The sequence below is a fragment of the Melanotaenia boesemani genome, chromosome 1, assembly GCF_017639745.1.
Source record: "Melanotaenia boesemani isolate fMelBoe1 chromosome 1, fMelBoe1.pri, whole genome shotgun sequence".
Lineage (NCBI taxonomy): Eukaryota > Metazoa > Chordata > Actinopteri > Atheriniformes > Melanotaeniidae > Melanotaenia > Melanotaenia boesemani.
Genome location: NC_055682.1, coordinates 10,361,238 through 10,463,091, shown reverse-complemented (window position 1 = coordinate 10,463,091; position 101,854 = coordinate 10,361,238). Strand labels below are relative to the sequence as shown.

The 101,854-nt window shown below is 37.6% G+C and overlaps 4 protein-coding genes across 6 annotated transcripts; 2 read left to right on the top strand and 2 right to left on the bottom strand.

Annotated features, from left to right (window-relative positions):
• Positions 1–6,481: 6,481 nt before the first annotated feature.
• On the bottom strand, positions 6,482–53,299 carry ddb1 (damage-specific DNA binding protein 1). The gene is made up of 27 exons (XM_041981792.1): positions 53,127–53,299; positions 51,744–51,892; positions 51,294–51,410; positions 50,921–51,142; positions 50,614–50,728; positions 48,805–48,902; positions 42,896–43,054; positions 41,643–41,726; positions 41,213–41,329; positions 37,824–37,926; positions 37,049–37,124; positions 36,852–36,960; positions 33,262–33,440; positions 30,011–30,174; positions 28,120–28,227; positions 24,730–24,937; positions 24,347–24,442; positions 23,903–24,014; positions 22,240–22,363; positions 20,548–20,712; positions 19,964–20,058; positions 17,831–18,001; positions 16,258–16,367; positions 15,418–15,587; positions 10,001–10,103; positions 9,370–9,493; positions 6,482–7,142 (listed from the first exon to the last, which is right to left on the bottom strand). The coding sequence occupies exons 1-27, from the start codon at positions 53,185–53,187 to the stop codon at positions 7,059–7,061; spliced, it is 3,423 nt and encodes a 1,140-aa protein (XP_041837726.1). The 5' UTR covers positions 53,188–53,299; the 3' UTR covers positions 6,482–7,058.
• Positions 53,300–53,793: 494 nt separating this feature from the next.
• On the top strand, positions 53,794–67,477 carry cfap70 (cilia and flagella associated protein 70). 2 transcript variants are annotated; one of them, XM_041986871.1, is made up of 24 exons: positions 53,794–53,930; positions 54,884–55,075; positions 55,239–55,421; positions 55,647–55,741; positions 56,631–56,703; positions 56,970–57,107; positions 57,479–57,634; positions 57,874–57,945; positions 58,076–58,167; positions 59,036–59,076; positions 59,182–59,205; positions 59,306–59,364; positions 59,470–59,601; positions 59,702–59,830; positions 59,992–60,125; positions 60,324–60,439; positions 60,834–61,037; positions 61,288–61,430; positions 61,699–61,851; positions 63,577–63,738; positions 64,014–64,103; positions 64,785–64,886; positions 65,403–65,450; positions 67,134–67,477. In XM_041986871.1, the coding sequence occupies exons 1-24, from the start codon at positions 53,853–53,855 to the stop codon at positions 67,242–67,244; spliced, it is 2,727 nt and encodes a 908-aa protein (XP_041842805.1). In that variant the 5' UTR covers positions 53,794–53,852; the 3' UTR covers positions 67,245–67,477. The 2 variants fall into 2 exon arrangements, with proteins under 2 accessions (XP_041842805.1, XP_041842798.1); XM_041986864.1 differs by having other exon boundaries at positions 59,036–59,096; positions 59,182–59,364.
• A 276-nt stretch (positions 67,478–67,753) lies between these two features.
• On the bottom strand, positions 67,754–71,747 carry LOC121641856 (transmembrane protein 138-like). Its single transcript, XM_041988203.1, has 5 exons — positions 71,647–71,747; positions 70,577–70,765; positions 70,212–70,383; positions 69,835–69,910; positions 67,754–68,354 (listed from the first exon to the last, which is right to left on the bottom strand). The coding sequence occupies exons 1-5, from the start codon at positions 71,745–71,747 to the stop codon at positions 68,242–68,244; spliced, it is 651 nt and encodes a 216-aa protein (XP_041844137.1). The 3' UTR covers positions 67,754–68,241.
• A 3,340-nt stretch (positions 71,748–75,087) lies between these two features.
• Positions 75,088–98,088, top strand: LOC121643206 (CD151 antigen-like). 2 transcript variants are annotated; one of them, XM_041990506.1, is made up of 9 exons: positions 75,088–75,290; positions 80,938–81,022; positions 83,644–83,835; positions 90,520–90,594; positions 94,098–94,202; positions 96,333–96,491; positions 96,658–96,744; positions 96,831–96,926; positions 97,238–98,088. In XM_041990506.1, the coding sequence occupies exons 2-8, from the start codon at positions 80,939–80,941 to the stop codon at positions 96,888–96,890; spliced, it is 762 nt and encodes a 253-aa protein (XP_041846440.1). In that variant the 5' UTR covers positions 75,088–75,290; position 80,938; the 3' UTR covers positions 96,891–96,926; positions 97,238–98,088. The 2 variants fall into 2 exon arrangements, with proteins under 2 accessions (XP_041846440.1, XP_041846434.1); XM_041990500.1 differs by having other exon boundaries at positions 75,089–75,290; positions 96,831–98,088.
• Positions 98,089–101,854: the final 3,766 nt, after the last annotated feature.

The window sequence follows — 101,854 nt, the reverse complement described above, 5'->3', positions numbered from 1 at the left end:
ACTTATTTAACTAATATCTCTATTTTCAATACGTATTTCAGAGCCCTAAAAATGATTCTCATTTACTGTGTCACTTGAGCTCTACATAACTTTCTAAATGAAAGCTTTATAACTTTTGCTGTCTCTGTTGAGTAGTTGCGATAAGTAAATTAAGTAACTGTTTATTTATATAGCACCTTTCAAGATAAAAATCAAAGTGCTTTACAATAAAATACAAAAAACACAAGAGACAGACTAAATGTTTCCTCCCTCTTGAACTTCCAGACTGCTTTATTTAATCATAAATATTCAATGTTATAAAGAAATATTACCAAAACATGTGAGACCATGTTTGACTGGACATAAAATATTGAAGAGTAGCTAACATCCTTGTGGAATATAGAGCCATAACTCTTACTTTCCTTTTTGAAATTTCATCTCACCGACTCAACGTCACTGCACCGCAACAGAAAACAATCTGGGTTTTTGTCCTGGGCTGAACAGTGCTCATTACACCAGAAAGTCAAAAATCCTGTGACCACTCAAAAAAAACCAGCTGCTGCAGGATCATTAAAAGACCTCTGACTAAAATATTCCTCACGCCATGGCTTACTGAACCACAGAAGAACAGAGTCACTTGTCTATATGAGGCTGGCAAAATTAGAATAAATGTAGCCTAGAGAATGAATTTCAATCATTCCACAATTGTACACCTGGGACTGCTTCATATCGACCACAGCCAAGTCTACTACATGTCTCATTGGGATGGATGCAATCAGCCTGTCTACAAACACATTTCAGTCAGTATCATAAACGGCTGCCAACAATCTGAAGACATATGGAGGTACATTACTATCTGTAATCAAAAGCATATTTTGTCAATCAAGAGGGTATTTTTTTTTTATTTGAATGCAGGATATTTTTTTCCTCACTGCTCTATACTCACAAAGTCCCTGATGACCCTCAAACTCTATCTGGTTCACCTTGATACTGTGTTTACGCTCTCAGATATGCCACTGCTTATATAAGTGTTCTGCTTCCTTCCGCATCACTAAGGCTTTTCCCTCCCATCAGCGAACCTCTCTCTGATTTTCTCTGCTCATGCTCAGACAGCTGTTGAATAAAATCCCCAGTCAATAGGATCCACTGTGGGATGCTGATGTTAATGGCTGTCCAGGGCGGCTCTTGATTTACAAAGTGTTCAGTTTCAGACATTTACTGGTTAACTGGATTAACAAGATCATTAGCCGAAACATGTAAATAATGTAATGTAATGTAAAAACTACTTAGTCTGGATCTGTTAATTTGTGTTTTGTAATTTATGTTTAAAATGTTAATTTCTCCATCAGACATAGTGGGCATGCATCTTACATCACCAGAGGTGTTTGTTTTTTTATTTTTTTTATCGTTTTTAGTATTTAATTTATTTATTTATAGTTCAGGGGATGTCAGCATCTTAGCTAGGATCCAGTTAGCTGCGATTTTTGTGACCCAGCAATCAGAGAACGAGTAGAGAAAACCAAACAGGAGAGGTTTTGTGAGAAAGAGAGCATCTGAAACTGTGGAGGAGTTTATACAAGCAGCAGTGTATCTGACAATCAAGAGTTCTTGGGGAAGCTTATTTGCATGCAAGGAGGGAAATTTTGTGAGTGAATGCAGATTTTGAGGGAAGGAGTATAATACGAGAGGGAATACAACAAATCCTTCTGTCAAACTATGAATGTAGGCTCTTTTTCATTAAACAGAGTAATTTCCCCCCATAAAAACACAACAGACCTGTGACGAGCAGGACAATGATGAAACAACAAGGATACTTAAGGGATCTGACAGCACTGTTGGTTGACTGACTGATTTATTTCTGGAACCAAAGTATAACAAGGCATTCCAAAGGATAACATGCTAAAAATGTGTTTCCAGCGTGGTCCTTGGTGTTAAAAACAAAAACAACAAAGACATGAGCAAGAGAGCTTTACGTAGACATACAGAGTATAAAATCACACATATACATTCTATAAACAAGTCACATAACAGAAATAAAAAAACAGCAGGAAAAGCCCATCGCCGTTTCATTTCCTCTTCTCACTGCTTGTAAAATGTTAGGACTGACTGCAGTGGAGCAACAATCCCTGACAGTATATCTTTCCCCAGGGTTTTGAGATAAGAAAAAACTCCTCTGGTCAGCCATGTGTGTTCTGGAAAGAGTTTTGATGGGGTGATCCAGTCTTGTGTTATGATGATGTATCATTGCTGATATGCACATTGGGCTCAAATTTAAAGAAGTAAATATTAATGTACAGAAAGTGGAGCAAATTGCTCTACTGTGACAATGTCCAACCACAACAGAATGCCTTCCAACCAGCAATATGGAGCTTCTTTATTGGATTGCCAAAAGTCCAGAGCTAAACCTCATTGAGAATCTCAGTGATTAGCTGAGCTGGCAAGTATAACAGAGTACAAAGTCTCAGAGAAAGCAATGCAAGCAGACAACCGAGCTGCTGTCACACTGAAACCGATTGGGCTATATTGCTGCTCCATTAGGGGTGTATAATGGCCGTTTAATGGTTAGTGCACAACATTAAGCATAGCTTTTTTTCTCCTGTGACTTTTGATATCTGAATCTCTTCAGTTTTGTTTGTTTTTTTACACTAAACATGTCTAAGAAATACCAAACATTAATAGCAGCAAAGAGGATATTTCTGGTTAACCAGTAAAAACAGTAGTTAACTATTTTAAACATTTAAGATGAGGCTAGAGCTTCCCACCAGAGTAAAATATTAGGTAAAGTGTACAGGTAAATGAATGAATTTGGTTCACAAAATACATAAAAACACATAGCAGCATTTTTCTTTCAACTGCCAATATAAAATATCTTAAATTTAATTTTACATTTGGTAAATGTTGAAGAAAATTGATCCATTTCATGTTAGTTTATTCTGCTCTTCAATGCCAGCTTTACTTTTTAGTTAAGTCTCTGTGCAGTCCAGATTTGCTGAATTGATATTTCATTTATAGATGTTTTCTCTAAACTCAGGGTATAGGATTAAATATTAAAGGTAAAGGCAAACAACAGAGTGCAGATGGGAAACAAGAACAAAGCAGGAGCCCCTGTGCCTCAGGTTGGAGACAGGAGGACAAAAATAGCCGAGGAAAACTGGCTAGAAGACCCGGACTGCCAGTTGCTGACTGGATTCCTTCACACTCTCAGTGTAGGGAATTATTCAGATTTTACTGTCATTCTGCCAATTCTCCGGTCTGTAAGACCTTTGAATTCTCAGACAGAAAAGCCGGTATGGCCTTATTTGATATGGTGCTTGAGAAAACAATAACACTAACATTATGAACCTAATTATAGGAGGCCGGACAAAGGAACTGGAAGGAGACACTTTGCATGCACAAAAAACAAATAAATAAATGAATCAGGTTATCAAGAGGAGCCTTATACCAATAAAGCTCCCCTTGGCAAAGCATATTTGTTCAGCAAGACAACACAGCAGCCAGACCATCATTCTGCCTGCTTCCATGCTGGACAGGAGTAGTTAAGAAGGAGAAAAACACAAATAAAAGCAATTAGTCAGATGCAAAATGACTTTACCCTCTGAATGCTTGGGTAGAATAGCAGCCTTTAAAAAGTTGATGCAAATTAATTATTTGTCCATAGTGGATGAATCACTTCTGCACTGGCAGCATGCAGTACAAAGCAAATGATTTAAGAACACATTAAAAACTGTATTTATTTCATGTGGGACACTGTAAAAAATGACAATGAATCGATGTATTAGTTTAATTTTAAATGATTACATTAGTTAATTCATTCTGAAATCCAAAGCAATTAATTTATACTGTACTATAACTGGTAATTTGGGGGTTTATTAAGTATTTTTCTCCTAAATTAGTCAATCAAGTAAAAACACTGAATTATATTCCTTTATTAATTTATTCCAATTAAGGGCTGTATTGTCACTTCACAGATTGGCTGGTTGTTTTATGCTTATTCATTAATATATGTTAAATAAAAAGTGGCTGTTTCTCACCTCAAAAGTTGGATTATTCCAGTGTTGCAATTCCTTAAAGGTTTGTCGGCATTTTCATTCCTTTTGTCGAACAGCCCAAAACCTACAAACAAGGTAAAACTCTCCAAAGAGTATAGCTGAATTACATATTTTGATTACCACTGATATCACAATGACCATGAGTAACAACATGAATTTATAGAACTTTAAAGAAAGATTGGTTTGTGGTTCCCTGAACTCATTAAAACCCAAATAGTCTTGATGATAAATTTTTTCAGTGAGGGAATTTGGGCTTTTTGGGAACAATGAAAACTCATCACGTTAGTTTTACAATAGAATACAAAATGATCCATCAAGTAATTTCACAGCTCCAATAAATCCTAATTTATCTTCTACAGGCCCAGCGCGCAGCTTTCTCTCACTGCCTTAAACAAGATGATGTCTGTTTCAAGACATCCTTCAATGACTTTAAGGAAAATTTGTCTTAAGAAAGCAAATAAAGACAATAAGTCCTTGTTGTAGCAAAAATAGCAATTTCCCAAATTAAACATGAAATGTCGAAGCCCTACCAGAAAATAAGGGATTACACACACAAACAGTCACAGCAGGACACGTTAGCAGCTGAATGTGACGTGATGCTGGATTTACTTTCAATCACAGTATTTATAAAAATGTCTTATGCATGCCCCTGTAACAATTTATTGAAGATTATCCTGTATTATGTAAAAGCAAATTACCATAAAAAGACACAATGAGCTGATGTCAGCTCATTTTATACATACATGAGCACTATGTTACTTTGAGCTGCTTCGATATCTAGCCCTTAAACACCTAATCTGTCACTGGCAATGCAAATGCATGTCCTCCCATTCTTGGTAGTTAAAGGGCTAGTCTGTAGATATCTACTGTTTGCCACGTTTATATCAATAATCTTATGAGCGCCTTCGATCTCTGTCCATTTGTTGCACAACCCCCTTCTCCCGTCCATGTTGGTCATCAGGATTGTCTCAAGAGATGCTGGTCAATCATTGTCTTGTTTTTTGTTGGTGCTCTAGGAGTTAATGACCATTAAATGTCACATTTCTAGATTTAAAGACCTCACTGAACATTTGTGCCATCTTGGTCTTCTTGTTCGGGAACATCAACCACTTCCTTATTTATAAATACCAAAGTTTATTCTTAGGATGTATTAAAATTGGGCAGAATGCTTGCGTTTACATGGGAGAGGTAGGTGTGTGTCTCTGTGTGTAGTGGGGCAAATAAAGCAATATTTATTCCACAGAGCAACCTATAGCTTAATAATGCATGCAACAGCCAGTATTCTCTTGGGGGTCAAGTTTGAACACTACAAATGTCACTGTTTTCTTTAAAGACTGTTAGAATTCACCAAAATTGTGAAAATTACTCCGTTTGTGTTAAAATAGCCATTTCTGATAATATGAAATGTCAGAAAACAAAAAAGGTACTTTTTACAAACCAAAATTGAAACCCGACACAATATAAGGGATATGTTTAATTTTTTAAGATCTTTCGTTTCTTAATTATAAGCAGGATTCATGGAAACACAATGCAATCATAGCCATCCTACACAAAATAAAACAAAAATTGATGTCTGATTTTAAAAATCAAGCATGTGAAACTGGCTCACTGACAAAAAAAAAAAAAAAAAAAAAGATTGTAGTCTGACACAAACGACCACACGCATCTCTTGATTTGGGGCCTGTTCTCCCAATACGTTTAATCAACTGATTCAGTTCTTTATTAAACTTTATGTAATTATCTTGTAAAGCTTTGATCCCATTTTTGATGAAAACTGAAGCTAAACTCAGGTGATTATTTGTACACAGAGCCCAGGATCATTTCAACATGTGGACAGGCTGTGGACTGGCCTGCAAACCTTGTGAATAAAAGCAATTCTACCATCTGAAATGCCCACCCATGGCACCCATACAGCTGCACAGATGTGCATGTGTTGTGGGTTCATTGTCACTATCTAAATGTCTGGAAAAAAACAAACAAGGTGGCGATGATGGAAACACTAAACATACATAAAAATGGTAAACTGACATACCAATCTTTAGTGGATACACATTTAGTCTTTGTCACAAATACTCTGTGTGCCTGATTCACTTTCAGAAATCCAGAGCTTAACGTCTTTCAGTAAAAACAGGACCATGTTAGAAATGCCAACATTTTACCCATGTCCTTTTCTTTTTTTTTATACTTACACGGGCCTGGACAAAATCTTGAGAAACCAAAAAATGACCATGCTTGAACTGTGAAGAGACCCTGTTAAGCAAATATGCATGTAAATATATAAATATGTTCTTAAAATGTCACAGTCTGACTTAAAGAGGTGAACCAGCAGACCAACTGAGATTGCTTCCCCAGAGTGGAGCAGCTGAAAAGATGTGACTCAACCAATGATCAGATCAGAGCAGAGAAGCCTCATCATGAGCAAACTAAAGGTCAAGATCTGAGGAACAGACATGAACAGTACTAAAGCAAGGTTTATTAGAATAAACAAAGAAAACATCACAAAGACAAAATAGCTATAAATCTATCATTTTCATCATTGTGTTTCTCTTACAGCATTGTTTACTCCAGATTTGAATAACAAACTTAAAAGTGTAAATCAGATTTAACCTGTGATGTGAAGACCAGCTAACCTTCAGCCTACTTGTAACTGTCACAAATATCCCAGAGAACAGTTTTGGTGAGAATTTATTATTTTTTTTGTTCCTTTGTAATCACACCTGCGCACACACACACTCAAACACACTCAGACCAAGATCTTCACTTTGGTCTTTCCGTTGTCCAAACAGGTTGCTACACACTTCGTCTAGACTCTTGTCTAAATAAAGAGTGCTTCACTCATCGTGTAGCACCCTCAGGGTCTCAACAGCTGACAACTAGTTGAGGTCTGAAGGACAAACATGCACACGCTGTTTATTTATAATTATTTACACATCTGCAAAGCCCAAACTGCTCCCCTCCTTGGGGGATTTGCCCATCGTTCCTCCTCCAGGCCATCCTCCCAGTCAGCGGGGGCCTGAATGGCGAGCTAAACTAATGGATCCTCGTCAGCTCCTCTACGATCTTAATCACCTCGTCCACTGTGGCTTCACGCTTCATGCCGCTGCCGTCATCGATCTGAAACCAAACCACATCAAGCTGTAAGCCTCCACTGCTGAGACAAACCATCACATAAATCAAATGAACAGATGAAGTTGCACTTACAAGGTGAGCTTGATTTTAACGTTATTTAATTGTTTTATATTTATTTAAATCATTTTAATGTGTAATATTATTTGCTCCCAGAAGAATTTTCCTTTTTCTATTTTTATAAAATGAACAAATAAAAGATTTCAGTGAGACTATGAAATCGATGATTTAACCAGTAATTATTTATCATAAAATGGTAAATGGACCACTTATATAGCACTTTTCTAGTCATATTTGACCACAAAGGGCTTTTACACTACATGTCACATTCACCCAATCACACACACATTCATACAGCACTTATATACATATATATATAGTAAGTGCTCTTTTAACACTTTAAAACCCCAGTACCCCCAATATTGTGGGGTTCGGTGTCTTTCCCAAGGACACTTGAGTATATAGTCTAGGGAAGCCAGGAATTGACCCACCGACCTTCTTGAGGTAGACCACTGCTCCTCCACCTGAACGCCAGCGTCCCCAAAAACTTCTAAAACTCCATTTAAAATCAGATCCATGTTGTAAAACGTGATTTTGTCCTACATGATTTTCTTGTCCTACTATTGCTGTAAACTAACTTGACTTATTTGGATGAAAATACACATTTTATTGCGTCTAAAAAGTTGTGATGAACACTTCACTTTATCAAGACTGCTAACGCAATCCTCCAGATAATAGCTCCAGCCCTAATTTTCAGACAATTACAGATAAACTATACATTAATATTTCAATACATGCATATTTTCAGTTGCTTGGGGCGTGCAAACGAACAACTGCTGCTGCAGCATTTTTATTTATTTTTTTTACAGCAATGTTCCAATTTTATCTGAAGCTTGTCGTAAACAGGAGTCTCCTGGAAAAGAAAGCATTCAGATGTGTTAAACTGTCCTCATCAGTTGAGCCTGAGAGATGAGCTGGGATTGGTTTATGAGCTAGAAGTAGGATGTCTGCCTCTTTTTGTTTTTAATTCAGACCAGACTAAAAGGGCTCAAAGCAGAATATTGTTATTCATCTGCTGCTACATATAACGTCATCAAACTGGAAGGAAAGAGCAGAGTGTCTCTAAGAAGGGGGAAATATTAGCTTAATGTTAAGACCTACAAAACAAGTGAAGATGTTAAATAACTGGTGTTTGTTTCTTAAACCTGTTGCAGCTTTTAAAAATAAATGACCTGATAATGACCAAGGTAGCAGCCGCCAGGGTCCACACTGGTTACGACTGAGGTAGTTCCTAAAGTAGGTGGGTAGGTAATTAAATCAATAGAAAATTCATTCGTTAAAAATAATGGGGAGAAAAAGCAAATTTAAGTCACCTGCCAAACAAAAATGAAATTAGATTTAAATAAAATAAACAATAATATAAAAAAATTGGTTATCTAAATAAAATGGTCTTTTGTCTTCTGCTAATTCAGACTGCAGAAAAACTATCTGTGTGATGGATCGGCTATAGGATAGCCATTTATTGTCTTACTAGGTGTGTTCTGAGACAAAAACAGAGAAAATCCTATAAAACAGCTGCCGACATGAAGAAGGAACATATGAAGCCAAGAACACGCAAACATTAAACAAGCAAAGAACTCAGGAAATCTCTCCACAATCCTGTCTTTGCCTAAAAGCAAACGAAAGGTCAACTTGACCATGAAAGAAAGCCGCTCCTGTGCTTCTGGGAGTCTGTATAATGTGACAAACTGGAGTTGTGTGAACTTGAGGATTAGTGGTTAATTCAAAGTAACGCAGTCACAGTGAATATAGGGTTCATCCTGTTTCCAGCTGAAGGAACTTCATTTTTTTTGTCATTTTGATGAAGAATTAATGATCAGTGTGTAAAAAAATTAAATAAATAATAAAAAAAAATCTTGGTAATGATTGGACTTTTGAACAAGATAATGATCTCTAACATGTGTTCTTCCTTCCTGGAATATTTTTAATTGGATATCTCTGCAAGTAAATTTAAAATCTCACAGAAAACTTTTCAAGGGAGTTAGAAGTTCATTTCCCTTCAGGATGAATAAAGTATTTTTTTATTTCATTTAAAAATAAAGAGGCAGAAAGGAAAGTGCATTTGCATGAGGAAAGATTAAGTTTAAGAGAGATGTGTAATACCCACAGATGACTTTAAATGGAAGTGTAGACGTGGATGTATGTGAGAACTTACCTGGAGAGTGCTGACAACCTCTTGCATTTTTGCCCGGCCGAGATCCAGAAAGCTTTCAATCAGGTCTCCGTCGATGAATCCTGCCGCCTGCTCTGTCTTCCGCTCTGTGTGGAAGGACCTCCAGGTGTCGTGCAGTCAAGGAAAATCAATACAAAGCTGCTGCTTTGCCTGCGGATGGCACCTCAACAGCACATGCTTTACCTCAGGCAGTCAACAAAGATCCAGCATTACATGGAGAAAACGTTCAAATCTACATCTACATGCTAGAGAGTCATTTAGCAGACACTTTTTCAAAGCGGCTTACATCAGAGTAACGGGGTGGTTAGGAAGTACTGTTAAGGGTCTTGCCCAAGGACCCAACTGGAAGGTTTTAATATTTTCTATTGACTAAACCATTTCTAAACTGTCTGATTTCAGCTCGATAAATTAATCATTAATTAGACTGAATGCCTGGATTGTTACATACAATATATTCAAAAGGAAAATATATTCATCAACCATCTCCAAAGCCAATTAAAGACATTACTGCATCAGTTGATTTCTGCCAACGCTTCAACCACAACAGTCAGAGCAGGTCACCTGTGTTGCCGGCTCAGATGGCGAGCGTACGTGTGAATTAACTAAAGGATATAAGCTGTGCTCGATCTTGCCAACGCTCTTGATGACCTTGTTGAGACGGTTCTGTAGGTCCAGCAGGAGGCTGTACCAGCCCTCAGACAGAGACGTCAACAGACCTAAAACAGACAAACACAATCTGTAGACCATCATGTGTAAAATCTAAGCCTCAGAACATGGTAAATATTGTTAATATTTTTCTCTCTTCATCCCTTTTTTCTTTCCTTTACTAGAAAAGCCCAATCAGGGGCAAAAGATGCAAAATAGCTTAATGCTATATACACTGTACACAAGACATCAGTAGTTCTATATGTCCCCTCTGTCTCTTTGAATTGTCCCTGGTGAATAAACTAATAAATAAATATTTCATCAAATGAGAAGAAGCAGTTTCAAGTCTGGCTCATTATCACAGGACTTGTAACAGCTTTCTAATTAATAAATAAAGGCTCACTGTTGTGATTCCAATCCTCCTAAAGGAAGTCTCGTGCTTGTGCGCTAGAAGGCTGAAGGAAGTCAAATAGCATGATTTCTATGGTTAATAATTAAAGAGATTTTCCACATTTTGCACTTTGCAGTAAATCTTAAGAGTCTGAGTTTTTTGCTGCGTGTGTGCAGAAAAAAAAAAAATTCTGTGACATTTGGAGCATAAATCTGATGCTTTGGGGACGTAATCTGTGCTAAAACTGACAGCCCACACAAACACACAAGCTTGAGAATACTGGCAGTAATTTGTAATGCAGTGCCTGTTCCTCTGCATGAGATGCAATGAAAATGTTTTAATAAAAACAAAAGCTGTGAATGATTGCACAGCTTCATCAACATCAATCCCCGCCTGATCTCATCTTTGATTCAGTCATTAGTGTGTGTATGGTTGTGATGCAAGATGACCTGGAAATTGACCAAAAAAAGAATAAAATAAATGCATGAAGAAAATGCAACACTGTTCTCTAAATGCAAACAACTGCAAGCTAGTCCCATCATAGAGAACATAGCAATGCATTCTTGACATATTAATTTTAATATTTATGAGAAAATAAACACATTTACAGAAAACCAACACAATCAGGTAAAAACAAAAGCTCTGATAATTGCACACGGAGGAAAAGGTGCATTAATTAAACCAGTATGCACAAACATGGAAACTAAATCTTTAGACGTGTGGAATGAAGAGGAGAACTGCATCGCTGTTTCATCCGCTAATGACACACAGGTGAGGAATTAACCCAAACAGCTGTTTACCTTGATGCATCCCAGCAGCTGTTGGAAACATACATAAATCTTTTGTCTGGAAGTTTAGTTAAAGTTGAATGAAAACTTGACTTATGTCTCACTTCTATGCAGAGTGTCTCCTTGTTCCTCTGCCCAAAGTAAAAAATACTGAAGATCAGCTTAGGATAAAGCTTCATAGTAGGATAAAACCAAATTGGTTTGTTTATTTATTTATAGATTATATAAAATCAGCATTTATTTATAGATAAATAACAACAATAAATTTCCATGTAACATTCAGCTTCTTGAACAGATGAACTAATTTGATATTAGAAATTTTCTCATAACTCTTGAGCCTCTTATTTATATCAATAATTAAGAAGGATTGTGATCAACCTGATTTTATTATCAGTGTTTTCCCAACAACAACAAGCTTAACGATCAGTGAGAAATTTGCCTCCTTGTTTATTCTTTAGGTAGAATAATCCTGTGGCCTTGCAGCTTCTTCCTAGAAACATCGTATCTCCCACACCATCTTGCAGAGCGTTAACGCCAGCAGCGTTATTTCAATAACATCACCACTTTGGTTATTAGCCACTGTGGAAAGTTTTCACTGGAAAGAGCGATTGTGGTTTTCGTTTCTTGTAAAAAAAAAAAAAGAACTTTCCAGTGAGAATTTTATAGGACTCAGAAGGCTCTGGGGTGAAATAATGTGTTGTGTGTTGCAGCTGTGGGAGCGAAAGAGGTAAATTACATCTGAATCCAAATGATGTGCACTTCCCTCTTTTTCATTTCAGCCATCATTACTGCCAGACTGAAAGTTACTAGTTTCAATTTGAGTAATGAGGGGTGAAAATGTGATTGCTTTCGCTCATGTCATTTTCTGAAATGTAAACATTAGTTTTGAGGAGCTTGTTTTGAAGGATGGTTGTGAAGTCTGTAATTGTTCTGAGGTTTTGCTGTAGTCAGCTGTTTATTTAAAGTGTTATTGATTCCTGTCTATTACTGATTCCTTGCCAGCTTTTTTTGGAGATTTTTCAAATGTTTTTACTATTAAAACTAAGAAAAGGTGTTTGCTATGAAAGACTTCTATTCACAGCTAAATAGAAATGTATGGTTGGGATTCAAATTGAACAACAGACAGCAAAGTGTTAGAAAAGACACAAAGCTGTGGACTTTACAGCTCTGCAAACATAATCTGCTCGTCACTGATGAATCAAGGCAGAAAAAAGCAAAGTTGCAACAAAGATACCCCCCAAAAACAAACAAAAAAATCCATAAATAAGTGCAACAAAACATAAATTAAAGTGTAAATAAATAGGGTTGGGGTATCTTTACTTTTTGCCAAGAATAAAAGAAGCTGATGTTGCTCTGCAAAAGAAGCCTGGGTTTGACAAAATGTGACTACCAGCATCTTCCAAAAGCCATTAATGCCGGTTGCCCAGCACATGGTTCAGCTCCATTCTTTTCCTAAGTTCATACATGTTTTTTCCCTTCTAGTTGGTATTAGACAGTTTTTGTTTAGTAATTATCATTTCAAAGTTTCATGCAAGGAGAGCAGATTATATAAGCGGATTGGTCATCAGTGGGAAGTCATCCTATGCTTGTGTTTCAGTCTTATCTCTGCCGCAGTCCACAACTCCTACAAAGAAGTCCTTTTCAAATCCACAATGACAAATGCAAGAGCATAGTTTATAAACCAAGAGCACACATTAACATATGGCTCTTTGTCTTCCACTCAGCTACACACCAAAATGTTTGTGTCTCGTCTGTGCAAATAAAATATTTTTTTCAAAGGCAGCTGGACTCTTTAACATTTGTAAGATCAAAATTTTGAGGTGTTTTGATTCTCTAAAGAGGCATTTTGACATCCACTCAGCTTTGAGGTCTGTGTGATGTAACTTTTCTGACTCACCAGTCAGCAAGGGTCCACCGGGCCCCCTCTGAGTGTAGCCAAAATATTTAGCTTACTGTATAACAAGAAGACTGAACGCAGACTATGCAATGGCTTGCAAACTATTCACACCTTGGTATATTTTCTATCGTGTTGGCTCACAGCTGAAAATTATATTTGGTTCACAAAATATGGCACCAACATTGAAGATGTGGAAATCAAATCTTAGAAGCAAGACTACATTTAGGGGCTTCATTGCAAATGGGGTGAATACATATGTACACACAACTTTTTTTTTTCTTTTTAAAAGAATTTTTTATATATATTTTTCCCCCATTTCTTTTCACCTAAAAGTACTGGTTCATCTGTAGACTCCCTTCTGTTAGTGTGCAGACAAGGAGAGTATGAAAACTCTACGAGTGGCTCAAATAACAGCACTGCCTTGATCTGATTGCTTAAAGTTCACTCCTGACAGTGACACACTGATGCTCCATTTAATCACCTGCTAGGTATTTTTGTAAGTGCCTGCCCTTTTAAAAATTATTTTCTCATAAGAGCACCCAGATGGTTGTGTGTCACAAACCATGACATTTAATGACAAATAGAAATCAACTAATCAAGCGGAAGTTGATGGCTATTACTGACTGTAGAGCCAAACATCTCTTTGAGACAAATGTCATGGTGAATTCGCAGTTTTTCAGTTTCACTAGTTTGTACATGTTGCATTATTTCCTGAATCTGTGCTTCTGTTAGCCAACGATTAAGAGACTGAGGAGAGTCCCCTTCCTCAGAAACACTTAATGTTTTTTTTCACTGCCCATCCAAAACGAAAAGTGACACACTAAAATTTTGTTGGACCATCTTTAGCTTTAATAATGGCATGCACTTCCTGTGGTACAGCATTCATTTTTCTTTTTTTTTTAAAATGTTTCAGTGATGATGGGAGAGATGGGCCACTGCACAAAGTCTTCTGCAGCAAATCCCAAAGATTCTAAATGTGGTTAAAGTCTGGAGTCTGTGGTGACCAATCCATGTGTGAAAATGACGTCTCATGCTCCCTGAACCACTCTTTCAGTCTGATCCAGATGAATCCTGAAACTGGCATCTTGGAATGTGGCCATGCCACCAGTGAGGGAAAAACTCCATTGATGGAATAACCTGCTCATTCAGTATATTCATGTATCAGCTGATCTCATTCTTTGGACACATAATGTTGCCGAACCTAGACCTAAGCAACTGCAGCAACCCCAGATCATAGACTTCCCCTACAGGCTTGTACAGTAGGCACTAGTCATAATGGCTGCATCACTTTATTCAAAGCTCTTCTTACCCTGAACACATCACCCATGACCCTCGAAGAGGGTAAATCTGGCCTCATCAGAGCATTTGTCCTTTTCCCATTGCTTCAGCGTCCAATCTTTATGCTTCCTAGCAAATTCAAGCCATTTTCTCCGGTCAGTCTCAATGATTAGTGGTTCTCTTAATGCTGCACAGCTGTTCAGTTCCAATCCTTTCAGTTCCCTTCACATTCTGTCTGGGAAATGCTTTTACCCTCACTATTCAACATAACTATATGTTCTACTGCTGTGTTTATTTTTCCCTACAATATAATTTAACCAAACATTTAATTTCTTTCTGGAAGATGATGGTTCTCCACTATACTTCCAGTTTTTAATAATCCATTAGACAGTTCTTAACCCAGTTTTAGTGGTTTCAGCATCTCCTAGATGCTTTCTTTGCCTGATGCAAGCTGATATTTTGACCCTTCTGAAACAGAGTCCTTACATGACAACAGGATGTGTCGAAAAGACTCCAACGAAGACCAGTGGGCTGAAATGCGTTGGTGTTTTTAAAGGTCACTATGACTCTGCCATAGAAATAAAGACATTTAAGCTTGTCTTAAAGAAAATTGCCTCAGAGTTTTTGTACTATTAAGGTTAAATAACTTGTTTGCAGGTGAAACATCATCATGCATGCCATAATTAGCCAATGGGAGGCTCGCACTCATTTGCTTAGTTAAATCCATGTTGTCATTTTTTTGTTTTTTGGATGAGTAGATTAAAGATGTAGGAACATCAAAGAAAAAAAGAAAACTTCCACCTCTTGTCTATGTTTGTACTAAACTAAGACAGCAGGGTGCTAATTGTAGCCTCATAGTAATTTGCAGCTCAAATGTGAAGATTATATTATTCTTACCAACAGTGACTAATGGAAAGAAATAAATACAAATTTTTCCAAAATGCTGACAACATGATTTAAAAGTCAAGAATTTTAGCATCAACAGTGTTGATGCAAAAATTGCTGTGTGCAAAATTGCCCGTGCACCTTACCTATCATGCCGTTGACGGTGCCAAACAGCACAGAGCCCTGGGTGGGTGTGGAGCTTTCTCCGAGGTTCTGCAGCACCAGAGAGCCATGGCAAAAGACATTTACAAACTCGCCGAGGTGAAAGACCCCCACCTCCTGCAGGTGCTGCCGCTCCTCGTCGGTGGTGGCCGCACTGGCCACAGCGAGAACGGAGAGATAAACATGAAAGATATGAGAGAGTAGGAAAATAAATTACAGTGGAAAAATGGGAAATTGTTGGGGGCACGACTTTGTCGATTAATCAAAAGAAAAACTAGAAGGGCAGAGACATAAGAAGCAATGCATTAGGTCAGAGAATGATAGAGAGACAATGGATAAAAGGTTGAGCAACAGAGAAGAGAGCAAGAGGATAAAAGATGTGATACAAAAGTAAAGGTCAAGAGTATTGAGAGGTCTAACCTGATGTATTAGCTGGATAATGAGTAGCGGCATAAATGTTACACACGCAATTTCAGAACGCATCTTCTTTTCCCTTAAAGTCAACACTTGTCTAATAGAAATTACCACAAAGAAAATGATGCAGAGTGGCTAAAAGCTCAGTAGAGACGAATGATAATTTCCCAAACAAAATGCAAGAACAACGCTGCTCCCGTTATAGCAATGATGCTCTAAAAGCTATCATGGGACTCTGCGCAGAAGAGGCCGCATGCTAATGATATGGAGGTTTGAGTGGATAAATGGAGGGGATTAAGAAACTTTTTGGCAGTTTAGTGTTGGAGCCAGCAGCTCGGGGGATTGTAACGTTTACAATAAAGAAATTCATAAGAGGCGAAGTTCACTGCAGGATGTTATGCTTTTCTCACCTGTCCTTCTGACAGACAAACAGGTTGAAGGCATTCTCGGCCCCCAGGAAGTTGTCATCATCCAGAATTTCTACAGCGCTCATCCAGTTTGGATTGAAGTCACGAGCAATCTGAGAAAAAACAGTAAACAACACAAAGGTGCCGGTCAAAACCAGGACGACACCACCCCAGATGTACATACAGTGTTTGCTATGAGAAGAAGCATCGGGTCCAAACAAGAGCTAAAAGGTTGAAAAATAATCATTGTTATAATATCCTTGTCCTTGGTAAACAGTCATGTGTTAAACTGTGCCAGGTTTGTTTCATTTCTACTATGGATCGATCGATTTATCGGCTGCCCGATTAAATCGGCCAATATTAGCCCTTTTCAAAATGGCCAATATCGGCCGCTGTTTTGCTGTTTAAACGCTGATTTATTCTTAATTTCTTATAAACAGTAAATGCTGCTAAGTGTCGGAGTTGTGCAGAATGATGTCCTTGCGCCGTTTGTCAGCTGGATGGAGCTCTGACTCCATTCAATCCCACAACCATCCCCCTGTGTTTTCAACAGGGGTAGCTAGCTACAGCCAGGTTACATTAAAGCAGTGGGCTGAGTGGAGCTTGCCGACAGGTAAGTATATAATAATGTTGTGAAATTAATGACTCAGCATGTCTCCAGTTTAACTCTATTTGCCATGTGTAATGACGAGTGACGCATGCTTCGTCGTGTCAGTCAGCTTTTTATTTACGCTGCATTGCTAAAGAAGTGCTAAATTAGCTTAAGGCTCTTTGGCTGTGGTTATCCCAACCTAGCATAGCATTAGCTAAGTAGCCAGTTACTGCAGAAATAACGTAAGTGTACAAAATATCTGAAAGTACAGAACACCCGTCCATCACTCTGTCAGCTGCAGGTTGAGGCATATTCTAGAAGGAGAGATGTGAATGCAGAGGGGAGGAGGTTTATTCACTGCAGCACCGAAAACTTATTATAGTCGGTCTTCAGCCACTGTCATGATGTCATGTCTCCCTTAGTTTTACTTTGTCGGAAAATAATAACGTGACTGTCTGTTAACAGCGACTCACTATGTGTTACAATTAGTGCCAGACCATTTGTGACCATTATATATAAAATACAACTCTATCAAAGATGACATCATTTTGACATTTGAGAAAAACATATCTGGTTTTTATTTTGGTTCATATATGGTATATGCAATGATATATTTCATGGCAAAGAAAATATTGGAATAAAGAAAATGTAATTTAACATTAAAGGGCATCAGAAGGCTGCATAAATAATGTTTTGCCAACTGCATGTTTTTGAAAATTTTGTTGTAAAGTTAAACATATACTCAAGGACAAAATATTGTGAAACAGTAAAATGTTTTGCCTGTAATTCATATTTTTGTTGGTGTAAGCATTAAGGAACCAAAAATGAAGTTAATTTATTATATATATATATATATATATATATATATATATATATATATATATATATATAGTCACTTAAGTATGAAATATTAAGTTGAAGATTATAATATTTGTCAAACTCTGAAACTTGAGTTATTTCTCAGAAATCTATCTCACATCCCACCTCTTCAAAGTTGCCCTCCATGGGTTTGTACGCCAGCAGCAGGATGGACCTCATCAGGTCTCCCACCAGGATGAAATCTCCTTTGGTCTTCAGGTAAAGGGCCATGATGTTGTTATAGTGGTTACACTCAGTTCTCAGCTCCTTCTCAGCCGTCCACTCATACAGACGCACCTGAAACAAACAGACGTGCTGAGTGGTGGCTTGTTGCCATGGCAGCTGCCAAAAAGTAGGTGGATCAGAAAGTAGCTGTTCCTGTATTTGATAAACTATACTGACATTTTAGTTTCACGCTGCCATCACTCTGGAGATGATGTGCCTCAGTGACTGTGAGGCTGAGGTGCTGATTAACAATATGAGTTACCAGCTGCCTCATTAATGAACAGTTAATGGCTAATTAACTAATTAATTAATTAATTTCCCTCTGCATGCACCGTCTAACGATTGTTAAAAATGATGCAGAAGTAAAATGGTGATGGAGAGGTCAAGTTAAGTCCCTGTGTCCTGACTGTTACTCACGTGATGGCAGGTTGATGTAAAGAGAACCTCAAGATGATGCCAGAGTTATGAGACAGGCTGAAATATTTGCAAGGATGAATGCAAAAGAATGTAAAATTTTTTATTTGTTTCAAGTTAATGAAAACATAGTAGAGTACTGAATTAGTAACTGCTACAGCTTATTATTAAGAAGCAGTTAGGGTAATTGTGTGAAAAATATGATACTGGCTCAAAAAGGATAATTTAATCTTCTTTCTTAAATATAGACTATTTCGTCTGCACTCTGCCTCAGAAGCATCATCTGACCGCTGTAACGTGTCATTTATCAGCTGTTATTCATAGACACGGCCAACCTGACGGACCTGACATTCGCCAGGTTCCCCCTTGCTGCCCGATGGTAATGCTTCCTCATCACTGCTGACGGTGTTTTGGGCCGACTTTCTGATTTTTATTGCCTCCTTAATTCATCTTTTGCATTTGTCTCTTCTCTGATGACTTTAGTATTACGGTTTGCCTCACCTGGCAAATCTGACATGAATAACAGCTGCTGTGGTAGAGTGCAGTCAAAATAGTCTATATTTAAGAAAGAAGATTAAATTATCCCATCTGAGCCAGAAGAGCCAAAAGAGAAGCCAGCAACTAACAATGTCTTAATAATTAACAATGAGCAGTTAAATAGCCAGTCAAGAAAAAATGAATGACAGTGCTGTTTCAGGAGTCCCTGTAGTCTGATGAGTTTCAAAAATCTGAGATACATGACTATTTGATACATGATATCTCAAAGATAAGGCTGCCTTTCAAGCTTTTAATTCCTTTAATATATCCATAGCTAAGCATGGTATAACAGGGCAGCAGGGGACAGGCTGCTCTTTCACAATGTATGTCAGCTAATTTCACACTGATCCACATTGGATAAATCTGCTTAGCTATGGTACTAAACCACAAGTACAAAAAGGTGGCACTTCTCTTCCTGGACAGACCACATGTTTCCTAAATAATTGAAGAAAAGTCATGTAGAGGTTGACCTGCATGAACAGGAGTGAGGTACAGTTAGCAGAGTGGATTCTTCTGGACTACACTTTTTTTCTGATGTAGTTAATACAAAAAATAGAAGAAACTCTGACGCTGAACTTCAATTTATTTTCAATTTATTCTTTTAGAAATATGCTGTTTATTTTCTTGTTATGGCTGCAACAATGTTTAAAAGAAACAAAGAGAGACAGAGCTTTATTCTTTAGCTCTTAGCTAATTCTGGCATATTTACATAATGTCATGTACAAAGTGTTCATTAATGTGCATTGTCCTCATTAAATTAAACGAATAAATAAATTAAATAATTAAATAAAAATACTACATTTGAAGCTAGTTTGTGAAAACAAACAATGAAGCTCATTTTACTGACAGAGGAAAAGAAGTTGAATTTTAAAACATTGGATTTAATCCAAAGATTTGTTGGTCAATGTTTTAAATTAATTCAGATCAATATGGCTAAAGTATTTGAATGAGGACTTGACATTAAAACATAACCATATAAATCAGTGCATTTTAAACAATTCAAGCTCCTATATATAAATAAAAAATTGTCAAAAGCTTTTTTTTTTTTTTTTTTTTTTGATGAAAACATCCGCTGTCACTTACTGTGCTATTTATGCTGGCCAGCAGTTTTCCATTGAACTCCACCAAAGAACAGACACCACCTTTCACCTCTTTCTCAGCCACGGTTTGCAGCTTACCTGCAGGACGTAACCATCAATCAAATTTTAGTTAATATTCATGCTAAACATGTAATATTTAGTTACATCAGCAACTTCAGTGAGAGATCTGTGAAAAATGCAAAATGAGACGATGCTGTGCTCACAATAAAGGTGAGGGCAAAACGGAGAGCCGGGGAAGGATAAATTAAATACAAGCAATGCATCTTGAGAAGGACGGCGTGCAAAAGGAAATGAGGAGAATCGTAATGTTGAGTATGCCTGATAAGAAGCGATAAGAAAATGATTAAGTGAGAGGAGAAACAAGAGCGAGGTAGGACGAAGTGTCCGTACGTACGATACAGGACAGGGTGGGGGAGGAGAAAATTAAACTGGGTGAAGGGTAAAGACAGCAAAGCAAAAGTGATGTGGGTGAGAAGACAAGTGTGATAACGCTGAGCAACAAGACAAGGAAGAACAGTTGAGGTCATTTGCTGAAAATGGAGAAAAGTAAAAGTTTTGATGACTGACCGTCGGTGTAGTGGAAGACAATGATGCGTCCCTGCTTGGGCTCCGACTCCTCTGGGTAAACCATGGCGGTTCCGACAATGAAGTACACAGATGGGTCTTTCCCCAGACGACACGAGACCAGGCTGAGGGCATACTCGCTGGGGAGGAACTGATGAGCATGGAGGACTAACACAAAATACAGAGTCAGACGTGTGTATTGACAGGATTTTACCCTGATCCATTTTCATGACCATTTTTGTTTAGCACAATTATATAATTTCCTAAGAATAAAAAATCTGCCTGGGCAAACATTAACCAAGAGAATCACATTTAGGCAGAAATGCTAGAAAAAAAAACATTTAAAGTTCATTACACAAAAGAAAAAAGGCAAAATAACTTCATGAAATGGCTATACTATATCACTGAAATAATCAAAGGAGATAATATACAACCTTAGGAAACCACTGTGATGCACTGGAACAGCAGCAACTCAGACAAAAATAAACAGTCTTTATTGTGAGCGACAGGACGTGGAGTCTGTCGAAATACCACCAGAAAAACATCTCTCAATCCCAGAAAAACAGAGCAATTTGGACGCTGACCTAAATCGTTTTCTACGTGGGAGTTTCTAACTGAATAATGTTTGTTCGGTGGAGGAAAACCTCGAACTATGCTTACTCCTACAGACATGTATGACCACATATCCTATTTCCTAATGTGAGATGAGAACTAAATGCTAGAAAAGAAAGAAGCTAGAAAAGAAACAATCAAGTTAAAGATAAGATTAAAGACATAGTGAATTTTGACACTCTGCCGTTGTTTTTCTTATCTGGATAACCTATTGGAGCATGGATGTCTGTTTTGATTTTAAATTTTTCTTGTTACTTTAGATTTGTTTTACTTCATGAGATGGCTGTCAGATTCCCTGACAAAGCCAGTAAAAATAAATAAATAAAACAAGTTAAATAACAGTAACCCCCCCCCCCCCCCCAGAGTCAATGCACTATAAGCAGTGACGTCATTTACAAATCTCTCTGATAAATCTCTTAATTTATGGCTCCTGTCAATGAAAGATGCATTTGTTTTGTTCATTAACCTGGGTGGTAATATGCTGTAGTAACTTTAGGACACAAGTCAGCATGCATCCAGTGCATTAGAAAGTGTCTCACATCTAAAGAAGACGTTATCTGCTGGCTCATTAATTAAGTGCAGTCAGCTGTGGACACTGTGCTGCGTCCTAGTGCTTTATTTACATATTATTAACATATAGCGTGGCCTAATTCATGTGGGTGTGGTAACAGCAGGGTTTTAAAAAGAAAAGCTTGGTGCAGAAAAAAAATCTGCATTGCAAAACAGAACAGAGCAACAGCCTGCCAGATACACTAGGTTTCATCATGGAGACGGTTTGCATGATGCTGAACATCATTAATCATTAATAAATCTGATGTGTATGCTTTAGATTCTAGGAAACGTATTTTAGGTAGCATGTTTATTGTCACCAAGGACAGAATAAAAAAATTAAAAAAGTAAATAATTAAAAGAGGATATGAGATAAAACAAAACATGGCAACAGCACTAGGGCAACGATGGTGGATTAAAATCAGAGCACATTCGTTTTTTAGATCAGATATTCTCCCAAGATGACTACTTCAGTATCGGAAGCTTCATCTGAAAGCTGCACCTCTTTGAGCTCAGTATGTTCAGCTGTCTCACCTTCAAAGGTGTGCTGATCCACGACTAGCAGACTGTGAACCTCCACCTCTTCACCAAAGGAGGTCTCATGTGGAGAGGTGCTGCTGGGGAAGAGCTTGCTGGAGCTCACGCTGCTGGAGAGCGCCTGTAGTTTTATGAGATGGGACAGGAAGAGAAGTAGGGACAAAGACAGATGTAGTGCGAGATATGGCACCATTTAAATTTCTATTACGATGTGAACAGCACCAGCACCATCTGCAGTAGCAGATGTGCAGCATTTAAAATCAGGTAAACGTCACTCTGATCATCACATGTGAAAATCATGTGAATAAAACACACAAACAAAAGTACACACCTATTTCCCCTGGAGAGGTACCAGAGACAGCCTGAACAGGCAACACTGTTTTCTGATTAGCCCTCAAGGTGACCTGCTCACTTTATCTGATGTTTCTGCAAATCTACGTTGGCTTTTTAGACCTTATTGTCAACAAATCAAACAAAAGATGATTTTTTTTATAGCATGAACTTTCATGATCATGTACATTTATCTTAATGTGAATTTAGAAAACACTTGAAAAACTAAACAGTTTTCATTCATTGCAGCATCAGTATTCTTACTACTTTTACCTGCTGAATGTGTACATTTGTAAATCATATGGTTTTTAGCTCTGGCTAGAAACTCTGTTTGCATGGCATCAGCTACTAACTTTTGAGACAATGTATAAACACAATGTCCCTGTCAAATAATTCAAATAAATAAAAAAAAATAAGATATCTAATGCAAGTAAATTATCAAAATGATTAAAGGCAGAGTAGACTTGGTTTTCTCTGTAATTGCATGGAAAAATATGTGCATATATCCGTGTGGATATCTGCATTCTTCCAAATAGAGCTGAGGGGAAAAAAAGCATTTCTGACATCAGCCGAAAACCAAAAGGCAATTATAGTTTTAAATGTGACTGTGTTACCACGGTTTCTTGTGTAGTTTTTAATATCTGAGGGGCCTGTTTAAGTATGCATGTGTGAACAGCATGTGTAACAGTCTCAGATGCTGTAATAAGAATACTGCAGTTCTCATAATTGACTGTGCATGTCAGTAACATCCGTCATGTAAACTACTTAGATGAAATGCATGTCAGTTTTAAATTCATTTAACATTTCTAACCAAAAATGTGAACTTTCTTCTAATTTAACAGATTTGGAACGTTACTAAAAGTCCCAATTAGAATAAATCTGATTTGACTATCTGCTTATAAAATGTAATCAGTAAAAATTGAATTAGCTGTAATCATTGCAGCTGCGTGATCCCCACTTATAATTCATAATGGATGCGACCTCAATAGAAAGTGTCAGCCAAATAATATTTTTGTGGTTCGGTGGGTGGGCCAGTTATTATTCTAAAAATACTGGTTTCAGCTTTAGCTAAATGGAAATTTTGAAAACTTCTCAGTCTTAAAGTGATAAACCTGAGAACACAGTGATAATGCTGAAATCTTGGTGTAAACATTTTTAGCTCCAGCAGGCCTGCTAAGACACTGGCAGGACAAGACATTTATCTTCCTGACAAGCTCCAAGCTTAATGGTATAAATAATGTTCTTAGTCAGCCAGTTTGGTTAGATAAGAGTGCAAACCAAACAAGCCCTGGGGTGTTTATTATCCAAGCACAGGGATGAGATATGGTACCTGGGTGCTTGCACTAGGCCGTACAGCAGATGTGGTGCCGCTTACGTCTTGAATCTCCACTCTGCTGGACAGAACCCCAAAACACTGGGAAACCTCCTGGTAACAGATCCGCCTGAGATAGTGTCAAGCAGAGAGGGAGAAAAAAGAGGGGATAAATGCTATCAAATGTAAAAATAGAAAACCACGCTATGCTGAACAAAACAAGGGCCTCAGCAAGTTGTCTTAGAATGCTGAGTCTTGTCATTTACAGGCTAAAATAGAAAAGAGGATAAAAAAAAGTATTCAGTAGTTGTATAACAAAATCTGAAGGGAGGAAGTTGTTAGAGGAATAAGACTAAATTGCTGTCTAATATGAAGAACATACAGAATATTTGCACAGTTAACAGATGTGAAAGATTCATTTCATGTTCAGTATTGAGTTGGTATTTAAACAACTGGACTGACCTGGGAGACTCATAGAGGGGAACTGTGCGAATGTGGAGTTTCTGAATCTCATCAATGGTACCGATGGTCAGCGTGCTGTTGTTGGCCAGAGCCAGACTAAAGGAAAAGGGGAAACAAGAACAAAATAGACAAAATGCAGCATTAAAAACATCAAAACATTAAAAGAAGCATTAAAGAGGAAACACCCCCATCTCCTGCAGATCAGAACAGTAGGACTGAGTAAATATCTTTAGCCACCAGAGAGAAGATCTGAGCCAGCTGTGGCTGTGTCAGCTCAAAGATAAAATTAAATAAAAAATAAAAAAAACACCTTTAAAGTGCTGAAATAGTTTGCCTCAAAACACAGAGCAAGTTGCAGACTGATAAACTGTTCTGCTGCTGACCTGTCGGGGTAACCCTCAGAGTTGAGCGGGCACATGTAATTGACCTCCTTGAGGTTGACATTGGAAAACACCAGCTTGTGGTTGGAGGAGTAGATGACCGTGGGTCGGTCCGAGCAGGCAAAGACGTTGGAAGTGGAGAGTGATCTGAAGGTCCTCAGCACCGTGGGCTGCGTGCCAAGGGTGACCTTCTTGCGCTCGCTGAGGGCACCTGGAAAAAGTGACAAGGTGAAAGTTTAACTCCGGTTTTAAAGGTGCATGTACCAATTACTGTTGGAGCCAACAGAGCAATTTGCAACGCACCTTTAACTAATAATGTTTGTCCTTGAGAGCTCAGTAAGCCCTTGAGCAACGCCTTTTCTTCAATTGTGTTTGTTTTTTTTTTTTTCATTTAACTTGTGTGCAGCCAGTAGTAATAAAAGAGGAAAGCATGCATACTCAGCAGGGACTTCGCCTTTTGTTGTCCTTTTGTTCTGTACCCTCTGACTAACAAATACACTCCAAAACTGTGATCCTCTGATCTGAACAAACCAAAGCAAAGTTAATGAGTATATTTATATGCGAACTTGTATCACAGTTCTGAGTCCAGGACCCTGTTTTTTATATTTTTTTTTAGTCAATTCAGTCCAAGCTGTGTACAGGGGAAAAGTAATCTGATTATATTCAAATCTCTGTGCACGTTCTTGTGACATTGTCCAAGTCCCTGGTCAGTGTCTGCTGTTTACATAGTTTTTTTTTCCTTCTTTTTTTTCTCCTCACCTGTATGCACATTAGAGCTAAAACATTTAATTAACTATTTAAATAATTGATTGTTTACAAACATTCTCAAGTTCCAGCTTCTCAAATGTGAGCATTTGCTGCTAATCTTACATAATATGACTCTAAATGAATTATATTCAGTTTCATTGGCTGTATAGTATATTTGTCTGACAAAACAAGCAAGTGGATGGTTGCTGGTCATTAATCAGTAATGATGACAATAATTGCAAGCTGCATCTCTAATGGACTCCATTTTCACACTTGACTGCATTTGAAATCTCATCACTTGTTAATGTTCTGATGGGTAAAGGAAGTGAGTTTAACTCTTGCCCTGTTTACAATTATAGAAACAAAAATGAAAGAATTATTGGGGGTTGCTGGACCATACAGCCTAAGCATTTATTATTTAAAAACAATTACATATATATGCATCTGTTTCAAATATGAAAAAGTCAGATTTAGTTGAAGCTGGTAGCCAATCAGGAGTGTTCAAAATAAATACAAAGCCAGTGAAAAGGCTGTATAATGCCTTCTGTGACTCCTCAAGGAAAATGGGGATGTTGAATGGATAATTGTATTTCATTGACACCTTATAGAGCAGTCTTTTAATGTGCCAGGATGAAATGTACGGGATTGGGTGAGAATGATGCACTTTGAGTTAAAACTGAGGTTATGACTGGACAGTCCAGCTAGACTTCTGTAGGCAGTGTTACAACTGTTAAATCTTTTTTAAAAAAAAAAGAAAAAAAAAAAAGTCTGTTTGACTTTGAAATTGCTGGTTGAGGAATGGGATCCCATCCCACAGCAAAATGTGACCAGGCTGGTGACCAGCATGAGGAAGAAGTGCTAAGCTGTTGTGTAAAAATAGCCAATGTCTGTTGTCTTTACCTTATTAATGTGGGAAAGTGAAATTTTCTAATCCACCAAGCAACTCCAAACTAAAGTGAATACCTAGTAGAGAATCCTTCAGGGGTTTAGCACTTTTTTTTTTTTTTTTTGGGTGGCACTACCCACACATTTAGTTGTGTTGCTCATTCCACAGAAGCATGATCCTTACAAGTTATACCTTGTTGTAAAGGTAGCTAATCAGACTTTCCAATTATGTATGATACATTATGAAATAGTATTATTAAAGGGGAGAAATAATCCCTTTTTGTGCTAGGCTTAGATAAGATGTAAAAACTAAAATCTGAGTTCTAAAAAACTGTTCCATGGAAACCTGCTGTATGAGCATGTGAATTCATATATACTGTTGAGCTGTCATTTTAAAGCCCGGCCCACCATCTGTTTAGTACCAAACAACACACAGATGGTTAAAAACTGGCTGCTGAACACAGTGGAGCAATTAAACAACTTAATTTCCTTCAGGAAACGATGAAGATCAAACGCACAGCTGGACTTGCATTATAGTTTCTACACTCCAGAAGTAATTAATAATGTTCCTCCTCTGTGACTGGATTTGTAAATATGCAAAAGTCTTCTAACAAGATCACTAGAAATGTGATGCCCTCAGTGGTTTTAAATATATATATTTTAAGTTTTAATGGCTCTTATATCTGTCTCCTTAAGGAAGCAATTCCAGCACTAACCCCTCGGTTCCACCAAAGGTGGAAGAGTTGGGAAAGCAATGCGAAGCAGCTACGCCGAGCTTTCCGTCTGGCACCCTGTCCCACCAGAAGCATTTCAGAGCAGAGCATCTCTGCCATCCTGCTCTGCTCTACAGTTCACTCAATCTTGCAAGGATTGCAACATTGTGCGATAGTTAGTGCATTTAAGGGCCTATAGACCAACAAAAGGTTATTTGGCCAGTCTGTCCAGTGTCTCACATGCTTGCTCTTTATTTCTTTATAATAGTGATGTGTGTTTTCATACAACATGGTGTGACTTTCCACCTCCAAGATAAAAGCCTCATTTTCCATGCTGTCAAGTATTAAGTGAGACCCTCTCTCCCCTGACGGCTTGGTGCCTGTGCCGCCGGTTATGACGTAATGTTGATGTTTCAGAGTAAAATGCGATCCAAAGTCTGTAGACAGTGTTTTATTTTTAAAATCGACCAGATCCACTTCCTGCCTGAACGATCCGCTCTGCTCTAGATTGACAAGGTTTCCAAGCATCAAGCATCAAAAAACACAACAGCTGTGTATTTCTGGGGAAGCAGGGCATCACGACGCTTCACAAACACAGAAATGCTGATGGGAACGACTGACTCGAGTTGCCACAGTCAGCCATGAAGCTGCAGAACAGCCAATCCGCTTCACTTCCCGTCAGTGGAACCAAGGGGTGACACTGTAAATATTCTCAGTGGTATTTTGACCACATTGGAAAGTTAACTGGATGGAAGTCTTGAGGGTTATGTTCATTAAACCACAGTTTTTATTTTCCATCACTGAAAATCGTTCAGCAAAGCTCAATGACACTTGCTCAATAAAACTCAGATTTCTTCAGGCTGCTGCAGAGGTTTTCCACTATTATATTTAAATATCTTACAGGCTGCCATGCAATTCTACATGAAATAATATTCTAGATATGTCAACATGCCCCACATGACCATGACCCCCCTCCACCCCGATCGATCTAGGAGGTTTGAAAAGCTCACATCTAATGAGTGAATTGGCAGTGGTAAGAAGAACCTACCGGTCTGCAGGTCGAGGCCAAAGTAGAAGAGTGCTCCGTCTCCCAGGGCACACAGCAGGTAGTAGCTGCCTTCAAAGGTGGTCATTAGGATTGAGCGAGGGATGATCTCTGAGGACACACACAAACAGCTCATTTATTGCTCCTGTATGGAGTCACTGGTTCTACACCCACAGTGATAAATGTCTGCAGAAAGGTGTTTGTCAGAAAAATCAATCAAGTTTTTTTTTTGGGGGGGGGGGGACAGACTGGGTGGAAAGGTTTTGAAAAACAACATTTATATGCTGATGGATAAAGGATGTTTTCTGCTTTTTTCACTTCCCAAACATTCGTTTCTGTGACTGCAGGCCAGCTGTTCGGGACAACTGTCTCCACATTAACGCTGTAAAGGAATAAGGTTGAACTTCACTGTAGAAATTTGAGGGTGAGAAGGTAAACACCCAGTAGCATAAGCAGAAACCATTAAAAAATAGCTTTAAATGAAAAGCAGAATATGTCACGTTGCAGTGTAATATAATATATATATATATATATATATATATATATATATGCCAATAAAAGAACTAAAATGTCAACAATAAGAGTAGCACATGTTTTCCAGCTAAGGCTCAGCAGTCAGGCTGTCTATTTGAAAGAAAGAAGGCAATTTGTAAAGTCTAAGCATCAAGCAGCTGCAAAAATGACTCAGAGGGAGATATTTTTAAAAGATGAAGCATTTTACGTGGAATGTAGAGTGCCTGCCTGTGCCAGTTCAAAATGTTAGAAAAACATTTGAGGTCATGCAGTTTATTTTATTCAGTTAAATCCAAAGTTATTTTCAACTTTCTAAAATGGTGCAAAGTGTGCTAATTAAATAAAATTAAATAGAAAAAAAAAAATATATATATATATAAAAATGGTTAAAAAAAATATCATTTTCATTCATATCACAGAGCCAAGATTTTGACTTGTTTATTGAGCTTTTTTTTTTAAATAAGTAGTTTCACAATATCTCCACTCCACTTTAACATACGTGCCTCCAGAGTTAACCAATCAATAAACAGCCTCTAGTATGTTTTTGAACAGCACTTAAAGAAGCCGTCTGAAGCAAGGATCCACAACTCTGGCCCACTGTCCTGCTGCAACACACCTGACCCAAATTAATGACTCAATAACAGACATGTGCAGAGCTTTTCAGAGATTCATTTAATTTAAATCAGGTGCGTTGCAGCAGGTAAACATTTAATTCCCGAGTTGGGGATCACTGGGGTAAAGCATAACTGGCTCAACAAATCATCAGCATCAGAGGGGGGTAAAATGAGCAAGCACTCATCACAACATATGACATTTTATTTGAAAAGCTTTACAAGTCCCAGTGAGCATATCTAAAATCTTGAAAGTCCTTGTGTCTCCTGTTCATTGCCTGATGGGTGTCGCTTCATGTTTGTGCTGCATGTCGTCTCCACCTCTTTCTAATCCACTTCCTGTTAACTTTCAAATGAAGGTCGCTGGTGCCCAAAAATCTCTTAAAATTGTATTTATCTTCTCTTAATCTAAACAAGAGAAAGCATTTTTGAATAATTATTAATAAACTAATCACAATTGATATACCCAAATTTAAGAGTTTATGTATTTTCCCCACCCTCAGCTCGACTGTTTCTTTCAACATTTCATTGTTAGAAGGTGAAACGAATACAAAAGGAATGACAACCTTTCATACATCTGATTTTTTTGTTGTTGATTTGAATTTTCTACTTTTTTTCTAATTCAGGGTTCTTCTTGTTTTGCATTTCTTCAGGTGCTGCACGCTCTACAGGGCAGCAAAGATAATGCACTTAACTCGACGTTATCTCCATCCACCCATCTTTCTCTACACATAAGTAACAGTGTGATTTCTGCCTGTCTTTTCTCTCACCTCCGCCCAGCATTTCCTTGTGCAGTGCTGTGAAACAAGGTAGTTTGAGCACACGGGCTGATATGTCTGTCCACAGTCCCACAGCGCAGAGCGGTGACTCGTTGCCACCCTCCCCCAGAGGTGTGATGTCCAAGCAGGCCACCTCGTGCTCCATCTCTGTGGTACTGAGGAAGAGGCAGAAGAGTTGAAATAAAAACAGGCACATTGCCCTGCATGCTGTGTGACTCAGAGGTGTGAATGACAAAGAGTGAGATGCACAACGTAGCCTAAAATAGCTTAGCGACAGACCAGACGCTCTAATAGATTTCTGATTTCATGTGAGACACAAATAGATAAACGTTGCCCAAGAAATCTGCTGACTTGAACAGCGTTGTCAATCTATAGGGGATGATTCTTATATAAAATTGTGGTGGGATCTAAACTGAGTTTTTTTTCTATCTTTTTTTTTTAAAAACTGTACTGCAAATGTACCTCCTCAAAAAAAAAAAAGAAAAAAAAACAGTTAAAGTGCATGCCCTTCTTTATATTTCCTACAGCATTTCTGCAACATTCATCCCTTACTTCAGAGCTTGTGGAGGTGGGTATGAATGCTAATTAGTGTTCAACAGCCTATTAGCATTAAGAAAAGGTTAATTACCTGGTTTAAAATCCTTAAAGCGACAACAGATTTGATTGTTTTTGTGTTTAGTTCTACTCTAAGCTACGTGTGTTAAAATCAGTTAAAAAAAAGATCCAGTGTTAGAATTACAAGACGGCTTTTGGAAGTTAAAGATGATTTTGTATGATGAGAGTTAAATATCTACAAGTTTGAATAAGAGCTTAATTAGCCTGGCCTGCTTGGGTGTAATGTACCAGTAGTTTTACATGACACTATATGGAAGAGGGAAAAAGAGAGAAAAAACTAACTATTATGATTGACTGGGCAAAAGCAGACTTTTAAAATGCCTATAAACATGTTTGACTGTACATAACCTAACTTCTCAAAGCCAGACTAATGCACCTGGATAATGCGGTCGGGAGGCAAACTGTTGCGTGTATACAACTCAACTACTCTCTGTGCATATTCCATGTTTCCTGTACAGTGCACAGAAGAAAAAGAAAAATAAGTTGAAGGAACTGTGAAAAAACTATGAACTAGCATCCAAAGAGTAGCAAAGGAAAAAAAAATCCCTAAGTCATAAAGAATATCTTAATTTTGCCATTTTGTGGTCAAAACTTTTATTCCACCAAAAAGAAAAAAAGCCCACTGCTAATGTATTCTCCACTTAACCTGCATTTAATCTTCTGAAAAGCATCTGTAGAACTTCTCGGGTTCACTTTTTTAGCTTCTATTGTTGCAGTTTCTCATCAGACATTTCTTTAATTCCTAGATGAACTGGGCTGCGATCCTCTGCTTTTCACTGAAAGTAATGTGGTTTTCTTGTAGAAAGACAGAACCATTTACATTTTCTAATGTGTCCCTCTGACATATTACCACATATCTTGAGTCTGGTATTTCTGTAGTAATCTCACATGTTTCACTTTCTTTTGACACCAAGATTATGCATTTAGCTCTTGTAGTTGTGGAGATATACTTAATTTCTTTTTAGGTAAGTAATTTCAGACAGGATTTCACAACTGTTGCTCATCTGACAAACTCAGCAGTTAATGTAAATACAAGGCAAGTCTGAGCAGTTTTTTTTTTTTATACTTTCACACACTATTTCCTGGAGAAAGTTAGATTTTTAATGTTTTCTCAAAAGTTTACAACATCTGACATATCCTGATCAGGTAAATTGATTCCCCTCTAATGCATCTACGTATACTGGGACAGAGGAGTGGTCATATAACTGGCCAAGCTGAGTTACAACCATAGATCAATTATCAATTAATCACATAATCCTGATCATTTAAAAAAAAACTGTGATTGTGCCAGCACAGTTATCAGAATCAGTTTTATTTATCTGTATATAGATTAAAAAAAAAACAACTGCGTGAAACAATGTCTTTTTTTTTTAACAATTTTTTACTATTTGAAAGTTGACTGATAAGAGTTTACACTCTGCCTTCTGTCGTGGCTGGGAAGCTACGTCCCTGCTGTTTGTGTGCTGCAGCTGAGACTCAGGGTTGGCAAAAATAATTTGCCTTATCGGGAAAAAAGCGGAAAAAAAAAAAATCCAGTCTGAAGCAATTATTTAGTTTCCATTGTAAAGGCCCTGGAGCTAAAGCGCCAGCAATGTTTGGCTGGAATTAGGCTAAAGCAAATAGTTGTCGGCTACTTTTTTAAGGATAAAAATATTGCAATTTTGACCTTTAAGCTTCAATATAATTGGACAACAAAATGTTTACTTAGTCAATTAAAAAAAGAAAAAAATCATGGCAATTCACCAAGGTAATCTTCATGTAAGAACCTAGACTGAAAGAATTGAGAGCATTTCAGCCTCCTGCATACTATTAACAAAACAGACCGATCTGTCATTTATAGAAATTCGTGACTCACAGCAAACCAGCTGCTTATTGATGTAATCTACACAGTCTTCCACAGCTCTGATGAGACACTTAGCTCCATCTCTTTCATTATTTACAAACACTTAAAGATGAAGACAAATATTGTGTGCACCAAGCACCACCAAGCAACCCTGGTGGCCATTTTTCTTCGGGAAGGAAAAAAGAACATAGGCACATGCCGTTTTATTACATTAAGTCCCAAAGAGAGTGTAAACTGTAAACCACAGCAGCAAAAAAAAAATTTAAATAAAATAAAGTAATTTTATCTGACGAAACCACTTTTTTTTGTACTTTAAAATCTAAAACCAAAAATCAAATAAGGAGAAATAAAGCAGTGTAACACTATACTAATTGAAATGAGTCAAATTCAACTAGAGCAAGTAAATTAATTATTTAACTTTGGCACAGCTGTGGAGTATATTGTCTGCAGCCCTTGTTACATATGAAATATGCAATTAATACACAAGTGGTATAATATTTAGACTAATTTCTGTTTTATGCGGAGGATAAGGTCAGAGCTCTTGTAAATATGCAAGCTGACCCAGTTTGTAAAGGTCTCGCCAATCGAATGCAAAGACTTAATTATATTTGTTCACAAGGGATTTTTATTAGAAATCTGCAGCTGGCTGGGTTAAGTTCAACTGTAGCCAAACTTATGACCACATACTATTTTATTTCATCTTCATAGAGCCAGATTATCAGCTGTACTGTGCCAAGTGAATGCTATGTGAATGTATCTGTGTGCGAGTCCAAATATGTCCTACCTGATCTGCTTGAGTTCTCCAGCCAGGATCTGCAGGTAGAACAGGGCTCGGCCCACAGCCAGCACCACCTGTGTGTGGTTGCAGGCAGCCACACTGATGTTCCTGCCCTGTGGCTCCTTCCATTCGCTCACTAATGCCTTGCTGTCCTGAAGCACCAGGCGCACAGAGCCTGATGTGATCTAGATGGAATAAGACATGGTTTCCCTTTTATTAAACAATGCCGTTTCTGGAAGGCAACATAAACTGATTAGACGGCGCTAGTTGATGTTTAATTGTTGATATGGGACAATATGTTTTCTTCCATTACCGTATCAGTTGTTTTTTTTATTTATTTTGTTTCGTTTAAGTAACATTTGATGAAGAGAAATAAACGACTTTCCTTTTAATCAGTTCCAGTCAGTTTTATATGGCAGTTGCTAACACGTTTACGAAGAATAAGGTTATTTCCAGCTAAGCTGATGCAGCTGATACACATTGTATGCTCAAAACAAGATACAGGGTTTGCGTTTGTACATCACTACACAATTTCATTGGATTATATTTGAATTACTCATTCAAAATAAGCTGGGAAATACAGCGCCTCAGGCTGAGGCAAAATACAAAGTTAACATTTAAAATCTAATAATGTAAAGAGGGGTGCTACACATCGCAGAAAAATGAAGAACAAAGAGTAAAAACCTCATTTACAAACGGCAGCAGATACAAAAAAAAAACAGTCGAACTATAAATACAGGTGCTGCATTGCTGGAAAGAACCGGTAATATGGCTGCGCAATGAGATGTTAAACTAGCAAATATTCTATGTCACATCCATCAGAAAGCAACTAACAGCAGATGCAAAAGGCAGAAGATTAAACCGTCTAATTCTGAAGGCTTGTTTGGGTTTGAAGCAAGCTGCTTGTTGCAGCACACATAGACAGAAATAGCTGCAATTTCTGTGAATGGTAAGAGAGACATATTTCTCTTCATGTGTAATGCTTTATGTCAGAACACACTACAGGAAAACATGCAGTGTGCAAACTGTCCAAAACAAAAAACAGTAGTGTTTAATGCTAGTCAAGGCACCACTGCTACGTTGTAATTTGCAAAATTAGCATGTACGGCTTTCCTAATTAATAAATTTATAGCTGATTTCATTGATATGTGATAACCAAAAAACTTCAAATAAGAAATTCTGTCAAACAGGTTGTGCTGAAGAACAAATTAGGGAATTATAAAAGTTGTTTCTGTTCATTCAGTGCAGTTCATTCATGCACGGCTGATGATTACTCTAAATCACTTTAACAGCTGTGTGAGCGGAAACGCTGGTCAAAGTCTTTGTGGAGCCATCAGTGAGCCTCATCACCCATAAAAGTAACATAAAATCTAACTAATGTTAATGTATACTTCTAAGTACTACAATACAGCCTGCTAGTAATAAAAAGATATAACTGATAATGAGATATAATAAGTTATCTCTGAAAGGAAAATGGATGAATATGAGCATTCCGAGAAATGAATGTTAAAGAAAAGTCTGCATAACAAAGAGTATTTATGACATTTAGCTTTTAAAAGGTTTTGTTTTAAGAAGATCACATAGTGTGATCACACAAAGGTAACAAAAATAAATAGATAAAGGACTGAAAAAAAACCCAATCTGTATTAGTGGCAGACAGGTTTCTAATAATAAATTAAACAGAATTAAAGAGTTGCTCATATTTCTGTTCTTAAGCAAAACAGATCCACAAAAGAAATTAACTTAGATGTTCTGTTTTTATATTATTGTCTCCTTTGTATGGCAGTGCATTAGAGATTAATGAGATCAAGATTACTAAAAGCAGTACACAGAATGAAATGAGCAATTAAATAATATATACATGATAATTAAAATAGTTGAGAAGGTAATGAATGCTAAATAATAAAAAATCTGTAATCGTGTCCTTTTACTGCTAACTATCATACAGAATGTGGACAATAAACGTTTTACACACAGCACAGTTTAAATAAAAATAATAAATAGGAGTCAATATTAAATGTGGGACTGTTACAAAGGGGGAAAAAAAGACAATAAAAGGACTAGATAATAATTCACCTCTTTTCCTCTGCTGATGACTTTTTATATATGATGGGTTGGACTTCTTTCATTTGTTTGCTCATGAAATTATTTGAAAATCTGAGTTCTACGTGAACACTTTTTAAAATTACATTTTAATTGTTGCAAGGCACCAAGATCCCACCCTGAGCCATTGGACAGGAAAAAAAAACCTGCACAGGTCAGGGGACCACCGGAGTCAGCATAATTTAAAACCAGTGGCAACCTGACTGATCACAAGTCAGAGGACATACAAGAAAAAAACAATTAAAAAGAAAAAAAATTATATTGCTGACTAATAACTTGACAGGAGAATATTTTGGTACGTGGGCACCAGTAACCATCAGTCTCATATTCACTGGTCTTCAAACTGAGGTTTGATCTCCAATTCCCCCAGAGAGGAATATGTGGGCAATAGTGGATGCTCAGCATTGTTTACCAGCTGCTTCTTTGGATTTTAGACATCACATGCTGGGGAGGTATGCACAGTAGGCTTGCTTAAACTTGTTTACTGGAATGAGCTGCACACAGTTTTTATTGCAAGGTTAATTAGAGCAGCAAAGCTAAAGCACACAGTGTATGTGGAGGATGATGGACCGAAATAACGAGCTACAACAAGGCTAAAGGCTGCAAAGGGCTGCCTTGGTGGGTTTAGCACTATGAGCAATACTTTCATGTTGTGTGGAGTCATTTAATTCCTTATTTGCACAAAAACTATTGCTTTGTCTATTGTTTCTTATGTGATTATACCATAATTCAAAAAAGGATTTTAAAAACTATGGAAATTGGATGATACCACTTAAAATTTCTGCAGCCTCTGTTGTTTAAGTCCATTAATTATTGTGTCCCCAAGACACTTTTTGCTACAGTGTTGTGTTTTATTTTTGTTGAGTTGGTGTAAGTACTGAAGGCCACATTAAAAATTTCATGCATGTTTATGGGAAAACTATAAATTTCTGTTAAACCAAGTTTATATATATATATATATATATATATATAGATATAGTGTGTGTGTGTGTGTGTGTAAACCCATTGTGAGTGACAAGAACAACAGTAGAATGGTGCAGAGTTGTCATAACAACCTGAAGATTTCTGGTTGAGGGTCTAACATTAGGCAGGATTTTACAACAGATCTCATCCTCATTTCATGTAGCAGGCTGAAACTTATATTTTAATGAAGTGCAATATTCACCCCAAGCAAGTATAAAATACATGAAGTCCTTTTGCGCCCTTCATACTCAGGCCTGCCCCTTTTAATCATGTATGATTCAGCTGAAGCAGAAGAAATCTTATTAAATGGAAAAATCCACAGCTAAATGATTCATTTCTGTAATTAAATTTAAATAAGTGAAATTAGAGAACATCCCCTCGTTGAACTAGGATGTTCAAATACTGCAAGTCGGCTCATTTTTTTTACATCAGCTATGAAAGTACAAAAGCTAAACTGAGCAAAGCTTGTTCTGGTGATGCACCGCATGTACTTTCAACTTGCATAAAAAAAAATGTGTGTGTATACAAACTTGAATGAGTTGTTGATGTGCCACGTTGCCACAGTAAAATGTTTGCTGGTTGTCCACAAAGCCTGGCAATTCAGTCTCTTCAACCTCCTCTCCGCTCAGCATCAGCACTCTGTAGAGAAAACATACTCTTCAGATAAGATATGTGGAATCATAAGTGACTCTATACTTTTCTGGCATGCTGAACAGCAACCGCTCACCGTGTCTGACCCACGAAAGACAGAACCAGCATATCATCCGTCTCTCTGCCTGCCTCAGAGCGGAGCGGCCACAGACCTTGAATGGATTTCAAGTATGAGTGTTAGAAGGAAAAGTCATTTATCCACCATTCTGCAGGGTAATGCAAGTAGAATATCGAGCCAATATTTACTCTGTCTTATATGCTTACATGTTGGAAGATTAACAGGTTGCAGATTCCTTTCGAGGAGCAATTGATTGGTTAAGAGAATAATTGGCCCCTCATCGAGAGGCCTGGGGCAGCTGCTTGCATTTGATGCTTTTAGGGCAGAGATGGTCAATAAACAGCTGAAGCCTAACAAGTACGAGAAGACCTTAACTGGCCTGTGTGTCTTGTTTAAGCATCAAATAAATCCTCTGAGAGGAACCTAATTTTGTAGGATTAAGAGGTCGTTAAAACCTGATGGCATTCCTCAACTTGACTGTTCACTACAGCAGACACTAAGAGCTCTTTGGTTTAGCAAATGAAAACAAATGTCTCCAGACCTAACCTTGGCAACTTTCCTGTTCTTTCTGAAAGCAACAAGCCAAGACCTATGACATGTGCACCATCTGCTCGCACTCATGTGCCGAGCTTGGAGGAGCAACAGCTGGCATCTTGGCCGGCGAGGCAAGCAGATGTGCAGGATTAAGTGACTGTGCTGTCAAACCAGTTGAGGATTAAGGGCCAGATAGAGTCAGGGCCTGTGAGGTAGGTGTTGGATGAGACACAGACGTGCACACACAGGACACACGAACCTTTGATTCCCGGCAGGTCAATGCTGGCATGCTCATGAATCCCAATGCCGTTGCGGATGATCCGGAGAGAGCCCTCTTTAAATGCACCTGAGCATGTCACCAGCTGAAAGCGGCAAAGACAGACAAGGACAGGATGACTTTTTGACTTTTCATGACAGTTGGTTGTTACGTCTTTGTCATTTTATTTATCTAAATTGTAACCAATCTGATATATCTTTTTAATCTGCTTCCTAATAGATAACTGATCTAATATCTACTGATCTAATACTTACATATATCACTTGCATTTCTAAGAAATCTTCACAGTTTAGTTTAAGATCATTTTCAACTGAGCACCTCTAGCAGAGATTTGAACTCACGGAAATTATCAAAAAGAAAAAGTAATGCGATAAATCCTGAGCAGTCAAGATGTTCACTCTGCAGCTCAGTCAGAGTGAATTTAATATTCAGTCTAAACGTTCTAATTATGCTCCCATGTTTTGAAGTCTTCAATAATTTAATTGGCCATTGACATATAATCAATGTCATAATAAAATTTTAATCATCTAATTAGTTTTGACAAAACATTTTAGCTAAAAGCACAAAGGATGTAAAGTTTTCCGATTCTTAAAGTCACAACTCAATTTAAAATTAAACCCTAATTTGGAAATATTCACAGCAATAGTTCAGAGCTCATAACAAAAGCAGAGTCAAGTGTATGTATACTTTATAGAATCAGGCCATCCATCCATCCATCCATCCATCCATCCATCCATCCATCCATCTACAGGCACCGCTCTAGAGTCACCCAAGCGACCATAAATCTGTTGTGCCAAAAATTCCACAGATCCAAGTATGGGACTTTTATCTCCTTGAATTTATCTCCTTAGTTCTCTAATTGGCTCTGATCCACATTTGTACACCATATTGTATGTTTGAAATTGCAACCAGCACATATGATGCATCCAGCAAAGAACAGCACAAAAGTCGCTGAATTTGACAGTGAAACTGGAATCAAATGTAAAACATGGAATATCACGGCATCGGCTCATATGTGGGTGTGACCCTTTATCCCCACCAACTTAGGAGCTTTTTTACAGTGCCTGAGCCAGAAGAACAAGAAAAGCTGGTTGAGTGGTGAACGTATAAATCTGAGCTGAATCAGGACCATTACAGCCTCATGTGCCTTTTCAAAGTTTGAATGTTTAGTTTCTTTCAGTTCAATGAAGCCAACACTTTTAAGTTTGTACTAAAAAAAAAAATTGGGTGCACCTGCATTATTTTCCTGGTGCACCTAAATGAAAAAGTCAGGCACACCAGTACAACCAGTGCAAAAAGTTCGTCTGGAGCCCTGCCAAGTTCTTCTTTAGTAACTGAAGTCATCATTTTAAACCGTTTGGCTTTCTCTGTAACAGGATGTGATGGCATGACATATTTTGGTTAATTTCACTGAGTTCTGTAAGATGGTGCTGCACAGTTCAGCCACTGGATGTTTAACTTGTTCAGCTTCTTTTGACTCTGGATGATGTGATCTAAGAGATCTGTAGTGCTCCTGTACAACTTCACTTTCACCTTCCAAACCTTAGGTGTTAAGCGTCATGTCAGGCTTCTTGTCCTGGCAGGAACTTTGTAGAACTGAAAGTGTTTAAAAGACTTTACTTCACCACTGACCGAACTGGTAGTATTTCCCTCTGATTTTTTTTTTTTTTTTTTTTTTGCTGTTTTCTATTGATTTCTTACCCTGAAACATAAAACACAAGCAGCCTCCAAAGCCAGTAGTTTCTAAACAGACTCTGGCCAGCTTTGGTAACAACTAACTCACATCATATGCTAGCTATTAGCTTAAACAATGGAACATTTGGTATTTTGAAGTACAAGTACAAGTGTTAAACATTGTCACAGCACTAGCAGAAGTGGTTCTGTCAGACTGGTCATAAACTGGTCTTAACAGTCGAGCTCCTCTGACACCGTCATTAACATGACAGTGTTAAGATGCAACACCCTGACTGTTAATAACTGTGGTGCCTGCGCAGCCTGACTGGAGTGCACCAGAATGTTATTTATTCATCCAGTCATGGCACACTAACAAGATTAATGCCAGAGCCCAGATAATCTCACCCCCTGCCACCTGCCACCCAACAATTTCATCCTAATGGAAATGGCTATGATGAACTTGGCACTCGATTCCCTTGAGCATGCTCTCAAATTGTCCCCATCCTGATAATCTTCACACGTTTGTGTATTTGTTTAAGCAGGTTTTAGTCCCTGCGTGATACTCAGCAGCACATCTGTGAACACAATCGTTTTTCAGCTCTGACTACATACTGTGCCGTAACGAGTTCTCTGGAAAAGGTCAGGTTGCACTTTGTCCTGTAGCTCGTGCATCAATCCTCTTTTGTCTCCACATTCCTGGAATGTGTCTGCATCAACCAGGCCAACTGCTCAGTAGATTTGCAGCAAATTGTAAATCAAACCATTTGGGATTGCATTTAACTCGGGATCTCCACAGCATGAAACAATTCGGACTGTATGGGTGAAGAACAGAAGTGGCTGATTGTATGCAGGTCTTTGCCCAGCAGAGTGGCTCAGAGCTCTTGTGGACTGCTGCCTTTCCAGAGCCCTGAAGCCTGCAGTCAAACCCTGCCAAAAAAACCCTTCTGTGCAGTATTGCTCTCTGTATTCCACTGTTTCATCTTTGTTTTCTTCACAGATTCAAGACAAAGACAGAGAAATGTTCAAATGATCCAAGTTATATTATCTGTCTGGTAATAAACTAAAAAACAAGCTAATAGCAGACAGATTTGATACGACTCTGGTTGTACTTTACAGAAAATACATAAAATTGTTTCAAATGGCACATTTGACTTCAAGAAAAAAAATATTACTTGGTAGAAGCATAAAGATGTGTCTGCTTTTTAAATGTACACCAAGACCTTTTTACAGTTCATACCATCTTACATTCATAAAACACGTCGTTTGAAATTTACAGAAGGTAAACAAACTTGAGTGCACAGAAGTGCTGAAGAAAATGAATGTTTCAAACATCCAACATAAGGCCTTTAGTTTAAGTTTCACAACCAATATGTCTTTTAAAAGTAAAGGAAAAAGAAAAGCCAGCTGATATTTGTGTTGAGAGGTGCATTTTAACTAAAAAGAGCCAAATGCAACCTGGACACTACAGTATGGAAGTGTTAATATCTATATAAATATTCCACTGGCTAGATAAAGAAAGAATAGAATAGACAGACTGAGGAGAGTCTAACTTTTTAATAGATCTGGATTTAACTACACTGGTTACGACACTAAAAGAAGAACCTTTGGTAGTTGACACATATCCTCGACCATTTTCTGTGGCAAAAGACATGAAATCTTTCTTCAGTTTTAAACAGAGAACAGATTCTGGTATGTACCTGGCCTTGGCCTTGCCTTTCCAGGTCCACCACGCACATGTCCACTATGGGCCCCAGATTGGTGAATGTCTCCATTACAGTCACATATGAGCCCTGCTCATTGCTGTCCACGTTAAGCTGCAGAGAAACACGCCCACAAATGAATGACACAACAAAATACCTCATTTGGCCTTTCTCATACAGTTTACAGAAAATGCAAGTCAAAGTAAAGTTCATAATATTATGTTTGTATCTATATTGTTTCTATTTTTTTACTTCCTTTAACCTGAATTATTCTTTTACTTTTTGTGCTTAAAGTACAATGACAGCAAAAACTCACTGGAGTCAAATTCCTTGTTTGTGTGTACAGACTTGGTGAAATAAAATGATTCTGATATATATTCATGTTAAACATCATGCGTTAGTGAAACTTTGCTGTCTTGCTGCTTACCTTCACAAGCTGGGAGTCGCCCAGTCTGGAGCCCACAAATACCACACCGTTATCCAAGTAGGTCAAACACTCAGCAATAGATGTCTGTCAATGAAGAGTCACACACACACATCTCAGTCTCTCAGGGTATCTCTATGGTACATTATTCATAAATTTCATCATCTCACAGTTCCCAGAGTGTTAGCTTGTTCAGCCCAAACATAAGGTTGAATCAGACACGTTGCAAACATGAAAGAAATCATTTAGTAAAAAATCTCACAAACTGCTCAATCAACCAAAAGTTGAACAAAATTAGACATTCCTTTAAGGATCTGTCTTTTTGGGTGGGAACACCATTACTAATTTGGAGTGCTTATATACCAAATTATTAAAAGAAAAATAATAATAAATAACAGAGTAAATAAGATAAGAAAAATAAACATTATTTGCAGTCATTTAGTTCAATAGTGTTCAGCTAGACTGAAACTACACAATTACTGTGATAAATATCCAGCTGTGAAGACATTTTTAGTTTTCTAAACTGTTTACCAAAATACCCAGACAAGCTCATCCTAATCAGCATATGGTGTTAGACTGATGGGAATGGGTTTTAAAAAGCACTTATTGTGTAAAAATAATGCATGTTATTTTTGATAAACAATTCATAAACCATTTTCTTTGTGACATTTCAATCTAACACTGCTCATGCTTGCAGAGACTGGTTCAGATTGCAAAGAATTATTTAAAAAGAAATCCGTCTTTAGCTCAGCAAGCAGTCTGTCTGATCGCTTCATGCTTCAGCATCGCCCTGGAGAACCAGAAAGAAAGCATTCTTCCTCTCCAAGCTCTATAAAAAGTCATCACAAGGAAGGTGCTACAAACTAAACACTGTCAGCCTTGAACATGAGATTGATTTTCAAACATAGTATTGAAATAGAGTCATTGTCTAAATCAACTTTTAAGGGATAAGTGACACTGTGGCAAGCAAGAGCTGAAATAATTTTTTCTCATCTTGGGTACAAGAGTAGACAGGCCCATTAGCTCCTCTCAGGGCCAGAACCATTAAAAAGTCAATCGTAATAAAAAAGTGGGGAGTTGCTGAGGCAGTGAGGGGGAAAGGCAGGAGTGGAAAATCAACAAGCAAAGAGAATGGGTGGTCAAGCCAGGTAGAAAGAAGCAGATGGGAAAAATGCCAGAGGACAGGCAGGTGGATAAACAGAGCAAGGACAGTCAGACGGAGATAAAACAGCAGACAGAAGAAGACAAATGAGCACCTCTCCAAGCAGCTCGACGTGCAGGTCTTTGAGCACCACTGTGCCGTCTATTAGTTCCTCCTTCTCCAGCAGCAGCATGAACAGGCGCCCCTCCATGTCCCCCAGCAGGTAGCGTGACCCATTGGGGTCCACCCGGTTGTGGCAGACAATGGTACTTTGCTGTAATTTAGAGCAGAATGTGAGCAAATCTTTAAGATAGCACTCACAGAAGATCAACACACCACAAAAGCTCATGGTATCAAAGAAAAACAAAATAACTCCTAGCCTTTATTTCATGCATTAACAGAGTAGATACATGGAAAAATTCAGAGTACAGCAATGGAGGAGGCTGTTGCTCTACAAAAAAACAGAAAGAATTCAAAGCTTATCACAAAGAGCATCTATTCAGAAAAATGTATGATCTTATCCTTTAGAGCATATGAGACACTAAATCGTATGGATGACTCAAAGTCGAACATTCACTCTCGTCCACACCTATTAGTGACCAATTACCCTAACAAGGATGGAGCCAAAGTACCTGCAGAAAGTTTCTACAAGAACAGCGAGGAAGGACCCCAAAGGCTTCTTGTCTGCACTACTAACCACTGCCCTACCAAGCAGCTCTACCACCCACACACTGCAATTAGTGCTAAAGAACACTGTGACACACTTACACAGTCAGACCAATACTGAACAGTTTGAGGACAAAACTTTTATTTATTGTTTTTCTTACTGCTGTCATTTTAAAACAAATCTGACAACATGTTTGCCATAGATTTTTTTTTTTTTTTTTTTTTAACATGGTAAATGAAACAGCAAAAATATAAAAATAGTGACACAATAGCTTAAAGAAGTTATTTAAATAAATAGATACTGAATACAGTGTTACTCATTCTTAATTTTTGATCTAATATTACTCCAACTTGTGATGTGGTCTCCCAATATTTTATTTCTTTTATAGAAGAGCTGTTCTTACGACTACTGGTCCCAGTTCTGTCTCAATTTCTTAAACTTCCTGTACTTTTTCCAACCCATATGTCTGTCCACCAGTATAGAAGTTTACATCTGTTCTACCATGTTTACACTCCCAAAAACATTCATTACAGACAACTAAAGTCTAGTCATTTGTGATCGAGCTATCACAGTTCACAAGCCACCTCATCTGTGCCCTCTAGAGGACAAACGTTGCAACAGCAGCTTGGCATCTAAAATAAACATGTTTATTTCTGTTCTTCAGTCGTATGTGATTTATTACTAAGACATGAAAATGACACAGACATATATGTGATTTGCTAACGATGGCAACAGTTACAACCAAACTAATCTATGGGCTTCAGCTGTGTTTATATAAAATCACACATTTATAGCATGATGATCACCTCATGTAGCCCCAGTGTGTGATAAAGATATGCTGTCAAGGGGAAAACTGCAAAGCTGCTTAGACTGCGAGAAGCACAAGGAAGAGCTTCTGATGCAAGCTACTGTGTATACGGAGTAGGTTTTGCAAAATATAACTTATAACCATTTCACTTTGGACAAGCTCTCTTTAAAAGCAGCTGCTGGTTGGTTAAACTTGGACTGAAGACGCAAGCGAGACCCAAAACATCTGATAACTGCAGCCAAAATTTCTCTTCTTCACAACAACCACCAGATAAGCTCTGCAGCTGGTGAGCTGTCATGACTGGAAGTGGTATTAAGTTCACACAGTGTGACTCAGCTCACTCTACTTTGCCTTTGAATTAGGATATTGTTATTGTCGTGGTGCTGTACAAGCTGAGTCAATTTCTCACTTGATCGAGCCTTTACTGAACTAATTTCTGCAATCCCTGTGCTTGTGCCATTGTATTGTCTCTTTTGTTAAAACATGGATCCAATTTTATTTTATTTTCGTGGCTCCACAAAGCTCTGAGTGGCAGTTAATCATGTTATTAGACTCTGCAGTCCAGAGCAGTCAATACATCCACCACAGACAAGACAAAGTTTTCACTTCTGTCTGATAATTTATTAGGTACCCACCAAAATGGTTGTTTCAGCAGAGAATATTAGATATGACTAAATAAAAGAACAAAGGAGCACAAACATGAGTAAGGTGTAAAATGCATTTTCAATAGTTACATATGCCCATCAACCTGCTCCAACTCATCTACAGAGGAATGTTAAGCAACTCTGCTGCAGAGACATACCAGTTGGGTAACTGAAAGCTGAATGAGGCTTTTAGAGATATAATAGATCAGCAGGGCACAAAAAGGAGTGAAACAACAGATGGATTGGTAGTGTTTGAAGCCATCGCAGTGCTGCTCTTTTATCTGTGATGAAAACATCTTGGTGAGGACAACTTTGAGGTGCGGCTCATCATGGGTAAACAAAAGGAAATTGGACGACTGCTGAGAGGTAAAATTTCTGTGGTCATCAGCGATGGGGGTAACGCGCTACAAAGTAATGGAATAAAGTAACTTTATTACTTTTTTGGGTAACAAAGTAAACTAACGCATTACACTTGAAATATCTGTAACAAAACTACTTTACTAAACTATAGGAACCCACTTTCCTGGGTTACTGAAGCCGTGTTTGACTGTGTGGGAAGTGCTAAATATGTTTAAGTGGTGCATACACGTTGCCATAGAGATCGATTTGAGTGACATAGCTGCTCGTGAAAAAGAAGGGGAGAGGGAAATGGAAACAGAGACGGAGACGGGGGGCTTCAGCCAGTGGTGGTATTCTCATTACTTCCACTTTATTGCTCAACAGGGCAAAAATATTTATGTGAAATGCACTCTGTGCAGGCGACTGGTGTTTTTCAACTAGTGCCAAGTCAATGAGCAACCTGTCTAACTATTTGTCAGCATAGCATAGCAATACCGAACTTGTGGCGAAAGATCCTGCTCACAAGTCTGCTCATTTGAAGGAGTCACTCAGCAGCTGACCCAGCCTAAACACGCTAAGATTTTGTCAATGTGTCTTGGAGCGCAGCAGGTAACAGAAAGAAATGAACAAGCTAGTTGCAGGGTTAATTGTAGAAGACATGCTGCCTCTGTCAACTATTGAATCGCCCAGGTTTAGAAAAATATTAGATAACATACCCATGACTCGTAAGCTAACATCCGATAGGAAAACATTTTCCCAGTACTTGGACAAGTGTTTTTCCGACATGGACTCGAATCTCAAAAGAACTTTCGATTCCCTGGCTCACGTTCCCTTCCCCACAAACATTTGGACCGCTAACAACAAAAGTTACTTGGGAATGACGGTGAACTGGATAGACATTAGTTTTAAAAGTAAGAAGGCTGCTACTGCTTTCAAGAAGGTGATACGGACACACGACACGGCTATGGAGTTTGTCCATTTATCTACACTGTAAATTAATAAACAGGAAAGTAATAAGTAGTGAAGTTATTATTCAAATGCAATATCTGGTAAAGTAATCTCTTTACACTTTATAGAAGTAACAAGTAACTAGTAACTAAATACTTTTTTTGAGTAACTACCCCTAAACTGTGGCCCTTTCTGAAATGATGCAGATGAATGCTTTTGTTCATTTTAATCCCAGTTTCAAGTTTGGTCAAGTGGAGGGTACCTGTTATGTGTTTAGCTACAAAAACTACTTCTATGAGACAATATTACATAAAACTGCAACAAGTGGGTCACCATAATTTCCTGTAAGCTGCTGAAGGAAAAACATTTTTCTAAATGTCAGATGAGTAAAACTATAAAGTTTATTATTGCACAAATAATTCTTTTTTGCAAAGTAACTGATTGGAAAATAGTAACTTTGCAGCAAAGCAAAGGCTCTAATAATATGTTCACATCACCAGTTCAGTTTCAATTCTGACTCAATATAGATTGAATTTAGCAGCTCGCAATCATAACAGCAAGTGTCTTGCATCCAGCTTTAGTGTGAAAGCAATTTCCCCTCCAACATATGCGCCAGCTATTGTTCTATTGTTCAGAAAATGTCGTATTTGCGAGGATACTTGTTACGACCCATATCAGGGGTATGAGTGGGCGCAACACAAAGGTATGTCGTGGACAGGTGTAAAAGTAAAACTCAGCACTTTTTATTGAGGTGAGCATAAATAAAGAATAAAACCTGAAATCAAACGTAAACAAGTGTTGGGGTTAGTGAAACTGCTGAAAGAAAAACAAAAGGTTAAAAACCATACACAAAACCCTCCGAGTAAACCACACAAAAGTTATACAAACAAAGGAATGCCCATAACTCAGCGTGATAACTAAAGAACAAAAGGTGCAGCAGTTCCAATAAACTAAAGGAACACGATCACCAACAAATAGCCTAACCTAGCCCAACACAACACAAACAAAAGTTAAACACCAAGGTTAACGAAATGGCAGAACACATAGTACCCTGAAGCGCAACTCAAACCGAAACTGTGTGTGAAACGGAGGTAAGCACAAACTAACAAGACTATTATTATATCCCCAAGGGAAACACGAACAGCCAGGTTTAACCCTGCTGTGAAATAAAAGTTCCAGTGTGAGGAATTAATAGTTGTTTTGATAAACGATGTTTCACAGGTCCTTCCTACCTGCCGCTCTTAGATCATATAATCTGCACAACTCATGGAGTTCGCAAATATACTTTTTAACGCATATTTTTTTACTTCTTTTTGCAATGTTTATTTTTCCCAATTTATTTAATTGTTCATGATTCCTCTGAGAGCTGCAATCTCTGCTGCTGGAATCCTGTACATTTCCTCATGTAGGAGGAATCAAGGATCATCTTATTTATTGCTGCAATCCTCTGGTAGTGCTGCAACTTTATGACAACACTACTCAGCAAGTGCATGAAAGGAAAAAGTCTTATAGAAACGAATATGAGCGTTCTCACTCGTATCCGATCTAGAGCCACATATGAAAGTGGCCTGACTCGAATAAAAAAAAAAAAAGTGGACATGAAAATCAGATTTTTGTGACCACATGGCACTAAAAAGAAAATAAGTTAGGAACCACATCGGCAGAAAAAAAATAAAACAAACTTGGGTCACCTATAAATGAAAACCAACCTTCTAACACAAAGTCACAAGATAATAAAGAAAAGCTGTCTAAATTAAAAGCCTTAACAACTAAAGAATTGCAAAGTTTTTTCATTTAGGAAACCAGGGCATTACAGCGCACAGAGAGAGAGTTCTCCAATTATAGACGCAGACTCTAGAAGAGCTCCTTTGGGCTTTAAGCGTTGTTAAATGTGTAGCGAGCAGTGCAGACTGCAACTTAATCTCAATAACACTAAAGGCAGCACAGTATGGGAAGCTTTTAGTCATCATCTGTAATAAACCTGCCTCTTTATACAACTTAGCATCAATCACAAAATTCCAACAAATACAGAGTTTCACATAAAATACAGATTCAGATAAGTTTCATCAATTTTGTTTCAAAGTATTAAACTCACTAAAAGTATTAAACTAAGTCTCAGTTTCTGACAAAACCAGTTTAGCTCAAAATTCCTAAATTCCTAATTAAAATTACTGCAATCCTAACGACAACTCTGATGAATCTCTCTAACAGGATATCATGGATATGTTACATTAACTAAAGTGACTTTTCCTTACTTTGTAGCTCTGTTTTGTTTTTTTCTTAATACAGAAATGCATATTTGCCGGGATGTAAAAATACAAAAATCAAACCTGGTAGCTTTTCGTGCAGCTAGGCTACTGATGCTTTTTGCTTTAGCTCAAGTTGGCAGGTGGACTCCCCAACAGTTTCATTAATCTGCTAAAATATTGTTTATTCTTCTTATTTGGGCAGACTCTATTATAGTTCAGTTTGGCATAAATTAAATCAAAATGTTAAAACTGCAAATGGGAAATTGAAAAAAAGAAAAAAAAAAAAAATCAAGCCTAAAACATTTAGAAAGCAATAACAGTAGTAATTTTTCAATGTAAAAAAAAATTAAGGCATTTTTATGTCTTTACCTTGATAGTGGGTGGTGCAATGGCCAGGTATTTGTCTCCATTGTGGTAAGTGATGGATTCTTGTCCTATGATTATAGCGCCACCAAATGGCTCTGGCACTAAAATACAAGCACACAAACGAGATTCAAAGTTAAAGTTGTACAGTTACTAATCAAATCATCTAATCAAATTTTATTTATATAGCACTTTTCATACCAAAGAGCAACACAGTGTTTTATATAATAACAATGATTAAATATCAAATTTAATTTATTTCAACATCAAATTAAAAAAAAATAAATTAAAGCAACATTTCACATACCAAAAAATAAAACCTAACCAAATTAAAAACACACACTTAGTCATTCATTTTCGCTCACACACTCATACAGATAAAGCACACAAAAGGCCCCCCACCCACCCACCAATCCCATTTTACTTCAACTCCAATCCTGTGAGGAAGCAATATACAACAGACTGTCTATATGCTGTTCTAGACAGTTACACTCAGTACAAACCAACACAATTATCTTTATTATTTTTGCATTAACTCCCTTTAATCAGTAGGGTTGGAAAACACTGACAAAAGAAAATAAAGAAACAGGCAGAGGTATATTTTATTCTTCAAAATTAGTAAATACAAGTTTAGATGCACTCACAGGCCACTTAATTAGGTATACCTGTTCAATTACTTGTTAACATAAATAGCTAATTAGTAAGTCATGTAGACATATTTTTGCCATAATTTGGGCTCCTTTTGAGCATAGCCAAGCCAAGTATTGCTGCTGACCAGGTTTAAATAGCACCTGAACAGGCCCAATGTTAAATTTTCAAACATCCATGATGTATTTAAAGTGAGAGTAACATTAACTTAAGTCCACTCTAGCAACTTATTGATTATTAACATGCTACAAGTCCAAAGTAAGCTAACAAGTTAACACTGCTCTAACAACAGTAACCAAGATCCAGAGACTGTTGAGCCCATTACGTTACTGTACATCTGTCCTTTAATTCCTCTTTCCTTATTTTCCTCTCCTGGGGGCACGATCGTTTTACCCTTTCAGACATTTTTCCTGTTGATTATCCATCAATTTCCAGGTGCTTTTTTTATTATTATTTTTTATTTGATTATTTGAGGCACCCCATCTGTGGATCACGGCGCCCTTAGCATTTGCATATACAACTCTGCCATGCCCCCCATGCCACAGGGACAGAGACATCCTGAGAAAGACTTGTGAAGGACCTCCTTCATGTCTCAGTGTTTAGTGCTCTATGAAAAGTACAAGTGTAAAAAGACTCCGTACATCTCATAGGAGATTCTGCCTTCTCTTCTGTGTAACATACTTAAACTGATGCAAACTTCCTGTCCATTGCATTTGGTTTTTGCAACCAGTCATTCCTTTGCAGCATTTATTTGATGTGCTCATGAAGAGTCTGTATCTAACTTGTTGGCAGAAAACCCTTTTAAAATCAAATTTGAAGTAAATGAAAAGAAACTGTTTTCAAAATCCCTTAAATTAAATAACATTGCATAAGAAATCTGGTTGATTAGTCAGAAAATGACAAGACAATTTTCACAAAAAGCTGCAACATGATATATTTGCTCTTCCTTACATCACATATCCTGCAATGTAACCACTGTGCACACACCACAACAATGATGAAAAACAATTTCATGCAAGCTTAGATTTTAATTCATGAAATAAATAATATAATTAATCCCACTAAGGTCTTACTGTTCTGCAATGTGGAACAATTTAAAAATATAGAACGAAGGGGAAAAATTGTTTAAGAAGCTGAAAAAGGTTAAAGAATTTCAACCCTGATTACCTGGGATGACCATGGATGCCTCAGCCTCCACATTCTCCTGTTTCCAGGGGCCCTTGTTAAACTCCTTCTCCCTCAAAGAAACCTCATAGGTCTTTACATGGCGTCCCTGGGGGTCCTAAGATACACCACACAAGACTAAATTAGACATTTTTTAAATTGTCTTGAACGAGAACAAAAATGTCAAAACTATGGGAGATGAAAATAAGGATGGTAAAAGCAAAAATCTCAGCTTTACAAATTTACAAACTAAGTCTTTCCTGAACTCTCAAGGACAAAATCACATCAAAGTCTGGTCTTTCAACCGCACCTGATAGATGAAGCAAATAGTTGGAGCCTGGCAGCCGTACAGGAAGTGAACATCGATGATTTGCAGCTCCTCCAGTCTGATGTTGAAAGCCTTGAGCTCACGGTTGTCCCGGTCCAATGGGATCACCTTGAAAAGCCCATCATACAGCCTAAGACCAATCATGCGACACTCCGGATCCACAATTCCGATAATCCCCGTCTCTGATGATCGGCCGATACGATCCTGGAAAAAAAAACAGAAGGTTTAGAGAGTTGATAGTACTCTCTGGGAAAAATAAATAAATAAATAAATAAATAAATGAATGAATGAATGATATGTTCTCTACACAGGTAGTTAACTTCAAACAGGTTTAATACTCCACAGATGACTGCACCTGGACATTGCCGTGGGCGCGGGTAATGATGTCAATACTCTCCCCATTCTGTTTGTATTCAAGGATGCAGGCGTTGTACTTGGATGTGAGAATGAAAAGCAAGTCCTTGCTCTCACCCTGAAGAAAAAATAACACCAAAAAAAACAAAAACAATAGAAAATAAATTTTTAAAACAATCAAATAGTGTCATTTCATTATTAAGCTTTTGTATAACTATTCCAACAGGGTGCCACAGCCACAATGTAACACTGCTTCTGACATGAAGAACCTCTACAATTCTAATTAGTAGAAACAACGTTTAAAAACCTCTAAATTAATTTGTCAGTCAAAAATTGTCTTTGTAATTAAATTAAGGTATCTGTATATAGGTCAAGATAGCTGTATGTAGTATTAGTGTCAGCCTGCTGATGTAAAACTTCCTTCCAACTATGATTAAAGATGACAAAGTACCTTAGGTCGGAATAGCTCCATAACAGCAATCCTGCCATACATGCCTACTTCCTTGACAGGCCTCAGTCCCTCTGCTGTCACCACATAGATCTCCAAACGTGTGTTTTTTGCAATGAGCAGATTGAGATCCTCTGCAGAAGTGAAATGACCTGTAGACACAGCAGCATTTAGAATATGTTACTTGCACAGTTGGTTAAGTAGAGTGGTGCAGAGAATTTAAAAAAGAAATTATCAACCATTTGTGGCAGATTATCAGCCACTCTGAATGACTGCATTGAGTATGGCTGTAAAGAGACGTGTTCAAGCAGGTTGGAACAGGTGGAGAGAAGGATCAGGTGTGATATGTGATAAACAGAGTAGCTGCAAGAATGAAAGGAAAGGTGTACAAGATGACGATGAGACCAGCAATGCTGTATGGTTTAGAAACAGCAGACAGGAAAAGACAGGACACAGAACTGAATGTAGCAGAGGGTCAGAAATAAGTACATCAGAAGGACAGCATATGTTAGATGTTTTGGAGAAAACGTTAGAGGCTAGACTAAGATGGTTTGACCAAGTACAGAGGAAAGATAGCGAATATATCGGTACAAGGATGCTGAGGTTAGAACCACCAGGCAAGAGGCCTAGGGACAGACCAAAAAGAGGATTTATAGATGTACTAAAAGAGGGCATGAAACAAGTTGGTGTAAGAGTCATATAACATTTGAAGAGTCATTTGATTTTTCAGTCATTCAACAGGAAAGACAAATATAAGTCAAAATAATCACTAGCATTTTGTTAAGGAGAAAAAAATTGTTGGTCCTAAGACTTTTGAAAATAAAAATCTAATAACCCAATCCTTTTTAAAATTGAACAGACCATTGGCCAAAAAAGTTTCTTTCTACAATGAAAGAAAACAAGTTTAACTAAACTAGTCGTATAGCAATCGGATTCGCGGGCTACAAGATAATTCAGTGATACCATCTAAGCCCGACTGCTGTGTCACCTTTCATGTGGCTTATGCAAGTTAGATTTAACAACATTTATACGATCGTTTTTTTTTTTTTCAGGTAAATGCAATGTGATCTGTGTCATCCGGAGGAAACGCATTTTGATCTGCGTTTATTTATAGCCACAAAAACAACCAGCGTTGCATAAAAAAAGAACAAACAAATGTCCCATTGACCGCATCAACCTTATAACATGCATTATACTCGTGTGTGCTACGACGTGCATACACACAACTACTCTTCGTCTTCAAGTAAACATTTAACTTAGCAAAACAACAGCTAGCTGCTACCACAGGCCCGTGTGGAGCACTTGGTTGTAGCGCGGGAGCTCAGCTAGCACGCAGGTGGCGAATGTTTCATCGTTGCAAAATTGCAGAAACTAGCGGTTATTTACCTGTGATGCAGGCGTTGACTGCCGTAGGCTTCTGGGCTGTTACCACGTAGTTGTACGACATTTTAACGACAACAAAAGACAAACACCAGAGTAGTGTTTTAATTTCACACAAGTGACAAAATCATTGATATTAAAACTCCCGGAAGCAGTTCGCCAAGCCGTTCAGGTTAACGTCACGACGAGCGCTGGAAGTGTGTTAGAGCGCCCCCTACATTGTGGAGGGGATATTACATGGAAAATGAATTTATCATCTGTAGCACACTTTGTGCCTTGAAACTGTTCAGTCCATCGAGTATACAAAATACGAAATCAACACATTGTATTCAGTTATTTAACTGCTGATTTAACAACACAAAATAGTAAAAACAAAACAAAAAAATCCTTGGTGTCCATGGTGTCTCGTATGTGTTGTGGGAGAGAGTTAAATAATAACAATGAGTTCATGTAAAATATTTGTATCGAGGCGCAAAAAAATTCTAATTGACTGTACCAAAGCATATGTCAAAAGTTCTTGTAATTAGTAAAGTTTTTGGCAGGGTTTCGGTTTACCTATTAGACTCCGTTACTTTTGATAGATTGGTGTACGACGGCCGTTGTATATTTTACGAGGATCTTTGAATAAACCACCAAGAATGACCGCGTCGCCATGGAAACAAGCCTCTGCGTTTCACGCAACTCCACTGAAAACGTTACATAGCAAACAATCGATTATTCTATAACTTTTCAATGGAGAGATCTGACAATACAGCAGCAACAGAACCAAAACTGTCCATAAAAGTAAATGGGATCAACGGAAATCACCTGGTAAAGTTTAATGTTTGATTTAAAAGGAAAAACTTAGCTAACGTTTCTCTCGGCATAACCGGCGAGAGCAGCAATACAGTTCTTGTGGTTTTGACAGAGTTTCGATTTATTAATTGGATTGTCCTCTTGTGCTTGTTTATTAATACTTAATTTGTGTTGTCCACTTCTCAAATTTTTTCTGCCTTTGTAAAGGATCAGTCTATTGTATATTTTACGAGAGTCTTTGAATACACCACCAACAATAACATCGTCGCCATGGAAACAAGCCTCTGCGTCTCAGACATGAGGCAGCAGCAATAGTTGCCACCGTGGCAATTTCATTTGAGGTTAACGTATCTAAACAAAACAAGTGCATGATTGTCGACAGGCTGATTCGAACTACAGTTTAGCAGCACTTTGCGTCGGAAACTGTAATCAGATTGTTTGTAACTCAGTTTAACACTGATTAGTTAATATTACTGTAGAGTTATACCACTCTTGCTTCAGGAGTAAATTTACAACATTAGTAGATATACTCGTCTCAACTGAAATACAAATTGAATGGATTAATTAATTGATTTATTTTCCTGTAATGTAGCTTCATTTAAAAATTTGTTGCAAACTATGGGATGAAACATAGTTAAAGCTGAGCAGCATGCTGGTATTTGGAGTAACACAAACTTTTGTCTATATTTCATGAAAGCATAGCAAATACTTTAAAATGTTTAATTTAAACTTAGACATAAATTGACACATACTCATGATTATTTGATCGTAGTCAAGATCCCAGGGTATGGGATATTTTATTTATCAATTTCAAAATTTATAATTTTTGTATAAACATCACCAAAAGAAGCACAGAACTGAATGTCAACATGGACATTTATCATTTTAATGTTGCTGACATGTAATTTAAATTGAAAGTTTATAATGAAAAATGTAAGAAAATGTAAATGTCATTTGACCTCCTTTAGCAGCCCATCCCAGGTTCCTGTGCCAGTGTCTCAGATTCATTGCTTTCTGAGGCTGAACCCTCCACCTCCAACCTCCTGAAGATAACTGTGGCGTCAGCCTACTCTGTCCCTGAGGCATGGACACTGCCATCAGGCCCTGCTCCCAGTCCCTTCACTTACACTGCTGCCCTGGAGGTCCCTCTTACCACAGAAGTGAGTTTTATGCTTTTTTTTTTTTTTTTTTTTTTGTAGTCTCTTGAGGTTTTTCCTATTCAGAACCTTTGACTGTCACATAACATTTTTTACATAACCCTCTTGGAAACCCAAACTTGAATGTCTTTAAACAACATGGTTGTGCTATTTTTCTATCATCCAGCAAGATCAGATATTGATGTTCTGTGAAGGACAGCTGAAGGCAAGCAGACAAACGGGGCCCAAGTGCCAACAGTGGAAGAGGCTCCATCAAACTGTATCTGTACCAAGTGTCCACTCCTTGCCAGAAGCCTTGTTACAGTCAGTGTTGATAGAAAAAGAGGATGGAGAACTGACTAGCTCAGAGGTATCCAAAATGCAGCTTGCATGGGCAGGCAAATATGTTATCTGTAAATAAATACCTTTCATTTTCCAAATGTAGCCAGACTTGCAGCTAAACACTAATATAAAAGCAGGATTTGCTGGTGATTAATGATACAAGATATCTATAACGATAGAAGAAGATGAGAGCATACATGAAGGCCCATGCGCATGGTCAGTTACAAAGTTGGAGGTCTAAATGTTCCCACAGGACCGGGCATTTCGTATTGAGGCAGAGATGACAAAGGACAAGGTGAGCTGGGACACAGAGATTAGCATCTCCCTGGATGCAGGAGGAACTTCCAGGTTAGCTGCACACACAGCTGTTACGTCCCCTTTTTGTCCAGGGGTCAATAGGACTGTAACACAGATGGAGCCGGACCAAGGATAAATAAAATACAATGACTTTTTATTAATAATCAAAACAGAAATGGGTTCCAAAAATCAAACAATCCTTTTCCAGCTATGATTTAAACTACAAAACAAAACAAACTAACTAAAAGTGTCCCTTCTCGGGTTTAACAATTACTCTTAACAGTACCAATTAATAAACAAACCAAAAATGTCCCCAAAACGGGCTACACGCTCACAGGCGGAATTCACACTTCTCCATGAATCATCTCTCTACTCTAATGATTCTGCAAATGGGAATGTAATTCATTAATATCTTAGAAGTATGCACTGTTATTTGGCAACTTACGGTTTTTGCTCATAGTTCATGTGGATTTTTTTTTACAAATTTCAGACCATATCAGCTTCAATAATTGATTAATATAATTATTTACAGGTGTATTTGAAGATGTTATATAGCGTTAAGCCAGATGTGTATTTCATGCATGCATGTTGTTTGTGTGTGTGTATGTGTGAGAGAGAGAGTACATGTGTGTGAGACAGATTATGATCTGGTATGTGTTTTTGAAATTGTTAAGTCATATAGTTTAGTGTGTGAAGACTTGTGTTTTTAATGTGCCAACATTGTTTTTTTATGTAAAGCACTTTGTGCTTTTTTGTATGAAAAGACCTTCATATATACATTTTGGTTTAATTTGATTTAATATAAATAAAACTGATTATCCCAGCAACAAAATAGCAAATAAGGGAGTGCTAATTACCGGTAGTCATGTAAAGTAGAAAAACTGTGGAAGGAAATTCATAAAGAGATATTGAGACGTGTGTAATAATACTGTTATTTCAGGCTACAACAGAGGATCAATGAGAGCCGACTGTGGCCAGTGGAGATTATGAGGTCGATGACTCCGTTGGCAAAGGTTAGTCATATTTTCCAGCCGCTTGTCAGTACTCTGTTGGTCCTGCAGTGTTAGCCATCTAGTTTTAACAAAATGATTGTATTTAAGTTAGCCAAAGTTAATGAGAGGCTTGAGAAGAGCCTTTGATGAATAGTTGTAATTTATCATTTTAAGAACCTGTATCCTGCCAAATGCTTTCATTCCCTGAAGACAAATGACAGGACCACACATTCATCCTGTCTTTGGTAGCAATTATTCTGTGTATTTGTTCTTGTGTGTTTGTATAGCTAGGTGATGAGAACATAGAGCTCCCCTTCCATGGTGTGGCTTTTGTGGACATGGGACGGTTGTTGTATCCCAGTGTCAGCAGGATCAGGGGAGCATACACTGTTCAGCCCTTCAACGAAGCTGTGTTGCAGAGCAAGGTCATACAAACATACAAACAAACAAACAAACGAACAAAAACACTTCTTTACTTTAATTATTCTCTCTATAGTTTTAGTTCAGACATGGAATGGTTTATACAAAAACTGAATCTCATCTGTTTCTTAAAGGAACACCTTCTAGATGTGTTGTTGTCTTCTATGAGCAGCGTTTCATAGTGTTTATTCAATATTTGTTGTCTCACTGTGTTCAGTACAGTAGCTTGTATATACAGTATTTCCCTTAATATCAGCAGATGTTTTCTGAATAAAAATTGTTACTAAAAATATAATTCTAAATAGATCTAATACTTGTCCAGTAGTGTTTTTTGTTAAGCCTGTATTAAGTGGAGTTGTCAACCTTGTACTCAAAGGCCAAGCGGAGTGTCAGTGTAATAAGAAAACAGGCAAAGATAGAAGCCAACCAGGCCAAAGCACTGGCCACCTCTCCCGTTGGAACTCACAAAAAAGGAGGGAAGAACTATGATGGAAGCAACAAAGGAGCCAAGGACAAAGCGCAGGCCAAAGAGGTCAGGCAAATATTGAAGATTAAAAAAGATTTGTTCCTCATTATAACATTTTAATTAACACTCAGAAAACCAAGTAACACAAATTATATACCACAGAACAAATTTTTGTTTTATAAAAAAATTACAAAACAAACCAAAGCTTTTCATCTCTCTCTTAATTAACCACAATATCAGCAAATATAGTAAAATTAGGATCTTCTCATATTTTCTTTTTCATATGCCAGCAAATTGTCAATCAGAGCAGAATGACTGTAACTGATGGCACAAAAAACCTGGTGGAAACTGACCCCAAAGGCAATGCTGAGGGAAATGTAAGCTTCCACTGAACAGCAACACAACTCTGTTTAGTATTAATGCTTACACAAACATAATGAATATCATTTACTGGAAGCAAGTTTGCTGATCTGAAATATTTTAATAATTCACTTTTGTTAATGACAGGTGTACACGGAGGCCAGAACTTATATTGTCATTGAGATAGCCTTGGAGAAACCGCTTGTACCTAAAATATCACCAGAGGAGCTGAACAGAAGGTAATGTAAATGAATCATGTGGTGACCAGAGTTGGGCCAGACTTCTAAGAATAACCTTTGACATGACATGAATGCATTTGATGAAAAGTGTTCAATTAACGTGTTGCCTACTAAGAAAACTTACTCTGTAGTAATTTTCATAACTTAAAATGAAAAATGCTTTGCAATGCCTAGTGGCAGTTACACTTACCTTAGGATTTACAACATAACCAACAACAAGATGATCCACTTCCTTCTGACTGGCAGCTTTAGCAGAAATGATCTGGTGTTGTGGCCCCACAGTCTGTGCTTCAGTGGGCCTCATCTTAAGTCTTGTGAAGCTGTTGCAAGTGTTTCTCCACATTTGAAGTAGATCCTGCTCTACTTTTTTATCCAGGCAAAGTTTGCATTTATCTGTGATCTTGTTTTTGTTCTTTTCGCCCACAAATTGGAAGCAATATGAATACTTTACATTTGCATTAGCAAAGATGAATATTTGGATATCTTCCATGAGAATGCAGCTGAATGCATCTGGGATTTTTTTCTTTTTGGATGTGAAAAATGACATTCTAAAGGTAACTTATTTACTTGTACGGGATTTCTTACCGAATTCTTGGGTACTTTTTTCTGGTAATTACACACTTCTTGGCTTTAAATTTTAAAAGCTTGAGGGTTTCAACATATCAACATGTTCCCCTCTGAAGTCACAAATATGAAATCTCACTCATTAAAAGTAGCCTGGTTGTGAAAGATTAACAGTTGCACTGTTGTTTTTTAAATTTATTTTAAATTTATTAGATGCCTTTAGGGTTTTCTCTTTACATTGGAGCAAAAAGAAATGGGAATATGCTGAGATGTGTCGTTTTTTTCTATTTTTTTTTTTTTACAGGGTAAAGGCAATGATCCCCCAGAGACCTCTCCCTCCAGCAGGTCCTAGCAGAGCTGATAGAGTAAACATGCACACAGACACACACAAGATAAATTATACAACCAGTGAGGGTTTCTTACTCAACATTCTGCTGTGTGCTCCTGCAGGCAGTGCTGGGCTTCCACAGGCAGGTAGAGAACACAGTAGAAATTATTTCAGAGCAGTATCAGGAATTGTTTGGAGCACGTTGCACGCTGCCACAAGGACATAACCAAGAACAAATGTTGACAGAACTAATGGGATCCCTGAATGTCTCTGGGAGATATTTTGCCTTCAAGGAGCAGATAAAGGTCAGAATAAAAACTTGCATGGACTTTGTGAAGGTTTTTTTTTCCTGCAATGGTGGCTCTCAAACCAAACTTACCACATGATTCGTGTGTGTTTGGGGCACATAGCATGCAGTGGTGATGATTGTACGTGACAAAATGCAGCGGACAGAACCAATCACTGACCCTCAGGAGCTGAAGGAATTTGTGAGCAAACTATATGTCTATCTGGTGGATGAGATGCACGTAGCTCTAGACAAGGTAACAAACACACTCATGCAGTACAGCATTGTGAGGACATTATCATCCAGGTATAATTTTATTGCTGTTTTTGTTCTTTTTAAAATGATCTCTAAACCAGATCTACTCCAACGATGTTAAAGAAGACTCTACAAATGAAATCCCCCTCCACTCTTCTCAGCTCAGGCATTTTGCCAGAGAGGCACAACTTACTGGGAATTATCAGCAAGCTGCTCAGTATTACCTTGAGGTATAAAAACAAGAAAACATGCTGAAAATATATATATTTTTTGTGATTTTTCAGTCATAATAATGACATATGAGAAGATCAATAAGACAGCCAGCATTGGCAACTAATTTACCTATGCATCCTGATATGTTGTCATTGAAATTTGATCTGTTTACCTACAGCTAGTGGTGAGGCATCCTGATGAGCCTTCCCACAAGTGTGAGTGGGGAAGCCTGCACATGTTGAGCGGAGACTACATGAAGGCAAAAGAGTGTTTCTATGATGCTGCATCTATCCAGGAAGCTCACCAACCCAGGTTGGAATTGTTCCAGCTATACTGTACACATAAAATATCTGATAATGTTTTACAGTAACTTTCACCTCTTCCTTATCACATATTTCTGAAACAGAATGTAAAGTGGCTTTTTTTCTCTGTGACTCTACAAGACTCTATAAACTTGTTTTTATTTTAACTCAGCAAAATAACTTGTTTCTCCGTCCTTGTCTTTTTCAGCCTGATGATGTGTGGGGTCTTGGCAGTGATGTTTGAGCATTACAAAGAAGCCGAGATCTTCTTTAATCGAGCCATTAGCATTGACCCACCCAGTGTGACAGCCTGGACGCTGCTGGGTGAGATGAAAATCAGGGCTCCTTCTCCTTGCTGTTTACCCTGACTCTTACACAGCGATCTAATTCAGTCTGCTTTTTATTACTATTCACTATTAATGTCTGCGTTTCAGGTTTAGTGAGCTGACCACACCTTTAAAAAGTGTGGTCTTTTGACGTTTTATTTTTTTATTTCACACAATGTTTATGTCTTTGAAAAGTAGTTTAATTTTTTTCCTCTTTTTTTAAGACATGAAATAAAAAGATAATTGCACTTATGCTTGGTATAAGATATTAGAATTAGCTAATAACTTTATATATCTGTAATATCTACATGGCCCAGAGCAGTAAAAGTGTGATGCATGCTGGGAAATGTGCAGCATAGTTTCATTTTTACATTTCTGGACCTGCTGTCAAGGTTTGCTCCATGAGAGCCAGAATGAATCCATCCTGGCTGAGAGAGCTTTTCTGGAGGCCAAAACGCTGCTGTTGGAAGAGGAAGCAAAAAAGGCAAAGCACACAGAAGAGGAGGAGAAAGACAAAAAGGAAAAAAGAAAGGACAAGGTGCAGCAGGAGGAAGAAGAGACAGTCTTATCACCACGGTCTCCCGCTGCTGAGCAAGGTGAAGTGCAGCACAAAAACCTAGAACGGAAGGGTAGCAAATGTTTACATAAAATACAGTCCTGAAATATATCAGAAGTTACTATTACGATTAAGATGTATTTTGTTAACAAAGAGCACCTGAGAATAATCTAAAAGTTAACCTGTCTGCACGGTACTCTTATTGCATCTCACCCTGAAGTGTGTCTACCAGTGATTAAAGACCTCTGGAGCCAAAGTTCTTTGACAGTTTTGATGCATGTTTCTTCCAGACTCAGAGTTACTTAACCAGGACACAGAGGAGCACAAAGAGCCTCAGGCACAGAATGACAGCTCTATATCAGGTCCAGCTAAACTCACCTCTACCATTTACACACAGACGGTCCAGTTCCTGCTGCAGAACAATGCCCTGCAGGTATACACATGCAGCAGAGGGGTCACACACTCTCAATGGTCTAATATCACTCTGAAGTAGCTACAATAGGCAGGGGTTACTGAGTCATCTTGTTACCGTTAGTTCAGGATGTCACAGTTTATGTTGTGATTTATACTCATTTGATTGTGTGAAAACAAAATAACATTGGCTACATTTAATGTACATTTAAAATGACAAATATAATTAGTAAAAAGATGAAAGAATATGTGGTTAATCTGCTTTAGTAGTCAGTGTTTTGCTTTGTCAGATGGCAGAACACGCTTTGTCACAGGAGCTACTGTGTCCTGAAGGTGGCCGCAGTGTCTCCTACCTCCTTCATCTGGCCCAGTTGCAGCTACTCAAAGGTGAATACTGCAATGCTGCATCCAACCTGAAGGAAGCACTGTTTCTCAGAGATCAGGTACTCCACTGTGCCAGGACTGGACAGAGAACATCCCATGTAGTTTGCTGTTTCTGAATTGTTTTATGTGTGACAGTTAAATTCCATAGTCTGTAATTTAACACACTAACATCTGCAAGTATTTGCATCCTGGCTCCTGTCTAATCAGTCTCAGCTTGTAAAGACTCCAGCCCCCTGCAACTATCTGCAGAATTAAGCATGTTTGTTAGTTTTCTTTGTTTGGGATGTTATCACCAATATAGATGTTTCTAGTTTTTTAAATTATAGTTAACTACAAAACTACATTCTTTGCCACTACCCTATTCGTATGTATGGGAAAACGTTCCCCTGGTGCATTAAAATGAAGTCTGAAATATTCCTGTAGAAAGTCAGTGAAGATGATTCTTTTTTTTTTAATACCTCAGTGTTCCTCAGCAAAAACCTTTGAGTTTTAATCCATCTGTGTAACAGGGAGATGTTATGGTCCACTGCACACAAGCACATGCATTACCAATTTCCCCCTAACATGTTATTACTTGTCCTTCAGCTTGGGTTATGGGTGAAAAAAAAAACAAAAAAAAACATCGAATTCATTAGTAATCAAGAGTTTTAATCTTGCCTTTTGTTTTTTTTTTTCTGCCAACTCATGGAATTAATCATTGTTCCTGCATATGTTGCTGCATACTGTAATTAACTGAATCATGCAAAATTTCTCAAAATATGCCAAAACCACTAAGTCCCATTACTTTCAACTGATAAACATTCAGTATTTTTTTCTGTTTCCTTTTTTTCGTTTCCTTTCTTTTTTTTGTCCATCCTTCTTTTGCTTCTTTTGTTTTAATTTTGTAAATGTTAATGTGACCACAAAACAGTGGCTAAGTGCATTATTAAGCCTGATTAAACAAGCAACTCTACTAACCACTAATCTGTTTTTAAAAAGCGGCTCAAGACCTACCTTTTTAGTTTAGCTTAGAACTAAATTTTATTCATTATAAATTAACCAAATTTTTTATCTTTACTTAGTTATAATATTGTTATATTTATTTACTTACTTACTAATTTAATTATTTATTTTTTCTCTAACTGCTCTATGTAGCTTTTATAATTCTGCTTTGAACTTTTATATATTTTTATATATGTTGGTTTTATTTGTTGTAACTGTTTTTAGATTTTTGTCCCAATGTGGAAGACTTCATGGGTGTCTTCCACATTGGGAACTACCCCTGCTTTGACTGCAGGGTCATTGCCATGGTGACTGTCCCTGTTTGGGTGGTTGGGGCCCTGCACTGCAACCCTACGGTTGCGGTGTGGGCACGGTCTGCCTGGGCCTGGGTGGTTCCTGTGGTGACGGTCATGGGTGGGGTGGCTCTTGGTGTGGAAGGATATCGTGTCCTCATCTAGTGCCAAGACATGTTCGTTTTTACGGTTATTTTTTTAGAGACAGCTTTCTCTAGAGGGGGATGGGTTCAATGACAATTAGTCTGTGTGTGTGTGTGTGTGAGAGAGAGAGAGAGAGAGAGAGAGAGAGCATGTTTAGGTGTGTGTGCTTTGGTTGGTTTATGTGATAATCTTCGTTGTGTGTGTGACTATTTATGTTTTTGAGACGTAAAAACTGTTTTCTTTTTACTATGTAAAGCACTTTGTGCTGCAATCCTGCATGAAAAGTGGTATATAAATAAAGTTTGATTTGATTTGATTTGATTTGATTTGATTTGATTTGATTTGATTAAATATGCTTCATGTTAGGATGCGGATGTCTGGGCTTTGAATGGACACTGTCACTTCCTACAAGGTGCCCTCCGTGAAGCTCAGGAGAGCTATGAGTGGAGTCTGATCTTACCGCAGCAGCCATCAGACTCTCACATCATCTTCCTCCGGCTGGGATCTGTTTACTTTAGGCAAAAGAAGGTCAGATACTGAGAAAATTCTCATTGGACACTTTACTGTATCTGCTGCTGAATTATCAGGAAAAACATTCCTGTAATTTGCATCATATTTATAACAAAGTTGCTTTCAATTATTTGAATTTCTAATAAACAGCACTGTGCCATAGGAAACATTCTCATATTTGATTTAAAGCACTTTAATGATTTATCATTATTAAGAATTCCATTTGATGCCACTAACCTGTACAGTCTGACTTGCTGTCATTTTTCTTTTTTTGTGTTAATTTTTCCTTTCAGTTTGAGGAAGCCAAACTTGTCTACCTGCAGGCTTGTGAGCAGTCTCCATCTTGCCTGACCTGGCTGGGCTTGGGCACAGCCTGTTACAGGGTAAAATTCCTCCTTAGAAAGAGTGATGGAAGTGATTTAGTTTAAAACTGATTAAGCTTCTTTAACCTCTCAAAATCTTTCAATTTTAGCCTAAATTGATTTAGAAGACTTGTTGTTGACCAACTATTTAAGTGGATTACTTTTACTGGACTTTTGCTGATGGGACTGTAACAGGACTGTTTTCATTGCAGTATTATCTGCTACTGGAGTACAGTATGGCTTCAAAGATAAATTGCATTGGTGACTGGTCAGAAATAACTGTTTACTGAATCTACAGTTCTGATTGTTGCCCAAAATGGCATAAATCATACAAATCTCAAGAATCTTAGCTAACCATTGGTGTAAAACATGTGTAGATACTTGGAAGGTAGACTGCGTAAAATACATGTTTATTTGTTATGTCACTCCCACTGGACATATGTTACCAAAGAGTTAATATGGGTCATTGTTTATATTGGACTAAAAATAAAAACTGAACCCCATTAACATGCAGCAGAAATGTTCAACTTTGTAGATAATCACACAGCGAGGTTAAATTCGGCCGTAATGTTTCTGAGAACAAAGCCCAGTTTTCTCTTAGAGCTGCACCAGCTTCTGATCTTGCTACTAAACAGAAGCTGATGGAAACCATTTTGTTATCTTTTTAAGAGCTGAAATGTGTTTTTGTGTTTGTTTGTGTAGTTGGAGGAGTTGTCTGTAGCTGAAGAAGCTTTGACTGAAGCCAACCATTTAAACGCTGAGAATGCAGAAGTGTGGGCTTACCTGTCTCTAATCTGCCTCAGGGTGAGTGATTACAGCTCTCTGAAATTACATCAACTCTCTGCCCCAGTTCACATTCTGCCTTCCCGAAAGGTTTTTAATCCAGACAGAATATGAGTCAATGGGTCAACATTTTACCTCTTAAAATGATGACAGAAATGTTTAACCTTTTACCCAAACATGAGAGCACACGTGGTATATTTTTGATAACATTAGATTCTAAACTTGAGGATAAATCAGTAAATGGGTAGAGAGAGGGAAACATCTTAGGTTCTTGTTAAGGTAACAAATAAACCCTTGAGTCTTTTAACCTGAACATGTATCCCTGGATCCCTGCATGCCTTACTCATTGATCCACGTTATTGCAGTCTTCAGAAATTTTTTTTCATGAATTTAGTTTAAAAGGAAAAGCAAATTCATCTTAGCCCAACGCTGCAGTCGTTCAGACATGCAGCCCTTGAACTGGGACATGGTTAAACAAGCGTTCGTTTTGTAAGTATCCAGAGCTGGATTAACCATCTGATCATCCTTTGTTTTCAGACTAACCGAGAAGAGGAATCCGAGCAGCTGCTAAAATATGCAATAAGGGTGAGTTTGTTTTTCAGTTATTCTGCTTTTAAAGGAAGGAAGGGATAGTTGTTGATTTATTCACTGTTGATAATGTTGTGAAATGTTTATTTTATGTGGCATAGTAAAAAAAAAAGCAAACAATAACATTCTAGAAATTTTTTCAAATAAGCTTTTTGAGTTGTTAAAAGCATCTGATGATTGAAGAGTTTTACTCCACCCTGACTGGCCCTGCAGTAGCAGCGTAGGAGTTTTCAGTTGCAAAGGATTTATTGACCTAATTGTCTTAAATGGCTGCACCTGTCAAAGTGTGGCTCAAAGATATCCCTGCTGAGGCTTACTGATGTCTGACCAGTCGTATCATTAGAGCTGACACGCTCTCCATTGCACTGAATCCCATAGATTTTAACCTAACTTACTGATGTAGTCAAATAAAACTATAATTTTAAAAACTCTGTGTTCATTAGGTTGATTGTCCTTTTGAGTGGTGGGTTACAGCTTTGAATTTGCTATAAATAACTATATTATTTATACTATATAATTATAACTGTTGTATTAATCCATTTTCTTACGGGCTGATTTTCAAGATTTTCTACTATTTCGTTGCTCAGGTAATATCCACAAGGGAATAGAAAAATGTACCTTGTATGTATTTTATATTTTGGTACATGTACTTTATATGTACATGTACCAAAAATTGTACCTTATAACGACCAGTACTGTACCTCTGGTGACTGTCTTGTACACTAATGTCTCCCATCACAGCCCAAAAAGAAGATTTTTCTTTCACACATGCATTCATAAGCCAAAAACTCAACAGAGGCAATGTGTGGTTCAGTGTCTTGCTAAAGGAACTTCGCTTTGTGAGTGGACGAGGAAACCTGGGTTCAAACCACCAACAACCATTCTTCCTCCTGACCTTTAACCAGGGTGACAATAAAAATTAGGATACTGTGAAAAAAGTTAAAAAGTTAGTTAAGCTTGTGTTAAATCATATTTTAAAATTTTAAAAACCTAAAATGCACTAAATTTACACGTAAACCTATTTTCTTTTCTCAAACTGCAAAACTAAACAGTTATTTATTGAAATCTGCCTTGAATGTATAAAGGAACTGTAAAGCCTTCATCTATGAATATTTCTTGTTTAACCATTTCTGTAATTCTGTTTTTTTTCTCAACAAAGACTATCTCCTGCATATTGTACCCTAACATTTAGAAGAAACAGTACAACTTTACTACTAAATTACCATTTACTACTTAAGGACATAAATGTAGTTTTCAGGCCCTCAAGTGGGTACAAATAGTGACCTTGAGGTCCATTTGTGAGCACTAGTGGGCCCATAGGTCTGCCTGAACCTTGGGGAAATGTACTTCCACTGTAGCCCTTTCTGACAGAGTACTTTCTGTGAAGTGGCTTTATATGAATGCTAACAAAATTATTTAGATTGAATTACATTTATTTCAGTCAGAAGTGTTTTAACTGAATAACAATTAACTGGATCATAATTGGACTGAATTGGACCTTTTGTTAAGACTTGTATTTAAAATGCTTTCAGGTGACAGAATTAAACAGCATTTAATTTTGACAAAAACTAACAATTTGACTAAATCAAATAAGCTTGTTTCATCCAAGACCTGTCTTAAAGCAATAACTTTCACAAAAGATACTCCTACGTGACAAATGCTTGTTTTCTTGCTTTACAGTTCAACCTGCAGGAAGAGTCCCTCCTCAAGGAGATTTCTGAGCTGAAGGATCATGTTCGCTTCAGTCATTTGACATCATGCTTCAAAACCAGCACTGGAGCAGATGATTAATGCTATGTAAAGACCATTTTACAAACACAACAAAAGATGCTTTTGTACAATGTTTCAAAATTTATTTTATTATATTTTAAACATGTCTGAGTTGATGAACTGAAGTAGTTCAAGTGCATAGAATGAGTAAGACTTTAGGGACAGAGCGACACAGTATAAAACAGCTGCAACATAATCTTATTAAAATGTACTGCAACAACAAAAGAAAAAAAAAAAAAAACGGCATGCGGTGACAGGGCAATAAAAACACAAGACCGGTAACACTTTATGAAATAACTACTATGATGCACTATAAATACATTAATAAGGCATTGCAATGCTGGTATAACATATAAAATGTAATTTTGCATGACAGTTTAGGATCATGTTTTAATACAGAAAAAAATGTGCAGGATTTAATTTGGGATTAGAAAAGTTTATATATATATATATATATATATATATATATATATATATATATATATATATATATATATATATATATATATATATATATAAAGTTCTATGAATGCTTTATAATGTCTTATCAATGTGCATGTAGTGCATTATTATCTTTTACAAAGTATTACCAAAATATCATTAACTCAGCTTTCATGTCACTTTCTTCCATATGAACAAAACGCAAGCGTCATCAGACGTTCTGGCTTTATTTTTTTCCTTTCCTGTCTTTGGCACAATCCTCCCTACCTAGAAAAGAAACGTTATGAGGATTTTTTTTACCTGTCAAATAGATCTGCATCTGCTACAATATAAGTACTGTCCATGTACAAGAAATCCATTTGAGGCCTGAATGGTTATTGTCAGTGTGGTAAAATGTTTTACAATGGAATTGTGACTGTATATATCTTTAAGAAAATCTACTTTATTTTGAAAACTAACTGAGCTGAAATGACCAGAACAGATTAAAGTTTTTTTTGTGGAACATTTATGGGGTGTTTTATACTTGGACATTTTTTATCTCTGAACTTCTGACAGCGTGAACTCTGTTGCAGTGAGATCACTGTCTGACTCGAGCAAAGACTTCTCGCAGCCACGGTGAATCCTCATAGAGGCGAGGGTCACCCAGATACTCTGAGGTCCTCTTGTAGAAGTAGTAGTACAACACAGATGCTATAAAGATGAAAATAAATGATAGAATTTCAACTCACAGAAACATAAACCAAAATTGCAGAACACTTGTTTACAACTTTTGACTAAATGTTGGTGCAGTTTTCAGTGTTTTAAATAATCATGTCCCTTAAGATTTAAATGGATACTTTTTTTTTAACCAGGACATCCCTTGAAAATACTAACTGTCAAGAGGAAGACCTGGTCAATGAGTCACGCAATAGCACTCAACACATATACAACACAACACACAATAAAACAGATGCAAAACATTTAAAATAATCCTAAAAGCAGCATTTGCACTTTTCATTTAAATGAGTTCTTAATCAAGCTTTAAAATGACAAAAGAAACCAAGTAGCTGAGCATTAAGGGCATTCCAGGACCAAGGTGCAAAATAAGAAAATCAAGTTCAACCTAGCTCAGTAGAAATGTTTTGTGTGTGAATCAGCAGCATTCTGAATAAATGCACATTATAAAAGTTATTGAATGCATGGAGGTCTCAGTTTGGAGAATTAAAGTTATTGACTTTGTCACGACATTTTCTTAACTGCAGAATTGTATTGCAATGCAGTCTCTGTAACACGGCCTACGTTATAACACTGAATAGGTCATGATTCTACTAACAAAAAGTGCTGTGACCGCTGTCCAGCTGGAACATTACTAACTACTAATATGCACTACTCACAACCCCACAGCTAACTGTGCTGATGTACAGAAATACCCACCAGCAATTAAAACGATCAAGAACATAAAGGTCCAGCTTAGTTTAACAGACTTCAAAGCATCATAGCAAGTTTTTAAAACAGTGAGTCACACTAAAGTTTGGACAGATCTTAAGTGGCAGACAAAACAAAGGGATAAAGTAAAGGTGGCTACACAACATTCTCATACTGAGTAGGGATAACTTGATGAGAACAACAGCTAGACAATAAATCCTTTTATCCTGTAATGAGCTTACACCAGTATGAAAATCACACCCACGATGTGATGTGATACTACAGCCTGTAGCCTATTGGAGAGGATGGACTAACTCACTAACAAAGAAACCATCAGAGTACTTAAGGTTTTCTTTTAGTGGCATTTTATAGAGTATATGTATAAGAATGGTAGTAAAGAAATCAAAAAGGTGCAAGCTTGTCACTATGTGCACATTTATGAGTAAGAAGTACAATGAACTTTAAAAAATGAGTGAAATGACACCACAGTTGATTTGGGCTTTCAGATGGGAATAGTACTGGTATTTTGAGGGTAAAATTCCCTATCCATTGTATCTTGCTGCTTTTATAAAAGAAACACTGAAGTTTTCTAAGTTAACGAGTCACTTCTGTAATATGAACATGGATTAAAAATAAAATTTAATTAAACTAGTAACATGTTGTCCTAAATAAATAGTGAAGCATGGCAAGTTTTATTTTCTGATTAAAAACTAATGAATTCAAATACATCTGGTTGTCAAAATATTGAATGAAAATGCCATCTTACCAGATCTTTGGAACATAAAGAGCACCTGAAGGCCATCTGTCCAAATAAATCTGTTAGTGTTCAGCCACCGCAGATTCTGCAAATAAAGTCAAGAAAAACAGAATAAACATTCTGCTTTTAATTAAAAGATATTAAATATGTCAGGAAAAAGTGTGCTTTGTACATTATGTTTCAGACTGAGAAACTAGTGCAGTGAGACATTTTTTCTGCCCTACTGTGCAGTTTGGAAGCTAGCACATTTTCTTACATTTTTCTTCGCGCCTTTATAAAGGAACCTTTTAAACATTGTCTGTTAAGAAGCTTTTTAATACAAAAAAAAAAAGGTTTTTACTTTTTATGCATATGCAACAGAAAAATATACATAAAATCTTGAATACCATGAGCCAGGAATGCAGTATGATACTGAAGGTCAGGTAGAGAGCAGAGAGCATTAGCAGGGCTCTAAATCGCTCCAGCAGTATGGCAACCAGGCCAACCTGGAACACGTACGTGTTGAACAGCATCAGCAGAATGATGATCAGGTTGAATAAGATGGAAATGTCCTGGATGCTGTTGAAGGCGTTGAACAAGAAATGTATAAGTAGTAGTCAAGAGAAGAACAGCAGAAAGACTTGGTCAAAATTGTTTGTGTCAAATTCATTTCACCCTCCTAAATACTTCATTATAAACAGCTTTAGTGTTCTCTTATTAACTCCAGCTAGAGACAACATCATGTGTCTGAAACAGTGGGAGAGTAACTTACATGAAAAGTACCAGCTGGACAGCAGGTTCGGTCCTCAGCAGCTCGCTGAAGGAGTTAACAAACAAGTCAAAGGAAAGCAAGCTAAGCTGAATCAGTAACACCAATGAGTAGTTGCTGGTTTGGAGCGTCTCCGGCCCAAAGGCTGGGTGCCCGGGCGGATTGTGGTTCCACTGTGGATCCAAGGCTGCGCTGCACTCTCACACGCACTACATAGAAACATCAACCTGCATGCAACAGGTTTGACATGGGAGTCTTTTATTGATGCATTCAAATATCCTTGATTTCCAAAATGCAGGAAAAAAATGGGACTTAAAGAGCATCAGAGCTCCATTTCCTAATGTTCAAGTGAGTTGTCTTGTACTTGGGAAAAACTGTAGTTCCTCTCAAATGGGGAAACAAAGTCTGATTTAGTGATGAACCACCAAGAATCCAGAGATGTCAGCATGTTACTGTTGATAATTTATAACTCCAAGCATCAACAGGTGTGACAGCACAGTGCTCCCTGTGACTTGGATGCAACAGCAAGGGTGATCAAAACAGGTGACACATCGGCACTCGAGTGAATGCAGCAGATATCCTGTGTAAAGAAAGGGATATATATTTATATTCTGTTGGAACATTTCATGCAGGACAGGCAGCAGCTGTCAAATCTTCTATTAAAGATTTTTATGCACTGTAACAGGACATATGATGTTTGTCTCAGAATATGTCAACAAATAATACAAACATATGTACAGCCAAAGACAAGTAGGAAAAAATGCTTTTTCTATATACCTTAGATTTATAATACTTACATTTAGCTTTATTTTCTTGCAAATATTGCTGGCATTTAATACCTCCACATACAAAATCCAAATGCAGATATAACTTACAGTACAGCAAAGAGCTTCCAGACATTTTCCATCAGGTTGTTTCTTATCTACTTCTCTTTCAACAGCCTACATCTTCTTGAAAAGAAAACAGGTCTTGTTTTCACTAATGCTGCCGCCTTGGAAATTAGGCAGAGTTTGTACTTCAAATCTTTGCTTGGACTCCTTTTCTGAGGATCACTATCGCGCAGTATCCCTTACACTGACACCTGGTGGATCCTCTTATGAACCCCGTATTTATAGCTTGGCATGACCATGGCAGGTGTGGGGAAGATTAGGGCTACTTCCAAACACTGGACCATCGACCATGAAACTACTTATTCTTGAAAGCCTTCCCACTCAGTTCCTGGGTTAGTGGTCTTACTTACTTCTTAGTCAGAAATCTGAATATTCAATGCACACAAAGAAAATGAAAATATCAGAAAAATGTGTTTACACTGAGATACCCATTTTCAAGGTTTTTATGGTTCCATATTTTTTAGATAGTTTTTATAAAAAATTTATCTATCAGCTGGTCTGATATCAAGTTTTCAAGTGCTGCAAAATCAATGTTATCAATGTGCTCCTAGCTTGTAGTTCTTAGTACCGCACTGCTTAATCTTCTTAAAAACATCCAAACTACTTGTTGCTGTACATGGAAACAACACTTGATATCCTTCTAATTACTACTAATTTATTGCTACTAATTTAGAAAAACTACGACACTCAAACTGCTGCAGAAAAACACAAACCTGTGAATGAGGGTTCAATTCAAAAGCTGAAGTAGCAAATGCCTATCCAAGCGATGCATGTGTCCACAGACAACACAGTGGGCAGCAGATTGACAGCTTGTGTCCTTGTGACTCCTTTTATCCACTTGCCCCTCTAATGCACAGGCAACAGATCTGTGTCATGTGTGACCAATGAACGCTGTTTGTTTACATGCATTTTGGTAACAGTATTTAATGTTATTTACTCCCAATATGAAATACTGGACATCTGCAGACTGCAGTGGTAGAGATTCCTTGTTATAATTTTATATTAATAATATTGAAACAATTATAGAGCCTATAAAAATATTCAGAGCCATTTAATTTTCAAGTTGAGCCCAAAATTTAGTTTAACTGTGCCAGTTAGCATTTAGCATGTGTGAAATTAGTATTTACTGATAGCATATTTACTTTTTTAAGCCTATCCTAACTACTCTTTTATTCTTCAAGCCCTGCTATGAATAAAACTCCTGTAAGCCTTTGTTCGTTTTTCCATAGCTTGTTCAGCCACATTTCCATTCAAGATTATGGTAATGCTTCTAGGAAGGACAACTGGAATCAAGCCACAGAGAAACTGTTGTCATCTAGTGGTGAATCTTTATTACTACAAACACTAAACAATGATGAGCCAATTACCTTTTTTTTCCAGTGAATTGTTCACATTGAAAGTGAGAATCTGTTTTGGTACAGTCTAAAAAAACGATTCCAGGTGGATTTATTTAATGTGATTTACATTAAATATTGATTAAAAAGCGACTGCTATATGTAAGTCTTACCTCAATACAGCCTCCAGTCAGTATTATTTCACTTTTAGGTTAGTCCGGGTATGAGTAGTAGAAAAGTCTCCTTTTAATTTTTTAAAATTGTAAATTAATGAATGAAATCCTCATTAAAATATGACATGACAGAGTATTAGGTTATACTTTTAGCCGATTAAGTCATGCTGTCTTTGTCCATCCTCTAACACTGTTTTTGTTTGCCATTTCTGGTGCTTAAAACTATTTGTTTGGACAAACTGTATGACCGGAAAATACCTTACCATAACTGTAGAAAAATAACTACTTGGCACATTTCATTTTTTACATTTTATTAGATTTGTGAGTGTTTGACTGCATGCAAGATAATATTTTTGATGATGATGCCAATACATGGAGGATAAATAAAAGCCTCGATTATAAATAAAGAGCTGCAGACAATCCAGGAACAGCGTTCTCTACAGGAAAGAAAGATTTTCTACAATAAAGAATTAGTCTCTCTTAACATGACCTCTTTGATAAGCAGATTATAGATTGTGATCCAGATGTTGCGTAGCCCTCATGATTGTCAAAGAGTTTATTGGTCTTTGGGTCTCTGAAACTGGAGAATAAGTAGGATTTGTAGCATTAGTAATAAAATAAATGCATAATAAATAATCCTACACAGCTTCATGGGCATTTCTGTGTAAAAACAGATTCATTAGCTCTATTAATTTTCCAAGTACTGTATCCATAGCACTGTTTGACTCATGCAGCTTCTTTTTTATTACTCTAATTGCAGATGTTATGAAGTATCATATGTACATTTTCATTCCAGGGTCTGATATTAACCACTTTTCAGACTGTAGAACAAAGCTTATGACACTGAAGCTATGAGAGAACAGATGGAATTTGTAATTCTAAGACATTTTTAATAAAGCAAACCCGAATATATTTTGGATTGTTTGATTTTTTAAACAGCTCTGCAGACTTTTAACTCTCTGAACCAGCTTCCAGTTCATTACCTGGAACTTTACCAACATTCCACATCTGATGATTACTTGTCAGCAGCTTCTCTGATGGGAATGCCAGGTCATATGATCCAGCCCTCCTTCAGTCTACTTCACCATCTAACAGCCCAAGAAACACAGGACTGTAAAAAAAATAACAAAGAGTATTTATTTCTGAAAGATCCAATACAGATGTGTTTGAGTCTTTTTTGTGGCTGTGTTGTGTTTTAAATTGTGTATGTCTGTAAAACAATGTCCCATTTTGTTTTGTTTTTTTCTTGCTAACACAGCTTCATCTTTTTCTTTGTAATTTTGCATTTCTTTGATGTAATGTCACATTTGACCGTCTGTGTTATTTACTTTTGCAAATGCAGCATTTAGTTGTCTTTGATACAGTTAGCTGTTAATTTTTTTATAGTATTATAAGTTTTACAGGGTCTAGGTTTATCTCTTCACATGTTTTGGCTAAGTTATCAGTTTACAGTTGAAGAAGAAGAAAAAGTTTAGCAGATAATCACATCTTAAAAGGCAGTCAGACAATTTAATTTGTTTAGAAATTGCTTATTTGAAGAGTTGTCTTTCATATATCTGTCGCTCAGCCTTTTGATTGTCTTTCTGTTGCTTTGGAGTTTAAAAAGATCTGTTTTATTTACTTTTCTATTATGTGCCTTTTTTTAAAAAATAATTTTGCATTTCTGTCATAATTTTATGGGGTTTATTGCGATGTTTTCATATTCTTTTGTGGCATTTTGCATTTTTGAGGCAATTCTGAATATCTATTTCCCAACTTTGTGCATCTCTGTTGTAATTTTTTGTCTCTGTTAAATATTCAGAAATTATAATCTTAACATTGTATAGTCTGCTTCCCCCTTTCTTGATGATTCTTTTTAAGCTGTTATCAGACTTTTCAGTCAACATATGTTTGTTTTATTTGCATTTGTATAGGTTATGCTGTTTATTTACCACTGTGTTTAAATTGTTGTATATCTGTATGACTGTATTACTGTCCTGTTACTACCATAAACGTAATGAATGCTCACAAATTCCTCTGAATTCTCTCACCTTTCCCTCTTTTTTCCCCTCAATATCTTCTTGAATTACACTGAAGCCAGGGCAGCGCCCCGGGACATGAAAACCGAGAAGCAATGCAAGGTGGCCCGGGGTGGAGTCAAAGCAGCTCCAGCCTCCCTGTTCATGACCTCAGCATTTCGGTTTCTCTCCTCTCCAACTCAACTCGCCCATCTAAGAAGCTTCTTCCTACGGAACGTGGAATGAAAACAGGCGACATTTAGGAATATTTTTCCACACTTTCCATCTCTGTTGTAGCGGCAGAAGTCAGAAACAAACGGCAGGTGAGTGAAAGCTGGAAGTGCCCCGTCTTTAGTATTAGCTCATACTGCGGTGTCGCATTGTGAAGAGACAAGGTGCTGCTATCGTCTGTATCGAAGCGGGCCGAGATATTTTACAGCTTAATATGAAACTTCCGTGGCTACACAAGTTCTTATCAGTTTGTATAAAGTATGTCGCTTTGATTTGGAAAAACAGACCGTTTGTTACAACAGGAGCAGCAGCTCAATCAGTCGGTTGTAACTTTAGCGTTAGCACCGTGAAACGCTGAAACGTTACCAAAGAAAAGACTCGCTCAGATTTATTACTGGGTGTAGTCAATCAAGTAAGAGGGTTATTTACTGGAACTATAACAACCGAAGACTTGAAGTACTTATCCTGAGGTCAAACCCCTTATAAACCTAGAAGTAGACATCAATTTCCAATTGTTGTTCCAGACAAGCCTTTGGGTATATTTCTTCTAGTGCAGATGTTAGCTAACGTAACTTGCTTTACGATGGTTCACATCAGTAGATTTCAGATGCTTTTATTCATTTATTATTTGAATACAACTGGATTCGCTTTTATTTTTAAAATACCACAAAATGGTGTACACATTTCCAACTAATTTCTAAAATGACACATTCTGGTTAAAATACCAGTTTATTGTCTAACCGACAATATAACAAAATACTCCAACTATTAAAATGCATTAATATATCCAGGTTGTAATCTTAATTTATTTGACACATTGCTTCTTCAATACATATTTAAGATAATTAATATACCTGTCAATAATGATCAGTGTTCATTTAATGTTACACATTTCAAACATTTACACATTCAACTCAACGTGTCCAGCGTTTGACGTTACCGTGCAGGACTTACCATTGAAAGTGATGCTAACATTATTTCATAAAAAAAGCTTAAAATGCAGCATTTAGTTGTCTTTGATACAATTAGCTGTTAATTTTTTTTTTTTTATAGTATTATAAGTTTTACAGAGTCTAGGTTTATCTCTTCACATGTTTTGGCTAAGTTATCAGTTTACAGTTGAAGGAGAAGAAAAAGTTTTGCAGATAATCACATCTCAAAAGGCAGTCAGGCAATTTAATTTGTTTAGAAATTGTTTATTAGAAGAGTTGTCTTTCATATATCCGTTGCTCAGCCTTTTGATTGTCCAGTCTTAGCTGCTCTTGATTTAAGTGCTTATCTTTTGCATTATTTAAAAAGAAAACAAAATATATATCATGTTCATTATAATGTACTAGGGCAATTAGCTGCCTTGACAGCATTGCTATCAACATATTCCAGAGAGATAGCACATAGTTATTTATTAGGCAGCAATCTTAATATGCCCCTAAGTAAAGCTATCACACCCTGAAATAAACTCATAAGAAGTTTTCCTACATTGTAGAAATCCAATGTTTTCTGGAGGTAAACACTCCACACAGTAACTACGTTTCTATTGCTTTGGAGTTTAAAAAGAAACTTGTGAACACTCCCTTTCTTAAGTCAGCAGTTCCCTATCCAAAGTACAAAGCAGAAGAGAGTTGGCAATAACGTCTTGTTTGATTTTAATTAACAGGAGGACTTTAAGAGGGCCTACCATAACAGATGGCCAGCAGACACAGCCCAGACATCCTCACTTAGTCACTCATGCAATGCTCACATCAGTACTGATAGTAACGTATTTGTGGGGGTTGGGAAGGAGAAAGGAGAGTCAGAAAAGAAGGAGTTGGAGGAGGAAGCCTGGAAAGAGCGAGTCTGGGCTTGACTGGAAAATTATCCAAGAAAATTGTGGGTTTAAAAAAAAAAGGATGTGTGGAACAGAGTTAACATAAAGACAGCAGGTTTTCTTATAAGATGGGATCCTTAATTGTAACAACATCAAACTTGAGACTTTTTTTTTTTTTTTTTTGCATAATTGTGGTAAGACTGATGTCAAATTTGAATGTAGTACTATCTATTGTGTTTTATTGCCAAACCTTAAGAAAGAGATTTTGCATTGAGAAGTGTTGGATGTTGTATCGGTCACCTTAGAAGCAGGTAAATTTCCAAAGAATTTCCAGCTCTTGGGTGGTTTTTCTCTCTTACTCAGTGCTTAGTCATAGATCTTTATACAAACACGTCTTAACTCAGCTCACTGACTCTGCCTCCGCCATTGATCGGATTTTTACTCTCCCTCAGTTAATTTTTGTATTAGATTTATTTTAGAGCTGTAATGACTATGATTAATCAATTCATAGAACATTTATGTAATTTATATAAACACTGTTCAATATTTTCTGGTTTCAGCTGACCAATGTAATATGACGAGACCTATATATTTAATATATTTGGGTTTTAGACGACAGCAGACATCATTATAAACCATGTAATTATCTCATTAATAATGTGGTTTTATCCGGACATTGCTGCAAATTTCATGTTTTAGAGGTTGTTAAACAGGAAGTCAGGGAGGCTGTCTTCTTTCAGAATTGCCCAGTCTGCTTTTTTCTCTGCTTTTTTCTGTCAATAACTTGTATGAAGTGTTTATATGGTTTTAAATGCTGTGATTGTCTTAGAAATATATAAAAACGTACTAACTTGTTGCAGGTAGTCATAACCTTTTTAGGTGCCAAGCAAAATATATTATAAAATTGGCAAATCTCTGCATTGATTTTCTAACCTGTAATATGGGCATAAATAGCTGAGATTTAAACAATTAAAATATTTCCATATAATATTCACTCACTGGAAACCTTATTAAGTACACTTTAGAACTAGTACTGGGTTGGACCCTTGTTGCATTCAGAACTGCCTTAATTATTGGTGGCATAGATTCAACAAGGTGGTGGAAACATTCCTCAGAGATTTTATTCTATATTGACATGATTGTTGACATAGTTGCTGCAGAATCATCAGCTGCACATCCATGATGAGAATCTCCCATTCCACCACATATCAAAGATTCTCTATTGGATTGAGGTCTGCGGCCTCATTTATAAAACTGTGCATAACAAAGATGACAACAGGTGGCATAAGTAGGGAAAAAAAGAAAATGTGGTGTACATGAACTTCCAGATTTATAAGAGTTTGCATGCACGTCCCATGCCTGTTTTATAAATCAGAATCGACTCTAAAGTTGATGCATGTGAGGCAGCACCTTGCCCCACCCTTATGGTGGCTATAAAAGGTCAGGTGTATGTCTATAATAAATAATCATCAATATCATTTCCATGATGGCTCAGAAGGGGAAAAGAGCAAAGAAGTGGATTTTTTTAGAATATGAGACTGAGATCCTGATGGACCACGTTGCAAAACGTAAAAAGGTTTTATTTGGTGGGGACGGCATGGGCGTTACCAGTTTCAGAAAGGCACAATAATGGCAGCAGGTGACTGTCAACACCGACCAGAGGCACTAGATGATGCAGGTGATTTATTCCTGTGTTTTAACTTATAAAATTAACATGTACAGACACAATTAAGATTGTCACCTGTTTCTTTAGTATTAATATTTCTTTATGGTTCCTGGCTGTTCCAGCTGGGTTGGCCGTGCTGCAGCTGTAGTTGGAGAAGGTGAGGCCAGAGACTCCACACAGCACCGCAGCAGCCGTGTCCTCAGAGGAAGTCCTGCAAGTGCAGAGAGACACAATCAGTACTATTAACAAGGTGGCCAAAGAGTTGTGGGAAATTAAGATCGACTGGACATAAATTGGGACAACACTAAAAGCATTGTAAATTATAAATAAATAAATAAAAAGAACTCCACCTCATGTTTCATTAGCGTTGCATCACTTCTAGACGCTCCAGCCTCCAGACTGTGTCCCACTCTGTTGTGTCTTTGAATAAATGAGTCATGCGTGGGCCCAGGCCAACCAGCCACTACAGTGGTGAGCAATGTTTGCATGACATATGATTTGGATGTTTAGAGAATAAAAATGCTTTAGGTTAATGACAGCAGATTTAATTTCTAATTAGCAATTTCCCTCTGGAATTAAAGTAGTCTTTTTATTTACTTATTTTTCTTCACTTGAGATTTAATTTCATTCTCACTTGGTGCTCTTATTGCAACTTTATTGCAGTCACTAGCATCACTTATGCATGGGAAACCGGACATTGCTGCAAATTGCATTGTTTTGCTTGCCTCAGTGTAGGAAAGTTAATGCAACGTTGTGACAAACCGATGATGCCGTCTAACACGTCTGGCATAACCTTGACCTGTGAGCTGGTACCCTCTGGAAGGGGCCAGTTGCCAGAAAACCCAGTGTTGTCAGCACTTGCAGAGGGACCGGCACAGTGCACTTCCTCCTGATGCGTCTCTGTAACACCGGGGCCAAAGCATCACAAAGGCCAACTGCACAGCACACGGCAGTTGGAACCGGCTCATGTTTCACAACGACAGAACATAATTTTAGGTCCTTATTAATAATATACATCTCTGTTTGTCCTGGAAATCCTGATTTTTTTTTTCTCAGCAGTATCAATATCAAAAATACCTCTTTTATTTGTAGATGGCTTTAATATATAATGTGATGTAAAAGATATTTGATTTTGCACAAATATCTCACATTTCACTCATTTCTTTGATTTTATTCTCTGCCGTTGATGTCACAGTTTTCTGTTTCTCCAGATTTTGTGTGTACTCCAGGGTCTGAGTTGCTGTGGATGTAGGGACATTTTCCCACCAAGTTTTGTTTTAATAAATCCCAAAATTTCACTATAATTGGCGTATGCTGGTTTTTGTACATATGGCAGCTTTATAAATGAGGCACCTGGTGACTGGAGGCCATGGGAGTACAGTGAAGTCATTGTCATGTTCAAGGAAGCTGTAGGAGGTGATTTGAGCTTTGTGGTATGGTGCCTGGTATCCTGCTGGAAGTAGCCATCAGAAGATGCGTACACTCTGGCCATTAAGGGATGGACATGGTCAATAACAATACTCAGGCTGTGGTATTTAAATGATGATCAGTTGGCACTAAGGGGCTCAAAGTGTGCCAAGAAAATATCCCCCTCACTATTATATGCTTTCATGTTGTTTCCAATAATTCTGATCCTACTGACTGAATGTGGCGGAGGAAAGTGGAAGTCATCAGACCAGGCACTTGTAGAATTTAGGTGATTCTGTGTGACTTGTGGCCTGAGTTTGTGGCCAAAGGCCTGAGCAGGAGTGGCCCTTGGGGTGATTTTCTGCTGCTGTACCCATATACAAGGTTTGATGTGTTATGTTTTCAGAGATGGTAGTTTTCATACCTTATTTGTAATTGGTGGTTATTTGAGTTACTGTTGTCTTTCTCTTGTCTTAGACCAATTTACCCATTATCCTCAGACATCAACATGGCATTTTGGTCCAGAAAACTGCTGCTCACTCATATTTTCTCTTTTCAGACCATTCTCTGTAGACCAGCAACCATGCCATGTTCAAATTCACTTAAATCCCCCTTTCTACTCCGTTTTGATGCGTAGTTTGAAGTAAGCAAGTCATCTTGACAGTGTTTACAAAAATGCATCTAGTTACTGCCATGTCTTTGACACTAATTAAGTGGCCGGTGAGTGTATTCCTCCTGTACATAAGGAAGCCAAATAGTGTGGTTCTCAATCTCAAGTGTTTATAGATTTCATTTACTCTCTTTAAAAAAATACTTTTACTGTTTGATGTGGTCCTAACTGTCTTTTTGCTGTCTTTTCTAGTATGGGTGTTTTTAACGAGAAAAAGGAAGCATGTGGGACCATCTGCCTGAAATATCTCCTGTTTACTTTCAACTTTCTCTTCTGGGTAAGTTTTCAGTATTGCACTCAGTATTTGGAAACCTTGTGATATCTGCCAACAAAATATGTGTAGAGAAGAAACATTGCTTAGGATGCAGTCATGTCTCTGTATGTGTGTGCTAGTTAACAGCAGTTCACTGCCAGACCCAGTTCATTGCTTAAATGTAATGGAAACAAATGCATTTAATACTTTTATTTCACATTAAATAAGCCAGCCTTATTCCAAATAAAAACAACAAGGTATAGAAAAAGATATACTTCAAGTTTTACAATGCCAAATCAATCTTACACATCAAGGACAGTAGTAGAAATGCACGCAAAGTGCCCTTATATTCACATGGAAAATGTGCTTTTTATGTGGCATAACTTAAACGTTGCATGATAAGATTCTTTTCCCATGAACAAAGACTTTTTATTTAGACATTATATAGATGCCTTCTGCTCTTCTGATTCATAAAATCAAATGTAAGTTGCTTATTTTTACAGAGGATACAAAGGATGCATTCAAACCCAATTCCCTCAAACTTTTCAGTGGTACTGTGGTGCTGGAAATAACTGATGTCAGAATTAGTATTTTCGTGTAAAATGAGAATCAAGCAAGTGTGGCACCCTCGCAGTCAGCAAAGTTAATACGTCGGTGTTGGTCTCACTCTTTCTTGGTGTGAAATCACACTTGCAGCTCTCCATATGTGATAATCAGCTGCCTGCCAAAGAATCACATCACTCTCATTGGCAGGCAAACATCACTTAGCCTCTTTAGTGCCATATGTCAGAGTGAATACATCAGACCAAATTAAATCTGTTGATTTTCATTCTTACAGTTTGTTATACAGTGATTCTCAGTGTTGATTAAACTAATCAGGTAAAAATGATGGTGATATTACCCATATTTATGCCTTTTTGTGAACATAAAACTTAAACCATGAAGGTCAGGGAGGTATGTTTGAGTTAACCATCAGTGAGGCAACAGACAGCTAGACCATTCAAGCACACACACCTACAACACGAGGCACAAAACACAAGGTTGCATTGATTGTAAGTAGGCAGGTTTTCTTTGTATCTGCATGATCAAGTCTAAATAAACCCAACTGAATGTTGGTGAGCTCTAAGATCTGTCCATATGGTAAATGTTCAGCCAGGGTTTACCTTCTTTTCACTCCATTGTTGCTGTCTATTTTGCATATTTTTATGCTTGGAAAGACTAGAGTACTCCTTGCTTTCTGTTTTGGTTGCACAATAGCATGCATAGCCTATGTGCCATGAATTCAGCCTTCATTATCCTGGGAGATTACAGTCCTGATGGCAGACAGAATTGGATAGTGAAAGCAAGGCTTATAGGAAAGCAATCCAAACACAGATGGTGTCATTATCCATTATTCACTCATTCTATTATGCAGACATTATAAATGTGATATTCGTCAGGTCACACATGACATAAACATTTTTTATTTAATTTATTTATACGGGCAATATAGTGAATTGCTTTTGGTAGGTTTAAAAAACGTCACCAATGGACATGGTATGACCATCACGCTCCAGTTGTTTCCTCTTGCAGCCACTGGATGCCGCCAAACCTCAAGCTTTCTTTGTGAGTGAACTAGTTTTGGACAGGATTCAAACATAACTGTGGCTCATTGACTTTTAACATCACAGTTACAGAAACCCTCACATTCACCTTGTGCAGTGAATACTGCAAACACTAAAACAAGTTATGCTGCATCTGATCAGTAGTGCATCTACCAGTAATGAAGTGCAACGTGCCTAAAGGTGATATCTTTTAACTGTTGGTTGATGATGGGAGTTCTGTCTATGATTAAACATGTGCAAGCCTCTAACATTAAGTCATTTTTGACTGTTGTTAAGTTTGTATGTGTAGTGTAAAGTCAGTGTGTAGACTTCTGCTTTCAGGTTATTCTGAGTGGTATCTGTGAACTGAGAAGTGCTGCAGCTGTTAAGTAATTAGTAAAGTGCCATTTGTAATATATTAATCTTATCAAATGCAGTTCATCTGTATGTTTTCACTGCTGCCCTGTCTCTGGGTGATGCAGTCTGAGTCCGTTATCAATCTGTAACTATAATCTTCTTATAAAATTAAATTAAATTCAGAAGTTTAGATTGATTGACTGCTTTTCCACAGTGACAGATATCTGTTGGAGTGCTGCACTATCTGCTGACTCATATTTTATTGATGTAATTGTCCTTATATTCCCTTTTACTATGACAGTGATTTGCTGGATTGAGGCACCAACTTTTATGCAGGTTTGTGATTAATTAGTCATTAAGTCGGCTTTAAGAGTTCACCCAGTGATGTATTATTCCTCGGACCTTAAGCCATAAAGATGCTTTTAAGATGCATGAATGTTGATAGGGCTGCAATCTATATTTATTTTGCCAATAAACCAGGTTGTATTTATTATTTTTAATTCAGCTTTCATTTCAGGCTCATCCTTTGGCACTTTGAAGCCAATTTGAATGATTAATAATTTAAACTCTCTTTGTCATTCTCAGGTTGTGCATCCTCTGTCTTATACTGCCTGCTCATTCCTGAACCAGAGTTTCTTGATTTGTGTTGCTTTCTGCTTCAGCTGCTTTTAGAAATCGGATTCTTATCATTTACCTTTTTCCCAGTTGGCAGGGGGCGTTGTGATGGCGGTGGGTGTTTGGACCTTGGTGGAGAAGAGCGACTACATCAGCCTTCTTTCTTCCAAGACCTATGCTACCTCCGCCTACATATTGGTCCTGGCTGGAGCCATCGTCATGGTAACAGGCGTGTTGGGCTGCTGTGCCACTTTCAAGGAGCAGAGAAGGCTACTGCGAGTGGTAAGAGATCACATCTAGGTAAAAAGATGAAAGCTGCTCACAGCATCACACATTGTGAAAATGTCACAATGTGTGAAACAGAAGTCTCTTGAACTGTGCAGCCTCAACAAAAGCTGAGTGTGTGTGTGTGTGTGTGTTGCTGAAACAACAGGTAATGTGTGAAAATGACCTCAGTAGTGGCATATTGCAGGACAACATTCAACGGCCCTGGACTAGTTAAATTATTTACTGTTTTTATTCCCTTCTAGTAGGGATGAACAATTGCATGTTGTTTTAAAGTTCCCCTGAGGTTACTGAATGTAATGGTTTAGTTATAATGTAGATTTTTTTAGTAGTTATTAACCACCACCATTATTTGGTAAATATCTCTGTATCTAGAGTCACTGCTTTGGTTCCTCAAAAAAAAAACTAACTAATAAATAAATACCATTATTAGTAGTGAATCTGGCAGTTTTTAGTTTTGTGTGATAAGGGAGATACTTGTTATAACTTATTGCTCTCTATTCAATTCTCATTCATATTTTATTTAATGTGTTAACTAGTCATTAACCACTTAATGAAATTTAGATTAGCAATTAGCATGGAGATTCTAATCCATTTTTCGTTAACTTAGAATTAGATTTGATTTGTTGCACAGTAACCTCAACAATTTGTGTTGTATTATAAAGTGTTAAACCATACCATTCCTTATTTATTTATATAGCACTTAAAAAAACAACAACACATGATTGACCAAAGTGTTGCACAACAGATAAAACTCAGGACAGAAATAATTATTAGAAACACTAAAAACAAAGAGGATACAATATAATCTGAAGATAGTAATATCTTATGTCAAACTCACGCTGGGTTAAAAGCCAAAGAATAAAAGTGTGTTTTCAAAGATTTAAAAGCATCACCTGAGGGAACTCGTCTTATGTGTAAAGGATGCTCATTCCAGAGCTTTGTGGTCACAACAGAAAAAGTCTGATCACCTCTCTTTTCATTTGTGATTTTGGAACCACCAGCAACATCTGGTCAGCTGACCAGAGGGAACAAGAAGGGGCGTAGGGGTGCAGCAAGTCAAACACACTGGCTGTGTTTGACTTGCTGCACCCCTACGCCCCTTCTGTTTCCCATTAAGACACCTAAAAACAAAAAGAACCTTAAAACTGACCCTAAAATGAATAGGAAGCCAAAGCAATGAGGCCAACACTGGAGCAATCTGCTCTCGTTTTCTTGTACCTGTTAAAAATCGTGCTGCCGCATTGTGCTCTAACTCAAGGTGTGATTGAGTACCCTGGTTAATTCCTATTAAGAGTCACAGTAATCCAACCGGGTTGTTATAAAAGCATGCATGCCTATTACATGTCATGCCTTGTAATAAAGGGTTTAACCTATGAATGATGTTTGAGATGATAAAAGGATGATTCTTACCACACCAGTAACGTGGTTATCAAACCTAATAGAGTGACCATCAGATTGCTTGAGGGGGAGGTAGATTTGACAGTCATCAGCATATAAATGGAATGAAATCCTGTGTTTACAAAAAATAGTTCCCAGTGGCAAAAGGTACAGTGAAAAAAGAAGAGGACCAAGAATAGAGCCTTGTGGCACCCACATGGCTAGTCAGCACTGGAGGAGGTAGAGACACCAATCCTCACACAAGAACTCCTGTCAGGGAGGTAAGACTTCATCCACTAGAGAGCTGAGCCTGTATTTCCCACCCGTTGCTCCAACCGAGAAATCAGGATCTTTTATTGCGCCTGAGCAATCGAGGCCCAGGTCAACCACACCAGGATGGATTTCCCAGTTCAGGCTGCGCAAAGAGACTTCTAAAACAACCCAGTACATAAAAGCAGAATGTAAGATATTGGCAAGATAAGAATACATGAATGCCATAACCAAGTAGCTGGCATAGTGTACAGAAACATCTGTGCAGAATATGGACTATACTTTATTATACGATTTATAATTCAGAACTTTTATCATTTCACCACTTCTCTTCCTCTGTGTTGAGCAGTTTTCAAACGCTTGCTGCATCCTAAAGAGTTGAGATCAGAACAATGAATCACAGTGAAAGAATGCTCTTGCTGGCGAGGAGAGATGTTATCAAGATTGTTAAAGATGGGTGAACATACGGACGGGTTGACCGGGAGAGATATGGCGCTGTACCTGGTACCTGCTGACACTACACAAGTAATGAATGGCCTGAATGTCATAAGTTCAAACAACAAAAAATGATCCCACCACAGCTCCTCTGCTATGTCTTGCTTAAATAAAGCAGCTGCAATTGGCTTTTGATTAAAGGGAATGCCTTGGCAGAGTTTTAGGAAGGATACTGTAGATGTTTGCTTTGTACAGTGTATGAAAGAGGTCAGAAGAACAAAGAGATAAAGGGGAAAGCTGTCCAGTGGGAAGAAGGGAGTGGAGAGTGTCTGCAAACACCTCTATTTTTATGTAGTAGAAAAGCTACAGCACAGTAATGACACAGGGAGAGGAGAAACTTGCCTTTCAAAGGAATGAAAAGCAGCCATTACTCAGACTGGATCCACCTGTGGAGAAACTGGCTTTATTTAGTTTTACTGAACATATTAAAAGTCTTTTCTGTAGATTTCTCCATGTCTGCCTCATGTTTCTGTGTCTTCTGTTAAACAGACAAAATCGGATCAGCTACATTTCATTAAGATTCAGATTTTCTTTTTATTCGATAGAAAATGGCCATCACCGTCCAGGATGGCTTCTTTTGGTGTTTTTTTTTTTTTTCCAAATCTTATTTTCTATAACCAAGAAGTTCCGTAAAGAGAAAATAATTTTTTTTCTTGAGAATTTAACTGTATAACATTGTCTTTTGTAATTGTGTCAGAATAGTGTGTGTAAATATATTAGAGCATACTATCATTAATTTATACTTTATATTTAATGTGCCATATTATATTAAAGCATTATTCAACTATCAGGTGAAACATCTGCTTGTCTGTTTCACTGCATGTCTTCTTTCAGTCTTTCTTTTCTGCTTTTATTCTTTATCTATATGTATATTTGTTGTTTCTCCTTCCCTGGATTGAATTGTATTTAACCGAGGCAGCAGGCTGGCAAAGCTGTAAGCAAAGGTTAAGGAGATTTCTGCTTTGTAGTTTACTTTGGTCAAGGTTGCTCAGCCAGCAGCCCACCTGTTCTGAAACCTGATAAGGCTTTCATGACTTAGTTATGACGATCGCTCATGAACCCAAGCACTTTTACAGAGATTCTTTAACCTTCATTGTAAGCTGGATGAACAGTGGTGGACATAAAGTTTAACTTGGACAAACAATCATTATAATAAATTTCTATATGGTGTTGAGGAGCATAAATACAGGCTGAATGGTATAAGTTTAATGGCCTACAGCTTGGTGTTTATGCATAGTTTTAAATCCAGTAACAGATTTTATTTGTGTGTCTGTTTTTGATTCATAATGAAGAGTGGAGATTACAGTCATAAATCACAGTGAAGGAATAAACTTGTCAAGTGGGAAGAGGATCGTTAGAGATGGCCAAAGATGAAGTATGTGCATGTGTGTTTGTGCACTATCCTGACTGTATGTTGTGCCACAAAAGCCACAAATTCATGAAATGACATCTCGTTTTTAAATCTTGGAGGTATTATCATTTTTAAGTTGTGAGGGCAACTTTATGAATGTCAGAATGAACGTAATAAAACTACAGTTGACAGCTCTCCTTTTTAAACTGTGGTGAGTCTGAGTGATCTCCTTCTTGCTCTGATGAGTAATTGTCAGCATTTCCTGCTTGTTGGGACAAATCTGCAGACTTTCATAACAGTTAAATCTTAGGAGTAACGTCAAGCATTTGTTTTTAGTACCTGTTGAGACAATCAGATGTAGAGTTTGAGAAACTGACAATTACATAATCGACAAAAAAATGCCAAATATTGTTTATTCCAGTAAGATCTATGTGTAGTCAGAGGGTTGCAGGTACAGTTCCTTGGAAAAACACATTTAGTTTTTGATTTGATTTTTTTCTTTTATTTTTTTATTATTATTTAAAATTTCCATCTAAGTAAACTCACATTCTCTTAATTTTCCTCACTTATAGCAACATTACACTTCTAAAAGCCAGTCTTACTTCAACTTACATACATATATACATGCATTTTCCTTGCTCCCAGCTGTTGACTGTACATATTGTACCATTTCATGGTGTAGGAAAAAGAAGAGAAAAAGTTAGACTTTTTAAAAAAAAAAAAAAAATCTGATTTTATACCAACTTGCCAACATGAATCTGAGTTTACCATGAGATGTTGACTCTCTGGAAAGAAATTGTGTAGTTCAGCCAGGCAGCCCACACACATACACACACAGCAAGCTGTAGAGTCCAATGCAGTGTTTTGAAAAAGACTGTAAGCAGTACACATGAACCTACTTGACAGCCCTTTAGGCCGGAGATCCACTATGCCCTAGAGTCGCCTGGGTGAAGAATGGCAGCTCAGAGGTGAAGGGAAGTGTGTAAGAGAAAAAGTGTCTGAGATCATGAGGAGTCTTCCTGAATCTCTGCAGTCAGTGATTCAGCAGCTTCTGTCACAACAGCTGACAACAGGTCCTTTGTCACTCCCAGTACATCACCCCTAATGTGGGATCAGTCTGCAGAAGCTGAGTGGGCAGAACCACATAACAGAAAAGTCCAACTGTCTTGTTTTCATTTTTAACAAAAAGCTCTAAGATATCTTTATGCAGTACAACATCTGCTTAGCTGCTGGAATTTTTACTCCTTTTGACTCATTTAAGGCACCATTTAACACCATCAAAAACAGTAACTTTTCCTACACCATGAAGTTGAAAACTAAATAGCATAGTTGCACTGACACCTGAGTAGCTCTGCAAAGCAATGTGAAAAACTACCTTTGTTCATGCTGCTCCCTAAAAGCTTTTATATTATCAAGATGGCAAAAAATATGGCCATGTAATATTTTTAGTCTTATATTTTTTGTGTTATCACAGAATACATTGAAAGTCATTTACATTGCCTGATTTATATGCTTTGCAGTATTAGAAATGTGCTTTGGATCAGATGAGAAATAGTCCACTGCGAGATGAGATTGTGCTGTGACAATGAGCATTAAACAAACTAACAAAACAGTAGTGTTCACAATGAGTAAAAAAACATGAAGGTTGTGATGATTTTTTTTATTTTTATCTTTTTGTCGGCTAAAAGTAGTATTGTGTTGGATATGTAGTATTGAGAGGGAGGATGTACTCTGATGACAAAAACCCCATATTCTCAACCACACTGATGAGTTTATCTTCTAAATTGATGAATTCGGTCATCTTCTGTGTAATCCTTTTTGCCTTATCACTGTTCAGCAGAAATATCTCATCTCAGTTTTCCTCCACTGTGTGTTGAAGTTGGCTTCTGCTTTACCAGTTAAGGGGAAACAAATTGCCCTTTTCTGTTGCAAATTGGAAACAAGTCCAGCTTTTCTGTGTTAGCATAGCCATAGTCCATGTTAGCTAAGTAAACCCGTATACCTCTTCCTAAAATGCACTTAATACTGACATTACAAATGGCTGTTGCACTGCTTTTATTATCCACTTTGTGATATTTCCACATGGGACACATGTTAGCAACTTCTAGCCACAGCTCTTTAAAACAGCCGTGTGAAGGCATGGAAATGTAACACACAAAATGAAGTCAACTCTGAAAAATATCAACCAAAAAGTGCCTTGATCTGTACCTTTTTCTTGAGATTGGATCAAATTTGTGAAGGAAATTCTCCAAATGACCCTGATGTAATGCAACTAGCATGTCCTTATATGGCACAGATACGATCTGTATGATTTATGTCAGTACTATTATTAATGACATCCAGGTTAATCCTATCTTTCTTTTTCCAATATGTAAGAGCAACTTCATGTGTTTTTTTTTTTTTTTTTTTACTTCAAACACTCAACTTGGAGTCTGTTCTGCATTCAGGCTCAGAGCTGCTCAGAGATCTAATCAATCCCAAGTCATCAAATCAAAGACCCAAGTCCACTTCACCAGACTAAATTTCCCTCTATGATAGCAGCAGGCGAGGGGAATTTAAGCTATGGTCTGGGTCTGATCATATCTCCTCTTGTCTTTAATTTTGAAGAGGGAAGGTCTGCTTTGCTCTTGGCATGAAAAGCAGACCCTCCCTCTTACTCCCACTGGCCTGGTCATGAATCAGATGCAGACGATAAACTCCGAACAGCAAATTTATCTGAAAGCAGAAAGTGACGTACAAGTTAGAAAATATCTTTTTAAGGTCTTTGAGTGTTCAAAGGTGATAGGCAGGGTACACGCTGGACAGGTCGCCAGTCCATCGCAGGGCCAGCACAGAGAGACAACCATTCACACTCACATTCAATCCAAGGGAGAATTTAGTGTTTGTTCTCAGTACTCCAATATTTGTAATTCTAATTAACAGCTGAATTTAATGCCACCAGCCTTTACACTCTCTGTTATTAAGTTTAGGGCAAACTAGGTGTGCAGAAATGATGCTGCTCAGGAAGGCATAGTACATGGTTTCCAAACAGACAAATAGCACTAGATAGAATGAGAGAAGCATGGGTTAAGAAGTGTCTGACACAGCCAGTCAGCCGCCACTTCTGATTTCTAAGACACATGTCTCCTCATCACATTACCATGGACTAACTGTATTTTCTTCTCTGTCTTTCCCTGTGCCCTCAGTACTTTGTCCTGTTGCTGTGTATCTTCCTGTTGGAGATCCTGGCTGGAGTCCTAGCTTATATCTACTATCAACAGGTATGTCTTCTGTATATTAAAAAAATAAATGCATGTCCTAGGATTTGTGTTCAAGTGTGCGTGTGGAATGGTAAAGTAGGTGACATATATTGGAAGACTACATTTGGATTTTAAAAATAAAGTAATAAAATCAGACACAGAAGTTCCATTAATGTTCTCATATGCATCCACAGAGCCAGTCAGCTTATCTTGTTCCAACTTGCCTCTCCATGTCCCCCTGTCATAACAGAGGAATGACAGAATGATTTGGGGCTTATCATGCCGTGTATGCGTTAACCACGTTAAAAATATTAACGCAATCAGTTACATAAATTAGTTACTGCTGTTAATGCGTTATTATTACAGCCCTTAATTAAAACCTAATGTTAAGGAGTTGCAGCTACATTGTATTCTACTACATAATCATGGACATCAGCTGTAGTCATAAATGCTGTAACAAAGCATGGACATTTGTTTGTGTTCCCACATGGCTGTGTTATAATTTTAACCACGACAAAACCAGCATGATAAATGAGATTGCTGGGAGGAAACATAAGATAACCCATTAAAAATACGGATATCTGACTGCTCGTGTTACTTGTGGTACATTTAGTCCAAATGGAATGAAAAATGCCTGAAGTGGTACACACAACAAGGCTGGATGCTCTGTCAGAATCATTTAAAAGCATTTGCTGTGATTTTGTGCTGAAGTAAAACTAAACTGAGCTATTTACGCTTATAGTAGAGACATGTGCAAGTCTGGAGATAGTAAAGTAATTCTTTGTACCACAAAATGTGCACTAAAAAAACATTAAAGTGAGTGCATGGTTGACGCAATGAATAAATTGTTTTTTTTGTTTGTTTGTTTTTTTTTTATCTTTTATGTAACATAAGTATGACATTACTCTCTAGTAGCATCATTCCAATCTCGCTAAAGCTTTGTGGCTTTTAGCTCAGTAACAGGATATTTCTTAGTGTTGAGGTGTACTGCTGTCAGTGTAACTGCCTCATTCATTAATATTGCACATCTCATAAGCAGCCACAGAGTTCCGCAGCTCTGTCTCATTTCCTTAAGCTCTCTCCCCTTAAGTCTTCTCAAAATATTCACACTTGCATTAGGTGCTGCTCTTCTTCAGCGCCTCTCTTCTTCTTCCTTCATGATTTTTATTCATGCATTACTGTGGTAACAAGTCACGACAACTGTACATTTGCATTTTATTTCAAGATATAAGAGTCGGCTTGTAACTCGCTCTCAGGCATTCTTATTCACATTAAGCAAGCTGGAGTTTTAACTGTGAGTCTTCACTTGAACAGCATGATTTGCAACAAGGCATATATCTAGTGGCAAATGGGTCGACATGACTACTGTATAGTAAAGCACATGGCTGATTAGTGTGGCTACAGATTTGTATTACAGATTCTATTTCTCAACCTGAATTTACACACATTAGAGTCACACCAACAGAAAATGTAAATGGCTCAGTTAAGCCTATAACATTCCTATGTTTAGCTACAGCAATGCATAATTTCAATCTACAGCTGTTGCATTTCCTCTTGTTTGTGATGATGATCATGTTTATGTTGCAACTGCAGCTAATATTTATAACCTTGTTTTTGCCTTAACTATATTTCTGTGGATTTACCAGATGACAGAGGGTTGCTTTTTCTTCCTGCCTTTTCTTGTCTAAAATCATTTCCTCTCTATTTAGTTCCTTTTTTGATCCTGAAGATTATTAAAAATATTTTTCTTACACAACTGAAACAACAAATAAAATGAAAGGATTAGAAATATATTAATTTGTTTAAAATGTTTCAGTTTTACATTTTTGTAACTCAAATAATTTCTATTGAAGCTGAAAAAAAACTAAGACTAATTTATTTATTTATATATATATTTATGTATTTATTTATTCTTTATTTGTCTCATCCAGTGTCATGACATTAGAAAGGTGATCTAACTACCTTGTTATACAGAACAAATTTGCTTTGCCAAGAACAGTTTAAAAGATGTAAGGCTCCGCTCAATGCTTTATTGTTGCTCTTTATTTTGGTTATTGCTAGGTTATATTTTACTGCTGGACATGACAAGGGAAAATAAGGGGAGAGGTAGTTTGAAGAGAAAGGAGAAGCTAAAGGAGACAGAGATAAAAAAAAAAAGCTGTACAACCAAAACAGAAAAGCCAGCAGCTACACCTGAACAGAAATTTAACACACACACAAAGCAGACAGTCATCAGGAGTACCTAAAAAAAGTCAAAATGAGACAAACTAAGACTAATTCATTCATAAAGTTTCATGTGCTTAAGCTTTCTGGTCATATTATGGATAAATGAAATTCAACTTGAATTAAAAATTTGTTGGGAAGAGTTATTCCAAACAAAACAAATACAAACTAAAATTAAAAGAGCTCAACTTCTGGCTGCAAGATATCAAATATAAACTCTGCCAACAAATATAAACTCCCTAACCCACTGCCACCCTAAACAGGATAAATTGATTATAAATAAAGGATTTAATAGCTACATTTTACACCTGACTAACGTATAGGAGGTTGAAATGCACCCTAAACAATATGAAAGCATACAAGCCAAATTACGTATACCATTTAACTATAGGATTGTAATTTATTTTGACTGGATTAAAATTTATAATGTGTATATATATATATATATATATTTTGCACCAGAGAACTTCACTTTATATTGCTTCAGCTGGACTTTGTTTCCATTCATCAGTGTCCCACAGAAACATGTTTAGGAAACAGAAAACATTTTGCAGGGCTCAAATGTAAACAACTGTACATATAAATGTAACTGGAAGTACATGTTTCATGTTGGTACCCCAACAGATGAATAAGACCGATTCAGCTCTGTTTCTCAGCTCTGTTTCTCAGCCATGCAGCCGCCACCTGCACAGAGATTTAAACTAATCTTTACTGTTACTTGTGTGCAATGACTGCAGTACCATAATGCCATCCTTTGTCACACCCACTGTTTCCAGTTTGTCTCCTTCACTGCCACAGTGTTTCTCAAACTGTCAACAGGTAAAATGGAAAACTGAACACCCTCACCCTTCTTTATCTCCCTTTTTTTGTCTTCACCTCTGTCTCTCATCTCTCTCCGTCCTCTATTCCTCTCTTCATCTTTCATTCCCTTGATATCTCCTTCACGCTTTGATTTACAGTGGTTCCCCAGCTGGCTTGTTGCCATAGAAACTGAGCCCCCCAGACCTCCTGCTCCTCCACTGAGCGTTTTCTGCCACCAGTCTAGAGAACAAAAAAGAAAAAAGACTTCCTCTGCGTTTGCCCCGGCATCATCTGCTATAGTACTGTTAGAACTGTAGTCCATGACTTTTATCATCAAGAGAGAGCTTTTATCCTCTGCGCTATAATTGTGCTATCTTTAGCAAAGTCAACAATTACAGCTCATTCATCACTTATGATGCTGCTTGTTGCTTGCCTGAGATTTTTGTGATGATTGCAGTGGACTGCAACTGCACATATACTGTATGTGTGTGTCTGAACAGTTGAATGAGGAGCTGAAGCAGAACCTGAGAGAGACTCTGATCCAAAAGTATGGACAAACCCAACAGGAGCACATTACCATAGCTGTAGACAAACTGCAACAGGAGGTAAGTGGATTAATGGATGGATGGATGGATGGCTACATCTACTAATTTAACAGGTTGAGAGTTTGCCTCATTATAATTTATACTTGCACTTGTCACAATATTTCTTAAACCCTGAAAAAAAAGGAAAACTGTTTAGGAAGCTGTTTGCCTTCAGACCATCATCTTCAAAGTGTACCTGGGCATTTGAACAAGTCACATGGATCTGCATGTGGTTTGTTGATTGGACAGCACTTTACTAACCTATCATCCCATCAGATTAGAGATTTTGATGATGGGGGCAAGTCAAAACAAATCCGATTCCATTCCCTCTGACTTAAGTTAAGCATGATGGACTGGTCTACACACTCTACAGTTATTTGCCCTCCTTTGCTGATGCCCGTTGACGGCAGAAATGGATGAATCTGAGATGCTGGTGAAACTGCTGTTAGCTTTGTCTTTATTTTCTGTTATCAGCTGTTTGATGTCAACGTGGCTTTCTTTTATTTTCCTCAAAACTATAGTTCGTGTCCTCATCTAACATATTGCCTTTGAACTATTATGGATTAAGATTCTTTTTTAAACTATTGGCATGTCTGCTTGGTTCTTTTGGATAGTTAGATAAGAATAATGCCACTAGTCAAATTTAAATATTGATTGTAGACCAGCAACACTCCTCACTGACATCAGTGTTGTGTCACCCTGCAACAGCTCCGAAGAGCGAAGGTGTTAAATGGTATGCAATACCACTGATCCCAATATGATGGACCTTTTGTGTGTAGCAAGTTTAATTCATGAAGGTCCCACCCAACAACCTGCAATTCCCCTGGCATCTGCTACCAGCTACTAGTGCCAGACATGTTAGCCAGGATATGGTTAAGGTGCTTAATTCCATCCATAATGGGTGCACAATGTGGTTTTAATTAAGCTGGTATTGGAGTTTGCCAAAGCTTAGTTTAAAAAATGGAATGGGTGAAATAGTTAGCCTATGTACAAACCTACTGCCTTAGCTGAAGTTTAATTATGACAACAAAATAAGTATTATTTGCACATCACACTTTTTAACAATGATACAAATGACTTTACAAGAAGAGATATTGTGAGTTAGGTCAGATGGATTTTCCCAAAAATAGAATAATAAAATGTTGCATAATTTTATTAGACATTTCCAAAAACATATTGTCTCTGTAACTTAAGTTATTGTGCCTCAGACCAGTGGACAAAGAGGGCAAAGACTTCCATGAAATGGGGGGGTAGTTAGTGTGGTGCTATCTGCAGATCCCAGTGGGTGAGACGCCACAAAGCGAGTCAATAAACCTGAGATGTATTTTTGAGGCTTGGCCATTTAAGACTTATAAGGGTAGTGGTAAAATTTTAATATGAACTCTAAGAGAGCCAGTGCAGAGAGGCATACACAGGGGTGACGTTCATGCCTTTTTTTGTTGGTAATCAATCCAGTTACAACTACTTGCAGGTGACAGAGGGAGCTCTGATACCCAAGTAAAGTAAACATGCTAAACATTTTTAAAGCAAGCAGTTAAAAGAGATGATCTGATTTTAGAGATTGTTTTAAGTGGTTAAAAACAAGACTGAGCAACGTGTTTGACTCGAGAATCAAAACTGAAGTTAGAGTCAAATATTTCACCTAGATTCTTTGGTGATATCTGATGGTCGGCCAAGATTAGAACCAACGAGGACTTTGGAGAACAAACTGAATGACTTCTGACATTTAATTTTTTAAAGCGATTTAATTTAAGAATATTTTTGGCCATCCAGGATTTGACGTTGACATTTCTAGATTTAGAATTTTTTTGGGTCCTTTTTTCTTAAAATGCTCTATATTGGACAAAGCCATAAAACAAAGCTTTGTATTTTCTATGGCCAAGTTAAGCTAAGCATCTGCTTTCATATTTGCCATAAAGATGCCATAGTAGTATTTGTCATCTGTTATAACTACAAATAAGGCAAATAAGTCTAATTCCTGAGATGTTGAACTTTCTTTCAGTACGTTGCACCTCAACTTGCTCTTGTAAAATAAACTGTACTAATTTATTTTTTCTGTCAATGTCTTTTTTGTGTTTGTAACTTTATTAATGTATTTATTACCATCATAATATCATACAAAAACATGTTTTTATCAAATTTATCCATTAGTTTAAATGCTGTGGGAGCAACAGTTCATCCGATTGGGTTGAGAGCAAATGGATTCACTTTGCATCTGCAGAAGGCAGGAAGGTACCTGACAGCTGCTGTAAGAGTCTCACTCCACGCTGTGGCTTAAGAGACCACCCCTCCAACATCTACAAGGTGGAGGTGAGAACATGATAAGTGCATTTCTGTTATGCCTGAGTTTGTCAGAGTAGCGACGGTGGTGTGAATGCTGCAAAACTGTATACATAACATTTGTTTGCTGCGAGACTCTGGCAGTTCTCCCACATCAGCTGATGCAATATGAAGACACTTTGTGTTTTTCATTTAGGGTGGCTGCATCACTAAACTAGAAAAATTCATCCTGGACCATCTGAAGATTATTGGAGCTGTGGGTGTTGGGATTGCTTGCGTACAGGTGAGCTGAGAACTTATGCCATGTGTTGCACATAAGGAGATTAAAGATAATAAACTTTGTTTTCCTTCTCTCTATCCAATCCCCAGATCATTGGAATGGTGTTTACATGCTGCCTATATCGAAGTCTAAAGGCAGAGCCTTACTAAAAACAAGCAAAGAGAAAAAGTGTGTGGGTGAAGGAGGTAATATCTACATTATCATGTGCCATGCTCAGATAGCCCATAGATTCTTTTCTTCCCCTACACATTGCATAAAACAGATTTAGCAAGTTATATAACTGCACATCTGAATTTTAGTAAACAAATATAGAAAATAGTACAAGAAGTCATTAGGCTCAGATTGCAGTCTCAGCTACATCTTCAACATCACAGCGCAGCAAGTGGAAGCCTCTGAGTGGAACTGATGGGAGTTTTAATACAGACTGTGTAAATTAGTGTGGGACAGCCTCCTTGAGACTAACTCATTGTAGTTTTCTGTCACTGATTCCCCACAGTGTACTCTCAATTTACAATATACGTGGACCAGTTGATGGACTTGAAAGTGTTGTAAAGATCAGCAGAGTAAAGCTGGCACTTTGTAGGAGCTGTTAATCCTGATCACTGAAGCTTCTCTTTATCAGCAGCACGGCCTTTAAAAAGCTCAACTCTGGAGCTTCATCTGAACTCTTCATCTCCAGCAGAATCTTTTGTGTCCACATTAACTAGTTATTCATGCATTATGAGTTTTTATTTGATTGTGGACTGTTTAACTTTTTACATTTTGTAAGTGATCACTTTCTGGAACACCTGAGGTGCTTTCTTAAGGGCTAAGGGCTTTTATTTTTGCCTTTATGTGTCTTCAGTGACACCATGTTTTTAACCAACGCTGCCAATGTTCCTGAGTGTAGCCACACACCTTTCTGCATCTGGCAACAACAGTGTGACATTTGAATGCTGTTTAACTGCCCTGATGTGTAAAGTGAGATGTTAATGAAGGGATTTTATGATTGTGTTAATGATGAATACAAACAGTGCCACTAAAATTGCTCATAAGAAAGTGCCTCATGTTTTTTGATTTTACTGCGTGTTTTTTAAAAGTTTTTAAACGTATGCCAAAGTTGTAAACTGTAAGATCAGACCTACTGTATCTCCTCCAGCCTTGTTCACATATCTACTGTACTGATGTGTTTAATTGTTTTCTTAAGTTAAGATTTTTAAGTTTTCTAGACCTTGACCATAATAATGTATTAAACACACACCTACTGTAGTAGGAAATTATAATTCAACACTGTTACTAATCTTTTCCTGTGTGCCTAAAGGACAGCAGTATGTTATTGTGCTGTACTTCTGAAATAAACATCAATCCACGCTACTCTTTGCCTCTTCTGTTTTTGCTCCTTTGCAAAAGTTAAAACACAAAATATAAACTAAATAGTCAAGTAACTTGAAGGAGTAGTATACCACAAAATACTTTAGTTATCAAGCCATATCATCCCAAGAACCCCCCAAAACAAATTGATGTATAAAGATAGAGCCACGTGACTGTAACCAGTGGCCCTTATAAAATTGGCAGCAGCTTACAGGTGCATTAGTGTATTAACCAAAAGGCAATTCCCTAATGTTAGAGCACTGTTCTGTGATGATGTAGATGTGGGATGTGAGCCATATTCCTGACAGCCGCTGTTGAGGTGTATTATGGCCTGTAATGAGAGTTACTCTGTTGTCAGGTACAAGGCTGGGTCGTTTAAGCCGAGGTATTGTCAAGAGCTGCCGTGCTTCAGTGTTAATGAGAGCAGAGGCAGTTACTGTGTGCAAACACAGGGAGGCAGCACTATCTAGCCTTTTACCATGGTGATGAACAGCTGGTTAGTGTGTGTGAACAAACACCCATGGGTTGTTTTAGATTACCCTCCCCAACTCATTCATTCACTCATTCTCCATCATAAGTAAGAATGGCAGAAAATCTTTGACACTAACTCCTCAAGTGTTCAGAATGGGGGTGAAATAGGGAAATGTGGAATTTTAATCAAGCACACTAAGAAAAATCACTTTGGCAGTGAAGTATACCTGCTCCATGAAACAAACCACTTATACATTCAGAAATATGCTTCTCGATGCTCTATTTAATGAGCCGAAAGGAAATCAAATAGCAACCAGTCAGCTCACTGCTCCAGACTTCTAAATGATTTCCACTGAGACTGCTAACAATGCAAATCCAGTCATTCCCCGTTAGTGACGCTGGCAGTGTTACATTTCCCCATCTGTGTAGCAGGCACAGGTGGTGGAGCCAAACACCAGGAATCAGTGCACATACTATCCTTGAAGGTGCTTTTAACAGCACACCTTGTAAAAGCTGACTCATCCCTGGCAGGAAAAAAAAAATGTGGATGGCATTTCTTTCTTTCATAAAGGAGTATTCATTCAACATTTAATATTTCCGTCAGAGTGAAAGTAGTTGAACACGTGGCAATTTTTACAGGGAACTTTTCCAAGGAGCAGACATTTGTGGAATGCAAGTCATCTGTGTTACTCTTGACACAGTTGTTGCCATTGCTTGTTGCCTGAGTTTGACTTAAAATAGACAGAAATTATGACAACCCTTTGAGCAACCACCATGTCCCATGTAAATGCACCCTGCTGATGAAAACTATAATAAATCCTTCTCCTTGCCAGTCGTGCAGGCATCCCTGCCCATTATGCTTTCTGACTGTGACAGTCTGCATAGAGGCTGGGGTAGACAAGGAGTATGCTAATAATGCCAGTGCGTGACATTTCCAAAATATCTCCTCCAATTCACTCTCTAAACAGTTGTCCAGTTGATGCACATGCCACCTGCTGCATCTCAACCTGTTTGGCCCCATCCAGCAGAGAAGTATGCTATTTTCAGTCCATAGGGGTGGGGGGTGGGGGCTTGTGCACCCTTCACCTTCCACCTTTTTCCTGGGAAATGATGCAATTTCTGTGCCTGCAAGAGCAAAACAACAGCAAGGAGCTGTGCCGCAGTTTATCTTCAGCTGGTGACAGGAGGAGGAACATGCAGGCATTCGTTCCCAGGGTCACCCATGAGCTGGGAACCCCAAGGGTACAGAAACATTGGTGATTTTTGCTAAATTTACTAGTAGTAAACTAGGGAACACCTATGTACTTATTATTAATTGTTTGTCAAAAGCTTGAAGTGTTTCTGTCTACACTGCCGTTGAGTTATTACTGAGTTTGAAGTTTCTTACAAGGGAATGAATGTGAAAACTAGGGGTAAAGACTGTGGTGAATCACAAGTTTTGTGTCAAAAACCACCCAAAGTCAACGGTGAAGGATAACAGTGTTGTCTGCAACAGAAAATGTTTATTTTTTTCTCCCCATTTTGTGATAAATGGCTGAATAATTTAAGCTTTTCAGCACCCTTAAACTTCAAGTCAATAAATCTATTTAACAATTGGTAGCAATGCAACCCTTGACAGGGAGCTGCAAATAGACACTGCATTGTCAGAAGAGGTCATAAGTTAAAAAGTGAGGAACTACTCTGTCAACCTTTATCTGTCCATTATATAAAAAGAGCATGATGTCATGGAAGTAGACACAATGAGGCTGTGATCATGACTTTCAGACAGATAATTCTTTGCTATTAGTGCAGATGAATGCACGAGGTCTGAACATAATCCCTCATGTTTGGCTGCATGCATGCTCTGCATCCTGAACATCTCTGCTGCAGATGTCTCTGGTCATTTCATTTTCATTCAAGGCTTCGGTTGTTATCGTTGAGTTTGTGTGTGTGTGTGGGTAACGAATGTAATCTTGGGTCTGTAGATGGCAGCAACACTCTTGGCCAATCTGTCTCAATAAAATGGAAAAAAAAACAGTCTTTTGTCTTTACTGTCAAGAGCTGACAGCTAAAATGGAAATGCATTGGATAATCTAAAAAAACTAAATAACTAAAATAAAATAAAAAAGCCACACTATCGGGAAAAGTGGTTTTACTGTTTGTGCTTGTATACCTGTTTAAAACTACTGAACAAATATTTTCTTGGTCACACCATGTACATTTTAAAGATATTTATCAGAATATTAGTGTACTCAAATGTACAAAGGTAAGCACTGCAATTAATGGAGATCAACGGCTTCTGTTTTACCAACATGACGATTATGACTCCAAGTCAGTAAATAGTCTGACACTCTGCAGAAGACTCTCCATAAAGTGTCAGTTCAGCCCTGCTATATACATTGACTTTGTGAACATTAATGATTATATTTCAACTATTTTAAAAAGTTATCAACAGTCTTATTAAATGCTGACTTCACTTATTTAGTATGTGAGTGAGTGAGTGAAGGGAGGGGGCTGATTATGCAAGTCATTTACATTTCCTCCCATTTTGAGAGTGACTGGCTCAGCAAAGTGAGTGACTGAATCTCAGTAGCTTTGAAGCACCCCTTGGACTAATGCTAGAGAGCTGCAGGAAATAAAACCCCACACCGAGCTGCCTCTCAGCTTCTAGGAGTTGTCAGTGATGCTGCTTCTCTGTTTAAAAAAGAAAAAAATACCAAAAAAAAAAAAAAAAAGAGAGAGAGAGAGAGTGGAACTACTACCTAGAACGTACATCAGAGTAAAGCTCCTGTCTGCTGACAAGATTTTTGCATGTGGCTTTTATCCCTCAGCATGCACACACTGTACTGTACACACCACATACATCACTCCCTCTGTCACTCACTTGCCCACTCAGGCTCACTTCAGCCTTGTCTTGCGCCCTGAAGCGTAGCGCCTCAACATCTGGTTCTCCATCCTCACCCTCTTCTGGGTCACATCCCAGTCAGGCAAAGGAGATTCTGAGTCTTGCAGTGTTAGACCTCCTAGGCTCTTGACCAGCTGTAGTTTGGTCTTCTTCCAGGAAGTTGGATTCTGTGTGCAGGAGGGGTTTTAAACATTGTTGTGTGCCTCCAGGAGAGGCAGCCGGGTTACAGCTATTTGGAATGAGAATCAGTGTGGGATGTAAAAAAAAAAAATAAAAAAATAAAAAGATAGATGTGAGCGGCATCTCAGCACAGTACCTCAAAAGGCTCAGACTTTATTTACCTTATTTGTACTTTACATGTAGACAATCTCTTACAATCTTTTACATTACTGCATACATGATTACAGA

Excerpts from the sequence above, each read along its gene's own strand:
- ddb1 (XM_041981792.1), bottom strand. The coding sequence starts at position 53,187 with ATGTCGTACAACTACGTGGTAACAGCCCAGAAGCCTACGGCAGTCAAC. Across the intron at positions 20,059-20,547 it reads TGTCTTCCACTACACCGACG|GTAAGCTGCAAACCGTGGCT; the intron begins GTCAGTCATCAA and ends TACGTCCTGCAG. Across the intron at positions 9,494-10,000 it reads GGCAAGATCGAGCACAGCTT|CTGGAGGTCCTTCCACACAG; the intron begins ATATCCTTTAGT and ends ACTGCACGACAC.
- cfap70 (XM_041986864.1), top strand. The coding sequence starts at position 53,853 with ATGGAGAGATCTGACAATACAGCAGCAACAGAACCAAAACTGTCCATA. Across the intron at positions 53,931-54,883 it reads GGATCAACGGAAATCACCTG|CAGCCCATCCCAGGTTCCTG; the intron begins GTAAAGTTTAAT and ends GACCTCCTTTAG. Across the intron at positions 65,451-67,133 it reads TGCTAAAATATGCAATAAGG|TTCAACCTGCAGGAAGAGTC; the intron begins GTGAGTTTGTTT and ends CTTGCTTTACAG.
- LOC121641856 (XM_041988203.1), bottom strand. The coding sequence starts at position 71,747 with ATGGTCCAGTGTTTGGAAGTAGCCCTAATCTTCCCCACACCTGCCATG. Across the intron at positions 70,766-71,646 it reads AGGATCCACCAGGTGTCAGT|CGCAGCCTTGGATCCACAGT; the intron begins GTAAGGGATACT and ends GTGAGAGTGCAG. Across the intron at positions 70,384-70,576 it reads GTCCAGCTGGTACTTTTCAT|CATCCAGGACATTTCCATCT; the intron begins GTAAGTTACTCT and ends CGCCTTCAACAG.
- LOC121643206 (XM_041990506.1), top strand. The coding sequence starts at position 80,939 with ATGGGTGTTTTTAACGAGAAAAAGGAAGCATGTGGGACCATCTGCCTG. Across the intron at positions 90,595-94,097 it reads CTTATATCTACTATCAACAG|TTGAATGAGGAGCTGAAGCA; the intron begins GTATGTCTTCTG and ends GTGTCTGAACAG. Across the intron at positions 96,492-96,657 it reads CCAACATCTACAAGGTGGAG|GGTGGCTGCATCACTAAACT; the intron begins GTGAGAACATGA and ends TTTTTCATTTAG.